Raw genomic sequence first — 107,003 nt, forward strand, 5'->3', positions numbered from 1 at the left:
GTAGAAATATAATTATCAAAATATTTTATCTCAATCATGAAAATTTATTGTTATATCATTAAAAAATATAATTTATTTGCGAATAGAATTATTTTTAACAAGAATGAACAGTTAATATTACATCAGATACATCTGTATTATCAAATTAATAAAAACTTGTAGTACCCTTTATTATTAAAAACTTAAAAATATTTCAACAATAAATGGTACTACAAGTTTTTATTAATTTGTACAAAAGTAACCCATATAAGTGAAGTGTTTTTATCCGTATTATCATAGAGAAACAATAGCATAAACTTGCGCTATTGTTTCTCTATGGTATTATCTTATATAGAAGTCAGTGGCAAGGCAGAGTCGGCAACGCTGTTCTTCTATCTTCCTCCACTGCCATTATAACGTGGACGTTACTTTAGTGACAAGAGCTTTCCATTATTACGTCACTTCTCATCCAGACCAATGTTTTGTAAGTGATAATTGATCGGTCACCTGACCTAATGCCATGCGATTTCTACCTTTGGAGGATTTCTTTATCAAGGAGCGTGTGTATTAATTTTGCCTCCATTGCCAGTGCCAGCCGACACTCCCGAATAAAGAAAAAAGATCGAAACATCAGTGTAGCAATTACTAATGACACTCATTTGGGAACAAGGCCAGTTACACATTTTTGGACATAATATTTGGACGTAAGATTTTTGCCGTCCTTATTATATATTCTATTGGTTCAACCATAACTTGGAAAACATATGATGTGATCATGTGCTTGTCAAATTCCATTCAATCTGGTAGAATTTATAAGGACGGCAAAAATCGTACATCCAAACTCGATAGCTTGTTCAACTCGCATATTGTCTTGATGTGTGCAGCGTAACGAATGATGCTCACATTGAACACTTGCAGGCTATAATGTGAAACTATTTTTCTTCAATATTGTAGCTGTAAGTTTAGTGTGATAGATATTAATCTTCATGTATTTTTACAAATCACTTCACATAAAAATTTTAATACACCTCTATTTCATGATGGGTGTACTAATTAAGGTTGGTTATGATACAGTTCTAGAGTAGGCATAGATAGTAAAAACCAACTTGATGTATGATTAATTTTAATAAAAAATTAGGACAGAGATGGTTGTCTTAAAAACTACAGTACCATCTATCCAACAAGGTTAACTTTTAAGTACTCTAATACTGTACCTGCATTCTATGCTTTTTGGATATTTATTTTAAAAAAATGCTAGTAAAATTATAAATATATCATCACAGTGCACAGCTCTACAGATTCACTTGAATATGTCCGTATTACAATTCACCGCATTTTCAATACCTACGGTACTTATTTTATTTGGATTTGTGATTTTCTGAGTAAAAAAAGTTTTTTTTCAATTTATATTGATTACATTTCAGAAACAATAGAATGCAATTTGTCAATATCATGAATACTATCAGAAACTTCTATTTCCCGCAATTCTTCAAGATTATAGTGCAAAGTAAGGTCGGGAAACATGAATAATGATTTACTATCCATAATAATCAAACTACAATAATTTTGAAGAACATGAGTTTGAATTGTGAACTGCACTACCAATGTTCAATAATATAATGGAAATGGGCATTGAAAGTGGAGAATTAAATCAGTGTTATTAATCAATAAATTATTTGAATCAAACAATCCAACATGGAATTCGACGTCGCAAACTGTACGACCGTGCCAACGCTAGGTGACTGGCATCTGAGTGCTTTAGACATGATTATTTCATGAAAAATGAAAAATTTAAATAGTAATAACATTTAGATGCGTAACTTGACACGAATCAGGTAGGATACAATGAATGTCATTCACTTTGCTCTATATATCGCGTGCAACAGTCGTTCACATCAGGCCTCTTAATTAGCTAGGCTAGTCACTACAACAAATATTGATTAATTCAGTCTCAGTCTTACCAAGATTACACGTTTTGGCTATTGGAGATATAAAACTTTAACACTAAAAATTATTGGTAAAACAATGACAAGTCAAAAAGACAATGAATTCAAAGAAAATTATAATAAATACCTATCTGCAGGTAGTAGAAATGTACTTGAAAGTTTTCGAAAATGCAAATAATCTAGAGAACGGTGGAATCACTTTCTTTTTGATGGAGCCGCTTGCCTGGTACTGACGTATTCTCCAGGTTTGACAATGTTACTGGCACGAATTGTTTGAGAATCTTTCCAGCTGGCAGTTTTCTTTGGCTCTTTCTTTGCAGCTGGTTTTTTGGCTGGAGGTTTTTGAGTTTTGCTGTTTTCTTTGTCAGCTTCAGATTTAGTGCGACCTTTTTGCTCACTTTGAGAGTCCTTGATTTCGACTGGTTCACTAGCAGCGGCGGCTGACATGGAATTGCGTGTTCTTCTTCCTACATAATGCTCCGCTTCCTCCACTACTTCTTCTTTTACCTGTTTTTTAGACGAGGCACTTTTCTTAACTTTACTATCGACTGAACTGTCTTTTGTAACGTGAAAATTGAGTTCATCGTAGGGTTTAAGTTTCAACTTCGTCAATTCGGTTAAGAACAGCTTCCGACAAAGATCGAAATCAATGGGTTGATTATTGTCAATTGAATTTATGTAATCGAGGAATTTCACCATCACTGGAAAATAAAATATACGATTAGAGAACATCCATGAGTTTTAAAATAATGGTACAAGTGTTTTACTGTACCAGTACTGATTGAATGACTTTACTGATTTTACATGACCTAGTACTGATTCAATGTCAGTACATTCAATCAGTAAATAACATGTGCTGATCGAATCTGCATAACTTTTCTACAACTGAAAAAGCTTGTCGGCTGAGTGAATAATAGGTATATGACAATAGTTATAACTAGAACCTTACTCAAATGTCATTAACAGACACTTTGATATGGAAGGCAAACACAAAAACTGCCGCATCTAAGAAGCTATGTTGACTTCTAGAATTCTAGAATTATGAATAGAAATTAAAGAATAAAAACTGAAAAATAATACAATGTTACAAAAGAAGAAGTAGAAAAAGAAGAAGAAAAAGAAGAAGAAAAAGAAGAAGAAGATGAGGAAGAAAGAGAAATAATAAATATTTAATTGTTTTGAGAAAAAGAAAGAAAAACTGGCCAATGAACCATGTGCTAGGTCCAGCCACCCACACCACCCCTGATCCACCTGAAAACAGCCGCGCCAAACCGACGAGGTTCCTCAATTCGCCTCAGCTCAACAGGCAATGTGTTCCACAATCCACAAGCCGTCACAAGAAAGGACTTGTTGAACATGACTGTCCTATAAATTGGGACAGCCAGCAGATGGGGACCATGTCGGGTACCACCCCGACCAATGTCACTCAAGAAGTGAAAGTCTTCAGCTAAGTACTTGGGTGTCTGAGTTTTCAACACTTTATGCAGAAGGAGAACAGCATGGAATGACCTACATTCATGTAGCTTCATGAGTCCAAGTCGGTCAAAGTATTCAGTCACATGGTCGTCCCGTCTGAGGTTGAAGATGAAGCGGACACAGTAGTTATGCGCACGCTGCATCCTCTGAAGTAGTTGAACAGTCATGTCAGTAGTTACAATGTCGCAATAGTTGAAAACCGGGAAAATCAAGGTCTTCACCAACATAACCTTTGTTGAAAAAGGAATAATGTCAGAAATCTTCTTCAACGTCTTGATCCCAGCAATCACCCTATTGCATGTCAACGTCACATGGTTTGTCCAGTCCAAGGTCCTAGTCATAGTGAGTCCCAAGTTTTTCACGTCTGAGCTGTACTCTAATTGAACGCCATTGATTGTAATATATGGTCCATCTGACAAGTCAAGTGTGTTCAGTAGTCTCGAATAACCAACCACTATTGCCTTTGACTTTGTCTCGTTCACCTTTAGCCCATTATTACTAGCCCAATCAAGTAAACGTACTAATTCGTCATTGATTTCCTCTACTGTCTTGTTGAAATCCTTTTTACTACAGTGTTTATAGATTTGCAGGTCATCTGCATATAGATGATATTTGGTGGTTAGTAGAGAACTAGTCACGTCGTTTATGTATATGCTGAACAGCAGAGGACCGCTACGTAGTCACTTGGAGTATGCCCTGTTTGGTTGGGCTTTATAGTTGCCTAAACTTTGAACGACAAATTGAACAAATTTGTTTTAATAATTAAATTAGAATGAATTGATTAATAGCAATAAAAATAGACCTATGACCATCCACGGTAAATTCAGAATCTCCATAAAAGTTAATTAGTTCAGTAGTTCAGACGTAATGATGCGTCATTCGTGAATTTCCTATCCTATACATTTGGAAGCCGATTCTTTCCTTTCTTACATTATAGATAAGCTGCTAAGCACGAATGCACATACAATTAAGATTGTTGCCAATTCACAGTAGTGAAACACACGAACTAATAGATAGATGCTTGTAGTATCGAGATTAGTAGATCTGGAAGAATGTAAATGATTCATTACGATTGTAAAATCTATTAAACAAAAATGGAAGTATTTCAATTTCGAATACAACAATCAGCATGAAAATAAATGATAATTTTTCATACCTAAATAAGAAATCACTATTCATTGATAATTTTAATATTTTCACTTGAAAATGGCATGTATCGAAACAAGACTGTGTCTTTGAGTATGAAAAGAAAAGGGTTACTAAGTTAGTTATTTCATTTAAGAAACTACTGAGCAGCCCTGAAAAGGTACGTAATAAAAATATGAAAACACAAATAAAATGGAAAATTGAGGAATCCATATATAATAGGTTACCTGTAGGAACTTTGGGGAGATTCTTGTTGATATAAGTAGATGGAGAAGCCATCAGCTCCTCCTTCTTCTGCTGAACCACGGCAGCATTAGCAATATCTTTCTCCCACGGTAACGTAGAGTTAATCCAGTGGAGCAGATTGAACGCAAGCATTTCCAAATCTCCTCGAGTGCCAAAAACTGTAAAATAATGACAAATAAAAACAATTTCAACCTATAGGCCACTAATTGATCAAAATTTATTATATGAGGTCTTGAAGTTATACAGAGGTCCAAAAAGTTGATACACTCTTTGACAGTGAATATCTCTATTTTAAACACAATTTCACAGATTAAAACATCACTACATTATATTTTCGTTCAATACAAATGTACTTATAGTACAAAGTCTCGATAATTTGGACTAACGGGGACTAAATAGCTGGAGGGAGTTAACGAACATCCGGGTTAACTGGAGAATGAGTGGAAACATACAAGAAATATGGAAATGAATGTACTTACTGAAAAAATCTCAAGATTTATTTATTATTTGATTTATTTAGAACACACAGGACTTCCAAAATCACATAAAGATGATTTATACATTTCACAATACATATACAGAACTGAATAAAAATTATTTCGACCGAAGTTCATTGAAAAAAGCTCTTATTTCCTTCATTTATAAAATAGAATTATAGTTCCCTTCAAAATTAATAAAATAATAATAAAAATTGTAACGTAGCTACTAGATTCGGTGATCACACCATCGTCAGGTTTGATTACACCACCGTTAACCTTTAACCGTTAACCTGACAATAGTGTGATCACCGAAACTAGAAGTTACGTTACAATTTGTATTATTGTTTTATTAATTTTAAAGGGTACTATGATTCTATTTTATAAATACAAGAAAGTAGCCCTGAATTCATACCTCTTATTTTCTTATTTACATATTTTTTCTCCATAAATCCTGGTTATCCGGACTTCTGAGTTAGCAGGATCCGGGTTAACTATTGTACAATAGAATGTAAACATTGAACTACAAAATCAAGTAAGGTTCATAGCTGTACGTTATTTTGTTCTGTTTACATTCACTGTCAATCAGTTTATACATTTTTTTACCTCTCTGTGTATTTATTGTGGCGGAAAAATTGGTTAACGAAAAAACCTTTTTTGCTTTAATCAAGTGTTTCTAGAATTATCATTATAAATATTGTTAGTGATTGCGAATGATGCCCACATAAGCATTCTGCTTGTGCGTGGGCAATGGAAAATGGAAAGGCGATTCGATGAGATTATCAAATGTCCATGCCTACCGGCGGGATTTGAACCCACGACCAGTTAGCGCCAGCAAACTGAAGGATGCAACGCCTTCACCCTTCAGTCGTCTCGGCTATCCTGGCCAGAAGAATAATTAGATATATAATTGGAAAAATTACAAATAAATAAAATTATTCAAATAAATAAATGATATAATACAATAGGTACTAATTTGGCATATTTCCAAAAATCATTGACATTGATGCTCCATTAGTATTTTCGCAAACATTCAGCATCTTATTTAGCTTGCACGTTGCACATAATTACTTTATTCCAAGCAATCATCACCATACATCATTATAACAAGATGAAACGAAAATACAAAAACGACAAACCTCCATTGTGTCCGTCACGACTGATGTATTCTATTGTTCCATTGCCTGCCAGTTTTGGATCTCTGGGCAAGTCTTCAACATCGCTCTTGAATTTCTTCGCTAGGCCGTAATCAACCAAGTGCAGATACTTTTCTGTACCAGGTTTTACTCCAAACAGCAAGTTGGCAGCTTTGATGTCACCGTGTATGTAGCCCTTGCTGTGTATGTACTCAAGCATATCTAACTGAAATCAAATACTGTCGAATAGAATCCTGGAATGCTAGATTGACGTAGTCAAGAAACAAAAAAATCCACTTGGTCTAATGGAAAATTATCCAAGATTTCTTGAATGAAATATTTTGTCGAAATGCTTTTTTAATAATAAATTTTCATAATTGAGATTGAATATTTTCTTAATTAATCATATTTCTACATTGCTATAAAACGATCTGGCAACATTGCAGAGCTGGAAAAGGATAGCGCTGTCAAATGATAGGCTAGACAAGGATAGCAATACTAGAGTTAATCAAATACTGTCATTATAATGTAGACCTCAATCTAGATTTGAAAATCAACTTGAAAGTACATGAAGTAGAATAGTGTAGCGGCTGTAGCGCAATACTGTCTGTTAATATACATCAAGGCTGTTCGGTACACTTTTTTATTATTTAAATTGGATAATCTTTTCCAATATAATTGTTAATATCATTATAAGAGTGAGAAAAAGGTTAGTGGTAACTGAAATTTTCAAGTGGTCTAATAAGCGAGTCATGGGTTGTTAAAGTGCTAATTTTCCAGATTCCGTTTTCTTTCCAGATCATAAACGGTTTCGACTATATTATTAGAACTTATCTTGAAAATTCAAAAAATGTATTTTTACAAACTAAAACATTTTATTCCCCATATCGTTCATGAATAAAAAAGTAACATTTTTTGTAAATTCGATAACTTGTTTATTTTGGAATTAATCGCGAAAAAACGCATATTAGAACAAAGCCAATGATATAATATACTGAATGTATTAAAAAAAACTCCAATGGAAAATTCGAAACCGTTTATGATCTGGAAAGAAAACGGAGTTTAGCACTTCAACAACCCATAACTCGCTTATTAGAAAACTTAAAAATTTCAGTTGCTACTTTTTCTCACTCTTATAATGATCTTAACAATTATATTGAAAAAGATTATCCAATTTAAATAAAAAGGTGTGCCGAATAGCCTTAATTGAACTATACACTAGCTTGAAGCTTTTGAACAATGCTACTCTATTCATTTTCATTGACTACATCTAATACAATAAGTCACGAGGCAATCGCTCTATCAACAAATTTAAATAAAACCATCCATACTTCTCTTGGCCTGTACTGGAAAAACTAGAGGACAAGGATTTCTCAGATAAGATGTCAACGGACAATATTACAGTGAACATGAACATTTCTAATTCTTCGTCGAATGGTTTATGAATCTAGACGTATTAGACTGAACTGACAAACTATACTGAATCTAGACGATCTCATTCCGGGCGACAATACTATCAACTTTCACTAACGATTGTCAAATAAAAAAAAACAATCATTTTTAAATATAATTGGACGACCAGCATAAAATTATATTATTGTTCTCTTTATTTTGTCGTATTTATTATGACTTTGACGAATCAGAGAATTAAAAAATAATTATCTTACCAACTGTATAGCAATCTGGTGAACGGTATCAGTTGGAATTTGCTTGTCGTTCTCCGAAATAATGTTGTAGAGACTCTTTCCATATCTATCAGTTACTAGAAATCTATACTCCGTATTTTTGAAGGTGAACAATCCAGAGCTATAGAAAGGAGAGACTCCACAGTGTTTTACTTTCTTCGTTTTTTTCCATTCTGCAACTGAAAAAAGAAAGACATAGGGCTGTTAATAGACACGGCCCATTGTATATTCATACTGAAAGTCGATGAAGCCAACATCACTACCGCCATATCGCCCCATCGTGACGTCAGCATCAGATAGAAAACTTTTCTGTAGAGTTTGTTTTGTATAGATGATATTGAAAGGTTATATCAAAATTACTTTCATTAAAATTATCTTATTATAAATAGGATTTCTATTTGGCTATTATTTTCAAGAGAATTTGAGATAGAATACCCACCGAGCAACTTTATTTTCTGTCGTTTTCAAGTTCAGATTGGTATTGGTGTAACACAGCTTTTTAAATTAGACGCCATTTCAGATTTGTATGAACATAAAAATCTGATCCCAAAGCAAAGTTTTGAATCAAATTACGAAAAAAGATATTTCATTGATGAATTTAATTAATATTACATGAAATTAATTATCTTATCAAGGAAATGGAGACTAAATTAGATTAAATTTAATGGGATAAATGAAGTAACAGCTGTGTACAGTCAGTGGCAAAATGGAGTCAATTTAAGAGACTGCAACGTTTTTCTCCTACAGTATTTTCACTACCATTATAACGTGGAATTCCCCAGTATGACGTCATACATGTTGGCTTCAGAGGTTTGACTTCCCAGCGTGTCTTTTCTACATCTGGTCTAAGGTTTAAACAGAGATAAATCAGCTGTAATACCCACATGTAATCGTTGATTAGCGTTAAACGTAAATGGTGCATTATAATGGCCTCAGATAATATCAATAGACTTACTTAACTCTGGTTTAGTAGCTCGCATATAGAAATGGATTTCGCAAAATAGAGGTCCATTTTCTTTTGGCTCCTGAAAAGGAAGAATGCAAGAATTACCAAGTAGTATATTTACTCAGAGTGATCTTCATGTCGATTGACTGATAAATTGGACCGGAATCCACCCAGCACTATCCAGTGCATTTATAGGTGAATACTAAAGCACAAACTGATGGCCGTACATTGATTTATGGATATCTACTTGGCTGATCAGAGATTTAGAATATAATAATAATTAATAAGAGTATCGTTTGGCCAAATCCATTGTTAGCTTTAAAACCCAGTTTTCTTGAAAGTAGAACACATGAAAACAAATTTACTAATGCTGAAACGAATGTGTTAATTGTTATCAATAACATTGATTGTTATTGATTTGTTATCAATAAATTATTATTTGGTTATGATAATATAAGGATGATCACTCTTTTCCTAATATTATCAAGGAGTATTATGATGCATATATTGAGAACATTTTTGAACTTTTGTATTGCAGGTTGGCCAAATGTTAAGAGCTGTGATGAAAATTGAGACTTTTTATATTGGACTTCTCAAGTTTCCTCTTACTTTATTTATGTACAAGAAATTGTATACTATAGGGGAAATATTCTCATTTTCCCATTAGATTCAGTCTTCTCTTTCATTAGTAGGTTAAAGAAACATTGTACATGAACCTATCTGTTCTAAATTCATAAATTTGAAACATGTGTTTTTATTCAAACGTGAGTTTAAATACGTACCACTTTTATAGCGAATGGATATTTGATAGCATTCTTGGAAGCAGTCTCCTTATTACTTTCCTTAGCTGGAAAAATCAAGAAATTATACTAATGGTTAACAGATTAACAGACTGCAAAATACAACAAATACAAACGAACCAAATTGTTTGGTTTTATGAAAATATGATAAGATAACAGATGATAGATTTTTTTTGCGCGATTCTATAGTTCATATATATATATATATATATATATATATATATATATATATATATATATATATATATATATATATATATATATGAATTAAAACAGGAGACATAAAACATAAATAGATTAAAAACACTTGAAAACTTACATTAGAAATGGGAAAATTTTCGGGAACTGAGTTCACTTCCTCAACCGAGCAGACTGCAGTTTGAAATCCAACGGTCGTGTGACCACAGAGTAGGCACGGAGAGTCATTATTGTAGCAGCAGAGACCACAGATTACGCGGTGCAGACGGATGGAGAGAAAAAGGGTACAGATTCAGGGGACATTATGGGGTATTTAGAGGGCGGTTACAAACGGGATATTTAAGATTTGAGTGAGTTATGAATAAGGAAAGGTGTAGCTTATGAATTGATAAAAAAGATGTTGTATGGTGCTGATACATGGACGATGATAGAGAGAGAATGAAGTAGAATAAAAGCAGGAGAAATGAGGTTCATCACGACAATAAAGGGAAATACGCATAGACAGTGTTCGGAATGAGGAGATAAGAAGAGAACTGCACATGGAAAGCATAAGAGGAAAGATAGAAAGCATGAGCCCCCAGACGGCACTATGCCATGGGATGAAAACGCCTTCAATGATTTGCTTTGTGTACTGATTTCTTTAGTGGAATATTTGAATAAAGGTAATTTATTATTTTTATTATTATTATAGAAAGCATGAGACTACGCTGGTTTGGACACGTGAAGGGAATGGGAGAGGATCGGCTGCCAAAGAAAATGGAAGAGATGAGGATTGAAGGAAGGAGACCAAGAGGAGGACCGCGACGACGATGGAAAGACACAGTGGTCAACGAAGTGGAGAAGAGAGGATACAGAAGGCGACAGGTTGAGGACGAGCGATGGTGGGAAGACCGAGGAAGATGGAGAGGTATTGTTCATACCCAGCCAGACCCGGCACTAGTTGGAACGGGACACTTATATTTATGTAAGCATAAGAGGAAAGCCGTGTATGTAAAAAATTAATTCTTCCTGAAAATTGCTCGAATAAGCTTGACAACTTTGTAAACATCCTAAAGGTTAAAGAGCGTGGGCTAAATGTTTACTTGAAATATATTTCTTTTCATCCTTTCAGAAATACATTAGCCACAAGTTATTTGACTTTTGATTAAAAGTAAAGAAAGTTGTATTTTTTTTTGCTTTTTAAAAATAACCACTTTTTTCAATTGAATATTGAAATCGATACTTACCACTGTAAACTTCCGCAAAACCACCCGTTCCAATCGATTCTCCGATCTCCCACTCCTTCTTCTGGTTGTCCACAACTTTCAAACCTTTTGGCAGTGGGTCTGGAAGTTTGTATAGACCTTTCTTTTTCTTAGGTGCTGGCCCACCATCCTTTTTAGGAGGCATTTTCCAAAGATAACCGGTAAAGGTCCGTAGAATACTGAAAAATAGAATAAACAAAATATATAGAGAATGAATGCATTTTCATGTAGTTAATTAATAAAAGCAATTGCAGTATTATATAATTGGCGTCTTTTTGGGCTGCACATTATTATATGAGTCGCGGAATTCAGCATTGAGACCTACATAAATCGATAAAGAAGGTCAAGACGAGTTCAACCATGTATTACATTGTTGCCGATTTTGAAGTATTAGCAGAACAAACCTGCAATTTTTAATAGATTTATATTTTCATTAATTTTTTTTTACTACAATAAGATTTAAAATAGTCTTATGTAGCATTTGACGGAAAATCCAATGAAACCGTTTTAAATTTTTTATCAATAGTTCATGAGATATTTTTAAAAAGTGCAAATTTTTCACTTTAAAAGAGGTTAACAAGTTTACTTGGTGATTTATAGGTAATTTAGACTATTGGATTTTGTAGAATAGTACATCTTCTTCTTTCCCTATCCCATTCTGCAGCTACCGCCGCGTTGGGAGATGGCCCCGGATCCATCCTCTGTAGCCATCCCTGTTCTCTGCTATTCTTCTCAACTGAGCCGTACTCTTCCCCCTCCCCACAGCAATGCACTCTATCCTCTCCTCCCATGTTGCTCTAGGTCTTCCGATCGGGGCGCCGTCCTAAGGGCCTAGCCTCCAACCTGTCTCGTCGGGTCTATCTCACCATTCTCCTCAAGCAATTCATTTGGAGGGCGTTCACTCGGCTTATGTAATTGGCTGTTGGCGTCCAACTCTCGCTGCCATGGATCAAAATAGGCTCCACAACGGACTTGTAAACTCTGATCTTAGTATTTCTAGAGACCTCTTCCTATCCAAAAATGTAGTTGCACAAGGAGTAATATGGTCTGGCTGCTTTTTGTATTCTGTGTGGGACTTCCAGTTGCTTTTTGTATCCTGTGTGACTTCCAGTTGAAGTTTGCCAGTTTGATGTATGACTGTGCCCAGGTACTCATATCTATCTGTTTGAGGGAGTGACTGACCCCTGTACTCAACCCTGATTCTCTCTATCCGTTCTTCTGTCCTAGTAACCATCATGACTTGATTCTTTTCCCTATTCAGCTCTTTTCAACATTGTTTCGCCCTATTCCAACACAGCCCTCTGCAGTTTTCTTACTGAATTTGCAATCACAAGCATCGTATGCATAGGCTAGGACCTGGCAACAGATTTTTAATTTCTACCATAGATCTTTCTGTTCTTTGTCAGCAAACCTACATGATTTCATCAATAAATATTACAAACAACAATGGTGATAAACTATCACCTTGCCTAACATCTTTTTCCATGGAAAAAGTTCGAGAGGACTTGCCACTTAATCGCACTGTTCCTTTTAAATCCATGAACGTAGCTTTTATAGCTTGCAGCAGTTTAGGTGGAGTTTGCTTTTTCTCAAGTGCCTTCCATAAATCTTTTCTAGGGACCGCATCAAAAGCAGACTTCATATCCACGAATGCCAGATATGCTGGTTTTCCTCGGCTAATCCATTTATCCAGCACAGTGCGCAATAAGAATATCAGATCCTGTTTTTGCCTTCCAGATCTTAACCATGACTGCTCCTCATCAAGATCGTTTTCCACATGAGTAATAGCCTTTTCTCCAGCAGACCTGAGTAAAGTTTTGCTACCATGTTTACAAGGCATACTGCTCTGTAGTTCTTGCAATTAGATGTGTCCCCTTTATATGTATTGACACAATTATATTTCTGAGCCAAACATTAAACACTTTTCCTTCTCTCCATGTTTATCTGAATAACTCTGCCAGATCCTCCATCAAGGGGTCACCTCCTGCTTTCAGCATTTCTACAGTTATGGTGTCCTCTCCTGCTGCTCTTCCATTTCTCATTCTGTGCATCATACTTTTCACCTCCTCCAGTGATATTAATATTAATTGCTCATTCTCTGTTTCTAGAGTTTCTGGAACTCTGACCCTCAACACTGAGTCTTCCGGTGTTGGGCGGTCTATAAGTTTCTCTTCATAGTAATGTCTCCAAACCTCAATCACTTCCTCTGTCTCTACCCGAAGTCTTCCTTCACTGTCTCTTATACTTCGGACTTTCCGACCAAATTTCTCTCTCAGGCTCACCAATACTCTAAAAGTTCTTACTTCCACTTCTATAGTTCCACTTCATTTTTTCATCAAATTCCAATTATGATACATGATTTTGAACCGTCTTGACGAGCTGAGAAGAATGAGCTGTAGTACGAAGAGATCAGATCATTCTGTCAAAAGTTATAAGTGTTTAAAGTTTTGATCCTTGACGTATCCTTATGACGTACCCCCCACTAGGAAATACTGAAATTAAATGTTTCTAATGGGTGATTCTCCATAGAAAATAACCCGCGTGAGATGATTTCAGCCGAAATATGTATTTTTTTGTTAGGAAGGCCTTGAAAAGGTATTATAATGAAAAATTTGTATTTTGGCTGTAGGACATGATTTTGTATTTTTGGGTATATCCCCCCTCCCCCCACTCCTAAATTCGAAAATTCCTAAGGAATCCTGTTCATAATGAATTGTTCTTTCACGTGATGTGTGTTTTTTTATCTATACTAGAAAAATGTCCATGTTGTATAGGGTAGAAGTGGTAGATTTGCATAATTTTGAAAACCCCTTGAAAAATACCCCTTCTTTGAAAATTCGTAGCTCCGGAACCAAATATGGTAGAATCCTGCGCGACCACTCAATTTATTGGAAATCTTATTCTCTTTAATTTTGTCGGAAATGAGTTTTTTTGAGAAACTCAAGGTTTACGAGATAAAATGGGAAAATTGAAAAAAGTCCGAAATGTTGGGGGTTTTGGGGGTGGAGGCGCCCTCTGGCGTGTCAGCAAATTTCAGATTCGAATTTAGCGCACCTAAGTGTGCTTAGCGAAGTGTTGTGTGCTTTGGAATGTTAACTGGTGAATTCTGTTATGCCTATAATAGGTATTGGCTATTATCATTTCATCTGCAAGGCACAGACCTAGGATTCTGTTCTCATTGGTGTTCTATGTACTATCTGCTCCCCAAGGTCCAAGCAGATAATCATTTCCCACTCTTCCGTTCATGTCAACTGTAAGAATTGCTCTTCTTCCTCCATTCTCAGTCATGTCAATCTGGACTTGTACTTCTGAGAAGAACTCTTCCTTCACAGCAGTCTCAACATCCTCTATAGGTGCATTTACCTGGACTAGTGTTATGGAATTTCCAAATTCAGGTTCATCATGATTATTCTGGAATAGACTGGCTCCCATGCAGTGACTTTTCTATCCATTTCCTCACTCACTATGAATCCCCTCCTTTGCTCGTTTACACCAAGGTATTCCAACATATCTTAGCACATAGCCACCCTCCAGTGTATTGACTCCTTTTCCAGTTTTGAGAACTTCACTGATCCCAAATATACCAATCTTGTATTTTTTCATTTCTTCATCCACTTCCACTTCCTTTCTCACTCAAGTTTTAACTTTCCAAGTACCAAATCGTAGTCCTCATCTTTCCCATGCAAAATTCTTAGTTTCCGGTCCCATTCCGAGGCTATCGTGATTGCTCTGAATCAGCTGTACGTTGTGCGGGTTAATTGCCCAGCGACAACGAACGGTGGGGTCCCGAAGGTACCCCTTAAAGCATCCTTACTCATTCTTTCATTCATACTCCATGGAAAATGAGAGGAAAATAAAGAGTTTGTCACAAAAGAGGGATAGGAAAGAAATTTTTTGAACGCATGGCGACCTCCACCATCCGACAAGTTATGCACATAGCAGAGGGCGGCTCAAAAGCAAAGTCAATGGAAAAAAGCCGCTTTAGGATGGAAGACCTCCGGAGGCAAAAGTTAGAGAAGAAGGGCTCCGGAGTGGGTGTCTGCAGCCGCCGTGAAGCGACTGGGCGATGGGATCCCCAACCCCGACACCGTTTAGAATAATATATTTTGAAAAAAATACCCACAAACAAATAGTCACTTGATAGCCAAGCTCAATTTTATTTATCGAGATGTTTGGAACAAAACAAAAATTTAACACTACATACTTTAAAGTTTTTGTTCTTGATAATAATTTTTGTCAGCTTCAGTGGGTATTAAATTGGTCCTATCTCATGTCTGATTATGCCATGGTTAGATGAGGCTTGGTCGGGCTAGTTTATGCTTGGATTGGTTGGGTATGGCATGGTTAGGTTAGGTGTGATTTGAATAAGGTTAGGTTGGTTTTATTGGTTTAGGTTTTGGACTTTGTTAAGTTAAGCTTGGTTTAACAAACTTCTGGAATCTAAAGCTTCTAAAAGGCGTTGGACGTTGGGAGCAAAATAAAATAAGATTATGGTCTTTAATACCAGTTTGCACTACGAAAATATGATGAACTCTTTTAAAGCCTACTCTACAAGCTTGCTACAACAAATTCTTCCATTTGCTTCAAATATCTTAATACCTATAGAAGTTACTAACCTCAAACATGTTTCATGCAAAATTCAACATTAGATTTATTTTGTTACTCACTAGAAAAAGCAAAAAATGATGAAAAATTAAAAAGTATGGTCTGTAATTTATTGTTTTTCCACATATCATAGACTATCAAGTGCCTAATTATTTTCTTCTAGAACTTACTATTCTAAAAAAATTCGATAGTTTAAAATACAGTCTATTAATCACCAAGTAAACAAGTAGGCCTAAGTCTATTTTAAAGCTAAACTCTTTTAAAAATTTGCACTTTTTTGAAATATCACATGAGCTATGATGAGCATGAGATATGAACTTCATACTGGTTTTTTCAAGTTTTAGATAAGATTCGTCTATTACCTAGCTTATTGTACTCATGCAAAAAAATAAATCTGTAATTTTATTTTTTTGCCATGTATGTTTTTCTAATACTTTGAAATTGAGAACAATGTAAGTTAACACATTGATCTAGTCTTGAGCTTGACCGCTTCCATCAATAATTTTATTTTATGTAGATCTCAATCTCAATCCTCGATTCCGTGGCCCAAAGTGCCCCCATACCCATGTCTTTTTCCAATAATTAGCAATCACGGATGCAGTGTAAAAAAATTGACTTTCACTTTTGATGTTTACTAGTAGTAAACTGTAGTAGCTTAAAAACTATAATAAATTATAAATTGAGCTACTCAGTTTATTGAAAACAACCCAATTAAAAGAAAACTTATGTATAAAAAAGCACCATTAGTTTTAAGCATCAAAGAAACTAGGAGATTGCCTTAGCTTACTTGTTTCTATAAAAAAACTTCAAGATGTTGAGCAAGAAAGCAGAGCAATGATTCAAAATTATCATGGAAATAGAAAGAATCAATCAACTTAACTAAAAAATACAACTATTGAACATGATTAAATTCAAATTATTATTAAAAGGATTGCCTCTTACCTTTTGTTAAATATAAATTATTGATTTTAAAAGTAAAAAAATCACGGTGGAATAAAAACTGACCGTTGAATTTACAAACTTTACAAGTTTTTGAAGCTTTCAAACGTTAAACAACCGAAAACTACTGGCACCAGGCACAACTACTGCCTACTGGTTTCACTTGCTCGCAAACTCGCATGCAGCAACCTGCAAGCTTTTAAAGTTTTCAGTTATAAACAGCTGATGGCTGAACGAATAGAATAGACGTAGAAATAGTATGGAGAGTGATCTAACTTTATTGAAGCAACTCCTCGAGCTGCTCTTTCCAGAACTTCTTTTCTGGATACAAAACAATTTGATTGGAAAATTCTATGTCAGATGAAACGACCGTCATATAACATCACCGAAAGCCTACCACCTCACATACAGAGCTACAGGTAAGCATTTTGTCATTTAAATGAATAAATGATCTTTATTACCTTGTAAGCTGATTGTAGCAATTGGTTCGTCAGAAAACAAACATACAAAACATATATTTATATATATATATATATATATATATATATATATATATATATATATATATATATATATATATATATATATATATATCAACAAAGGAGAAATTGATGAAGCCTAGTATATTAAAAGCAAAAGTCTTTGGTGCAAAAAAGACAATATCACATGAATAAAGAACAGTAAGTTATCTCATAAAGTTCATGAATAACATTTTTTGATGGTAGCATTCGGGATATCAAAAAACTCCCTTATTGAATACAGTGGGGTTTTACGAGGAATGCATGGGTGCATTTGTTGAACTGCTGTGTTGTGAGAGTCCTCACTGATGCTGGCAGCCGGTTGAAAAGCCTCATGCTGAGGCTACCAGGGCTGTTTTGAATCTTACTCAGTCTTGTGAAGGGCAGGTTGAGTTGGCTTCTGCCTCTTGTAGAAAAAGCATGAGAATTAAGATTTGTGACTCACATTTTAAGGAAACAGTATTAATTTCAAACATCAAAATTTGATTAAAATATTTTATTAAAATATTCAATTTATGCACCTTAAAGCCCGACTTCCATTCAATTTCTCTTCCAGATTTTGCTTAGCGATAGTTTCTATTCCTTTATCTTCATGAATTTTTAAAAATCTTTATTATCATGTTTTTGCTATCAGTTTTTGTCATTCAGAACCTATAATGAGGACCACGTTATAATGGCAGTGTATAATTTGCAATGGTATTGCTATCCTTGTCTATCATTTAACAAAGCGAATACCTAGTGTTATCTCTCTCTCACTATGCTCTGTTGCCATACCGTCTCCTAACAAAGTAGAATTGATGATTAATTAACAAAATATTTCATCTTAATCATGAAAGTCATTATGAAATATGTGAAAAATATAATTTATTGCTTAATAAAATATAAATGATCATTTTAAATGAGAATGAACAGTTAATATTGCATCAATAAACCTGTATCAGCTACCGTCTATAGAAGGCATTGACAAGACAGAGGATCGACAACGTTTTTCTCCTATCTTTCTCCTTGTCATTTATATTGTCCAAATTACAAGTGTGCTAAAACAACAAATCAAAAAACTTTTCATTATTTGTTTATTATTCAAGAATAAAAATCTGGTGTGGCGCACTCACACAACTTTCCTTGCCTTTATGAATATTGATCACCTGACGCTTGTGTTCACGCGTATCTCAAGTCCACTATATTCAAAGTTCTGAGCTAGCTGATGACAGGACAATAACGCTGGAGACACACGAGGTCTGGTATCTCTTCATAGTGAATGATTTAATAGAATCAACAGTTTGAAATTGAATAATCACATTTTCTCGAATTTCGAGCTTATTTTCAATTTTAGTTGAAAATGTTATTAAACATAATTGTAGAGATTTTCATGCTCAATCTTTTCCACTTGAAATTTTTTTGTTTAAACTGTATCTGACGCCTGATAATTGGGAATGTAAAATCAAACTTCGCATAGATAGGGCGGAGCTCCTAAAATTCAGAAGTGGCAGTTGATAGAGCTTATCAATGACTATTCTAGGTATAAATTTGATCAAAATCGTTGGAGCCGATTTCGAGAAAATCTCTAATAACCCTGTTTTTGACAACATTTTTGCCATTTTAGCCGCTATCTTGAATTGCATTTGATTGAAATTGTTTGTGTCAGATCCTTATATTGGAAGGACCTTAAGTTCCAAATTTCAAGTCATTGCGATAATTGGAAGATGAGATATCGTGTAAACAGTCGCATATACATTCATACACACCCACACACACACACACATACAGACCAATACCACAGAGAAGATCTAAGAGCTAACACTTAACTATAGTGAGGTCCACGTTATAATGACAGTATTTGATAAACTTTGATGTTGCTATCCTTGTCTATCGTTCGACAAAACAGGTACTACTATCCTTTTCTAGCTCCACAACGAAGCCAAATATGTTTTTGACAATGTAGAAATATAATTAATTAAGGCAGATAATAGGCAAAGCTGTTCTTCCATCTCTATTCACTGTCATTAAAACGTGGATCTTACTATAAGAGAAGAACTGATCTTCTACTTTATGCCAATACCCAAAAACCACTTTTTTGGACTCAGGGGACCTTGAAGCGTATAGAAATTTAGAAATTGGGGTACCTTAATTTTTTTCGGAAAGCATTACTTTTCTTACCTATGTTAATAGGACAAGAAAAGTAAAAACATTTCTAATAATATCAACATATTGACATTTGAAAGTATAAACTCATGATCCCCCATTAGAACATAATTGAACAGAATCTTTCAGGTTATTCAGTCAAATTAAAATCTACCCAATGTAAGATCCTCACCCTGTCGTGGTCGACGACGCATTTACGCACAAAAGAAAACACTTGAAAGTGACAGATTGAATCAAAAAACGACATAGTTTGTCGTTGATCCAGTATGTCACGTTCTCTTTGTAATATTTTGCCAGCTGATAATGATTTTAAGGTTAAGTTGGAATTTTAAAGTTATTCAATGTTTTATCTTGTTGTGTTTTTCATTTACTAACAACGATGTAGTAAATAGTTTTTTGATTATGAATACTGACCCTATAAATGGGACCAAACACTGGTTTAATAAACTATTTTGTGTAATTTCTGTATAATATAGTTAACCAATTCTCATGTAAATATACGCTTCTTCGAATGGGGAAACATAGGACTGAGGAACATTTCAAATACAATGCCTCCAGACCTTCAACTAACAGATTTACCGACGGAAATTCTTTTATGCATTTTCAAATTACTAGATACAAAAACCCTTGGTTCTTTGAGTTGCTGTTGCAGGAGATTCTACGAATTGATGCTGACTGATCTGATATGGATAGACCATAGTAAATCAGTGATTATATGTAATCAGTTATCAGAAACTATATTAAAAAGGTGAGTTTCTCTCAACATTTGCTTTCTAAATCTTCTTTAAGAACAAACTCTATATTTTTTAGTAAGCTGTAACAAAATGCCTACCATAAAAGCAGCAGGATAAGTTGATATAGCCGCAATCTCGCTTTTCCAAGTTTTCGCCTATACGTATTACTTATCTCGATAAAGTAAGCGGACGCGTAAACGACTATCCAATGTCACTGTCAAGTCGGTAGGCAAGTATCATAGAGTTTGGCCTGTGTTGCAGTGAAACCACCAATAAAAGCGCCTAGTTACCCCAGGCGTGTTCACTGCTGCAGATTCAGCATTAATGATTAATGCCTAGACGTATCCTCTATCTTGTTTACAAGCCTGGCAAAATACTCATGGTTATTATTAATTGTATCCATCTCCATAGAGGAGCTTGCACGACTACCGAGGAGGCCTCAACAAAGGAACGCGAGCGTTCCGGAAAAAGGGAGCAATGAGGGGTTTTTCGGCATACTATAATGCCACTTTCACAGATGCAAGCAAACCCATAAATTCCGCAGTCTGATTAATTTCTGATGACTGCTTCGTTCAGAGACAGGGGCACCCTTGTATCCTATAGTCTGAACACCCATTGGAAGACCCCGAAATTGAATGAGGCTTCACTGTGTCCAGCTACTGTACCTACTCCCAGAGAGGAAGAGTTCATATGACCTCCTACAGCTTGTAGCCTCATCTTACCACGCATAGGCCGATCTACTCCCAGGGCACCGTAGTTCTTCCTTTTTGGCAGCTTTTCCTTCACCATGTTAATCAGCAACCTGCGTTTGGCTAGGTCAGGAATAAAGATTAGGATCTTAATTTTCGGACACTATTCAATTGAATTGAGTGTAGGGTAGTCCTTGCGCTATTTTCTTCCAAATTTTCAAGTGACAAAGTCCAAGATAAGGTTAGAATTTACAATTTTTATAAAAAATTTAGTCCAAAATAAACATTAAAACTATAAATTTTGAATTTAGATGGCTTGAATTATTAAATTAATTAGAAATATTCCACTCAATTGCCACTCGTAACGAATAATATTGAGTTATTCGACAAAATTTGGAACCATTCAAAAAACACAAACTTGTCCACAACACTACAGGCTCAGGAAATACTGTGATTCACCGTCATACAGGAGCCCGCCTCTCCATTCTCAATGACAAATCTGCAAAGTTGTGGAGAAAGGTAGCACTATAGTGAGGTCCACGTTATAATGACAGTGTTTGATTAGCAATGGTATTGCTATCCTTGTCTATCATTCTACAAGCAGATAGCACTATCTCTTTCCCGCTATGCTCTGTATGCCTGTTGCTCTGAGATGGCGCATGCGCGAGGATACACAGAAACACAGTGAATTCAAAGCTCCAGAAGTTTACTTAATAACTAATTTCCAGTGTCGTTTTTTCTTTCAAGTAAGTGATTTAGTGTTTATATAAGAGATGAGTTACCTGTGAAGAACTTTCAAATTGCAGTAATCATAATTTAAACCACATTTAATGCTTTAAACTGAACTATCCAATAATCTAACCACACTTTTCAACTCCATATTGTCTACCGGCACAGTCCTGTGTCTTGATCTTTCGTCAGCCGTTGTGACCTTGATACTACTTCGACACCAGCTACTGTTATCAGTGTTGTTTATGCGTTTCCTTGACGACGGCTATCCAAGCTTGGGTTGTAACTGCTCGACTCTCAGGAGAGAGCGGCGTAATTGGGTGCTGGCATCTCTAGCCTAATTCTACCGTATTAGGTCGGCAGCCCATCCCCGAGTAGGACTGCCTTATCAATACAGATAGCAGCGTGACGCTGATAACATTTATCATCTTTACAGTGTTTTCATACCGATTAGTTGACTCATCTCAGCATAGTTTTCCAATTATTATTATCATCGCTCCCTGGTAGATAACAGCTGTCAACAAGATTGTTCTATGTTTAATCCTTTGCCCCTTTATTGTCATTTTTTTCTTGAAGGGTTGAAGGGGTTATATTGAGAAGTTTCAAGACACAAGCTAGATGATGATGACACGAACAGGGCGAAATATACTGAAAACGCAGATGGAAAAAGATCTTTGCAGTCTTAAAGAAGGGTTGATTGATGAACAAGTCATGGATGTTGCTGTGAAAATTCATACTGTTCTTGAATACATCTCAAAAACGTACTCAGAGGATGCAGTAATTGATTTAATACCGGAAATTACCTCCCTTCTTAACAAATATGATGCTTCGATTAAAGTCAACGACGATTTGAAGAGAATATTGGCTGACTCGGCAGCAGAAAACAAGTCACTTCATTTAAAACTCTTTCAAGAAAAGAATAGTAGGAAAAATAATCTCGATGACTCTATATACAATGAAGAGAGGGCGAATGCTGAGATTGATGACCTCAAATACAAATTAAAATTATCGAAGGAGAATTCAGAACAGATGAAGGAGGATATTAGCTCGAGAGATGCTATTATTAATATTTTGCAATGCGACTCTCAACTTGCTACAGAAAAAATTAAAAAATTGCAGTCAGAACTAAATTCTATTAAAAAATTAGAAGATTGCAAGTCTCCAAATTCGAGATCTGAGTTTGTCATGCCCAAGCATACATCAAGACCTAGAACTAGTGCTTTCAGTTCATTTACACAGACTGAAAATAGATTCTCTGTATTGGAGGAGAAAGAATCACAGCCCTTGCTGCCGGCTAAGAGAACTGATTCCAGGACTAGGCCTACTAGCTCAAGGTCTTTAAATGTACGATTGTTTGCGAGCAGCCAGGGTAGGGACGTATATAAGCACTTCAATGCTAGAAAACATCAGTTCTCTGCCATGGTGAAGCCGGGAGCTAAATTCAGGGATGTGGCAAAGGAGTCGGGTGAGCTGAGCGACAACGATGTGAGCGTCTTCTTGGCTGGTGGAAACGATATCGCCTGCAATGAGAGGAAGGAGCTTCACTCAGCACTTCGCAGCAAGCTACACGATCTGCAAAATCGACGGGCAAAAAATGTGATTGTGTTCTCAGTGCCTCACAGGCATGACCTTCCAAATTGGTCTGCTATCAATCAAGAAATTAAGAAAGCTAATGAGGAAAATTTCAATCTATGTAAACACTTCAGAAATGTTTCATTTATTAATATTAGTGACATTGGTAGAAGACTTCACACCTCACATGGTTTACATTTGAACACTTGGGGAAAGAAATATGTCTGTAGTAAAATAATGGAAGTAGTAAATAGGGTAGCTGATGAGCAGAAATCCATTCCATTAGGGGCTTTTACAAATTCTTTTTTAGGCCAGACACCCTAAGGCTGGTGGATAGTTGTAGTCAAGGAGATGATGGTTATTTTGTGAATATATCATCTCCTCATCAAGGTCTGATTTGTAGTGAGGTGGAACCTGTAAATATAGATGTATATAGCTTGAATAACACCGACTTTGAGAAGGCAGGTATTGGATTTTTGTTCTTGAATGTACAAGGGCTGAATAAAAAATCAGTTATTTTGGAAAGTCTTGTTTCAGATTTAAAAAGTGGTTCAGGGGCTCCTATTCTGTTTCTATGTCTGACAGAACATTGGTTGTGTAACGATGAAATAGAATACTCACACCCTGAGGGATACTATTGCTCTTCTTATTTTTGTAGAACCAACCACATTAGAGGAGGCACCGCTATTTTTGTAGCAAATGGCATTGAAGCAAGAGCTTTGAATATAGATAGCTTTATTTCTGAATTCAACCTAGAAGCATCAGCTATCATAGTTGATAGATTTAAGATTATAATAATCTGTATCTATCATTCGCCAGGTTATGATCCATTTGTATTTCTAAGCGCTCTTGAGAGTCTTCTAACTCACCTATCTAAATGGGAGGGTTATATCATTGTAGCTGGAGGTGATTTCAACGCGGACTTTGATGTTACAACAACAAAGCCTACCGCGTTGGAGTTCCTCAACATCCTTCGACAGAATAACTGTGTTTGTATCAATTCACAGCCGACCAGAGGTGATAGCTGCCTAGACAATGTTTTTGTAAATTGTCAACGCTGTCAAGTTAAGTGTTCTGTGGTTAAGGATTTTCCGTTTTCTGACCATGATGGATTGTTGGTGAGTCTGATAACACCCAAAATATCATGTATAGTTGATTCTGACGCTTCCGATAATTCAAGTGGTACTACCAAACTCATGTTACCTTCTAAAAACGTTCCTCTTCTCATTGAAACTCTGAGAAACACTGACTGGAGCCTGCTGGCTCTCAATGATTCATTGGATGCATCGACAATGTTTAATATTTTTTTTAATTCCTTGACCAGCATTCTTAATTGTTACTTGGTTTCAAAACAGTGCAATACTAGAAATAGAGTAGTTAAAACAAAAGGAAAGTGGTACACCCCAAACCTTGCTAAGACTAAAGATAAAATTCTGTCTCTCGACTTTCTTTATAAGAGCACCGGTAGTGATGTAGTTAAAGCCCAGCTGATAGCACTGAAGAAAGAGTATACAAGAGAAATGTCTAATGCCAAAGCTTCCTATAACAGTACATTAATAAATAGTAGCAAAAATAAATGTAAGGCTGCTTGGGATCTAATTAAAAGTAGTTGTAACCTGTCGGGTGGAATAAAGCCTATGGTATCACCAAATTCTTTTAATATGTACTGTGTCGAATCTGTAGACAAAGTAAAAAGTGACATTGTAAAGCCAAATAAGTCAGCAAAGAACTGTCTTCATAAAGCAAATAATAGGTCAAATGAATCTTTCAAGTGGAAAACTATTGTTGAAGAAGATGTCTTGAGAGCTGCAAAGCATTTAAGTAATTCATATAGTGACGATTATTACAACATGTCTAACAGTTTTTTAAAATCAATAATACCTTTCATTGTGACTCCTCTCACTCAGTGTATTAATAGAATACTGCTAGAGGGTATTTTTCCAGATATTCTTAAAATATCTAAGGTGTGCCCTATATTCAAAAAAGGAGATAAAGGTAAACCAGAGAGCTACCGACCAGTTTCCTTAGTACCAGTTATATCCAAGATCATAGAGATTCTGATTTGCGAGCAAGTAAATGAATTTTTAGAACGAAAGAAGGTATTATCTGGAGACCAGTGTGGCTTTAGAAAGGGTAAGGCAACAGTAGATGCAGTGGAGAGTCTAGTCTCTGATGTTATTCAGGCCTTTGAGAACAGGTGCTATACTCAGGTCACATTTTGTGACCTGAGTAAAGCATTTGATTGTGTTGACCATTCTGACTTGTTGGAAAAACTTGATTATTATGGATTCAGAGGTGAATCACTTTCACTATTTGGTTCATATTTGAAAGATAGAAAGCAGGCAGTCTGTATTAAGGGTGAGTGGTCTGAACTTGTAAATTTAAAATATGGGGTACCTCAGGGTTCTGTTCTTGGCCCTCTGCTGTTTCTGATAAGTATAAATGACTTGCCTCACAATGTATTGAGTAAAACAGTTTTATATGCTGACGACACAACGTTCTTGAATACCTCAGATAATTTTGCAGAACTCTCAAATCTTGTAAACATTTCATTGGCGGATGCAGAAGTGTGGTTCAGGGCTAATGGTTATCTTTTAAATGAAAGGAAAACTGAAAATGTTATCTTTAGTTTGAGACCTTATGATAATGAACTCATTGAACACGGTGTAGTTAATAATGTAAAGTTCTTGGGTGTTCATGTTGATCATCAGCTGACATGGGGGAAACATATCGATTATCTGAAAACGAGGCTTTCAAGAGTGGTGTATCTTATAGGACGTCTGAGAAATTGTGTTACAACAAACTGTGTAAGAATGGCTTATTTCGCCTTTTTTCAGTCGGTTATCAAATACTGCTTACTTTTATGGGGTAACTCTGCTAGGGTTGACGAAATACTCAAGTTACAAAAAAAGGTTGTAAGGATTATGAGCAGTGCAAAGTATTTGGATCATTGCAAGCCTTTATTCGTTAAACTGGAGATAAAAACTATTATTAATCTGTACATTTTTGAATTAGCTGTATACTCTTTGAAAAAAATGCCTTACATTACTCTTAATGAAGACATCCACTCACATAATACACGAAATAAAGCAAAAATGAGTTTTCAGTACTGTAGATTGGAAAAGTCACTCAAGAGTCACATAGTAATTAGCAAAAAAGTTTATAATAAGCTATTTGACAGCATTTGTAAATACTCTTATAATCAAAAAGTATTTTTAAGAAAATTGGATGTTTGGCTGGTAGAAAATCCTTTCTATAGTATTGAGGAGTTCTTTGAAAATACAAATGTAAACTTTTAGGTTTGAGTAAGAATGCCTGTACTGCTTTTCTAATTTATTGTTTTATATTGTCATGTGCACAAATTTTAATGTGTAATGTTTTAGCTTAGCTCTATGTTACATTGACGTTGTCGATACATGTATTTGTTAATGGCAATAAAAAATATTTGATTTGATTTGATTTAATGGTATTGTTGGAAAGAGAAAAACATTTAAAACAATGTAATTTTATTTGTTGTTAGATATTTTGTAGTTTTTTATTAGGGCTTCAACTTGAAAAAATGCTATTCTTCAAATTCAAAGCGTTCAAATTCAAAATTTCAAACCGTTTTTTTCTCCATTTTTTTTCTAATTGTGGTGGTTTCAATATTTCAAAAACTTCTCCTTTTCATAAGCTTTCGAATGAGTATAAATTCGAAGAGTTAAGTTTCATGATAAAGTGTTCAAAACTCCTAATATCTGGGATGAACACCTTCAGAATGAGGAAATTCACAAACAGCATGCATCAAGGTATTGACATGCATGCATTACATTGGCATGCATCAAGTGGCGATCCTAAGGGTGAAATCACCTGATTTCTCTCTGAAAATATTTACAAGTTTAAATCAATATTTCAACATTCTACAATTATATGACTTTCTCAATAACTATTATTTCCTGTACCATAAATCCTGAATAAAATAACAAGAAGTGTATGTTTCAGACAACTTTCAGTATAGTTTTCAGTGTGCTTTCCAGTTAATTGACATTATCAACTTTGGCTACTAGAGAAGTATTCTCGTTCATTATCATGAAATTTACCTTTATTGAGTACTTGAGCATGTTATTGGTGTATGGAGAGTGTGAATGCAATTTAAGAGAGGCGGAGAGAGTATACAGAAGACGTTTTCCTGACCGAAAACATCAATCTCATAACACGTTTTTAATATTGACAGATGTTAAGATGGTAAGGGTCTAGGATCAGTTTCAAGGTACCGGTACGAGAGGCCCGTCTTAATTTCTGAACCTTTCGAGAAGTATTATAATCTAATTCTAATGTATTTCGAGCAGAATCCTCGATCCAGCATCCGGCGGGCAGCTGGGATGTTGGATGTTTCAAGAATGATAGTTCAAAGAGTATTGAAGAAGAATAACTTTCGACCATTTCATGATACCAGTTCAAGAGTTGAATGAACCTGATGTTGTTCCAAGGATGCAGTTTTGCCGTTGGATCTTAGCACGAAATTTCAAACATTTTATGGACAGATAAACGTTCTTGTGAACGTACTTTTATATTTAAAAGTGCTGTAAATTTCCACAATACACCTACACGGACCATTCATTTTCCCTGCAAGAATAAATGGTGAAGTTTTTATGGTCTTTCTGGTCAATGAGCTTCAGGAATTGATGGAAGACGTGCCTCTCAATTCGAGGCAGAATAATTATGTGGCTTCAGTTGGATGGCCGCCTGTCTAATTATGCTAGAAAGGTGGGTGGCTTGATAACAATTATGCTGGGTGGTGGATTGGCCTAGGTGGACCCGTAAGTTGGCTCACCTGATCTTACTCCAATAGCCTTCTACTTTTGGGGGGTTGTGAAAAGTAAAGTTTACAGGGAGAGACTAGGGAGGAACTGATTCTCAGAATTCAATTGACGTTTTGAATGATGAAGACACGGCCCAACAAAGTGAGACGGGCAACTCGAAGCTTGATGAACGGCAGCAGAAGTTGCATAAACATAAATGGAGGCTATTATGAATTCCTGTAAGCAGTGAGCATGATATGTAACTTGATTACCATCAGTTTTTTTTAATTCTGTCATTCATTTACTTTGAATTATTATTCTATGGATAAATTTTGTTGGATCTTGTAAAAGTGTGTAATTAATATTTTATACAGGATTCAGGCTATATGCTACAGAAAATAATGCAATAATCAGGTGATTTCACTTTTAGGATCGTCACTTGATGAATGCTCTTTGTGAATTTCCTCATTCTGAAGGTGTTCATCCCAGATATTAGGAGTTTTGAACACTTTATCATGGAATTTACATTTTGAATTTATACTCATTCGAAAGCTTATGAAATGGAGAAGTTTTTGAAATATTGAAACCACTATAATTATCCGGAGAAAAATGGAGAAAAAACGGTTTGAAATTTGACTTTGAATTTGAATAATAGCATTTTTTCAAGTTAAAGCCCTAATAAAAAACTACAAAATATCTAACAACCAATAAAATTAAATTAATCTTGTTTTAAATGTTTTTCTCTTTCCAACAATACCATTGAAATTGAAATTCGACCAGTAGTTTTCGAGTTATTGAGTATTTAATATAGAAGTGGGCATATTCTGAAAATATCGAAAAATCGATATATCTCGAAAACTAAGGTCGATAGGAAAAAAGTTTACTGGACATTTTTTTGTCAGAAGAATCTATGGTCAACGGCTGTTACAACCTTGGGGGGACACTCTGTATATGGAGACTGCCGTTAGTATTCCTGTTTTTTGAAAAGGGGTTTGCAATGCTCAATGTAGTTGGTTCTTAAAATATTTCTTATTGCTCTCTTTTGGATTTTCAGAACTCTCTCTAGATTTTCTTTTGCAGACGATCCCCAGGCATCTATACCATACCTCAAGTGTGAGACAAATAGAGAGTGGTAGGCAGTTATTGCTGTTTTTTCATCGGTTATATTTCTTATTCTCCTAATGACAAATGTTGCTGATGAAAGTTTTCTACATAGACTCTCTATAATATAGACCTGTTATGGAAACAGCATATTATGTTGTTTCCATAACAGGTGATTGTCTAGAATGACACCTAGAAATTTGAATGAAAAAAGACTAAGAAATTGTCAAAAAACCACTGATTTATTGATAATTAGAAAGACCGGTTTCGGTTATTACACCATTGTCAATCTCTGATAAACTAAAACTAAATACAAGAGCAGCAGAATTTATACTAGTAGGCGAGTACTGCTATTGGTCGAGGGCATGAACGCCTGCCATTGGCCTAGCTAGACAGTCTCCTCCCCCTCAACGGTGTGACAAAATGGCGGCTTAAGCAACAGAATCGCCATGATAATAAAATTTACTTTGAGTACAAAATAAGAACCAAGAAAACAAGTGTGAAAGATAATAAAACAAATATGTAAATGGAAAAACTATTGACTATTGTATGCTTACAATTTTATGATAAAACTAAATTCGTAGTGTTGTACTGGTTGAAATGAATCTGGTCATTTAAACTATACTGGGAATTTTCCTTAATTACTCTTGTTATTTCTAAAGCCTCTAGAATATTCAAAGATCTGCCTTTGTTATTAACATGCAGAAACTCAACATTCTCCTTAACTGTGAACTTGTGATTATTTGTTATCAAATGTTCTGCAAAGTTAGATTCCCCATCTTGTTTATTCCAATCTCTGATGTGTTCTTTAATTCTACTTTTGAAACTTCTACCAGTCTGACCCACGTAACAAGCATTACAATCATTACATTTAAGTTTGTACACCCCGCTTTTATCCCAAATATCAATTTTGTCTTTACTCCAGCTAAATAGACTATTTAAAATCGGTTTGGTCTTGAAAGCAACATGAAATCCATTCCTCTTCAATTCCCTATCTATTTTATCAGATACAAGGCCTAAATATGGGATTGTTATCCAAGTCTTCTCACAGTTTGAGCCTACAAAGCTAGAATTGATTGAAATTTTTCTATTAATTTTACTCAATAATCTGTCCACCATACTTTCTTCATACCCATTTGTAACAGCTATCTGTTTAATTTTAGTGATCTCAATATCAAAATCATGATGGCTCATAGGTATTGTTAGTGCTCTATAGACCATACTATTGAAAGCAGCAAGTTTGTGAGAAATAGGATGACAAGAATGAAGAGGAATGATAACATCAGTATGGGTTGGTTTTCTGAAAATAGAAAACTTGTGAAAACCAGTGCTATGATCTATTCTTAAAATAGCCTAGACATTTTCTAGAATAGCCTAGATTACCTAGAAATTTGGTGCATTCGACTGTGTACAGTGCTGTTTTGTTGTTTGTGCTGTACATGGTGAGTCGGCGTGAAATTTATGTGCACTGTTTTGTTGTTGTTTTTCACTTCTTGATCATAGGCTTTTTTCTTTTCTAGGTATGTTACTTTGTCATCTGTTCTACCTGTAAGTGTGTATTGATCATTAGCAATATGTGTATTTCTTTTTAGCATTAACGTTTCATTATCCCAGAAGATAAGATTTTTAGTTGTTTTCATCTTCTTTGATTCTCTTGGCATGGTTTCATCAAGGTTAACTCGAAGGATCCTTAGAAAAGTATTGTATTTGTCCTCCACAGTATGAGATGCTATCACTGTTCCCCATTTAGAGTTACTGAATTTGAGTTTCAAGTTTTTTAAGTTTGTCCTTGAGAAATTTCTTGCATATCTGTACGTTGCTGTTTTATGTGCCACTTCATATTTTATTTCACATATAATATGGAGTGGTGGTCGGAGATTAAGTTGGGTTGTGTTGTTGCCTTTGCTCTTTCAGTTGGTATGTTGAGATAGCAGCCGTCAATACTAGTACTTGAAGTTTGGTTTTTTCTGGTTTCAGGTATGCCTTATATGTAGCAGCCGTGTTGTCTTAGTAGGATTTCCAGGTCTTTGTAGATTTGTTTGTCTGTTTTAAGGATGTCTATATTAGTGTCACCCAAAACCAAGATGCTGTACTTTTTCTCTGAGAAGTGTTGTAGTAGACATCCCAGCCTTGTCAGGTATTCTGCTTCTGTTTTGGGATCGGGTGATCTATAGGAGCCTATGATTGCCAGATTTAGTTTTTTAAGTTGTATTTCTATTGCTATGGTTTCGAAGATTTTCTCTATAGGTCTTTGCACTTCCTCCTTAAAAGTCAACTCCTTAGTGGATAGTGGAAAATTATTCTTTTTGAAGATGGCAATGCCGCCCCACATGTATACGGTTCTACTGAAGTGAGCGACAAGGGTATATCCCTGAAGATTTGTGTTGAGGAGCAAATCTGGTCTGAGACCATGCTCTGATAATATTCTAAGAATCCTTCTAAGAATCTACTGGGCAATATTTTATACTTTTTTTATCACTGCAGCCCAATATGAGCTTTGGCCGCCTCTACTACCGCTCTCCTCGCTTCTCGGTCCTCTGTCAATCCTCTCCATCATCTATATCCCATTCTTTTGGGAGATCGTCACTCACTTCATCCTCCCACGTTATTCTCGGTCTTCCTCTCTTCCTTCTTGAATGTAGCCTCTCCTTGAATATTATTTTAGGCATTCTGTTCTCATTCATTCTACAGATATTTCCAAACCACTCAAGCCGCTGCGTCTTTATAAAGTTTACAATATTTCGGCCTTTTATCAATGCCTCGAGCTCTGTCTGCTCTGTCATTTCTTTAGGTTTGCCTTCTAACAATTTACTGGACAATTTTTCATAAATTTGTTTTTACTCGCCAATTTTCACTATAGTGTATGCATGTTCAATTTTATTTTCTACTTTTCAGGTCAAAAAAGTGTCTGAAAGCTAGAGAAAAATGTCGAATATCTATAAACTGGAAAGTAGGAAGCTACGATGAGCAGAGTTATTCAACGCGTGTCAAGTAAGAATTATCCCTTTTAATAGGGATGAACATTAACTTTAAATAGATAAAGATATGTCGGTTGAATAAAAAAATCCCTTTAAACCGTATTATTTGATATTCTCTAATTTTATTAGAAAAAAATTAAATTCTCTAGAATTGTAAATCAATCCCAATGAACGAAAGTAATTTTTTGTAAATATTTGAATTTGAACAAAAATAGGATCAAACTGAATACCAATGTAACCGCCCCCAAATGGGGTTAGAATTAAGAGATCTCTAAATTCTAAAGGGCGAGTCATGGGACTTTATTAAACAACAAACTTTAGTATTCTATTAAACTTGTAAAATGTTATTAAATGAATTAAACTAATTTAAATTTGGTCAATAACAAAAATAATCTATATCAGTTCATTGCACATTCTAAAAATTCAAGATGACTGCATGTAAGATTTTGCTAACTGCTTATTTGGATTCTAACTGTTCACGAAGGTAGCGTGGACTTTACTCATTTCTCAATTACAAATTTATGATACTAGGGACTCGGTCATTCAAGGGTTTTTAGCATGAGCTAGAAAATATAATGGCACTAACAATCAATCAATTTATAAATTCATTACTATTTAGAAATTTTCACTACACTGATTACTCCCGGATAACTTACTAATTTAAACAAACATTGACATATTCACTTCAAATAATTAATAAACTACTTCAACTTAACTCACGGCGAAAAATAATACATATTAACAAACTTAAACAGCAAACAAATTCAACACACACGTTAATTTTGAGCCCTCGAGGCCCGAGGCTACCTCTGGATTTTAAATGTGAATTCGGCCGCGGCTTGATTGGAACTGAACTATTCCACGCAAATTATGTTCCCCTTCCACCAACGAGACAACGGTCCACGTGGAGACGAGCATAATTCCGTGGGAAAGGAAAATAATGCAAGTTTGAAATATTCTCAAATACACGTGTATTTCCCATCGCTAACGGAAATACAGTTCCGTGAGAATATCTCAACCCTGCATAAAATTGGAGTCTTCCCGGACGCAAGTTAGCAAAATCTTAATGTGAGAAAATTATTTTTTAACAGAAAATAAATTTCTCACGATAAAAATTTACACACAAAATTCAGCTACAAGATCACTAAAGTCTCATTGTTGAAGTCCTAATTCTACACTTTTCGAATGAACCCATACTAAATTTATCTCTATGAAAACACAAACCCATAATTAATTTATTTATTTCAATATTATCACCATCACACCAACATAAACTGAGAATATTGTATTTTTATATAAGAACTTTAAAATTTGTATTCAATATTTGAATTTATATTGATAATAATTACAGTAATACAAATCAGTAATTTACAATTACAGTAAATCTTGACAAATCATGGCTGTGTCAAGTTAGCTCGTTCAGTGAATTGTTACATTCTGATAATGTCAACATGATTCCACATGAAAAAAATCGTGACATTTCAACAAAGTAATTTTTCCCCCTTGAGATAGCCTACTTTGAATCGAGGTATTCGTATAAATTTTTATACGTCTTCGGGGGGTTTCCCTTCTGGATAATCCATAATATTAATACTCTATTAGTAAATACAAGCAAAATAAATTAATTTATTTTAAACCACTATTATATTTAATATATATATATATATATATATATATATATATATATATTATATATATATATATATATATATTTAATTAAACCACTAATTATAGAGTATGAAATATCTATAGAGTATATTCATACATCTTATTCAAACTTTGAAATAAGGGGTTGTGGTTCAGTTTAACATGTTTTAATTATCATCGTTTTAGAAATGATAAACTATTTCATTCTAATTTTCCCAGAAAAGATACTGAAATTTATTAATATTCTAACTCTTTGATGATGATTTACAGATACATGCCGTGGTTGGTATTGGAGAGAGATAGACTGTGGCTGAGTCGCGGAGAAAAACTGTTGGGCTTCGATAGGCATGAGGGATATTGGAGGCATATGATCAAATGGAAGAACCCATCGGTGGTATTGGACGAAGGAGGCCATGTTTCAGACATTTGGAAATTCGTTGTCACTGACGAAAACATCATTAGCGGAAGTTTGTAAGTAAACACTTGTTTCAATTCCATGATTCGTGAATTATTTAATGGATAACGAACAAGTTCTACCAAAATATTCATCAGTTAAGTGACTTGACATATCGAATTAATTATAATTTTCTGTCGATTTTTCAGGGATGGTAGTATTTGTATCTGGTCTGAAGAGAAAGGAGTGCTGCTTTCTAAAAAAGAGAAGTGCCATGGTAGCAAAGCTGATGTTCGCTGCATAGATAGTGCTCGGGATATCGTTGTTTCTGGATCAAATGGAAAAACATTAAGGGTTAGTTCACAATGGATCATTTGAAATAAATTATTTTTAACCATGATTTAATTAAATGAGTGACTAATATCACAATAGCAACAATACATCACTTACCTACATGTTACTAGGCACCATCTTCACAGTACAGAAATCTGCTCATCATTGACTTGACCCAATAGTAAGTAGGCTACTGCACTGTTGTAAAAGTTGAGTCTTTCGTTACTTATTGTATTGTCGAACAACAGTTCACGTTAGGATAAAAATTCAAAATTAGGTGGCTTTCGAACCATCGAGTAATAATATTACTAAATTTCTTTACTTTGATGAATAGTTATTAATTCAATGATGAAGATGTTGTTCATAGTGCTCAATTTATCACTAATCCAAACAATTTTTTCAGGTTTGGAAATTGGAAGATGGTTTTTTGGCTGACGTTCCTGAACAGAATTTATTTTTGCCAGACAGTATTTGGTCTCTAGCTATAGAACCTCACAGCAACACAGTCTGTTGCGGCACCAATGGACTTCTATCTTCCTCTTCTTTAAAGTTGTTCGATTTAGAAAGGTATGTTCAGTTGGTTAAATTGTATGATATTATAGCTCATTCATTGGTTTGAAGTGTTAGAATCGCTTTCATAAATTTTGCCTATGATTTGTCCTATCCATCTATTCAGTGTATTCCATTTTCTTCTATTAGTCTACTACGAAACATACGGATGCTGTCAGTGATAATTTTTTTGTCAAATATAGTCGATAATATAAATACATAATTATTATGAAAAAGTAACTGTTGTGAGAAATGATCACTGAGAAACTGAAGATAGCCTACATGATAAACAAATCAGATTCTTCAGAATTCTTATTGAATAATCTTAATGAATTATTCGTCTTATTGAGACTTATACCAAATGTGGAACATTATTCAATTGTCGCGTATCAATTATTGTAATCAGTTATTTACAATTAGTATTATTCTACAATTATTGTAGTCATTCACTTCGTTTCAATAAAGTTAGGCTATATTTTCTCTCCCAGTAAATAACATCAATATGTTTTCCTTTATAAAATGTAATGGGTTGTGTTGCAGAGTGAACCTATAATCCTAACTCAGCCCTTAACAAAGGCAATTATTTAATTCATTCAATTACAGTATAATGAAATGTTTGTACTTTCAGTGGCAACGTTACAAATTTTGACTTTGGAATTCTTGGAGTAGCCATTTCTGATATAAAATGGCTTTCGACAGAAACATTCCTAACCTGTGGTTTTGACTGTATTGTGAAACTTTGGGATAAAAGGTCAGTGACTCGCAACAGACAAACTGTATTCTGTTCTCTGCGGAACCGCACAACATGGTAGAATACAGCTTTGGGATTTGAGATCAAGTGTCAGTGTTCAGGTATGTCAGAACTTTGATTGAATCATTTTTTGATGTTCCTGAGGATATGAAAGACATTGTGGTTTGAGTGCTTAGTAATCTACATGAAGTTGCATTATGTTTGGTGTGAAGTTACTCGGTTTAACCATAGAGAAAAGATAGCATAAGAAGGTAATCATAGAATAGGGCGGATTTGCCAATTTTATTGTTAGCTGTGTAGTCCTAGTAGTTATTTACCGAGAAGATATGTGACGCTGGTTGTCTCTCATACCGTGCCGCCGTTCTTACACTCTCACCACAACAAAACAGTAATAGACAGTAGTTGACAGTAATCGGCTTGAGTTGAAAAAAATCTGTTTGTATTTCGGAATATAAAATACCATGGGATCTCTCCTCATCTATCTTTCCTCCAATTTCCTGCCATGTTTCAACCAATGGAAAGAATCCAACAATGTTTTTCTAAAAATGAGAAAATCGCATTACATCGAATAGGAGATTGGGACCACAGTTTGATGAATTCTTTCATTCCCAGTCCCCAGACCAAAAGGGTTTCCTCGACCATAAAGTCAAAGTCAATAAATTACAAAGTTCTATGTGTCCAGATTTTTCAAGTTAATCATCAACCACAATCTAAATGTTCTTCATCTACGACTATGTTAACTTATAATGTAAACATCACAATCAATCCCATTTATCTTTTCGCAATGGATTTTCAAAATGATACCTAATGAAAAGTAAACTTATGCAATGTCTTGAACATTATGATTGTCCAAGCTGTGCTAATTTCGAACTAGTCGTGTTGAATGTCTGTTCAGTTCCATGATCTTGAATCTTAAGTAATTCTCCTGGACCTTTCACCCTCCCCCTTCTCAAATTTGAACAACGATTTCCCGTGATTACCTGCTTTTTCAAATTTGAGGGGGGGGGGTTGAAAGGTCCAGGAGGATTACTTAAGATTCAAGATCATGGAACTCAACAGACATTTGAGTCATTATTATTATTATGTCACTTCATTCGATACATTATGGACCACAATATTTTCCCTATTCATTTTCCCAATAAAACTAACCGTTTTATTGATAATAATAACTTTGGATTTTCTTATTTCACTTTTTGGTTTTCTCCGATTAACACTTCAGCAAGTGATTTTATGGACAAATGAACGAATAATAAATTTAGCCACTTTTATTGCCAACCAAAACTCATCCAATAAGTGTTGTTGTCATGAAATAACTTTAGAATCTAGCAATTGGGAGGTACCGGGATCGATTCCCGGGCTGGCAACTAATTTTTGGATAGTAGTTCTCATCGAATATCCATCTAGCTGTTAACCCTGTTGTCAATGTCTGCAGTAGCAGAAGTCTTCGGGGTGATTCACAGCATTTATTTAGGATTTTCGTTAAATAATAAAGAAGAATATAACTTTTGCCACTGTCAAATTTCTTTTGTACAAATTGAGTAAAAATTTGAACTGACGTTTAATAGCTACAATTTTTTGTTTTGGTTTGCAGAGTTACTTCTGCAAATCGATAGCTAGCAGTCCAGTTTATTCAGTGTCATTCGACCCGTGCTTTGTGTTTGCGGGACTTGATTCATCGCTCAACGTTCTCAACTTCTCTGGCCAACTGAAGGAGAGGAAGGATTACAAAGTCACTTGGCAGAGGTTGCGTGGCTATCGAACTTGAAATCAATCACAAGCCAATAATTAACTCTTGCTTCTCAATGAATCTGTGTAATTATTCTAGTCCATGTAAACACGTATTAATAGTTATGAATTTTAAGGAGTTGGACCAGAAAGTATGAATGTTCGTAGCATGAATATAAGTACAAAATTATATGAGAAGTAATTAAAATAAAAAAAAATCCAAAAAGAGTGTTATATTAAATTTGTGGACTTTTAAGAAGTCTCTTGTTGTCACTGCAGTACTATTATAATATAATAATCCAAGGTAACACCCTTCATATAACTCTGAATGTTTGTATATTTTTACACCCCTAAATTGTGTACTAACTGGACTTAAAAGAAGTCTCTTGTTGTCATTGTAGTACTATTATAATATATAATCCAAGGTAAAACCCTTCATATTATTCTGAATGTTTGTATCTTTTTACACTCCTAAATTGAATTTGAGTCTGCTCATTTACGATCGTTCATAACTTTCTGCATGTCGTACTGTTGATGTTGTCTTGAATGAAAATAAATTGATTAGAAATAGGATTTACTGCTCTTGATGTTGGAAAAATGTAAAATTAATAATTGTTTGTTTTGCTTCATCAACACTGGTCTCATCACAATACACATTTTATTGGGAAAAACTGATCACAGGCTGGAAAACATGACCAAACACGTACTTCATACGTACGGAATATTTTCACTGTATATTATACTACAAGAAACAAATTATTGTTTCTTGAAATAAATGTTACTTGGATAAAATTAATCAATTTCCTATGTTTATCTATTAATAAAAGTAATAACGATAACAGTAACCAGTACCTGAACGAAATGTCTGTCTACGAATGGAAACAACACATTTTCACAGCAGAATCTTGTAAAACAGTAATTGTTATTAGAATTATAAAAAAAATGTTATTTTATAGTTTATTATGTGATGAAGCAACAATTTAGATTAATTCTGACTAGATAAGAAGTCATTTTAAAGATATAAAAATTGAGTCTTATTTTGATGCAAAAATGTATAGTATTATTGAGAAGGTTATAAAATGTGATTAGTAATTGAAGTTTTTCAATAGCTAAAAGAAGTCTCTTGCCATAACGTGAAGCGAATGCTTTGAAAAATATATTCATGTTATATTAAATAATTTCATACATACATATCTTCGAGTGGAATTGTTTTTAATGTATAACATTGAGTTGAATAAATATTTTAAAGATGTTATTTATGCCACAAATGAATAAATAAATGTATTACCTATGACATGAGTACTATTTGCTTCCTCTAATTTCAAATAATGCAATGTTTGCAATAACATAAATCGTTATATTCTATTGAAGTTGAATAATATGAATGTAGCGCCATGCAGATTCAGAATATCTTTTTGGTTATTATGATCAATAATTTATTAGTATATAGTTTTTATGAGTCATATAGTATCCTTACTTTGAACTTAATTTAGCTCAGTTGAGCTACTACCATAGAGAAAAGATGCCATGATGTATTATACGTCTAAGTTGTATTATACAACTAAATAAAATTTACAAATAACTGAAATTTGGATAAGGAATTGGATCACTATAGTTAATCTAGGAAAATATCATCAAACAACAAAAATGTACTTTATTGATAAATCAATTTTCTATACCACCAAACTATAAACTAACAAACAAAAGTTAAAGCAACAACAAAAAAGACTATTAAATAATGTATATCACTAAACTGTAACAAAAGTTAGTCCAACAACAACAATAACTACATTAATAAAACAAAACTACATCAAAAGTAAATTTTCACGTGTAAATTATATCATCAAAGAGTTAAGTAGTGTAGAGCACAGCCATGAAGGGTAACACAGAAAACTGAAATGAAGGAAATTACAGTACGATATTCAGAATGAATAATACTATTACACTAATTCCACTTAAAATACTAGCTTTGGAGGGCGCAACCAGATGTGCTGGAAGATCAGTGCCTGCATTCGAAGACGTAGCATCGTTACCTAGCATTAAACATTATAAATGTATTATAACATACCCATTAAAAGTTTATAGATACAACAATTCATATATTATGCTCTAGATGAAATATGAACGTATTGAACATATAATATGAACATAGGTCATAACATTATTATTCGTAAAAATCGTTTTACATCCATATTATGGGAAACGTCTCTTTATAAGGGAATCGTTTGTCGCTCGATGGCATAGTCATCAAGTGTTATCAAATCAAACATTTTTTTTCAAACTTGCTTTTAAATCTTCTTGTTTGGAAAGATTAGTGTTGTAGTGAATTATGAGTGGTACCATTTTATAAAATAATGTAAATCACTTTAATTATTGAAGCTAGAACAAGAATAATATATAAATTTTTCAATAATAATAATGTCATATTTCTCTATCTGTTCTGTTATGGGAAACTCTCGTTAGCTGAATTTAAAGAATAGCAAATATATCAATAAAGTATAGGTATATTCTCACCTTATAAGCAAATATGGATAATTTGATATAAAAATAAGTACTAGTAGGATTCAAGTTATAAAGTCAGCGCCTGATTAACATTCGTTTGCTATCAAGTTGTCTGTCATTAGACAAAATCGTTTTTAGGCTTACGTATTTAGAAATACGGAAATTTATAATTAATTCTTGAGAAAATATATTTTCTTGGCGAATATAATATATTTGAGATAGATTTTATCATTATTAACAAGAATCAACAATAATTAGTGCCGGTTGCACAAAATCCTGTTGAATTTTAATCATGATTGAATCAACGAGAACCAATCAGAGAAGGCTTTTTTGGAAAGAAGGCTTCTGTGATTGGTTCTCTTGGAAATAATTAATCACGGTTAAAATTTAGTAGGCTCTTGTGCAACCGGCACTAAATGTTATTTCAGATATTGTACACAGGAATAACTTGAATCACAGCCATGTACTCCAGAAGGCGGTGGTGCAAAAATAGCATCTCTGCCGTCCTATCATTTCCATTGATTTTATAACCGGTGAATCTCACTCTAAGCAATATAATAGAGGAACAATAGCGTTTATGCAATTGTTTCTCGATGGTAATATTTGATATAAATCACTTGAATTTTATAGCACCTGATTATAATTTGATAATAAATGAAGTATATTGTTGGACTACAAATAAGGAACTGAAATTATATTTCTCAAACATGCAAAGATTATCTGCTGAAGTAAGAAGGATTCTGAGCATTACGTTACATTGTTCTTGAAACTTGGACCAAACAAATAAAAAATCTCTGGTTTCCAAGTAATTTAGTAGCTCAACTCAAATAGCATGCAATTTGAAGATAACTTACCGGTGATTAATTGGTGGCCTTTCACAGTGGAAATAGTGAGAACCTTGGCCAGTTCGTTTTCAGATAAAGGCTGCCAAGACATGAATGTCACTTTCTTCTCCCTTGATGTCATTTGGAAGCCATTATCGGAAAATCGTCCTTTGATAGTTCCTGCGTCGAGCCACACAAAAAGGGCTATCTGATCGCTAGTTATAGTTATCTCAAATTGCGATGAAGAATCTGAATGTGGTCTGATGTTTTTCACCTGAAAAGTGAATTTGAACAATAATTTTCAAGTATTTTAATAGTAATGACTATTTAAAAACATTTAATCTTAATTATCAAATCCTTGAAAAAATATTACAATAAGCAATTCATGAGACGATATTTGCTTATATAGGTTATAGGAGATCGGAGATGGATGAAAAAATGAAACACAATCAAAGAATACTGATAAAATTAGTATATAAAATAATAAATTAAACATGAACTCATAACATTGAATGGGATGGAAGCTTATGGTGACATCACTATCACTATAGCTGTAGATTAAGATAATATTATAGTGCTTTCAAAATTTGGAATATTATACTGCATTTTTCACACAAAAGTCAAAGTCAACTTGTGGATAGAGGATAACTCGTAACAAGAAAAAATCGTAAAGTACCTTTTAAACTTATATGGACAGTACCAATTCTTGCAACAAAATAAATTTGTGTATGTTTCAAATTGTTCAGTATTTCAACTTTTCGTTATATGAACTACTGTCACCTGGTCATATGGGACATATATATGATTCATATATTTATCTCATATTGATCAGGATTTTAGAGTTTTATTTTACGAAGAGTTTAATGAACGGTGTTTCTGCCTTTGAACAGTTTTGTCATCGACAGAAAGATTGTTTATTTCACTTGTTATCAAAATTATTGTAGTTTCTCTTTTGTTTTTCATAACAAACGTGTTCGGCTTGTGCGACTGATAAAAAATATGTATTTGAAATGGCTTCATGTTTGGCATTGACTGAGTTATATATTAATACCCAAAATTTTACTAGTGGTGTGTGTGAGCTCGTTCGTTAGGACTGAGAGTAAAAGTCCGGCTGTTCTGGTGAAGGGGATAGATTTTGTTCTTGTTTTATAATACAGTTTTCCTGTCACAGTTCGGGCAGTTTAAAGAGAATTGTATTATTGAATAGAAGGGATCTGAACCCACTTCATTAGATCAGTTTTTTTATTTATTTTTCATTAATAATTAACGTCGCGATTAACCAGTGGATGCCAAATTGGGGGCCATTATCAAAAAGGTAGGTGACTACTGAGTCATTGTTTTAATTTTTCCATAACCACAACAAATTTAATCTTCACTAGCAGCCAAGCGAGTAGCCCTTGAAATATTTATCTATTTATTGTTATTTCATAATTTATAATTATAATTCCAATTTGTACTAATAATTTATTGTTTTGTTTTAATTATCAAAACCAGTACGATCATTTCTTGTTTCATTTCCCCACCTTTACATACTCGGTGTAGGCACATATTGTTTACATAATTGGTGGAGGTTTATCCTGCCGTCCAGATCTTGTTTACATAATTGGTGGAGGCGCCGGGTATTTAATCCAGCTTTTAAAATTTGGACTTTTCCGGTTACCTCATTGAAGATTCAATTTTTGTGGTTGCATTTTTCATTATTAAATAATTATATGTTTTTATTTCAGTGAAATTATGGGTGAAGTAGTTGAGTTTAAACCTTACGGGGCTCTAGAAACAGTTAGTAGGATGAATTTCGAGGATTTATTGAATTTGTGGAACAATAATTGATTACTAATAATGGATTTTAACGGATGGAGAATGATGATTATAATTGAACAGATTAATTTTGAGATTCACGATATTGGAAGATTTACGATTATTATTGATTTTGAATTGCAAAAGCTATGACAATTGAAGATTTTGTACGATTGCAAGATTTATTATCAATTCTCATTAGAAAGAATTAGATATTTATGATGAGATGAGAAATTAATGATTATTAAGATATGATTGAATAGGATAAATTTATTATTATTGGAGAGATATCGATATTTGAGATATGGAGAATTTATGATTATTGAAACCAGATTAATTGGAAATTTATTATTTATTATTGAATAGAATTGGATTGGAACAGATTAACAATGGAAAAACTTAGACCGTTACTATTACCGAAATTTTTTGATGGAAAAGATGAAGAATTTGACATTGATGATTTTTTCAACTATTTTGAAAAGGTTGCCTTAGCGAACGGTTGGGATGAAAAAGATAATTTATTATACTTGCGGTTTTGTTTGAAAGGAAGTGCTGAGAAATATTTTGACGTTATTGAGAACGATTTGACTCAACAGAACAAATTTGAATATATGCCAGTGAAAGAAAAATTGGTTAATTTCTATCGATCTCCTCTCAAATTGTGGAAACTAGAAAAGGAATTAGATACTTGTAGCATGGAATTTGACGAAGATGGCAGAGATTTTGTAGCACGAGTCTTATCCCTATGTAGAAAAGTAGATTCGAATATGCATGAATCTCGGATTATCAGGATAATTTTAAGAGGTTTGTCTTCAAATATATTTGAAAGAATTATAATGTTATCAAATAGTACTATTGTAGAATTGTATAAAAATATTGAGAAATATGAATTATCATGTCAGTATTTGAATGAGTGGAAATTTGGACAGGTGCAAGTAATTGATGATATTATGGAACCAGAATTTGAAGAACTATTGGAAATCGGAAATGAGTTTGAAAATGAGAATTGTTTAGAAAATGCTATTATCTGTGATGATTTTGATTCTTGTAATTATTATGTTTCAAATGAAGTGGATGTATATTGTCATGTTAGTAACTTCGAGATTGAAAATGGGTTGGATGAAGTTCTTATTTGTAATGATTGTGATTTGAATGAGGAAGATATAATTTACAAAGAGGATAAAGATAGGGAAATGATTAAGGAAGAGTTATCAGATTTATCGGAAAGTGATTTGGATTTCTCTTTTACGATTGATAACAGGCCGTTTGAACATTTTGTGAACTCTGGTATGCGTAATGATTGTGAATCTAGAGGAGTCAAGATGCATCAGAATGTTAGTCTCGTGAATAATAGGACTAATAGAAAAAGAAGACGTAAGAAATGTAAAGTTTGTGGTAAACATAATCATTTTACGCGGAATTGTTTTTACAACGTTAATTATGCTTATCGGGTTTATAAAAGGATGCATAGAATTTGTGAAAAAGAAGGCTATGATATTAGAGTGTGTTCTTTTGATGGCAGAAATAAGTTTTCGGAAAATGCTAGACGTAAGAAAGCATATTTTACTGATAGGACACAGGAGTTTAGTACTAGGCATATTGATGAAAATGTTTTAGACGGCGGTCCATCAAATATTGATAATTCAAGGAATGAATTAGGAGGTTGTATAGTCACTGAATCAGGTTCTACTTTGGAAGGTGTTAGGCACAATGGGATATATGTTAGAAGAAACTATTCTAATACTGATGATAGGAAATATTCAATCTCCCATAAACACGAGATCGATCTTGTAGATATTAAAATTAATTATAGCCAGAAATGTGGATCAGCAAATAATGGTGTTGAACGAAATATTACTGACTCATGTTCAGAGTTGAAAAGTGATGTAGATAATAAAAGTTTTGTTAACAAGATGAATGAATCAATAATCATCGATAAACAAGAACCAGGCCATGGAAATAGTATATTGAATCGATTACAGAAAAAATGTGAATCAGCGATTTGTGTGAACAGTGAAGGTGAAAATACAGAGTCAGATTTGAATTATTGTAATTATCCGAAAGATATGAAGAATAATAAAATTGAAACTGATGGAATTGTTATTAATGAGAGTTCGGTAGAGAAATATGATGACATAATTTTGAATAGTTTGGAAAACGTGTCCCAGTTAAGCGTTAATAGCGATGAAATATTTATTGAAACAATAATTCTGGAGAGGTTTGAAAAACGAACTCAGACTCAGCAGACTCAGCGAAAGTATTACATGAGACAATATTGCTAGTAGAACGAGGCCTTTTAGCTGATTTGCAGTTGTCATTCAATGAAGAACGCTGAACTGTTTGGGACTAATACATCATTCGATGTCAGATAAATTGAAAATAATCATTGTCCGATATGAGAACGATTTTTTGAATTCTCTTTTGTCATTACGAGCGAAGAAATAACTTCTCTACAGAATCAACTTAGAGATGATGCGCAAGAATCCGCTAACATGATTACTAGTATAAATATAGGATTATTGCAAAAACAGGATCCGTTTTTGAAAAAGATATATGACGCTTTGTTGGATTTAGAGTCAGCGGAGAGAACTATTGCACGAAAAGCTAGAAATTATGTTTTAAGAGATGACAGCAAGGTGTGGAAAAGTGAAAAAAATTTTTATTTCAATCATTATACCATAATAATGTCGTCTTTAATCTAGATATTGAGTTTTTTTTTCGTTGGGATGATAGTCATGTTACAGGTGAATTAAATTTTGGGATTTTATAATTTTTTTTTTCACTGAGCTTGTAGGTAGTGATAATTTCAATCGTTTATGTCCAATAAAGTTTTGTTTTAGTATTTTGAAACATATTCTGGAAATTCAATGTAATTCACCGAACGAATCTGTTGTGAAGGAAGTTTTTCAAACGACGATTTTGATAGCGTTCGATATTGATTGACTTCTACTAATTTTTGCTCTACTGGCTGTCAAGAGGCGAAATTATCGAAAAATTCAGAAATCTCCAGTTCATGGAAAACAATTTTGTGATTTTTCGATTTTTTTTTCGGGAATCTTATTTTTTAGGATGAGTACGTTCAACTTTGTTCTGTGAAAAAGTTTGTTTAGAGCAAAGGGTTTTGAGGTTTTTCATTTTATAGTTTTTGTTGGTGACCTTGTATAGTAGCAAAAAAATTTTTTTTTTGAATTTAAAGATGAATTTTAGGTCATTCGCTTGCATTTCTAAAATGGGATAGGATATGTGAAGTAGATATTTTTGAGATATTTGAGGGTTCGTGAGTTATTTCAATAGGTAGTAAATTTTCGGCTACAGTCAGACACGGATTTTGAATTTCGCGCGTTTCTGCTGAATGGTTATCTACTGATTTTGAATTTACAAGGTATGCGGCGTATCTTGATTGTTAGTCTAGAAATTTCAGACAAATTCGGAAAAAGTCGATTTTCGAAAAAAATTTTATTGCAGTTTCATATTTTCTTAGCATAGATTTTAGCATTGCGATAATTATAATTTTGTTTAGGGCAAAGGGTTCTGAGATATTTCACTTTAGAATTTTGGCCCTTTGGATTTTATATTTCATTATATTAAGGTTATGAATAAGTTTTATTGAAATATTTTCAAGGGTTATTAAAGGTAGATGTTTTGTTGATATATTTCATGAATTAAATATTTGAATTTGTTGTCATAAGGTGTTGATAATTAAGGTTTAATGGTGATAGTCATTTTTTTAAGTCATATTTTTTTGAAGTTATGCGCTATATTAAAGTCCCTAAGAGAATTTTTGTAAATATTATTCGTAATTATTTATCATTTCATCATTGTTTATCAGAATTGATTATAATATTTATGGATTTATCATCCAGTGGTTGAATAATAGGATTATATTTTATTTATTTGATCTGTTTTCGATGGGGTCTTATGATTCAAGCCTATAATTATAAGTCCTCGTAAAATTTTATTAAAGTATTATTATTGTTGCTGGAGGTGAAGTCCATATTTTTCAATGGTAATATAGACCAAACTTATTGTCCATGGGTTATAATAAACGGTTATAGGGGAATTTTTTAGCTATGGATAGCAGAGTTTCAGTTTTATACGTTTATATCTTTGAATTGAATTTCGTTTTATAATTTTTTCTCAGTATAAACTAATGATTACTATATTCTTGATTATATTTCATGATAATATTTGAGTTTCATTGTGTCATGGTTCTAATATTAATGGTTTTGAGTAGAAAAGTTTTTCTTTTGGCACAATAGGTTGAGTTTAGGGCTTATTATTATGGTTGAGTTTTTATTTTCAGAAGTGATTTTTGGTAATCATTGTAGAACCATGTTTTACGATATAGAATCAGTTATTATAGAAGAGGGTTTATTATTCCATGGTTACATATTTATAATTTTAGGGTACAGTTACCTATGAAAATTGTTATTTGGCTGGGTTTTACATTTAATTTCACCAGTTGCATTATTGATTTTGTATTGATTTTACAGTTATGATTAACCATGTTATAATTCATAGTCATTATAATTATATCTCAGTTATTTCAAATTATGGTTATTCCAGGAAAATGAACAGGAAATATGGTTGATGGATAGTTTACCATTTTATGATAACCAAATGGTCATGTTTCATTCACATAATTACATATTCTGATTACATGTTACATTTTTGTAATATAACATTATCACTGATATAACTTTCTTTTTTTTTCTCGATAAATCATGGTACGTTTTAATATTTGGTGCCACGAAAAAGTACAGTAATGTAATTCATTGTTTTGTTATTTTATTTTTGCGTTTGTACTGATGTGACCTACGTTAAAGAAAGTGCAATTGTCACGTATTTTTGTTTAGTTGTCAATCTTGTTATTCATATCCAGGGCAAGGTCGTTCATTGAGTGACAAACGTTATTGATACTTTTAAACGTTCACTAATAGAAATTCATAATGAAGCTGTTATAAGACAATTATATTTTTGATGGATGAATATTTTATTCACTTTTATTTTGACTTGAATTTCTTTCTCAATAAAAATATAACTAGAGTATAAGTTTTTATATTCTGATTATTTATTGTATGATTGTGATTTTGTTTTCATATGACTCATATATTGTTCTGATTTCAGAATTGTTCCAGTATATATATATATAGGCCTATGCACTTCTAATAAATTGTATCATTTCTAGGTTTCTGATTAATAATATATGCTAACCAGCCAGTCCAGTTGTTAATTGTAATATTCACGTCGAGTTTATTAATATTATTGTAAACGTTTCTCTTGATTTTTTTTTATTACGATTCATTTGCGGTTGCTTCAAGTAGAGTTTTTTTTGTTTGTAAGAGGTTCTGTTACGCATAAACATGTCAATTATGGTACATTTTGCGTCATTTCTCATTCTCACGACTTTCACGGCGCAACTGGAGGCAGTCAGGGTCTTCGCGGGAGTTTTCTACAAGGAGCTACGTCACGCTGTAGCGTATGAATCATCGGTTCCACTAACATACGAGGTAGATTTCCCGGCAGCTCAGCTCGACATCTTGCAGGCGGAAAGGGTGTTCTGGCCTAACTGTCAACAAGAGGATTGCAGTTTAGCGGATGCGGTAGAAGTTTTGTATAATTCTACAAACGGAATTCTTCGCAACAGTCATGCTGCTTTCAACTCTTCAATTCGTTTGGGAACTCAAGCTTCACGAAAGACCAGAGCGATCGATGTTGTCGGCGATTTTCTTCATTTTTGTTGCGCAGTCGCGACGGATGGGGAACTTCATAAGCTGGAATTCAACGAAAAACATGTAGCTGATCACCTCAACGCATTCCAAGGGTTGGTTGCAGACGACCACAAAGATTTAATTCGGATTTCTCGCAACTTGAGGCAGTTTGCTGGAAATTTTTCTCAGCAATTTCACGATGCGTATAGCAAATTAACAGACAGTATGAGATTATTCGTACAACAGAATGTATCGGAGGAGAAAACACTGTTCACAAACCAGTTATTAATTTACATTTTTCACCTCTACTCACATGTAAATATTTTATCACGGCAGGAATTCATAAATACTGCGAAGGAACGCTGTGATAAAAAGCTTTTACCCTTTTCGCTGGTACACCCCAATTTATTACGTTCAGATCTCTTCAGATTGGAGAAAGGATATAAGTCGAAAGGACACCAGTTAGCTATACCTCTATCGGATTTGCAGCGATATTTTGATCTTCCACTTACGACTTGCGTGGTGAAGGAGAACTCCATGGTGCTTAGCTTAAAAGTACCGTTGGTCAGCATCGGCGGACAGTTTCAATTGCACAAGTATGTGAGGACACCTATGTATTTCGACGGCCAGATTTGTCAGCTTCAGCAGCAGGATTTCGTTTTGGCGCGGAGACAGGAGGACGGTGAGATTCAGGTCATCTCGGGAGATCATCTCTCTTCTTGTCGGGCACAGGACGATTTCTTATGCTATCTTCCGCGGCTGGTGCATGGAGGACATATGTCATCGAGATGTATGCATCACTTGTTTGCGGCGACAGAGCTGAAGGACATCCAACAATATTGCAGTTTAAGCTGTCGTCCAGCTAAGCAGGAGTTGGAGATCGTCGAATTTTCGCCTTCGGAGTATATCGTCGCGAATATACAGGCCAACACTACAGTCACTTGCGAGGGAGGTTCGTTTCATCATCTTCAACCTATTCCGGGAGCAATGTATGTGGTTTTACCCTGTCATTGCGAGATTTCGGTCGGCGGGAGAATAATGGTGAGAAAGACTTTTCCGTGTGACGCAAATGTTGATAAACAACCTCAGGTTCTCCATTACTTACCTTTGCATTGGGTTAAGTTTAATTCGTTGAAAATTGATGTTTTGCAACCGCATTTCAATCCTAATTTTGTTAATTTTAGCGAAATTTTAAAAACTGATATAGATATAAAGGTTCCGGAATTTACAGTTCAAGACGTAATATCGTCAGATATATTTCACAAAGTAGATCTTCCAAATTCTTGGGGAGATGTTGTAAATTCCTCTAGTTTTGTTTTTTATATATTATTTGGCTGGTTAGGGTTTTTAACTTTATTCTGTGCATATTTAGGCATCAAGTTGTATGTGTGTAAATTATCTGCTGTAACGGTAGCACAACCCAAGATACATATAATCGATAGTTAGGAGTTATATAGTTACTTTTTGATGGATTAACTGTTTTATTGTTTTTTTTCTTGACTATAATTATAGTTATGAGTCATAATGTACTTATAAAGTTTTTTTTTTTCTCGATTTTTATTGCAGCTTTTGAAGTAGTTCAATGTTGATTCACAAATAAATTATTGTCAATTGAGATTTTCTTTTCATAATAAGTTGAATATTCATGTATATTAATGTGTATAATATTGAAAGTTAGTTTCATATATAATCAATGTTATTGTGCAGCATTGTTTCATTTTTGATTTTGATTTGAATGTTTGTAATTTAGTTTGAGTAACCTACCTTTCTATGTAAATGTTTGATTTCAATGTATAGTAGCATTATCAAGTCAATCAGGCACACGTTTGTTTCCCGAGTATATTATTTTGTTTAATCATTATTTATTTTTTTTTGTTCCCCTCTTGACTACAGACTCAGGGACGAGTCTTTCAGCGGGATGAGTGATGTGTCACCTGGTCATATGGGACATATATATGATTCATATATTTATCTCATATTGATCAGGATTTTAGAGTTTTATTTTACGAAAAGTTTAATGAACGGTGTTTCTGCCTTTGAACAGTTTTGTCATCGACAGAAAGATTGTTTATTTCACTTGTTATCAAAATTATTGTAGTTTCTCTTTTGTTTTTCATAACAAACGTGTTCGGCTTGTGCGACTGATAAAAATATGTATTTGAAATGGCTTCATGTTTGGCATTGACTGAGTTATATATTAATACCCAAAAATTTTACTAGTGGTGTGTGTGAGCTCGTTCGTTAGGACTGAGAGTAAAAGTCCGGCTGTTCTGGTGAAGGGGATAGATTTTGTTCTTGTTTTATAATACAGTTTTCCTGTCACAGTTCGGGCAGTTTAAAGAGAATTGTATTATTGAATAGGAAGGGATCTGAACCCACTTCATTAGATCAGTTTTTTTTATTTATTTTTCATTAATAATTAACGTCGCGATTAACCAGTGGATGCCAAATTGGGGGCCATTATCAAAAAGGTAGGTGACTACTGAGTCATTGTTTTAATTTTTCCATAACCACAACAAATTTAATCTTCACTAGCAGCCAAGCGAGTAGCCCTTGAAATATTTATCTATTTATTGTTATTTCATAATTTATAATTATAATTCCAATTTGTACTAATAATTTATTGTTTTGTTTTAATTATCAAAACCAGTACGATCATTTCTTGTTTCATTTCCCCACCTTTACATACTCGGTGTAGGCACATATTGTTTACATAATTGGTGGAGGTTTATCCTGCCGTCCAGATCTTGTTTACACTACTCTTTAAAATTATCAAAATATTTAAAATAATATCAACATATTGTCATTTAAAAGCAAAAACCTAATCTCACTAGAATTTAATTTACCTTTAACATAATTGAAGAGAACCTTTTGAGCTATGCTCATCTAATAAAAAAAATATATAAGATAAATTTAAATCCTGCCGATTTGAGGAGCTTCAATAAAATTTATTGAATAAGATTCGGAAATATAAGAAATCGAGAATTGAATTTGATCCAATGTTAAACATTTAGAAGAGAATATTTAATTTGTATTTATAATTAAAAATTAATCGTGAACAAATTTTACAATTAGATTTAATGCTCATTGTAATTATAAGCAATGATGCTTCTTCTGGATTTTTTCTTGTACAATACATTACGTACATTTTCCTCGAATGAAAATTATGAATGATGACTGGAGATTGTACTTATAATGGAGATTGATGGAGAGGCTATATAAAGTAGATTTACCTCACCGTTTTCAACATGTTTATTATTCCGAAATCAAAGTTCATTCATTTATGTTGATAAAAATGTTATTTTCATAGAACATGATATCATCCTACTCTTTTGGAGGCTCCAAAACTATCGTGTAGTACAGATGGAAATTACTGAGATATTGCATTTATTAAAATGCTGAATGATTCAACCATTATTATTGAATGAAAATCTGAATTAAATGCTGTAAATCACCCCGAAGACAAATTCCCGGGCTAACAAATAATTTTTGAATAGCAGTGCTCATCGAATTTCTATCTGTCTGTTTACCCTGTTGTCAACATTTGCAGTAGCAGAAGTTTTCGGGGTGATTTACAGCATTTAATTCGGATTTACGTTTGATAATGATAAGTAATTTAATAGTAATAAGAGCAAGTGATAAGTGATAAAACTATCGGGTGATACGTGTAAGTTATAAGTGAGTATCGGTACTAAATGCAAGTGATAAAACTATCGGGTGATACGTGTAAGTTATAAGTGAGTATCGGTACTAAATGCAAGTGATAAAACTATCGGGTGATACGTGTAAGTTATAAGTGAGTATCGGTACTAAATGCAAGTGATAAAACTATCGGGTGATACGTGTAAGTTATAAGTGAGTATCGGTACTAAATGCAAGTGATAAAACTATCGGGTGATACGTGTAAGTTATAAGTGAGTATCGGTACTAAATGCAAGTGATAAAACTATCGGGTGATACGTGTAAGTTATAAGTGAGTATCGGTACTAAATGCAAGTGATAAAACTATCCGGTAATAAGTGTAAGTGACTGGTTATAAATAAACGGCATGATAATGAGTGTAAGAGCGATGAGACATTGGAATGGCGAAAGATAAATCGGGTGTTGGTCTATACACTAGAACGTATTGAAATTGTACATACAATAGTTGCTTTGGTGACAAACGTGTTGACTGGATTAAACTGGTCCCACCGGTAGACGACAACTAGCAGTTGCACTTGCAGAGGAGGCAGCTGATGTCGATCAGATATCACCATGGCCTTCACTCGATCGTCGTACTCAATCCACGGCGATACAAGTATCGGCGAGAAGAATTTCTCGGCAAAGTAGTGCAGCATTTTCCATTTGCCACCGAATTCTAACACAAAATTGTTTTATTCTAATGTGAAATAGATTTTCAGAAAAGAAACACAATAACTTTTCTGAAACATATATCCATTCATTATTGTACACAAAACACTATAATCATAATATAATTTACCTTTAACATAATTGAAGAGAACCTTTTGAGCTATGCTCATCTAATAAAAAAAATATATAAGATAAATTTAAATCCTGCCGATTTGAGGAGCTTCAATAAAATTTATTGAATAAGATTCGGAAATATAAGAAATCGAGAATTGAATTTGATCCAATGTTAAACATTTAGAAGAGAATATTTAATTTGTATTTATAATTAAAAATTAATCGTGAACAAATTTTACAATTAGATTTAATGCTCATTGTAATTATAAGCAATGATGCTTCTTCTGGATTTTTTCTTGTACAATACATAACGTACATTTTCCTCGAATGAAAATTATGAATGATGACTGGAGATTGTACTTGTTATAATGGAGATTGATGGAGAGGCTATATAAAGTAGATTTACCTCACCGTTTTCAACATGTTTATTTATTCCGAAATCAAAGTTCATTCATTTATGTTGATAAAAATGTTATTTTCATAGAACATGATATCATCCTACTCTTTTGGAGGCTCCAAAACTATCGTGTAGTACAGATGGAAATTACTGAGATATTGCATTTATTAAAATGCTGAATGATTCAACCATTATTATTGAATGAAAATCTGAATTAAATGCTGTAAATCACCCCGAAGACAAATTCCCGGGCTAACAAATAATTTTTGAATAGCAGTGCTCATCGAATTTCTATCTGTCTGTTTACCCTGTTGTCAACATTTGCAGTAGCAGAAGTTTTCGGGGTGATTTACAGCATTTAATTCGGATTTTCGTTTAATAATGATAAGTAATTTAATAGTAATAAGTGCAAGTGATAAGTGATAAAACTATCGGGTGATACGTGTAAGTGATAAATGATAAAAACTATCGGGTAATACGTATAAGTTATAAGTGAGTATCGGTACTAAATGCAAGTGATAAAACTATCCGGTAATAAGTGTAAGTGACTGGTTATAAATAAACGGCATGATAATGAGTGTAAGAACGATGAGACATTGGAATGGCGAAAGATAAATCGGGTGTTGGTCTATACACTAGAACGTATTGAAATTATACATACAATAGTTGCTTTGGTGACAAACGTGTTGACTGGACTGAATTGGTCCCACCGGTAGACGACAACCAGCAGTTGCACTTGCAGAGGAGGCAGCTGATGTCGATCAGATATCACCATGGCCTTCACTCGATCGTCGTACTCAATCCACGGCGATACAAGTATCGGCGAGAAGAATTTCTCGGCAAAGTAGTGCAGCATTTTCCATTTGCCACCGAATTCTAACACAAAATTGTTTTATTCTTAATGTGAAATAGATTTTCAGAAAAGAAAACACAATAACTTTTCTGAAACACATATCCATTCATTTATTGTACAAAACACTATAATCATAATATAATAATTATGATCATGGAGGGAGAACAAGGCTGAACCTGTACCTGTAATTAAAATTAAATTACGAAAAAAATGTTTTTTTGTGTATTGTTTATATTAGAATAATATTTTTTCTGCTGTGGAGAAAACTGTACTATTTATTTTTAGAGAAATCGTTTTCTGTTGTGTTGCTTAGAGAATTGATTAATTCTGTGCGGAAAAGATATACGTGGCCTAGTAAAAGTGAAAAGTACAGAGCCATGAAAGTTGGCCAAGAATCTAGAAACTCATTTTACAAGATTGCAGTTACAAGTGCGATTTTAATTAGATATGAGTGATAAATGCAGAATATTTGTGACTTGACGAACACGTTCCAATCTAACATTGTAACTCCACTTCCAATTCACTAACATTTTCTATTCAAACTTAAATAAATATTCAATTTTGGAACTAAGTTAGGCTACATTGAATAAATGCAAACAATGAGTATAATTAGTAATGATGATTATAAACAAGAATAATATTACAAACACAGTTTTTTCAACGCTTTTTTACTGGAACCTAACAACCCAAAACCCAAAAAAAACTGCCTGTATTGCCCATATAGATATTATACCTTTAGGTCAACTTGAAAATGACCTAAGTTAGGGTCGAAACTAGTCGTTGACATATTTTAAAGTTTCTTAAACGCACAAATCATTCATTCTCTCTCTGCATGCTCACTGCTCGAAAATAAACATGGAATAACACAGTACCCTCGGTGTTCGAGGCGAGTATTAGAAGTAGAGCCTCAAGGAGGCTAACGAGTTACTAACCTCCCCTTCAAAAATTTCAGTGACCAGTTGCCCAAGGAAGGCAAGGGGCCAGAACTTCTTGCCGCCTGTATCATTCAACAAAGAAGATCGTGATATGCTGAAAGAATATAGTCAAAGTGACTCACCTACAAGTTGCAATATAGCCTTTCAGCAAACACGACATAAAATGCCAACCAAGGTGATTGTTAAAAATAGCTTGAAAAGTCTGGAACGTATGATGAGTAAATTTGGAATAACTAGACTAATGATTGGAGTTATATTGATGCGGGAAGTGAATATGTTACCTAGAGATGACCACGAGGGTGCTTGCCAAACATCGTTCAGTTGCCAGTAGAGCGCTCCCATTGTCAAGCCATAGCCGTTGCTGTCCACTGAGTCACGCATTTGTCGATATCTCTCAGTTAACGTTTTCATCGACATAGCTTGATTGATCTGAAAGGCAACAGTAGCGCACCTTATTTTATATTAATACATTTTGCTTCATGATAGATCACAGTTGTTGAGTATTTGGTGAAGAGTGCATTGTCAATTAAGTTACATTGATGTAGATCCCTGTATTCTCCCATCTCCCGATCACTAAGTTGATGAATATTGAGAAGCATGTTGATTCAGTACATAGAAATTGATGTAAAGTAGAATTTTGTAAGTTCATATAACAAAAGTAAGTGAGTTTTTTACTTATATAACAAATCTAGATCTTATTGGATTTCTACTAATTTATTCAAACAGAAATTCTCTCAAAATTCAAAAAAGATATTCAATTGTGTTTCCTTGAATGAGATTTTCCTAAAGTTTCAAATTCAAGGTGTGGTAGATGTGAAGATCAAGATATTGAAGCAGGTTTTTTCAAAAAAAGAAAATCCTCAGATTTGATTTGTAATTGCAAAAATTTGAACTAGAATGAGTTCAACTTTTTCTATAGAAAAATTACATTCAAAAACGCCTATGACGTTTTCGAAATGGACAAGATATGTTTTAATACCTGGCTAAAGTAGATCCACTGATGAATATCAGATCTATTGAAATTTGGCAAATTCATGTTGATTTCTTCTTCTATCTGAACATAGCCAGCTCGGTGATGTTGTCTACTATTGATGAGCTTTGAGAATGGAATCAAATCATGTTCAGGTATGACTTGCTTCAGAGTTGTATACGAGGGCAATGATTGGATGCCATATTCTGAACTGAATCTTGTAGGACCGACATTGGTTATGTCCCAATTATCAGCTAAGTAGTTGTAGACGTGTACTAGAAAAAAACGAGAAAGCAATTCAACTCAACAAGTAGGATGTGGGTCCTCCAATAGGTAGGATAAAGTGGCAATGACTCAAAGAAAATGAAATATTTTGAATCATCAACTTTTACATAGCATTTTTTATTGTGTTCTCTATTTTAACAACCCGTATTTGCTGTTAACCAAATGAAAGTAATATTGTTTTTGTGTAATTTGAGATATTTAAATAAATTCCGTTATATATATTTTTTCAATACAAATCGCTGAGGAATGTGAATTTTGCGAATATGTGAACTTTGCGAATATGCAAGGTCAAGTACCTCGATATTAAATCACAGAACAAGCAATTGAAAACTAAGAATTTAAATAATAGAGAATGTTTTCAATAGAAATGAGATTAAGGAAGAGTAAATTTACAGAAACCAAATTCAGAACCCAGGATTTTGATAGGATCAGGATTCAACAACTATAAATTCTAGTTATCTGCACACAGGGACAATAATAGCTTTCAGTAGTTGTCGCGGGAACGCGGAATTTGAAATTTAAATGTACGTGACATTTCAAATTCCACTTTCCCGCGACAGCTAGTGGAAACAACTATTGTCCCTGTATGCAGGCTGCTCAACAGCATGTAAATCAGGTACTGGATAGTAAAACTTGAATTGATGTTTTTACATTGAGAAGTAATTGAATTGAATTCAAACTTGAAAAATATAATATCGTACCATCTCCATACAAAGGATTGTAAGGATTGTTGGACAAGTACCCTTCTCTCTCTGATTCCAATCCATTTGAAGGGCTTGAAACAACATATGATCGAGTGCCATCATTTTCTTCCACTAACCGCTTAATTGTTCTCACGTAAAGTTCAACGTAATCCAGAGAATACCGTTTTCTCCCTTTCAGAGTGTGGTACCTATTAAAAAAGATACATTATAAACTCAATGAGGCTCATGGAGTACATAATTCATTCTAGAAAATATATATAAAGATTAAGCATCAACATCTCCGTACAATGAATGAATTTCAAGAGGGTAATTAGAAATACCAAAATTTTGCAACTTTTAAAAACTCCTGACATTTTTGAACGTGTGAGGATTGATAAACTATCAAGCAAGCATAAATTGATGCTTCAATTAAGCAAATTAGAAAAAAACATAATTTTAGTAGTGTTAGTTTATTTATATTGATGACTAATAGCTAAATTCATGTTATAACAATAAATAATGTTTTATAAGCTACCAGATTTTGTTTTTCAAATTGAACAATTTTTGCAAGATATTGAAGTTACAAGAAAAACTTTTTTGAAATTGATTTTCTAATTTTCCATCCTCTTTCCAAAATGGACTTTGTCTTCTACCACCGCTATTAAACTGTGTAATAAACGAGAGTTGGAAAACATACCAATTTCCAGTCAAAGCGGCCTCATTCTCATTGTTTCCAGCCCAAACAACAATACTTGGATGGCTTTGAAGTCTACGAACTTGTTGAACTATCTCAGTTGAAACCGAATTTATGAACTCGTCATTTGTTGGATACATTGCACAAGCAAACATCATGTCTTGCCAAATCATGATACCCATTTCATCGCAAAGCTGGAACAAAAATGTATTTCTCAATAAATTAATGTTTTCCAAAACAAAAATCTAACGAATTTTCTAGGTATTGTAAAAACATTACACAACTGAGTTTTATGAATTCGCCTCTAAAAGTAAAGGTAGGTTACCCTAGGAATGTTGTCGGGTTCTTTACTATACACTTGAACACTACCTCCGTAAACGAAGCCGTAGTGCATTCACCAATAAAAATTCGTTGATTTCAGCTGATCTATACCAGCTAGTGTTTTTATTGGTGTAGGAGCCCTACCTGTGCTGACGTCACACGAATGCACTAAGGCTTTGTTTACGGAGGTAGTGACTTGAACCGGACTAGTGAAACAAATGTTTACATTCCATAATGTAAAGCTCTGCATCAGAACGCTCCTAGAACCTAGGATAAGAACACATTTCTATCAACCTTACCTTAGTATTAAAATGGTATTCATGATTTCTATTGTATTTGATATTAACTTTTCGATGAATCTATTTTCAGAAATTGCTTGAATCAGAAATAGAAATATTTTCTGATTTCAATGTGTTAAACGTTCCGAACATTTCTTTAGTGAATCTTAATGAAGTTAACCTCAAGATGAGTTCCAAAAGCATGTGTGATAGTACATAACAGCGTGGAAAAGATTGTGAAATATAGTGGTGAATAGTTTTCTTGCTATAGAATAGATCGAAAATAAATTATTGTTGTCAGATTTACATCTTAATCAAGTGTCGCTTACTCTCGTGCCTCAATAATTCTATGTACATCGTCTCATTGCGTAACAAAAAGAGATTGATAAGTTTAGATTATTTCAAGCTGAATGACATGAATGTCAATGTGAAGATATTTATATGAAGTTGATCATAGTGAAATTAATGAATGCTCTCACCTTGTAGAACAGTTCGGATTCGTACAATCCACCACCCCAAACTCTCAACATATTCATGTGAGTGTCTTTCGCAGCTCCAAGCAGATTTCTCAAAGTGGCCTCATCACTGCTCAGTTCCGGCAATATGTGAGCTGGTATATAATTACTGCCTTTCGCAAATATTTTGATGCCATTGATCTCAAAATAAAAAGTCAACCCTACGTGTAATGAGAATGAAATAGAAACATGCAAAAACAATATTAGAAGTGACGAACAATAACTTAAAATAAGAATAATAAATTTTGAGTGACTGAATGAAATAAGAATAACGATGAATGGAATAGTTTGCAGTTTTCAAGTTACAAAAAAGGAAAATTTCTAGTTGAAACATTCAAGCAAAATGAACAAACAACTAAATTAGAACATAAATAATCAAGGAAAAGGTTGGATGGAGCTAGTTTTAGTTTTAGTTTAGTTTCATCCTAACTCATTGACCAGCGCTGCTGGATAGGCTGTGTCAAGGGTTTATAAAACATGTCACAAGAGAGTTTCAAAATGTCATCTCACTATCAGGAAATTCACTCAGGCTATAAAATGAATGCTCCACCAAGAAAGATTTCAAAACTGCTCGGAATTTTCTATCACTTCCACTATCCTTGACCCATTCTGGCAGCTTATTGAACATTTTGAAAGCAATGAAAGGATAACTCTTCTGAGTCCTTGCTAAACGGCATCTTGGCATGTTGATAAGGTGAGTCTGACGGGTTCCATAGTCATGTATCTCACCACGAGTATCAGCACTCCTAGGTCTGTCTCTGATGCAAACCAGTCATTCAAGAATGTTCTGATTTACAACAGTAAGCCTTTTTAACATGTTGAAGAGTGGTCTGAAATGAGCCATGTAGTCACTGCCCGTGACTAGCACACGAAGAGCCTTTTTCTGCAGAAGCAGCACATCACCAAGTCGTCCAGAGTGTCCCCCCACTGGTGAAGTCCATAACAGACATGGCTGTGAAGCATGGCATAGTAGACAGTGAGGAGGTATCCGGCACCAATTTCAGATTTCAACTTTCGCAGAAGATAGAGCGCACTGGACAGCTTGGAGCAAACATTGACAATATGACTTGTCCAGCTTATTCTGGTATTCAAGGAGAATCCCAGCAACTTTACATCAGTTTCCACTCGACCAGCCTGTCCCAAGGAGCAGAGAAGCTTCTATATCTTGTCCTTGTTCAGCAGCAACTTGTTCTGGTTGAACCAGCTCTCAGCAGACCTCAAAGAATCATCAGCAGCTTGCCTCAGCAACTGCACATCACGCCCAAGGATAGTGTATAGCAGGTTGCCTCGATCGCGTCTACGTACGCGCATGAGATGGCATGAGCCTACGTCAAACTCCGACCTCTCGGCCGGCAAACGCTGGCTTCCCATATGGATTACATACAAAACACCGCGTCAAATACCAATTCCTCACATAAAAACCGCTGTATTGATGAGAAAATTAAATATGCCATTCATTTCAGAAAGAAACTAGCTTTACATCAATATTTATTTTGAAACCATTAATTTATTTCGAAAAGTGTAGAAAGTCCTTGAATCTTTGACTATATTCAATCAGTAAAACCGATTCATATTTGTGATAAGGCTGGTAACTTATTTGTTTTGGACTTATTTTGAACAATAATTCGACAAATAAAGCGAACAAATATAATTTTATGATGATCGTCCAATTATATTTAAAAATGATTGTTTCTTATTTGACAATCGTTTGTGAAAGTTGATAGTATCGTCGCCCGGAATGCTAGTTGCAAACATTTGTATATGAGTATTTGTTTAGGACTTTATTATTGACAAATACCTAGAATCAATTTAGCGAATTCATGGAACTGTTCACCATGGTTACAAGCTATTTTTAGATGTTGAACTGTCTGGTTACTGATAATTATTTCAGTTGTCTACTGGAAAGCGTAGTGCCAACACGTTTCTCTTTTATTGTGTTTTTGTTTCTACTCAGTGCAGTATTATTATTATTGACGATTATTAGTATAATTTATTGATTCTTTTCATGGAACACAAATTTACATAGGAAACATCATATTATTCACAGCATACTGTTATTTTTGATTTCAATGTGTCCATGGGATACTTGTGAATGCAAAGAACACTTGTGTAAAGCAAGATTTGATCTCAATTATAATTCAAATTCTTAATTATAACTCTAAATACCATATAACAATTTTTCATAAAATGTTTAAACTACCTTACAGTATGGTAGTGTAATGCACTTTATTTGTTGATAAAATAAAAGCATTGAAAGTAGTGATTATCTATTTTTTTCATAATTAGTATAAATAAAAATCTTCATGATGTTTAAATGATGTTCATACATAGGGCTTATCTAGACTGTTTATTTTTGTGATAATGCTAGGCAACCGTTGATGGGTTCGCATTGTTTCAGGAGTTAGATAATGTTAATATTCTGAAATTCCTAAAGAAGCTGTTAGTTCTTTCCACAGACCTTCATAAGAATGATTTTTTTAATGATTTCTGAAAGAGAATAGAATCTACATAAGAGAAAGAACTGAAACAATGCAGAAAAAAAATAAGAGAAAGTACAAAAACGTATTTGAAATGGTATTATCAAATCGAATGGTGTGTTCAAATGATCTGTTTTAGACTCGCCAGTAACATTTATAGGATTTTTATTGAAAATTGGTTCTGATATTGTTTCAAAGAGGATAAAATGCTGAAAATTTTGATGTCACTCACCTCTTTGTAGTGTTGGTGGTTAATTTGCTATGAGGGCTCAATATTGGGCATTTTTATGTTTGAATGCATGTTGAGCCGGGCCGAGAGGTCGCAGCATGACGTCACACCATAGCCGGCTGCGTTCTCCATGCGTCTTATGTGATCAAGGCAACCTTCTATATACCATTCTTGCATCACGCAACTTGTATCAACTTCTCAACAGCAGTGATGGCTGGTCTACCCTTTAGAAAGTCATGCTGGCAAGATGAAGAGAGAACTTCATTCATAAAATAGGCCATCAACTGCTCCCTCATATCAACCTCAATTATTTTGGCAAACACAGACTCAATAGAGATTGGTCGAAAACTACCCATCATAGTTCCAGGGCCCTTCTTGTACACTGGAACAGTCCTGGAAATCTTCAGCTCGTCTGGGAAAACTCCCACGTTCAAACTTTGATTTATAAACTTTGTGAGTGGAGCAGCAATCGGATGAATGATTCGTTTCAGTACAGGAATGGAGAGGCCATATACATCCTATGAGAGTTTTTGAAACCAGAAACTATTCGTATCACAGTGGTCTCTTCAATTGGCCTCCAATTTGTAAAGGCTGCACCATTGACAGGGTGGCCACCCATTTTAGAATAAAGAATTCATGAGAAATTCCCGGTTTTTCAGAATAAAATTTCAATTTTTTCAGGTAGATTATCCGCGGTATTTGAGGAACAAGATACATTCGTAAATAATTTATTATGGAGATCTTCAGTTTCATCTTCCATGACGAATTGCGAACAGCATATTTAAATTTCCAAATATATTGATAATTTTGACATTACATGAATATCTATGTTTTTAGATATTTTTTTTTAGGTTAGGTAGTTCAAAAACATTGCCAAATATTATTGCTAGCCATCAAGTTTTTTTTATATGAGTTTATTGTTACAGTACCCTTCTTTACGAAGTTAATTGAAATTTATAACAAAATCATGAGTAGTTGGAAAAATTAATGAGGAATTCACGGTATTTCACCCGGTTAGTAAAATCATGAGGAATTCAAGGTTTTCCCGGTAGATGGCCACCCTGATTGAGCATAACATCCTCCCCCTGATCCACCGGAGTCAAAACAGGCATGCCTGCAACAAGATCTCACACAACTGACAAAAATTAGGAGTTGAATTCATCAGGACTGGCCAAACAATGGATTGGGGAGTATATTTCCTTTTGACAATACTCCATACTGCCTTTGCCGTATTACAAGACGAAATAACAGCACTCATTAAATTTCCTCTTGGCTTCATCAATCTTGCGGCGGTATTCCCTCTTATATCCGTGATATCGCTGATAATATGTCACACAGATGAGAGTCCTGTGCATGCCTTCATCATCACATTGTACTAAAGTGTCATGTGTAATATTACATTTTTTCTCGATTAAAATCGAATCTTCAATTCGAGATCTATAAAACGTGATAGTAAATATCAGAGTAATCGATATGAGGACAACTTTTTAACTGAGAATTTATCGTAAATAATTGTGTTGCTCATTACATGGTATCACCGAAACTGAGTTGACAGAATTAACAGATAAATAGATCATTATAAATATAGAGGATATATATATAAATTTAAAATAACAGTTTCGAAATAAAGTTTTATTGAGAACAAATGTAAAATGTAAATTCTAAACTTGTAATTTATAATTTTTTGGAATTTAATATCGGTGACGTGTTCATAACGTTGTCACTGGTTTGAGGTGGCTTTGCTCTGTACTTTGTGGTTTTTCTCTCTAAAAAATGGTGGCTGGCTATGTGTTCTGGTTTTGTGTTCTCTGAATATTTTTCTGTTTAAGTAAATTTTTAATGTTTTAAATTGAGTTTTGAACAGTTTTATGGTGTTCTAATTTTGTCTAAAATTGTTTTGTGTGTATACAAGCCTATACCATAGCCATTGTTTTTCAACTATACAAATGGATAAGTATTTAGCCTGTAATGATGTTAGATGCTTAAGTGTGTAAGGTATTATTTTTTGGATTTGTGTTGTATATTGCAAAAATTCTTCTGAAGATTATAAGTTGGTTTGCTCTGAAAACTGGATTTCTCATTCATAGGCGATAGATCCATTCATAGTTTATCAAGAATCTACCATTTTGGAGCCGATAGCTTCCTGTAGGTTAATAGGTGTGAAATGCTATCCAACCTATTTAGGAGAAATTGGTAGCACGGCAAATGTTACCCCTGTGGTGGGACCAAATTACAAAATAAATATGTCCCAAATGGTACGCCCTGGTGTGGGACTCAAACTACAAAATATATCCCTGGTTATGAAAAATTATTAGTAGGCTGATGTCTTGATAGGTTATGAATGGTATGCTGCTGAATGGGAGGTCAGTTCTGAAGTGGTTAAGTTTTAATGAATAGATATCAGTGCATATTACAAAATGGCAAACATTAAAAATGATCTGAATCTTATAGCGTTCTTAACACAAAAGTTTGATGAGCAAAATGCTAGGTTTGATGAGCTAAATGCTAGATTTGATGAGCAAAATGCTAAGTTTGATGAGCAAAATGCTAAGATTGATAATTTGAAACAAGATCAAAGTGCTAGGTTTGATGATATAAAGCAAGAATGTACTGGTATAAGAATAGAGGAGGTTAGTATAAACCTTCTATTAAAAGATACACATGAAACATTGATTGATAATCATGAAGATGAAAGCAAATTGAAGCAGGATGATAGTAGTGTTTAGATACAAGATCAATTATTTCAAGTTTCAGATAATGTAGGCCTAGTTACTGTTATTGAAAAAGTAAATCCTAGTGAGATAGTAGAATTGAGTAATGTAGTAGGTAGGGAGTTGTCTTTATTGAAAGTCAACAGTAAAGAAAGTAGTATTGCCAAATTGAATGTTAGGAAAACAGTAAATAAAGTGAATGTTTACATGAGACAGGTTTCTGTAGAGGTTAGGAACAATGTAAACAAAATGAATCTTGCTTTGAATCAAGTTGATGAATTCAACTTTCTACTAAAAATTGAAAAAGTGTATGCAAAGCATTATCTAGTGAACATGACTGACTTTTGTAAGCAAAATGGCTTTGTTGAAACAAATAAACCCATGAATAAAATTATGTTCTTAAAGAAAACAAAGCACAAAGTCACCATTGATGTGTTAGTATTCAAAGGTTGTTTCAAGTTGCTTACTTACAAGATGATGACTGTGAATCACATGATGAAAGGGTATTCCCCGGCACTATGTTATGATTAGGAATCCTGTGTTATGCCAGGATTCAGAATAGCATAATCGCTACGCAGTGTATGATAAGAGTCCATAATTGTGTCTTTTTTCTTTCCTGTAGCCTATTTTTCTTGGCCCTTAATCGTTTCAAATTTCGAGTCTTTCCTGTCTTTGTGTAATGTTCAGTAAATTTCTTCTATGATGCATATCTTAACCAATCTTGTCCATAGTCATTTAAATTTGTATTTTTTTCTGAAATAATTTTGGAAGTTAAAATAGTAGCTTATTTTCCTAATCTTTAAATTGTTGATAAAACTTAACTTTTCTAAAATCTATCCATTGTAGTGTAAATAATTGTTTGCTTGCAGTATATTTTTTCATCATATATTACATATTTTAATTATGTCTATTTTTGTCAGGTATCATATTAGGTAACTAGGTTTTTCAGAGCGAATTATGTCCCATTTTCTCATTTTCAGTATATTTTATTAAATATACTTCCTTATGAAATTTTAGTACTGACATGTAGGATAGGCTCTAATTAATCTTTCTCTTCCTTGTATTATTTAGGAAATTTATTTACCCAATTTTCTTTTTCTCTTATTTGCATTTTTTAGGGAACTTATTTACCCATTATCCATCTTGATTGTCTTTGTATTGTAATCTTGAAATGGTTTGTACTTATTATACAGTCTTCAAATTCTGAAATTATTTAAAAAATAAATGGTTCAATTTAGAACATGCTGAAATTTAATCATATATATAAATTCTTTTGTTATAATAATAAAACTTCAAAATTTAAAAGTATTAATGAATTGTGTCGCCATATATATGAGATGTTCAATATAAATGAAAGTTAACTTGAATAATAATGTTTTCATTAAATAAAAACGTCTTGTCATATTATTAATTGAAATGAGTTAAAGATTAAAATTTTTCTAAAGTTTTTGTAATTGATGTCTTTTTCTAAATTTTGAAAACTGTTTGTTCTATAAATTTTGATATGATTGATCATCATTTGAAATGGATGCTGGAGTGTATGTAGAATTTTTAGTGGGGTTTGTTGATTAGAATTTTGCTGGTATGAGATTGTTTTTTGAGATGGAAACCCATTATTGCCTAAAGAAGGAATAACAGAGGTTATGACTTAGAGAGGCAGTAATGAGATAATATTTTTTGTGTTGATTACTTATGTTGATTGCCATAGATGCAAAATAATGATTAATAATGTTGATTGCCATAGATGCAGATGATTACTTATGAATATTGATTGCCTTTGAAGCAAAATATTATTGATGTTTTGAATGATTTCTTTTTTAATGATTGATAGTAAAGTTTTGTCATGAAATGTAGTTTGTGTTTATAACATTGAAAAGTCGAAATAAACTATAGTATCCAACAAACGATGATTAGTAATATTGAATAATTTGCTTTTCATAAAATATTTGAACAGTGAATAAATGGAAATGAAATTATTTTTTTAATTAAAATGTTGTAATTGATGTCTCCAAATTTCACAATTTATGTATAGCTGACTGTATAATAAGATGTTAACAAATTTCATTTTTATATTGATTATATACTTGTAAATAATTTTCATGTGTATTAGATTGTATTGATAGCCTAATCAAAATTTTCTTTTTAGTTTATAAGCATTTTAAGATAACAGGTACAGCGTGGACATTAACATCGAAATAATTATCACGTGAATCTCGAAATCAGCAACAAGTGAACTCCATGAAGAGTGTTAAGAACATTTGGGTGATTTTCGAACTAGTGTGACTAATTAATTGACTATCTACACCAATGTCAACGCCAATAACTACACCGATGTCTACGCCAATGTCGATGCCAATGCCAACGCCAATATCTACTCCAATATCTACACCAATAACTACGCCAATATCTACGCTGATGCCTATGCCAATATCAACGCCAATATCTGCTCTGATGTCTACACCAATGCCAACGCCAATATCTATGTTGATGTCTATGCCGATGCCTGTGCTGATGCCAATGCCAATATCTACGTTGATGTCTACGCAGATGCCTGCGCCGATGCCAATGCCTGCGCCAATGTTGATGCCAATGCCTGCGCCAATGTTGATGCCAATGCCTACGACAATGCCAACGCCAATGCCGACACCAAAGCATACGCCAATGACAATGCCAACGCCTATTGCTGACCATGTAACTCAAACTTCAACACTACCACATTACCTGGAGGTAATTGCCATCCATGTTCACATTCACAACTTTGAATTCAGAATAACAGTCACAGTATCATGAAAGAATTGATTCAAAAAATCCTCTCCTAAATTATTCCTGTATGCAGAACTCTAAACCTTGAAAGCTGAAAATATAAAAAAAAACTAAACCTTACCTAAATTAATCCTCACCTAAGTTAATCCTGTATGCAGCGTCTATCTCTTTTCCAAAAAAACAAATTACATTGTCATTTCAAGCCTGAAATGTACATTGTATAATTATATGATACAAAATTTATGTGACTCTGTATCGAGTTTAGTATGCAGCCGTCTACTACAAACATGAGGCAATGCTAACTGAGATGTCACCTGTATTGAGTTTGGTATGCAGCCGTCTACTACAAGCATGAGGCAATGCTAACTGAGATGTCATGAGTGGAAGAAATGAACATTTTTTGATTTATTGAAATTTTATGTGAAAATTAAATGTAACAATTCATCAATTCATTTAAAAAAAATTTTTTTTTCAACATACTAAATTTTCATGCAATAAAAAATTGAATTTTTCTATCTATTAAATTTATGTGCAATTTCAAAAAACTATTCTTTTATATATATTAAACTTTCTGTTGAGATATTTTCCTTAAATTATAAAGCTAAATCAAAAGTAATTTTGATATTCTATACTTTGAAATATGGTTTGGAAACGTATAACAAATGCTATTGATGAATTTTTATAATAATTTTCAATATTATAGGATGACATGTAATGTTTTTATAGAAAAATTGTTACTGTTCTCGAATTTAATTTCAACAATTTCCATTTGTTTCAATGTAATTTTTTCTTTAAATTTTTAAACAGTAAAATTTTTTATGTCAAGAGGGGGGTATTTGTAATATTACATTTTTTCTCGATTAAAATTGAATCTTCAATTTGAGATCTATAAAACGTGATAGTAAATATCAGAGTAATTGATATGCGGACAACTTTTTAACTGAGAATTTATCTTAAATAATTGTGTTGCACATTACATGGTATCACCGAAACTGAGTTGACAGAATTAACAGATAAATAGATCATTAAAAATATAGAGGATATATATAAATTTAAAAAACAGTTTAGAAATAAAGTTTTATTGAGAACAAATGTAAAATGTAAATTCTAAACTTGCAATTTATATTTTTTTGGAATTTAATATCAGTGACGTGTTCATAACGCCGTCACTGGTTTGAGGTGTGGCTTTGCTCTGTACTTTGTGGTTCTTCTCTCTAAAAAATGGTGGCTGGCTATGTGTTCTGGTTTTGTGTTCTCTGAATATTTTTCTGTTTAAGTGAATTTTTAATGTTTTAAATTGAGTTTTGAACAGTTGTATGGTGTTCTAATTTTGTCTAAAATTGTTTTGTTTTATATACAAGCCTATAGCCATTGCTTTTCAACTATATAGATGGGTAAGTATTTAGCCTGTAATGATGTTAGATGCTTAAGTGTGTAAGGTATTATTTTTTGGATTTGTGTTGTATATTGCCAAAATTCTTCTGAAGATTATAAGTTGGTTTGCTCTGAAAACTGGATTTCTCATTCATAAGCAATAGATCCATTCATAGTTTATCAAGGATCTACCATTTTGGAGCCATTAACTTCCTTTAGGTTAATAGGTGTGAAATGCTATCCAACCTATTTAGGAGAAATTGGTAGCACGGCACATGTCTATGCACTCTCTCAATTCTTGAGTGTACCACAATCTAGATCTGAACTAGGTCTGGCTTGTGAACTGACTTGAGGAAAACCTTTTATGCAGAGCAGGAAAAACGGTGTTGAAAATTTGCGGAAAAGCACACAGGAAAAACTTGAAACAATCTCATTGTCCAAAAGATGCCAGCAAACTCCAGCCAGTAGAAACTCAAAATACTTCAGAGCATGATCTTTTATTGGACGATATTTGAAAACATATTGAGAGTGCCATGCAATTTTAGGGTCACCAGTAGCCTTACTAATTTCATCATCCTCTATAAGTGCATCATGATCAGCAACCAGTGGGTTTATTACACTCACATAATAATCAGATCGATCAAAACTTGTAGCAATAATATCTAGACAGTTTTGTCCTTCTAGTGGCATAGGGTCAGAGACAAAAACCAAAAGATCTCAGCAAGTGTATCACAGTATTAGCCTTTCGATCACTAGTCAAATTGAAATGCACATTGAAATTGCACGTTGAAGCCAAGTCGCTTGGTTCAAGTTATTTACATTTCAATTGGCCTAACTGACTTTGGTGTTCCTTCTATTACAACAAATTTATTCGGAAAGAACTGAAAAGAACTAATAAAGTTTCCATGTAAACAAAACGTTTTATGCAAGTGATGGAAACATGAATTCAAATACGTAAAGAGTGAGAATAGAAAAAACCTAGTTTTACCTTTCGAATAACGTTGTTTGTCAATTGGATCCTGAACGAGTCGGGCTGTTCTAAACCCGAACCGTGTAAGCATGGAGTTGGCCTCATTATTAGCATTGAGAGTGACATTCAGTAGATACAGATTCTGATCACCATAACCATTCGGCCACCATAGCTTCACTAAATCCTGCACAAACAAATAATACCATTTTCACCAACATAATCACTTCAAAGTAGATTGATTTGAATTTCTATTGAATTGGTATCGACAGATCCATTGCACAAAACAGCATTACGTTACTTAATCAAACAATAAACAACATATAGACAATATAACACTGGATATAATTATAGTAGAGTACGATTATTTAAAAAATCTAAGATTATGCAAAGCACATTGACCTACGCTTATCAAGACTTAGATTCGCCTGATTGTTTTAGATTCAAACTTACAATTTTAACAATGTTTCTACATGTAGGTGTTCAAAGTATAATGTTTATGTGGAACTTCCCTGAAACTAGTTTCAAGTCTTTAACTAAAGTGATTTCTGAGAAATTTAACAAAATATAATATAGAGTGTGATTGAAGTTTAAACGTCGACTCGCTCGAACACTTGGTGTCCCAGCCTGGTGTCCTAATACGGGCCTCTAAGTTTACATTTCAACGTTTCATATTTATTATTCAAATTTCTTGTTTATTATTTTTCATAAGAACAAGAACCTCTAAAAAATTATCTATTTAGTTAGTTGGAACTCACCTAAATCTGTAGATTAGCTTATCTCTCATCATCATCCGGCTCATTACCACAATACTTACAAGAACAAGCTCGGCACGTACAAGCTTAGGTTCATCAGGATCTTAGAGTTAGTTCATCATCCTTGACAAAAAAAAAATAAATAAAAAAAATACTGCCTGCCAGTGAGGAGTAGTCTGTGAAGTTAACTCACCCGTTGAACGTGTAGAGGATTGAAATCGAAGAACGCATAACCATTGGCGTCAAACACAACATGAACGGGAACGTGTGAGCTGACGGATGGGGTGAGCCCAGACAGGCTGACATCAGCCGTGCCCCTCATGTCTGCCCCGGGTGCGCCGTCTAAATGCACCCTACCCGAAACCACCCAGCCACTGCTCGTGTTTGTAGTCGATATACTTGTCGATCTGATCAACGCCGAATTGAAGGCTTCCACTTCCACACTTTTCCTGTTTCAAAAGATTATTCGTCATTAATATAATTTATTGTTTCACCCAATATTTGTACAATGCTCCTAATATGCTCATCAAACCTTTTTTGAATTCTAGTTTATCGAGGGAGAATGAATTTGAAAAGCTTCAAGGTAGCGAAGCAAGAAAAGTATTCTGTGTACATATAGTTTGGAAAGTATTAGCACATACAGGGTGGGTGAAAAGTCCGAGAATGGCTTAATATCTCATACACAAAGGTAATTTAATGGTGGGTGTGATTGGGGATCCTACTTAAATTGAAAATAGTACTTTACTATGACTTCAAAAATCTGGTCCGCCATCTTGGATCCGCCATATTGAATGCAACTTTATTTTTTTAAATAGGAAGGTGGTCATGCGATACATGATTTCGATACGAAATTTCAAGAAAAAATGAATGGCGGAAACCGCATATCGATATCTCAAACTGTTCAGAAGATATTCACATTATTAATCAATACCACTTATGTATTTCATTTCTGATATGAATGATAATTTACTGCGAAAGACACTCCCGAGAAATTTCTTTGTGGGAGATGCCATCAAAGAGCAATATCGTAAATTATTTTTGTTTTAAACAAAATACGTAAGATGAGTAAAAATAAACACTGTGCTAGCAACAGAACTTAGGGTAGGGTTGCAATTGATTAAAAAGAGAAACAAATATCTAAAACTAAACTTCGATGCAAAAGTTCAAGAAAACTGAGAGCAAATATATTAAAATATACTCTGGAAGTGAAATTACAGTGAGAAAAAATGGAATATGATGGAAGTACTTAATGATATGTTCAATGAGAAAAAAATGCAAAAATAATGAAGAGATGGATGATGAAATAATGGAGAGATGAGTGAATGGATGATATGAGCTAATAACAAAACTTGACCTAAAAGAAAAGAGTTCGTTCCGTACCTTTTACGTTATTACTTAAACATTTTGATTGTGATTCTGTTTATGATTTCCAAGTTGATATAATTAAATGTATGGTACCTAAATACAGGGTGCGGCAGCTACGATTAAGCATTTTTTAGGAGTAATAAAAAGTGACTCAGGATATATAATGGAAACATGTTTTTATTTTCTGAAGCGGTTCAATGTACCATTTTATATTACTTAGTTTTTGAAAATTATGTCCTGAAGATGGCGACCGTTAGCATCAATACATTGTTGAAGGCGATCTCTGAAGTTTTCAGCAGCTCTTGCACACATATCGCGGGGAATGGCATTCACTTCGTCAATAATCCGCTGTTTCAACATTGCTAGAGTGTGAGGGCGGCCTTTGAAAACCCTTTCCTTCAGATATCCCCAAAGAAAAAAGTCGCAAATGCTCAGATCTGGTGACCGCGCAGGCCACCCAACATCACCTCTCAAAGAGACTAGGCGTCCCGGAAACATCTCTCTCAAAACGTCTAGTGAAATTCGAGCTGTGTGAGCAGTAGCTCCATCTTGTTGGAACCACAAATCCGCCAGCCCGTGTTCTTCAACCATCTCTTCTAATTTGGGTTGCAGAAAGTTTCTCAACATCGAAACATAACGTTGGGAATTCACTGTCACGGTCACTTCTTCCTCCTCAAAAAAGTAGGGGCCAACCACGCCAAATTGTGATATGGCACACCACACCGTCACTTTAGGAGAATGTTGAGGTCTTTCATGAATAATTCGAGGGTTTTCTTCAGCCCAGTAGCGAAAATTTTGCTTATTCACGCACCCACTAAGATGAAAATGTGCCTCGTCACTACTAAAAAAAGCTGCATGTGGAGGGATTTGAGCAAGCATTTGCTCACACAAATTTTGTCGGTTGGCGTAGTCTACTGGGCGTAATTCTTGAGCAATCATTATTTTAAAAGGATGAAACTTTAAATCGAAATGTAAAATCCTTCTTGAACTGCGGTCTGAAATCCCCAATGCAAGAGAATGTCGTCGAGCAGAGCGTTCCGGTGATTGTTCGAATGCTGTTCTTACCCTCTGCACATTTTCTGGCGTTCTAATGGACTTGCGACGACAATGTGATTTGTTTTCAGTGTACTACCAGTTTCCTCCATCTGCCGAATCCATGACCGAATTGTGTTTGCATTCGGAACGGCGTTGTTGCGTGGAATGTTGAACTGTCGTCGAAAAGCTCGTTGTGTAGCGATCACAGATTATTGTTCTCATAATAAGCGCGAACGGCAAAACCACGATGAGCACCGGTCCAAATCATGTTGGCTATGACAACAAAACTTGATATGACAATGGATGATGATAATAACAAAACTTAACCTAAAAGAAAAGAGTACCTTTCCGTACCTTTTACGTTATTACTTTAACATTTTGATTGTGATTCTGTTTATGATTTCCAAGTTGATATAATTAAATGTATAGTACCTAAATATGTTTAATTTTATATTGAATGTCTCAATAGTTGTAAGTTGCCAGTTTGAATTGTGGATTTAACTGATTTTTTCAATATGTTCTCGATCTCATCTATTGATAAAAGCCATTTTTGAATTTTGGACAGGAAGTTTGCGTTTTTGCCACAGTGGGAATTGTATTGAAAATTTTTGGGGCTAATTTTTATATATAGATAAAATCTACGAAAAAATTCTCTATTTGGGTTTGGGGGTATGAAACTTCCATGAACGAAGTCCATAACATTCCTGCCTCGTGTTAAGATTACCACTCCTTTTATAAAACCATATCAGTACCTTGTAATAGTACAGATACCTCAACGGTAAGTGATCCCATTCCCTAAATAGCGGTAGTGAGCTTGTTAGACGGTGTACGCTAGCTATTGTTCGCATGATGTATTTTTGACCTGTGATGACTGGTTTAATGATTGAAAAGAAAGCACCTCCCCAAACTGTTATTCCATATTGAAGCCTGCTCTCGACTAGTGCGAAGTATAGAGATTTTAACAGAAACCTGGGGCAGAGTTTGCATATAAAATATAGTTTCCTGCAAGTTACTCTTAATTCCTTCCTCAATTTTTGAAATTGAAATTTATTCATAACACTGACAATTTACAAACAAAAGTAAATGAACTTAACAAATCAGTACAATAATTTTGAAAAAATAGAAAACTAAAATAAATAATATAATATTATCTTCTAATTCTATTTATATAAATGAAAATAATTAAAAACTAACAAAAACATTATGTAGCGTCAGAGTTATGATTAAGGTACTTCATAAACTATTAGCTGAGTTGAAGTTACCTACTCTGAAAATTAAACTATTTGACCTTTGCAAGAGACAAAAGCCTCGAAAAAAAATTAACAGAAAATCTTTGTCTATTCACAAAAAATGAATTGAAAGGAGTGAACATTACAGAGGTTATTTATAAAAACCAAAAGGTATAATACAATCCTAGGAAAATAAATTAAGAAGAATTTGAGGACATATACATTTTTATATTAATATATGAACTAAAATCATAATATATTAATGAAAAAAAAGATAAATAAAAATCCTGAGACAGAAAAATTGTTAGAACCCTAGGAAGCAATAGTAGAAATTCCCAAAAGAATGTAAAAAAAGAATTCATGTGAAAAAGAACTCCTCAATCTCATCAAAATCAAAATTGAATAAAAAGTGCTTCAATTTCTTCAAAAATGTTATCAGTGAGCCTGTGGATGTAATATTTTTGAATATGATGAGCCCAACTCAGCTTAGAATCCATTATCACACCCAAATATTTAACGGACTCTGACTCTAAAATTTGTTCACAATCACAGTCAACATTTGTATTTTTGTATTTATTGGTATGTGAGGAAATAGCCAGTGGGGGCCCAGCATCATTTCTAGATTTAAGTCTGTAGACTAATATATGTGATTTCTTAGTGTTAATTTCTAGGGAATTTCGCTGGAACCATATTTTAAGGTGGCACACATCGGTTGCAATCATTCGTTTCAACTGATCATTTGTTTCAGCACAATAGCTCAGCGGTGTGTCGTCATCGAACGCTGTAAGTGATCCGTTGATCCATCACATGGATTATTTATATAGACTAGGAATAATTCGGCTGATAGTCCTGATCCTTGTGGGACGCCGCATGTTTGGTTTGCGTCTCTTTCTCAGCTAATTGCGTCACCTATTCTAACTTGCTGTGTTCTATGCGTAAGGAAGCTAGCAAACCACTTATTACACCACTCCCCTCACGTCGGCGCTATTCAACTTGTCAATAAGGATATATCATGCTTCACAGTATCATACGCCTTCCTTATATCCAGGAAGAGACTTGCACATGTTTTATTACAGTTTATGCCATTGTAAATAGTAGTTCTGTGAACAGTAGACCTCGCGCTCAATAAGTTACATTGACCTGTTGTTATGTTTTCTAAAAAAATAATAAATAATTTATCAATTTAAAATGTCTAGATAATAATAATAATATCGAGTGACCTGGCTGGCTCAGGTCTGGTGTCAGAGTTTTCAGGTCGCAGCTGATCAATTTCAGGGCCTCTGACATGACCTAACGACTGCTTTTTAGGCAGCCGGGACCGACGGTTTAACGTGTCCATCCGAAACGCGGGAGTGGCCCGAGATAAATATCTTGCCCGGGCCGGGATTTGAACCCGGGCCTCTGAATCATAAAGCCAGCATCTGATCCACTCGACTACGGCCACTCCTAAATGTCTAGAAATAATCCTAAATAAACATAGAGCTTTCTGTCTTAACGTACCGCGACGTGTCGTCCCGGAATGTGAGTGTGAGCGCTGTTATCAGGTCTGGCTGCAACTGTCTACAACGTTGATGGAAAGATACATTTTCAAGATGTTCGATGTTTCTGAACGGGTAGTATTATAGTCCGATTTTTACTCTAATATTGACGTATGAAGGAGGCTCCTCTTTCCTTTTATATTATCCTTGAAATGCAAAATTTTCAAAAACCTTGTATATACGTCGACGCGCAATTCAAAAAGGAACATACCTGTCAAATTTCATGAAAATCTATTACCGCGTTTCGCCGTAAATGCGCAACATATAAACATTCAAACATTTAAACATCAAGAGCCAAACCGTCGACTTGAATCTTAGACCTCACTTCGCTCAGTCAAATATATGACGTTAATTTGAGCATAGCGTCTTCCGTATTACGCCCTTTTTGGAAACCGAATTGGTTCGAGCTGAAAAACGTATTTTTAGACAGGAATACAACTAACCTCATCCTAACAAGTTTTTCTAATACTTTGGCAAAAACCGATAGAAGAGCGATTGGTCTATAGTTACTCGGATTTTGTCTATCACCAGATTTGAATATTGGGATGATGATTGCTTTTTTAAACCCCTTGGGATATATACCTGAGCTCAGACTCAAATTGAACAGGTAGGCAAGAATCTCTGCTAGAAAATCAATCACCTTTTTTACAACCCCAATTCCAATATTATCGTAACCGGGAGCTTTTCTAGATTTCATGGACATTACTATAGTTTTGACTTCCGAAGCAGTAACCGGAAAGAAGAACATTGAGGCCGGATTTCTAACTAAAGGAAAATAATTTCTGAGTTCGTTTGCTCTTGGAGCTCACTTCCCTCAGAATTGTGCTTAGTCGAACCTCTATACAACGAAGTCGATTATCCCGAGAAAAAATTCGCTGCCGAGAGGTATTCGTTATTGAGAGGTTATGTCAAGAAAACTGCCACGATCCTATGGATCTTATAATATCGTATCACGGCGGTAAATAAATGAATATGGTACATTTATTTATTTATTTATTTACTCTTATGGCTTTTATCGGCAGAGAGATCCTTTTGGATGTTCTGCCTTGCCGTATTACCCAATGTCATTTCCTATCAACACTCAAGTTTATAGGTTATGTCTTGGGTTCTTCATTTTTCTCAATAAAAATTTGCACTTTCACTTCCTGAGTTACTATTTTGTAAATTTTAAAATCAAGAAAACTATTTTCAAACACAAAATCACATTTTAAAAGCAAAAACTATAAAAATGTTGATAATAATATTAAACTGAAAATTTCACATTACAATTTTCTCCATGGCAACCAAAAGCTCTTGGTACATGAAACATATCATCGAGAACGTAGGTAGGGTACCTATTAGGCCAATATTATATTTTATATTCCAATAATTTCAATGGAAATCTGAAAATTCATGCTGTCGATAAAAAAACATGTTTTTTGAATATTTGTAGAACGTAATAAGTAAGTAAACTCACCAATTTATTTCCAGAAAGCTTGATTTGTACTATTAGTAGAGTTTAATCAAAGTACATATTCTGTAGCAATATTTTTCAACTTTATACACTACTATTAGATGGAACGCAAAATACGGTTATTTTGTCAATATCTTCACTATAATAACTCAAATTTCCTATTTTTTTGTTTTATGTTTGAAAAGTGAGTAATATCGGTTGAATTTTGCATTTGAATAAAAAATCATGTTTGATAAACGACTCACATTTATTCAAACAGTCGGACATGTCTGGTACACTATTTTTTAGTTTTAATCCTTGCCTGATGATTTTGAAAGCCTCTAGAACTTTTTGATCTGACGGATTCTTCTCCTCAGGTTCGTCACAGTCATCATCATCATCATAGTCAGTTCAAAGAATTGAAATGTGTGACAAAAGCAAGAATGGGAAAAAAGTCCAGTCGTTCACCTGCCTGGTCTACAATAATGAACCCATCGACAAAAGACAGAGATGATTGGCGCAAATTGATACGGAGAGCCCACCCCAAACGACATGGGAAAATGATGATGAAATACTTTATGAACTAATAAGGATATTAAAGGGGATGGGATAAAATATTAATTTTATTTCAACTAGAAAGCTCTTGGAATTCAATTTCCAGTAGCTTGCATTCAATTTCCGACATGTGTTTCACCCTCTATTGCTCTATTGACTGTCTACCACTCTATCTTCTTCCTTCTTCCTACCTGAATTGCCATTATTTTTAGTCTATTGACCTTTCTGCTGAAACTAAAGAATTCCTTGAAAATGACCGTCTGCTTCCTATACACATTACACTTTGTATGTTGAAGTCAAGAGAAAACTTTGTTGTTGAGAGGTCCGAAATTCGTTAAATAGAGGTAAATAAGCAGCAAAAACTCTAAAATGTCATGGGACCAGGTAAAAATTCGTTGTGTAGAGGATTTCGTTATAGAGAGGTTCGACTGTAGTTTATTTTTAATGTCTACACGACTGAGTATGTGAAGTTGACCAAGGTTTATGCTCATTATATTTCCCCGAATTTCTAATTAGTTTATCCGAACGTGCATATTCAATACTCTCGTTGAGGATTTTTAAAAATTCGTCAAATGCAGAGTTGACCTGTGATTAAGGACGCTTTCCCAGTTAGTATTTTGTAGTCTGATAGAGAGGGCTTGTGTGTCAATACTTTTTACTTTCTTATCAGTTCTGTTATTCGTTGATGAGTTATTTGATCGATTCATTGTTAAGATGAAATTGGATTGAACAGTGGTCAGTTATTCCGCTATTTATAACATTAATTATTGGATTAAAATTGTGTTGTGGCAGTACATCGGAAGAATAGGTGATCTATGCAAATCATTGACGTATTGTAAATTCTTGTGTGCTAGTTTACATAAGAAATTAATCCAAAGCTGGACAAGATAAAATTGTATTCATCGACATGCATGTTATCCTCAAGCAAGTCAATATTTATATCACCCGTGAATATAACATTTTCTTCTCTTTCAAGTGTTGATAGCAAGCCTTTTATCTCATCGAGAAAATATTCCTTAGGCAATGAGTGAAATCTATAGATTGCGACGATGCTCAATTTAACATTATCTATTGTGAAACTAACTTTCAGCCCATCTGCCGAAATAATTGTAATCTTATCAGCAGTAGCAACAACACTCTCGTCTAAATACACAGCCAGTATTATTACAGTATTATTATTACAGTCAGTAAAACAATTGTATCCTTTTATTGAGAACAAGTTAGATTCGTCACTGTAAATCCGTTTCCGTCAAAATTATGCAAGTTGGTTTTACTGGTTAGTTTTCTACATGAATAGAAAATAGATCAAAATTCTCACGCAAGCTTCTTATATTTTGAATTGAACAAGAAAAGGATTTATTATGCGTCATTTAGAATAGGAATTTTACTTTAATTAGTAAGTTAATTATTGAATGAGGCTAGCTACTTTTATTTGTATTTGAGAGTGTAAATGTGTTCAATAGCATACCAATTAGAATGGCTTAAATTACTTACATCTTTAACGGATTCAACATTTACATCGTACTGTCTATTTGTAACTTTTAGCTTATCTAGATCATCCACATTTTCGAGTGATATCACTGGCTTACCATCGTTTTTCTCATAAGAATCTTGCCATTTCGTATCCACAGGTACTTGTATCCTCTTTCAGTCTTTGCAGCTTTCGCCAGGGCCAGCACTTTCCTTCTCTCCGGAGCAAGGCTCTCGTTCACATACAGGGGAACGTCGGAAGGAAGATTCAAGTGACGGGTCGAAAAGTCTCTCTTCACTCGTCGCTTACGTAGTAATTCCTTTTTGTCGATTCTGCTCGTGAGTTTTATAATAATCGACGGAGTCTTACTTTGGTCGCTTGTTGGGAGACGGTGACAGTTGTCGATTTGAAGATCAGTTATCTCATGTCCCAACGCCTTGCTCACTGATTTCACTATTCCGATTAAGTCCTCGTTTTTCTCTTGTGGATAGTTGTGTAGCTCTAGGCAGTTGGAGCGAGTATACTGTTGCAAATCAGAAACTGCTCGTTGTAGGTCCTGGTTCTGTTTTTTCAGAGTCCTGATCTCTGTCGCTTGATTATCAATTTTTTGGAGGCACAATTTAAGCTGAACCTCCTGACTTTCGAGTTTATTAAGAATGTCTGCGACACCATCATGACACGTGTCGATGGATTTTCCCAGATCAAGTTCCAATTTGCGGATGTCTGCTCGTACTTCACCTATCACCTGGACGACTTGTTTCAGCGAGATGTCATCTGAAGAGATGGAAGTTTCGAGGGCGATACTCCTCCTCCTCTTCCTTTGAATATTAATGTGAATATCTTCTGAACGGTTTGAGATATCGATATGCGGTTTCCGCCATTCATTTTTTCTTGAAATTTCATATCGAAATCATGTATCGCATGACCACCTTCCTATTAAAAAAAAGTTGCATTCAATATGGCGGATCCAAGATGGTGAACCATATTTTCAAAGTCATAGTAAAGTAGTATTTTCAATTTGAGTAGGATCCCCGATCACACCCACCATCAAATTACCTTTGTGTATGAGATATGAAGCCGTTCTCGGACTTTTTTCTCTCCTTTCTGCTTTGAATAGTATTGATTAATAATGTGCATATCTTCTAAACGGTTTGAGATATCGATATGCGGTTTCCGCCATTCATTTTTTCTTGAAATTTCATATCGAAATCATGTATCGCATGACCACCTTCCTATTAAAAAAAAGTTGCATTCAATATGGCGGATCCAAGATGGTGGACCATATTTTCAAAGTCATAGTAAAGTAGTATTTTCAATTTGAGTACGATCCTCGATCACACCCACCATTAAATTACCTTTGTGTATGACATATGAAGCCGTTCTCGGACTTTTTTCTCTCCTTTCTGCTTTGAATAGTATTGATTAATAATGTGAATATCTTCTTAACGGTTTGAGATATCGATATGCGGTTTTCACTATTCTTTTTTCTTAGAATTTTGTATCGGAAACATTGTATCGCATGACCACCTTCCTATTTAAAAAAATAAAGTTGCATTCAATATGGTGGATCCGAGATGGCGGACCTGATTTTTGAAGTCATAGTTAAGTAGTATTTCCAATTTGAGTAGGATCCCCAATCACACCCAACAACAAATTACCTTTGTGTATGAGATATGAAGCCGTTCTCGGACTTTTCACCCACTCTGTATAGTGCTCATAGTGAATATCTTTGTGATTTTTCTGGCTTCAAATTTATCAAGTTTTAAAAATATTTAAGCATTATCAACTGTCACATCATTAATCTTTTCACCTTTATGGTTAACCTAGATACAACATGTTTAGTATTATCTATCAATTTTTGTGATTTTTTGTGATCGAGGGTTCGTGGTTTGTTTATGTATACACGTGCTTATTAACTGCATGCGTTTTCTTATTGCCGATATAGCATTGGATGAGTTCAAAGCCACTGATCAATTCCATTGGGGTTTTTTTTACGTTCAGTAAAAAACCTGATCACAGATTAGTGATCACAGATGAACCACAGAATGGAAAGTCGGCTAGTATCTTGACATAATAATCCGCCATCTTGAAAAAAGTGTAGCATTGTAATACAGCAGTAGTTTTAATTTTTAACAAGATGATGCAGTCATGTATCGTGGTCTTGGTGCACTCAAATCTTGGTTAGATTGATACCTTCCATTTTGTGTGTATTCTGTTGCTGAACGGTTGCTCATGAGTCATGACTGACAGATGTTTCCCCTGTTGATCATATTTTGTAAACAAAACTAGAACTTAACCTATTTCATTGTAATCAATTGAAATGGAAAACCATCAGGTGATTGGAGTAGTTTTAAATGCTTTGTAAAATATTTTAAATGTTATTGAATTTATGTAATCATGCATTTCTCTGCTCCCAAATACATTATAATGGAGTCCATTATTTGTAAACAACCTCGTATTCAGCCATGTCTGTTTACATTCAGCTACTCTATTTACATTCTTTTTCATCGGTGGAAAGTACGATTAACTGATCAGTGAACGAACCGGATATGACGTATTTGTTTTCTTATCACTTAGACCAAAGACCTTGACGAGGTATAAACGCACAATACCAATGCTTTCCCAATGCTAGCTCTTACTTGAAATTAAAGGTTCCATTGAAGTATTTTATCGCGAGATATTATATAATATATATTTTTTTGTAATATTATAGATCACAAAAATCTTCAAGATCTTCAGTATGTAATAATCTTCCAGGCTGTCCCCTTAATAGCCGATTTCAATTCCAAATAATCTAGCGCTGCATGTGAGTCTATGCATCGTTCAATGACAAAACAGTACTTCGTTCAGAGCCACGTTCACTCACTGATCTCATCGTTCACTCACCGATCAGTGGCTTTGAACTTAACTATTGATGAAACTGTAAACGTTTATTTAGCACCTTGTCTTAAAAAACTGTTCTAGCTGAAAAATTAATAATCCATGCCACGTGTAGGCCTATACATTGCATCAGGAAAACGAAGTTTCAAAACTATGTTTTTCTAAACAGATGTTTTTGAGATAACTTCTTTATTTCTTTGAAGCAGCTGTTTCACATTCACCATACTATTATACAGAGTTTGTGAAAATAAAAATATTTATTAATTATCAAAACAATAATATTATTATATTATTATTAATAATAATAATAATAATAATATTATTATTAAAAATATTAATCAATTAGCAAAACAATATTATTGAGGTTAAGTGGTATCAGGTAGAAATCAATAATAGAACAGATGTTTTCTTTTTTTAATTTGTATCATATGATTTGGTGAATTTTTATGAAATCAAATATTTTTTTAAGTACCATGAATGAATTTTGAACATTAATTCTGAAAAATCTAGATGGAAAATTAAAATTTGGGCTTCGAGGTGCACGAAATTGATATTTTTAGAATCTATGTGCAAAATTTGGAGATCTAAATCATTTCTGTTTTTCTGGTATGCAATCCACAAGTTGACATGTTTTAATGCGAACAAAAACAACCCTACTCTCTCTTATTATAAAGATAATTATTTGTGTAATAGCTAAGGTAATATTTTGTTACCTAGTTATTTTTGGTTTTTGCTTGTTAATATTATTGTGTGTTCATTATGTCACACACACCAATATAAACATGTTTGTAAAAAATGAGGTTTTCAAATTCGGTGTAGCTACCGCTTAATAGCATCACTATTTATGTATAAAACGCATTATGTGAAGCTATTTATGTGTACAGGTTACAATAGGTCTGCAGTATTGTTTTGTGTATGATAATGTGAGCATGGCGTTTTACCAAGATCAACAACGAATGTTCCTTATTGAACACTATTGTACCAGTAGTATTCAACGCCTCCAAATTATTTCCTGTTAATTTTTTTTCAATCGTTCAATAAATAGGCATCAAATACTGAATAAACTAAAAATGCACATTTTAACGAATATAAGAAATACTAGTAGTTCTGTGAACAGTAGATCTAATGCAGTTATAAACCGCAGCCTCCTCTTATACTGTCCATCAGAGTAAATCCTGTCTGTATGTCGTGTCGGCGAGATATCAGTGTGAAAACGGCTAATGGCTGTTAGGGTTGGTGTATCAAAAATGCTAACATCAAAAGCTAATTTCCTTCAAGACATACTGGCATCAGGACAGCCCAAGTTCAAAGCAGAGAAAGTTCGAGAGACAATACTATGTTATTTTAGTTATTAATTGCATGCGTTATTGCACGCAATCAATAGTTCATTTATTTATTTATCCACAATGGAGACAACGGTTTTCCCCAAATTAAGTTCTCCTTAACAATAAAAATTGTACAGAAACAAATGAAAAAAAAATAATGATAAAAATAATACGAACTTATGCAATAATAAATAATACAAACAACAAGAATACCACCTAATTCAAAAATGAAAAATACAAAGATTTCAAATACTTATGAAAAAAGTAAAAATTGATCAAATTGGGAATTCAAAATTTATAAAAATTAAAGAATATAATAACAAATAATGACAAAAAAATTTATCAATAGAATAAATAATATTTATAACTGAACGACGTCCCAAACCATAAGCACATCCACACTGGTACACCAACTATATATTTATTTGATCAGATCATGCTTACACAAGATTTAATTATCATATAACGCTTTCCGGAATTTAGCGCGAGAAAACCAGAAGACATCTAGGCGCCCAGACAAGCTGTTATAAGTTCTTTGCATCCTATCTTAATAGTGCATAAAAATTGCATTCAATGAGGCATGCAATGAGGCATTGCATAGTCTGCACAGCTGCTGATTTTTTACCAAGTTGCATTTAGATATTGAATTGCATGCGTCATGGCATGCAGTTTATAATTAACTCGACAGCTGATTTATGATGAATAATTCTATAGTCTGATTTTTACTCTAATATTGACGTATGAAGGAGGCTCCTTTTTCCTTTTATATTATCCTTGAAAAGGATAATATAACCTTGTAAAAACCTTGTACCTTATATACGTCGACGCGCAATTTAAAAAGGAACATACCTGTCAAATTTCATGAAAATCTATTACCGCGTTTAGCCGTAAATGCGCAACATATAAACATTTAAACATTAAGAGAAATGCCAAACCGTCGACTTCAATCTTAGACCTCACTTCGCTCGGTCAATTACTATAGGGATACCTCATAAACAAAAGTATTAAAAAGTGTGGTAAAAAATTCTGCATGTTCTGCGAGAACAAGGCAGACATTTTGAACTTTGTGCTCGAGATAACCCCACAGGAAAACATCTGGAGGCGTAGAATATACTGATAAAATACTGTTCAAGAACACTCGTTGCACTTGGCAAAAAGACATTTTTACATTACTGTAGTCCTACACAAAACAGCACTGCAGACCTAATTACATAAAATGATTTCACATATATTTTCTATACATAAATAGTGAAGTTATCTCGCGGTAGCCACATACCGAATATAGAAACACCACTTTTTACAGACATGTTTACTTTGATGTGCACAACATAATGAACGCACTGTATGATTACTAACCATATTCCAACGGATGGAAAAGCGGGACCCCAGTCCCATGAGAACGACGCTTGCATTTTCCTCAAGAAGTTAATGTGACATTCACCACTCTGCACAGCATCGGGACATTCGGGCGGAATCGAGTAGTTGGAATGGGAGCTCAAGTCCAGAGCGGCTCGAATTGGTGACGCGAATTTCACCTCCAGAGTGTTGTCACCAGTCTGAAACACAATTATTGATTTTACTCACTTTGTTAATCCAAAAAAAGAAAACCGTAAAATTTACAAGAAAATATATTCTGTATTCTCATTTCTTCCCATTCACTTCCCTTACTAGCCTCCCCTTATTAAATCGTTAACCTTTGCCTTGGGAGGTTGCATCAAGATAATCAAGATATACTCAACTTTGAACCTGAATTGCTCAGAATACATCTTTGGAGGCACAAACTTTCAGACACAGATCGTCAAGTAATTTGTAAAGGAAAATTGTAGTATCAAGTGATAATATTCCATTGAATAATAAGAATTGGAATGCCGCTTTTGGAATTCTGTATAAATTTGAATAGGAAACCGTTTTAGGATTGTGCTTTTCCGAAAGCTTTACTGGGAAAGGCATAATAATGCAAATAAAATAGAAAATAGTTATTGTTTATTTAGCGTATGGCAGTTTTGTCGAAATTAAGAAAATTTCACACTAAAAGTGCACGGCAAGGGTTGAAATGTACTGTATAGCCTGGGGACTGGCTACAGTAAAGTCGTTAGCCTCACCCAGGTAGGCAAGTCTCTCACATTTGAATATGATGTGGTGCACTGTCTGCTCCATCGCCCCACAGTCACATTGTGGGGAGTCCGCAAGTCCCAATTTGAAAAATGATGCCTTGCATCTCCCATGTTTAGACCGAATTCTGTTAAGTGCCACCCAGATGCGCCGGGGAAGTTCAAAACCAGGAGGCCCAGTGCCTGAGAAATGGCTCTCCGGTATTCCTGGGGGCGCTTCCTCTCTCCATCTTCTGGTCAGAGAGAACCTCTCGTCTCTTAATCGCTCTGCCATCCTGATCACTGGTCTTCTGGACTTTAGCTCCCTTCTATTCAAGTCTGGATTGTCCTGATGAATGGGGAGTAGTTGATTGGAACTTATTCTTCCATAGAGCCGAAGGAGAGTTTGTGCTCTGCAAAGAGGAGGTGGGAGCCAGGGAACTGGAGTGGATCATAAGGTTCCTGAAATTATGCGCATTGAATTGTTCAGTTGCACATCTACAAGATTAGTGTGACAACTGTTGATCAAGGAAGAGGCGCAGTAGTCCGCAGCAGCATACACCAGGCCCAGACTAGACCACCTCAGAGTCGATGAGGATGAGCCCCAAGTTGTGCCACACAGTTTCCGAATGATGTTATTTGTTGTCTTCAACTTGGCTGCTACACTCCTTGGGTGCTGGTTGAAGGAAAGAGTCCTGTCCAGGGTGATGCCAAGATATTTCGGGAACTTATCATGTTTCAAGACAGCACCATTCATTGGGACCCTCAATTCAGCATTTGCCAGTTTATTGCATAGATGGAAGGCTGATACTTCAGTTTTTTCCAGGGCTGGGGCATAGCCTCCATTTGGAACAGTAGTCTGCCAGGACAGCTAAGTCACTTGTTAGTGTCTCCTCTCCGATCCTAAAGCTAGCGCCGCAGTGCAGGATGGTTTCTCACAGCTTGGCGTTGTTGTCATTTGAGATGGGTGTCTGGCTTGGAAGTGTTTCGGTCGCATTGCAGGATGACTGTTAACAGTTGCCGGAAGATCAACAGCTGGGTTTTTTTCGTGATAGAGAAATTCTGATTGCAGATTCGTTCTCAGCGACCCCAAGTTTAGCCTGAAGGCACAGAATGTCAACAATATTTCTAAATAATTGAAAATCATCATGAAAAGTCATTAATATGGTAGTACACCACGTTTCTGGAAACTTTTTACTGGTGACTGGAGTTATTATTGACACACAAAAATAAAAGTAGTCGTTAGAAAGAAAACTGCTGATGAACGCGAATAAGACCGTCACTCCATTGTTCTATTGTCTCGGCTGCTTGGCTGAGCCTGGCTGGGGGGATCAAATAACCGACTGGATTGATCTTTCGTCTGTCCACTAGGCGGAACTACGCCGACCATTGCTGGGTGGAAGATGTTACTGCGGCCGCTCGCATTCCCACCAACGCTGCTATTACTTGCTGTCTCAGCGCCTAGCTAGGTTAAGGTCACCACTCTGTGTAGCCAAAGCCAAATCATCTGCATATGCAAATACTCTAGATTCGACTCTAGGCAGGTCCGAGACATAAAGGTTGAAGAGGAGAGGAGCTAGGACAGACCATTGTCAAGCCTTCTTGTTCGACTCATCCCATGCCCAACCACAACCTGGAAGGATCTGTTTTTCAGCATGTTGTTGACGAGTCTCACTATTATGTTGACATGGAATAACTTTAAATAGTTTATATAATCAGACCTTCTCGCCAAACTGTATCATATGCTGCCTTCAAATCTACAAAGGCTACAGCTGTTTTTCTCTGCCTCTGATATCCAGCCTCAATGAATGTTGTCAGTGTCAAGACTTGATCCTCACAGCTGCGCTCTGGCCTGAAGCCTGCTTGCTCAATAGGGACTGTCTCAAGAATTGCTGTGCTTATCCTACTATAAAGCAGCCTTTCTAGCAATTCATAAACTGAGCTAAGCAGAGCTATTGGCCGTTAGCTTTCGACCTCGTTGGCCATCTTCCCAGGCTTTAAGATTGCTACAATCTTTGACCTTTTCATAGCATGTGGGATCTTTCCAGTGGCAAGTATGTCTGAACAGAGCTGACTTAATCATCGCCAGCATTGAGTAAGAATTCGGGGTGAATTCCATCAAATCCAGGAGCCTTACCAGGTTTCATGTCCCTCAGAGTATTATCTATGTCATCAACACTAAATGGAGCAGAGAAATGTAGGTTTGGCATAGCTCTGTCCCTAAGGATCTTCAGTTGCCTTCTTATCTCATCAGTGTGCTCTAAATTGTGGTTCACTCTGGATATTCTTATAATGTGCTCAGCAACCAAATTAGGCTCAACATCAGTTCCTTGCCTGGCTGGCTTTCTAGCTGCACCAAGTTTTCTTAACAAGCTCCACGCTTGTCGGCTAGAATGTTTAAAATCAAGACTTTCCACTGTTTTGTCCCATCGGTCTATTCTTGCACCATCCAGCTCCTTTAGAAGTTCTTCAGCAACGTGTCCATCTCCACTCTCTTAGAATCTTCTGTAGAGGATGTTGCATTTATCATTCCAGCCAGGTATATATATATATATTTTTTTCCTGTATCCCCTTGGAATGTGTTTCTTTGCTTTTGTGATTACTGCACCAACAAACCTCTGGTTTTTACTATCCTTGGTGGCAGGTATCCATCGGACACACTTGTCAAGATCTGCTGCATAGTCATTCCACCTTGCCTTAGAAAAGTTCCATCTCGGTCGCTGCACTGTCTGAGTTAATCAGGGGAATCTGGATGCCTATATCAATGAGAACAGGTCTGTGCTGACTATGAGGAAAATCAGATAGGACAGATCGAATTGCAGGTAGCGGTTGTCCAGATCTATTTCTACTGCTGAAGCACAAGTCAGGATTATAGTCTCTTCCCCATGCAGCCGATCTGAACGTCCCTCTTCCTTGCCATCAAAACCCAGATACATATTGAAAATAATAATTAGTAGTGATACAAGGAAATCACATTTGATTAATAATAATCTTCTGATTGACAATAGGATATTTTTGAGATAACGGGTAAGATTAAGCAGTAAGTGTACATCAAGAGAGAGTGCGTTAATGCAATGCAACCAAATGCAATCGGAAAAGCTTATCTGTAGTTAATTGACGCGATTAAAATTTTGAGTTTTAGAGGAAATGTGAATACTTCTTACCAAGTTTATTAAACAATGTTCTACCAAACTCTATCCCTTTTTATTCAATTTTGTTATTGGTGACTCAGCCTTCAGATTCATTTTTCAAACATCAAACACAACCTAGGGCTTCCAAAATTAATTAATCAAGCACCGCGATTTTTAGCAATGTGATTCTATAGTATAAACAAAATGAATTAATGTACTGATAACTGTTGCAAGTTGCCACATTATGGGTGGAATAAAACTTTGAGAAAACCTAGACTCACCTTCAGATGATTTTTGACATCGAAACGATAACGAACAAACATGTTATTGGCTTTACCGAGGCTGAAATTATTGAGAAATATTTCCGCAATTGTATCCAAACCATGAAACACAATCCAAACAGAATTTTTCTGCATGACATCATGTCCAACTGAAATAATAAATTATAAGAATGAAGTGCATGAAAACTAAATTGTTAAAAAGAAATCACAGATCACAATTTATAATTTTTCATCATAATTTTATTCTATTCTTCATAAAACTACTTGGCCAAGATACTTTCAATTTACAATAGCATGATTGGGGAAATGAGGGCAAACTTATGTTAATTAATTTATTGATCAATATAACGTGAAAAAGTATATTCTGATGAAAACATAAAGCATTAATATCATTGAAATGGCTGGTTGAAAGAAGTAGAATTGGATATATAATACAGAATTCACGATTCATCACAAATCATAATTAATGATACGAATGATGAACAATCCGACGAAGCTTTATTGTTTGGGCAAAACTATAACAATCTGCCTACATTCGAATGCCGCTACTTCAAGCTTTCAACCATGAGTTCACCCCCCATCACTATCTTTTTTAGAATATATGAATATATGAATATTATATGTTAAATATATGAATTTGTCTAGTTGTTATGTTAAGGGAACATATTTGGGGAACATAATGGAACCTGTTGCTTCCATTGTAAAATTTTGAATTAATAAACAAAATATTGCGTTTCTAATCCATATTGCCTATAAAGCTATAATATTATTAGAGCCAAGATCTCATATATTAAAAAAAAGAAATTTCTCACCTTGAAAAGAAGTGACGTAAGACCAATCCTCTCTTCCCACCCATCTGTACTCGATGTCATTGTTCTTGTAGAAAAAGTTTTCCTTCAAAATATATGCATTTTTCAAATCTGTATATATTCCTCCAGGCACAATTGCATTGAGTTTGACTGCTGTAAAAACGAGATTAACTTAGCAAATTTATAAAAGAGTTGAAAATTAAAAACTGCTATGTGCAATACATGGAACTAAGATTTGTATCAAATAGAAGGCTTGTGTAAGTGATAAAACTATACCTACATATGTAATCAAGAGAAGGAATAAAATTTATCAAAATGAACTTTAATTACAAAAAAATGTAATTCAAAATGATGGAGAGGATATCTTAAGAATTGTAGAAGAACTTTCGTTATGTGAGAAAAAATTCACAAAAAATGGAAATACTAAGGCTCATGTGTGGCGACCCACTGTTGGCTGAATGTAATACGAATCATATATTAAGTAAAACCGAATAATAAAGTTTCTCTTATGTCCATAACCAATTACCTATTTTTACCTATTATGAACTATTAAAAAAACTTTATCTTTTTTTATTCATCCCGTAAATATACAAAAATAAAATCATAAAATGATTTTAATAAGATAGCAATGGATTTTTCAACTCTTTTTTTAAAATTCTATTTGTTGAAACGTCTTGTATCTAAAAATGAATAAGCAAAAAAGATACTGTTTTAACTATAAGGTTCTGAAAAATAAACAAATTAACAATAAGATTGTGACTAGAACATAAGTCAAGGTAAAATAGAAACATAAAAATTACACTTACAGCTCGAACTATTACTGACAGTCCATCTTTCACTATCCAATGAGATGAATATGGCTTTGTTCATATCATCACAATTATAACCGCAGATGAATTGGAGAAAAAGAGCTGACGCAAAAGCTGATACCAGATAGTTCATCCTCATATTTGATTGATTTTTCAAGAGCCAATTATCAAATCAAATGTCACTGTAATACATTTATAATAATAAGTTTGAGCTTGCTTGAAAACAATCGAATATTAATCAAAATAGCAATTCTAATTCAGATAGGAATGAATTATTATTGGATCCATTGATTATTTGTTGTATTTCTTCAAAAACAACAAAGACAATGCTTCGACGAAGGTGACCACAGAAGTGGCTACAATAAAAAATGATTCCATTCTACACTCAAGTAACTAAACTTAGACTAGCCAAGTGCTATGCACAGGTGAAGTGAGGTAATTGGGCTTAAAACAACAATGCATGATAGATTTTCTAATGATTCTAGACATTGAAGTTAGAGTAATCATATTTTTCTTTCCCGTATTTCTTTAAGTGAAACTGTTGATATTGTGAAATTGTTCCTAGCTGATAGGAAAATTGAAGTGTTTCAGTGTATTGAATTTAACACTAAATTCAATTCATATAAATCGTTTAAAATTGAGGTGCCTTCCGAATCTTTGGAAAGGCTATTAAATTTTAAATTTTGGCCTTCGGGAGCTCTTGTGCGCCGATTCATACCCCACAGAAACCGTGTCAATTCCTGTGTTTGTTTTAGGGAAATCAAGCCTCAACCACTACTCAGGCTTATAAATGATAATACTCAAAAGAATATAAAACTAATTGTGGGTCACTGGAATGCCCAGAGCGTGAGAAACAAACAGGGCTTACTTTCATTGTTTGTAGAAAATGAAAAACTTGACATTTTATGTTTGAATGAACATTTTTTGACTTCTTCTGAAATTGATTTCTATATGAAGATATCAAACCTAGTTCTTGCTTCATTTTTTTGTAGGTGTGTGACGAGATGTGGGGGTTGTGCCCTCTATGTTCGAATTGACCTTGACTTCAATGTTATTGATGTAACCCCTTTTTGTTGCGAACTTGACCTTGAAGTGGTTGCCATTTCAGTGCCTAAATTACGTGTTATTATTGTGTCTTTGTATCACTCACCTAGTGGAAATTTTTTGCATTTTTGTGAACTTTTTGAACGGCTATTGATATTTTTAACCAAGAAATATGATTCTGAAATTCTGATTGCTGGTGATTTCAATGTTGATTTTATCAGTGATGCTCCAAAAACTCGATCTGTTATTGAATTGCTAAAATGTTATGGACTGTATATCACCTGCACTGAGCCTACAAGAGGAAGAGCTTGCCTTGACAACGTTGCAGTTAGCTTTCAGTCTGAATTTTGCAGCACAAATGTGATAGAGTTGCATGGGGATGACCACTCTGCTTTGAGGATTGCTTGCATCCTCCCGAAAGCGGCTGAGGCACGTGTCGCGCCCTCTTCTACCTGGCATGCTAATTACATTTTTCGAACGAGACCTGTGCATGAATCGGCCCTTGAAAATTTCAGAGGTGTCTTGTCCAGTACATCCTGGAATGATATTTTCCTCTCCTCAGGTGGTACTGAGTTGTTTGCAGCTTTTTTTCAATATTTTCGTGACAGATTCGATTTCTTTTTTCCTGAAATTGTCAGGCCTCACCGCCCCCAGGCATTAAGGAGGAGACTTAGACATCTGGATGGCCACAGGGAGTGGTATACTGATGATCTGGCCAGACTTAAGAGCCCTCAAGAGCCGATGCGAAGATGGTGATGCTGACAGCTCTGCTAGATATAGAAGCTTTAAATAATTCTACCAGAGAAGGATCGAGCTGGCTAAGAGGTTGGCAACTCACCGACAGATTGAGGATGCACCTAACCAATGCAAAGCTGCCTGGGATGTGATAAATACAAACAGATCCATGCCACGAAAAAGATTGACTTTGCAAGCCCGGATGATTTTAATGGCTTCTTTGTGGGTTCGGTTCAAGATATAGTGGATTCCCTGCCTGATGCTGCCATTGATCCAATTGATATGTTGGAAGGAAGAATCCAGCCGGGACAGGAGCATCTCTCCTTCTTTCGCCCCACCACACCAGCTGCCTTGAGAAAGATCATACGCTTTTTCAAACCCTCAAAAAGTCCAAATGTGTTTGGCATGTCTATGAGCACGCTTCGAGAGGTTGTTGATGCCATTGCAGTTCCTCTCTCTGCATCTGTCAATGAGTGCTTGAGGTCTGGAAATTTTCCTGATTTCTTGAAAACATCAAGAACTGTCCCAGTCTTCAAGAAGGGTGATCGTGGGAACCTTCGTAGTTTCATGTCAATCTCCATAACTCCTGTCTTTGGCAAGGTGATTGAGGCAGTGATAAAGCCTCAGCTGGAGGCGTTTTTCGAGGAGAATGGCCTGTTCTCCAACATGCAGTTTGGTTTCCGAGTTGGGAGATCAACAGTGGGTGCAGTCGACCATGTGGCTGAGCGGATTGATGCTGCCTTCGAGGATGGTGAGTGCTCTGGCTTTGTGTGATCTGAGCCAAGCTTTCGACTTGTGGACCATCACATTCTACTTAGAAAACTCAGTTTCTACCGTCTAAGGGACTCGGCCCTTTCCATCTTGGGCTCATACCTTTCTGGAAGGACTCAGCTTGTCTCCCTCAGTGGTGCAAACTCCCAGACCCTTCCGGTGGCTTTTGGTGTTCCTCAGGGATCGGTGCTGGGGCCTACACTGTTCCTTGTCATGATAAACGACCTCGACGACAATGGTTCTTCTCTGATGTTTGCGGATGATGCATCGCTTCTGTCATCGGGTGCTGAGCTTGAGCGTATTTTGGAAGCGTCTGCAGAGCATCTTCGATCTGCCACTTCATGGTTCCTCGCTAATCGATTCCAGCTGAATGAGGACAAGACCCAAAGGATCATCTACAGCTTGTCACGAGAACTGCGTGACCCTCAGAATCCAGTAATGCTGCTGGGTTTTGTCTTGGATTGCAAACTCAGCTGGAACAGTCATTTACAGCAGGTAACCAGCCGACTCTCCCCCATTTGCTTCCTGCTGCTCAGGATGAGGGGTCTGATGACAGAGAGGTATCTCTTAATGATGTATCACGCTCTCTTCCATTGCCACATCACTTATAGATTGCTCCTGTGGGGTCATTCGGCAGGGGCTGCTGATGTCCTGAGGCTGCAAAAGAGAGCTTTAAGAATTATAACAGGCAGCGACCATCTTGCCCACTGTAAGCCCATCTTTTCTCGCTTTGGTGTACTCACTGTCTTCAGCCATTACATCCTCCTGTGCTTGGTGTATGTCAAGAAGATACAACATACTCTAGCTGCCCGTAGTGACATCCACCGCCACAACACCAGGCGCAGTGAGCTGTTGGATATCCCCAGGAGACGCCTCCACCGATCACAGGCCAGTTACAGGATTTCAGCCCTGAAATTCTACAACAAGCTGCCTAATAATGTGAAGCAATTGGATGAGGCCGCCTTCAGGACAACCATCCGGAAGCTACTGTGTGCAAAGGCATACTACAGTGTAAACGAATTTATGGGTGATAATTTGAATTTTTATTGAGAGCGTGAGCACTGGATCTCTGCCATCTGAACTGTTACAGTTTTTTTTCATGTGTTTGTACGTGTTTTGATTTTTTGCGCCACCGATCCCACAATTGTGGGTAATGGATGAAGCTGGAGGTATTAAAGGTATTAGGTATTAAAATTAGGCTATACTTTTTGTACTTTGTAATAACTATAAAAGTTACAAGTACAAACTCTTGAGATGCAATTCCTTAGGGTGTGATCACATTGAATGCATATATATGCAAGTGCACGCTTGGTTATGCATGACAAAGCGCGCAGATTAGAAACAACCTACGAAAAGAGCAATAGGAACACTCACATTGAAGACTAAACGCATGAACTTACTGGTTGCATTCAGTGTGGGCAGCTTCATGCAAGTAATGCAGCTGTGTTTGTATGCCTCTTTCCAGATTATGTGTTTCGGCTCATGTATGATCTGACGTGCACTTGCACACTGCACAGACATCAATCCAATGTGATCATACCCTTAGCGACGACGACTCTCGATAGCTGCTCAGTCGCTAGCGGCTGGATCCTTCACTATAGTATTCATTCAATTCATAATTTCATTTAAATCAAGGTGACGTTTCATACATCACTACAGCTTTGCTCTTAACATGTGAAATATGTTATATAACTGTGACGGTTACAACCCCTGAGCGACTGAGCAACGATAGCTCACTTGATGAGAATGTGAACTGTATCCTACATAATAGGTGTGCTTTCAACCAAGCGTTTCCATTGGTCCAGTCAAGAGTCAATGGTCGTGTCAGAAAGTCATCTTGAATTGAAATCGTCTCCAATTGAAATCACTCTGTGACAGAAAGAGTGACCTGGAGTTGTTCCTCAGGATCATTCTCTATGATGAATCAGTAAGAGACTCACTGCAGGATTTTTACAGTGAACCTCTTTTTGGGAGTCAAGCACCTCCACAGCGTGAATGACCATGTAGGTTATTTTATTGAGAATTCCGACACTGCCTATCTGGAAACCCCAGTCATTGGCAACGACTTCAAGTATCAAGCAGTGAGGGAAATGTTCAATCAATGGAGTTTAGAACCCCTATCATCTCTCTTAAGACCAAGAGTATTCAGAGCAACTAATATGAAATTCCAGCAACAAGTAAAAAACATTGGGATTTGATAAAAAAGGAAGAAGTTCCAAATACAAATACATGCTACTCAAACTATAGTCGATGGGATCCTCCTTGATTCTCCACATGAAATCGCCAATCCTTTCAATGACTTTTGTCAATGCAATTGTTGGTGACAATAAAACATTCTTGATTGACAATTCCACAGGTGATGGCACTACAGATAATATAGTTGGCCCTGACAGAGATTGTTTTCTTGAATTATTTCTGAATATGAACCCGGGGAACGCTACTACGTACCAAGACTACCCATCCTCAAGTGAGGATGTAGCAGCACTTGTGCAAAAACTTGGAAATAAAATGTCCAGTGGTCTGGATTGAATCCCATGTAGACTATTTGGGGTTCATTCTTGAGGTTAGTGAACCCCTCAATTACCCTAGGGCATTTTCCCTTCTTGCTTCTGGGTAAGTAAGGTGATGCCAGTTTTCAAGAATGGATCTCAAAGTGAAGTAGACAAGTATAAATATAAGTGAAGTACAAGTATTTTGTGAATTCAAAGTTTGTTTCATTTTTTTATGAGTTTTATTTTCTATCTATCTAAATTTAAAATTGTTAGTTTTATTCTAATTTATATTTTCAGATTGTTTGTGATTTGGTGTAGAAATTGAAATGAACATAACCTAAGTATAATATTTATTTGGACAATTTGAAACTAAATTAGAAAATTGAAGAAGTTTTGGGCAAAAGCCTGTTCCTTCTTTTCAGATCATTGTATTGTTTGTGCTAACCCAATAAATAAATAGCTAACCTTTCTTCAGTATCTGAGGGTCTGGGATTATCCGCAATACACTCCTTAGCCATTTCAATGAACATGGATTATTGTCCAGGAGTCAGATTGGCTTTCAACCAAGTAGGCTAAATCAAGAGTTGATACCTTGGAAAGGTTAAACTCGTCTTGATATCCTCTATCGATGTATTATATGTGGGTGCTAGATTCCGCGGCCCATATACCAAAGAGCAGCTAAATGAATTATCAGTAATCAAAATAGTTTAATTAAGGGTAGGCTACAGTTAAGTATATATATATCTGGTGTATGTATAATAGATATTGGAAATAGCCTATATAATGTAGCACCATTATAGAATAATAACTTATAGGTAGGCCCTACTTTTGAATAATACAAAAATATTGCCATTTAACCTTCCGGTGGTCACGCCCTACTCAATCACAAGAGCAGTCTCGTGTTGTACTTTTTACAACATCCAATTTTCCAAGTATTATGCACTCTATTTACTGTCAAAACATATTAATTAACTGTGCGTATAATTACTTTTTCCATCTTTTTAGATTATTTTACAGCTATAAACATTTGGATGATTACCATTTCATAGCTCAATAAGTTACACCAAGCAAAACCATCAATTCTGTGTTATTGGTTTGTTTGGTGGCATGCCAAATGACCGATTCCCATTTGGTCGAAATTATTATTTTGTCGCAAAAGATCGAAAATTGGAGAATCCCAAATGGTAGAATTGAAACTCGTACTTTCCCAAATGGTCGAATCCCAAATGATCGAAAAGTTTTAATAGTAATCCCATCTGGTCGAAAATCTCAACTGTCGCAAAAGGTCGAAGATTTGATTTTCCCAACTGACCGATTCCTATTTGGTAGAAAAGTTTAGTTGTTAGTCGCAAATGATCGAATCTCATCGGCTAGATGGGAAAGTATACTTTTCGACCTTTTGAGATTCGACTATTTGCGACGAACTACAAAATTTTTCTATCAAATGGGATTCGACTGTTTGAGAATCGGTTGGATGGAAAATCAAATCTTCGATCTTTTGCGACAGTTGAGATTTTCGGCCAAATGAGATTACTATTAAAACTTTTTGATCATTTGGGATTCGACCATTTGGGAAAGTATAAGTTTCAATTGTACCATTTGGGATTTTTCAATTTTTGATCTTTTGCGACAAAATAATAGTTTCGACCAAATGGGAATCGGTCATTTGGCATGCCACCAAACTTGTACCATAGAGAAGCAATAGCGTAAGTAGATATCCCATGGTATAGGGTGTTTATGTCGCAACTTTTACTGTTATCTCAAGCCGATTACTGTAGATTATTGCCGAATTTTACTGTTTTGTTGGGGTGAGAGTGTATGAACGGCACAATATGAGAGACTACGAGCGTCACACAGCTTCACGGGAAAGAATTACATGAACTATTGGCTTGAGATAACAGTAAAAGTTGGAACATAAACGCCCTACACCATGGGATATCTACTTATGCTATTGTTTCTCTATGCTTGTACTTTCCCAAATGGTCGAATCCCAAATGATCGAAAAGTTTTAATAGTAATCCCATTTGGCCGAAAATCTCAACTGTCGCAAAAGGTCGAAAATTTGATTTTTCCATCTGACCGATTCTCAAACAGTCGAATCCAATTTGATAGAAAAATGATGTAGTTCGTCGCAATTCTTCGCAATTGGGAAAGTATACTCTTCGACCTTTTGGGATTCGGTCAGATGGGACCCCACGGTTTGTTTACAGTCCCAGTATAAAGTCTTCCCCTATCTTATGTTCAGTGCAACCTATGGACTGTCGCGACTAAATGGCACCTTAAGACTGAACCATTGCTCAGTTGATACTGCAACTCGTTGGAAAAAGTTTTGGAATGCATAGGTGACTCATTCACTGACACCACCCCATCCAATAGTTTTGTGCAGCAAAAAACTGACACTGTTGCATTTTTTACAACAGCGCGACTGCCGGAAGGTTAAAAGCAAAATTCTGACTTCCCTTAAACCCTTTTCATTCTCAAAATATTATTAAACAGAACATTTATATTCTGAAGATATGATTAATTTATATTCTGAACTTTATACTTGAATTATTTCAATTTTAGAAAGCTTATCAAAAGTAGCAAAAATTATTATAACAAGAGTAGTAGGCTACCGTACTGTACAACGTACAATCATAAGCATAAAATAACCTAAAATGTCAATTTGCCTCAATCTGAATTTCAAAACAACAGAAATTAAGTTATTTGGTAGGTATTCTATTCCAATTTCTTTTAAAAATAATAGAAAAATATAAATCCTATTCAAAATAAGTAATTTCAATGGATATAACTCTGAAATAACCTTTCACTATTATTTTATACTGGTACGAGTTGGTCTAACCTATACGTGTAGGCTACCTGAAGTGTGGATAAAGTCTAGGATGGTTAGTTATCAACTTTTAAAATGTTATTTCAGGTATCTTAATTTGTGTTTCTCATACGGTAATGTCTAAAAATTATTCCATTGTTTCAAAAATACATTTCAAATCAATTATACGACTTGTGTACTCAACTATTTTGATAGAATGAAGAAAAAAAATGGCGGCAAGAATTGTTTGTTTACTTTTGTACAGTCACTGTCAAAAGTAAAAATAATATATTCTCGCAAACAGACAACATTGCAAAGCTTGAGAGAGATAGCGCTATCTTTTTTGTTGTATGATAGAAAAGGAAAGCAACATAATTTACATAATTTTTCTATAAATATTAAAAATAATATTTGTTCTTTATTATTAAAACATAAACTTGTTTGGGTATTCCCATTCTTGTTTCATCTACATTTAAAAGTTTAGATAAATTTTTTTGTAAAATCTAGAAATTAATATAGAAACACAAATTTATTACATTTTCAAATATTTAGATTTTTTTATTTTTTTTCAATTATTCTAAAAAAATATATAGTAAAATAACATACTTTTAACATTTAAAGTAAACGTTTAACGTTTCAAATTAACATTAAACATAACGTCTTACGTTTTAAATTAATGTTAAACATAACGTCTTATGTTTTAAATTAACATTAAACATAACGTCTTACGTTTTAAATTAACGTTAAACATAACGTCTTACGTTTTAAATTAATGTTAAACATAACATCTTACGTTTTAAATTAACGTTAAACATAACGTTTTAAAGTAATGTTTAAATAATGTGTTTTTATAATTAATAATATAATCCACTACCAGATTTTTCTTCTTCTTCTGGATAACATTTATTAATAGCATTAATTATTTTTGTTTTATAGTTTAGTCTTTGTTCTCTATTTAAGTCTTTTAACTCTTTAAATACATCTTCTTCTGGATCATATACAGTTATAACAACACAACCATTTTTAAATAATATTATATCTAAATTTTCTGTTTGGTATCCTTCATCCAATAATTATTTAAACTTTCTCTAGTCCTTTGGTAATGTCTTTTATTAGCATAGAATAAAGATAATAATTTCTGATTATAATTTTTCTCTTCTTCCATTTATTTTAATAAGATTTATATAATAGAATATTTTAAAATTAATAGATAATAAATGTATAAATTAATAATTCCAAAAGATTTAGCACCTTACAAAAAAGATATAGAAGTTTATATAACAAAAAATAAAATAAATAAAGAATTATGGTATTTATTATATAATTATTTAGATTATAATGTTTATATTATTTGGGATTTAGAAAAAAATAATAGATTAGTACCTTATTATTTCTTTGGATATTATTTTATTGACAAATTTATAGAAGAATTAGAAGGAATAAATAAATTATATCCTAAAGATTTATTAGAATATTTTAAACAAAATAATATAGAAGTACCAGAAAAATTTAATTTTGTAAAGAAATTATTTAAGCAACAAATACAATTCTTTCTTTATGTTTATTTGGTGTAGTTTTAAGTTTATCTAATTTAATATTAATTTTATAATATTTAGATCTATTTCTTTAGTTTCCATTTCTTGTTCTAACCAATAATTAGATAAATAACATTCTGTAATATTTTCAAATTTTATAATATATCTTTCTTTACCTCTATAAGATATTGTTTTAATATTGGAAATAATTAATTCTAGACCTTCTTCTAATTCTTCTAATCTTTTACAAGATTTAGGTTTAATATTTCCAATTATTTTTCCCATTTTTAATTTATAATATTTAGATCTATTTCTTTAGTTTCCATTTCTTGTTCTAACCAATAATTAGATAAATAACATTCTGTAATATTTTCAAATTTTATAATATATCTTTCTTTACCTCTATAAGATATTGTTTTAATATTGGAAATAATTAATTCTAGACCTTCTTCTAATTCTTCTAATCTTTTACAAGATTTAGGTTTAATATTTCCAATTATTTTTCCCATTTTTAAATTTATAATATTATCTTTTATATTTTCTGTATATTGTAAATTATCTTTATCTTTAAAACATTCTAATATTTTTATGTATTCTATTTTTGGAAAAGAATTTCCATTAAATGTATCTAATCCATTTGTTTTTAATTCTATAAATGCTTCTTCTTTTGGATAATAATAAATTTCTAATCTATTTCTTTTGTTTCCATATGGAATACATACAAATCCTTCTTTTATTAACATCTCTTTATTCTTTTTAATTTGTATAAACTTATTTTAATTATAACCCTTAACTGTATAAACAGCTTTATTACCATCTTTTTCTCCTAAAACTCCAACATATGTATATTGTCCATTATCATTTACAACAAATGCATTAATTTTATAAATTCCATTTATTTCGAAATTTTTCCAATGTCTTTTAAAATAAAAAATTAAATCTTCTTCCATATCTTGTATTTCTTGTTCTTTTTCTATTAAATTTGTATATTCTTCTTTTATAATTTTAATTTTATCTAAATAATCAATTTTTCTTTCTTTAATCTCTATCTCTTCTAATTATTCTTGTAATCTTTTCTTTGTAGAAACTAAATATGCATTATTAATTAAATTTATTTCTTTTATTGTGAATGGATATAGTTTACTTCCAACATTTGTTCTTTTCTTAAAAACTAATGGTATAACATTTTTAGTTTTTATTAATCCTAATTCTCCTATATCGATATCTTTATCTAAACTAGAATAAATTGTATTAGATTAGTAAAATATGTTTCTCCTTTTTTAATATAACATTTTTGTATTACAGATACATTTTCTACATCTTCTATAACTTCTAAATAGTTAATTGGTAATAAATTAAAACTAAATGCAGATAATACATAATTAATAATTTTATTTCTTTCTTCTTGTATTAATGGTAATTTTATTTGTATTCCTGTTAATTTTCTTGTATTTTTATTTCCCCAATATGCATATTGTAATAAGTTTTTAGAAACAATACAACAACTATTTAATAGATTATTTGTTAATTTTGTCCACATTCTATGTATTGGAACACAATAAAATGGTGCATTTTCAAAATAATTTCTATTATTATCTAATAATTCTATACAATCTTTTAATGGATCAATTCTTTAGTTTCTTGGAATTCTTTATTAAAATAATTATAAATAGTTGCTTCAAATCTTGTTATTCCATTTTCTTTAGCTAAATTAGATGTAAATGTTTCTTTTAATCTTTTATCTGGACAATTTAAAAAATCTATAATATGGTTACCAAGCTGTTTATTTACTCCTGGACTTGTTATTTGGCATATAAATTTATTATAAATTTTAACTCTAGAATTATTATTAATCCAAGTTAAACAATCTCTTCCAACAGTTTTATTATTATCTACAATTATATTATTACACTCTTTTTTAAATTTACCTTGTATACAAAAATTAAAATTATTTATTAAAATAATTAATCATTTCTTGTTTATTAAAAATTCCTGCGAAATCTTGTGTTATATCAAAATCTAATAAAAAATAATGTTCTTTTCTCAATTCTTCTAACATTTTTGGTAAATTAATTAATAATGTTTCTAATTCTACATCTGCTAATTCTATTTTATAAGGAATAACTACTGGATTTTTATATTTTTTATTAATAATTTCTATATCTTGTTTTATAATTTGTTTAACTCCTTTAATAATATAATTATTTTTAGAATTGGTGTTTAATAAATATGGTAATTTAGCTTTAACTCCATGTGCAGATAGTTTAAAATGAGAAAATCTAGATCTTAATAAACTATTAAAAGATCCACAAGCTTCTTTTTTTACTAAAAATTTTCCATTTTTCAAATCTCCTGTACAATCTATAAAATCTATTATTTTTACTAACATAATATTATCGCAAAATTGTTTAGTAATTGGTATAAATTTTTCTAATTTTTGTTCTTCTTCTACATAATTAATATCTCCAATATTTGTAACTAAATTATTATTATTCAAATTTTCTAAAAGTAACCATAATCCAAATCTTTCATTTGTTGGTTTAATTTTATTACCAAGTAATTCTGTAATAGAATATTTAGAAGTAGCATTAGTTTTATTTTCAGCTTCCATTTATTATAAAAAAATTTAGAGGTTTTATAAAAAGTAGCATTTTGTAAAAAATGTATAAATTCTATAAAAAGTAATAATAATTTGTATTTAAAAGATTATATTTTATAGAAAAATTAAAATAATATAAAAAAACTAGATAAAATTTGTATAAATAATTAAATAAAAAATATTGTTTATGAAAAAATTTAGAATTATATTAAAAATACATAACAATTTGTAAATAATACATACATTTTATAAAAATAAGAAGTAGCAGAAACTTAGTAGCTAAAGTAGAATGGGATGAAGATTTTACCTATATGACCATCCAGATCCTGCATTAGGTTGATATTGTGATTCTCTTAAAATAGCTTTCTCAAATTGTTTATCAATAATTCATTTATATCTAAAATATGATCTGTTATTACTGGAAAAAATTTTATGGTTTTTTGAATTGTATTATCTGTTGGAGAATTTCTTTCATAAGTACAAAATAGATTCAATTGACCTTTCATACTTTTATGAATTTTAAATTTTTCTCCAATTATTGATGTTAAATCTTTTCTACAAATTTCTAAATAATTTTTAATATTATTACTTTCAGGAGAAACTTAAAGTATATATTTATTGAATAAATCATTCTTAGAATTTATATTTTTAATATCCACTATATAATTATTTGATGATTCATTTATATTTTTAGCTAATTCTTTTATTAAATATTTCTTTGATTTATTATTTGTTTTAATATTATTTTCTTCAGCTAATTTTTTAATATAATTTATATTTCTTAACCTTAAAATTTTTGGATATTTTTTAATTTTTTCCAATCTATTAATTAGTTGTTCTCTACTTAAATTATTTAAATTATTAACATCATATTTCTTTCCAATATCTTCAAGTTTTTCAAAATTAATATTTGATAATTATCTTCATTGATTTTAAAATCCTCTTTAATTTTTAATAATGCTTTTTCATTTAATCTATCATAATCATGAATATGATTCATTTCAGCCCATTTCTTTAATTCTAAGAATTTTTTATATTTTATAGATGAATTAACTTGATGCTTTTTAGATTTTAAATGTCTATTAAAATTATATTAATTGTAAAATTAACATCACAAATTTTACAATAGATTTTATTTTGATCACTCATGATTTTCAGTTACTATTTATAAGAGAAAAATTTAAGGTATATGAAAAAATTATTCTGTTATAATTTCTTGATAAATATTCTTTAAAAATGATAAATCTTAAGAATATTATTTTTGACTTTTTTTTGACTTTTGAAATTTGAAATTTTATTGCCAAAACAAAATTACAGTATTATAATATATTAAGTTACAAAGTGTTAAACAAATAAGCAAAACTCAAACTTAATTATTAGATCAAAACTTAATTTATCTTTATTTTGGCGACTGCTGGCATAAGTAAGAACTTGAGAACCAGCAGTGAGTCTACATTATTAGATTCAACAAGTTTAGCGCTTAACTAAAATTTGTAGAATACTTATTCTATTTGGCTTTTTAAATAATTATATATATATATGATTGAACATCATCAAAAACTTACGAATAACTAAAGAATACTTAAGAGTAACTAAATCTATTGTAGCGTTAATTTAAAAAAGAAATTCCTGTTTATCCACTCTTCCACAGTTTTGTGATATTTACCAGTTGGTTTTTCTATAATGAAATTTGACGGAACTAAGTTGATGAAAAGATTACAGTAATAAAAGAATTGATGCCTACATGTAGTGAGCTTGATCAAATGCATATTGTATCTATTGAAATGATTTACTCGCATATTGTAAGGGGTAGTGCGAGCTGAAAATAGAGAGTGATTCTTGTTTATGTAGAGTATTACGGTTTTCATGAACGTTTGCCTCAATGTTGGTACATCAAGTTCAATAAAAATATCTCGGCTTGGGTACAAACGTGGTCTCCCTAGAGCTGCTCTTATAATATGTTTTTGGAGGACAAACAGTTTTCTCAAGTGCGTATCAAAAGCTCCACCCCACACCTCAATGATACATTGGAATAAGGAATGTGCATATGCAAAATAAATTTTTCTTATTATCTCCCTGTTTTTAATTTTATTTATTTTATAGAAAATATAGATGAGATATTTCAATTTTGAGCAGAGGTACTCTAGGTGAATGTTCCATTTGATATGGCGATCTACAAAAATACCAAGATATTTTATAGATTGCACTCTTTCCAAAGGTATATTTTCGTGGGCGACCTCATTCATTATTTGGGTGCCATTGTTATTTTTCTTTGATTTTTTTATAGAAAGTTCAAGATCTATTGATGGTTGACCAATTACGGTGGGTGAGAAAGTTATATATTTAGTTTTCTTTGCATTTAGGGTTAGTATATGATCTTCAAGCCATTGTTGAACTATTTTCAAACCATTATTTGCAACTTTGAACGTTTCTTCCCATGTGTCTCCGCTAAAAATCAAAGTTGTATCGTCGGCGAAAGATAAAATAGTACAATTTTCAAGGTTTAATTTTAACAGGTCGTTTACATAGATGAGAAACAAAATCGGGGATAGTACTGTCCCTTGAGGAGTACCGAACTGAGAGGTGTAACTGATGTCTGTCTGTCAATTTAAAGTGATATACTGTTTCCTATTCGACAAGTAACTTGAGAATAACTTATTCACAGAACCTCTTACACCCACCCTGTCCAGTTTATAGAGGAGTATGTTGTGAGGAACTGTATCAAAGGCCTTGGATAAGTCCATAAAAATAGCCAGTGTTTTTTTGTTTCTATTAAAGTTATCAAAAATTATATTGTTGAGATGGATTACCGCATCTTTGGTTGAACTATTTGCTTGGAAACCATATTGATTGTTGTCAATGATTTTATGTTTATCGAGGAAACTCATTAATCTGATTTTCAAAATTTTTTCTAGTATTTTAGAAATATTACTCATTAAACTAATCGGTCTGTAACTATCTGGGTTTCCAAGGTCTCCAGTTTTTGGTAATGGTATAATTTTAGCTTCTTTGGATTTTTTAGGGAAATATCCTTCGCTCAAACATTTGTTAAATATATGAACTAAAGGTGAGGTAATAGAGGGTGATATTTTTTTGAGGAAAGGTCCTGTAAAGTTATCAACACCTGGTGTAAATTTATTCTTGAGTTGATCTATTAATAACTCTATTTCATAATCGTTTGTGGGAATGAGGAAGATACTTTTTACATTAGGATTTGCTATTGACTTGGGAATCTCTATATTGTCTGTATTATCGGTTATCTTTCTAGCGAACGATTCTCCAACACCAGCGAATATTTATTAAGAGTAGTAGCATCTAGATTTATTGATTTTGAATTTTTTTTCAAGTCGAGTAGTTCATTAATGTATTTCCAGGTTTTTTAGAATCGTTTTTGTGTTCCTCGAATTTACAGTTAAAATAATCAATCTTGCTTTTTTTATCAGAGTATTGAGTGTATTTCTGTATCTCTTATATTGATTTATCAATTCTAAGTTATTGGGGTTTTTTAATAATTTTCTATGTAATTTATCTCTCTCCCGTATTGACGCGACTAAGGCTGGAGTAATCCATTTTTTATAGGTTTTTTCTTGTTACTTATTTTTATGGTTTTAGTTCTAGCATGAGTTAGGTCTGTTAGTTTTTTAACAAAGTAGTCCACCATCTCGTCAATATCCATTGAATCATATATCTCTTTCCATGATTCTTTTTGTAAATCAGAGATTAGATTTACATAATCAATTATGCTTTTTGATCCTACATCGATATGTGCTGGTTCCTCATTAATATTCCTATTGAAGTGCAGCGAAACACTGAAATGGTCCGTAATATTTGTTTTCAGAATAGTCCCTCTAACAACATTATTATTGTTATTATTCTCTCCTCCCTTGTAAAATATGTGATCGATACAAGTACTGATGCCATTTACAGACCTAGTTGGTTTATTGATAAAAGATTTGAAACCATTAATATGCATTGTGCTCAAATATTCATTTGAAAGGCTATTATTAGCAAGAATATTTAAATTCATATCACCCAATACTATTATGTTGTAAATATCTTTCATACTTTTCAGAAATTCGTCTAGACTTTCGATAAAATTTTTAAGTTGAGGGATGGTGAACGATATATTGTAATTATTAAATATTTCACGTCATTAATCCAGCAAGCCATACCAATACAGTTAGCTTCCTCAATATGGACATTAATAAGCTCAGTTTTGATATTATTTTCAATGAACAAGCATAATCCATCACATTTCGAGTGTTTACTATTAGCATGAAAAACATTGTAACCATCTAAGTTATAATTGAAGCAAGCATCGTCTGTGATCCACGTCTCGGTTAATGCAATCACATTGAAGCGAAACTTTATATTACCTATGTAGTGCACCAATTCCTCAAAATTTTATTAATTCTTCTGATGTTGGTGTGTAGAATATTTAATTCCATGCCAACACTCTCAGACTGGTGAGGTAAAAAACTGAAAACATCATTTACTTCGATTGTATCGTGAAACCCTATAAGGTCGTCAATATTCCAATCAGACATAAACGTAAGAAAAGTGAATAAACGTATATTTTGTAAAATAAAATTTCAAAGTGGTTAAGAAATTAAAGTAAAATGAAAAAATATAGAGAAAAAAGTATCGGTTTTCCGATGAAAAGAAAAAAAAAATAAAAATCAGAGAGAATCAAGACATGGCCAGCCCACCGGTCCAGACAAAATGAATGTATGTACATCGACTTGAAACCTACCAATTTAGTTCATGCACAGAAACCTGTGATCAATTCCATTTGAATAAAATAAAATAATATTACTGAGATGATAAGGACAAACAGAGAAGTGGAAATCAGCATTAATTTAATTGAATCAATTGTTAGAAAATATTTCCTGAAAGATCAGATTTTTTTCAGATTCAGGCCTACATACTTAATATACGGATTGCCATGTGAAAGATTTTTAAAATGATTTTGCTAACCAAAATTGTTTCAAAAATACATTATCTTGATTTTTATCAATGCGTATTAATCGGATAATGTTAAACAGGAAATCTATTTTCAATCCAAGTATTATTTTATCAATATTAAAGGCCTTCAATT

The 107,003-nt window shown here is 33.7% G+C and overlaps 3 protein-coding genes across 4 annotated transcripts; 1 reads left to right on the forward strand and 2 right to left on the reverse strand.

Annotated features, from left to right (window-relative positions):
- Positions 1 to 1,085: 1,085 nt before the first annotated feature.
- On the reverse strand, positions 1,086 to 17,052 carry LOC111044545 (serine/threonine-protein kinase VRK1). Of its 2 annotated transcripts, none has more exons than XM_022329724.2 (8): positions 16,889 to 17,052; positions 11,261 to 11,457; positions 9,819 to 9,883; positions 9,046 to 9,115; positions 8,073 to 8,269; positions 6,409 to 6,631; positions 4,775 to 4,951; positions 1,086 to 2,626 (listed from the first exon to the last, which is right to left on the reverse strand). In XM_022329724.2, exons 2-8 carry the CDS (start codon positions 11,421 to 11,423, stop codon positions 2,121 to 2,123), a joined length of 1,401 nt encoding a protein of 466 aa, XP_022185416.2. In that variant the 5' UTR covers positions 11,424 to 11,457; positions 16,889 to 17,052; the 3' UTR covers positions 1,086 to 2,120. The 2 variants fall into 2 exon arrangements, with proteins under 2 accessions (XP_022185416.2, XP_022185415.2); XM_022329723.2 differs by having other exon boundaries at positions 16,826 to 17,042.
- A 2,717-nt stretch (positions 17,053 to 19,769) lies between these two features.
- LOC111044546 (F-box/WD repeat-containing protein 4) lies at positions 19,770 to 38,759 on the forward strand. Its single transcript, XM_039427200.1, has 7 exons — positions 19,770 to 20,230; positions 31,984 to 32,079; positions 33,984 to 34,184; positions 34,317 to 34,461; positions 34,844 to 35,007; positions 35,618 to 35,841; positions 37,332 to 38,759. The coding sequence occupies exons 1-6, from the start codon at positions 20,031 to 20,033 to the stop codon at positions 35,799 to 35,801; spliced, it is 990 nt and encodes a 329-aa protein (XP_039283134.1). The 5' UTR covers positions 19,770 to 20,030; the 3' UTR covers positions 35,802 to 35,841; positions 37,332 to 38,759.
- A 341-nt stretch (positions 38,760 to 39,100) lies between these two features.
- On the reverse strand, positions 39,101 to 95,785 carry LOC111044547 (beta-mannosidase). The gene is made up of 16 exons (XM_039425722.1): positions 95,428 to 95,785; positions 89,918 to 90,102; positions 89,115 to 89,264; positions 88,303 to 88,451; positions 84,157 to 84,356; positions 70,164 to 70,419; positions 69,237 to 69,402; positions 58,659 to 58,855; positions 57,584 to 57,774; positions 56,905 to 57,095; positions 55,928 to 56,193; positions 55,230 to 55,377; positions 53,797 to 54,036; positions 52,442 to 52,656; positions 40,822 to 41,092; positions 39,101 to 39,498 (listed from the first exon to the last, which is right to left on the reverse strand). The coding sequence occupies exons 2-16, from the start codon at positions 90,057 to 90,059 to the stop codon at positions 39,374 to 39,376; spliced, it is 2,907 nt and encodes a 968-aa protein (XP_039281656.1). The 5' UTR covers positions 90,060 to 90,102; positions 95,428 to 95,785; the 3' UTR covers positions 39,101 to 39,373.
- Positions 95,786 to 107,003: the final 11,218 nt, after the last annotated feature.

Source organism: Nilaparvata lugens, chromosome 4 (genome assembly GCF_014356525.2).
Source record: "Nilaparvata lugens isolate BPH chromosome 4, ASM1435652v1, whole genome shotgun sequence".
Lineage (NCBI taxonomy): Eukaryota > Metazoa > Arthropoda > Insecta > Hemiptera > Delphacidae > Nilaparvata > Nilaparvata lugens.

Bases quoted from the DNA above. Each gene is read 5' to 3' on its own strand.
- LOC111044547 (XM_039425722.1), bottom strand. From the start codon at position 90,059: ATGAGGATGAACTATCTGGTATCAGCTTTTGCGTCAGCTCTTTTTCTC. The intron at 55,378-55,927 runs GTATTAAAACAT...GTTGCCTTTCAG, and splicing joins AGTGGATCTACTTTAGCCAG to ATCAATCAAGCTATGTCGAT. The intron at 52,657-53,796 runs GTGTATAGACCA...ATTTTGTGTTAG, and splicing joins TATAATTTCAATACGTTCTA to AATTCGGTGGCAAATGGAAA.
- LOC111044546 (XM_039427200.1), top strand. From the start codon at position 20,031: ATGCCTCCAGACCTTCAACTAACAGATTTACCGACGGAAATTCTTTTA. The intron at 20,231-31,983 runs GTGAGTTTCTCT...TCTACTTTTCAG, and splicing joins TCAGAAACTATATTAAAAAG to GTCAAAAAAGTGTCTGAAAG. The intron at 34,185-34,316 runs GTAAGTAAACAC...TCGATTTTTCAG, and splicing joins AACATCATTAGCGGAAGTTT to GGATGGTAGTATTTGTATCT.
- LOC111044545 (XM_022329724.2), bottom strand. From the start codon at position 11,423: ATGCCTCCTAAAAAGGATGGTGGGCCAGCACCTAAGAAAAAGAAAGGT. The intron at 9,884-11,260 runs GTAAGTATCGAT...TGATTTTTCCAG, and splicing joins TTTTGCGGAAGTTTACAGTG to CTAAGGAAAGTAATAAGGAG. The intron at 9,116-9,818 runs GTACGTATTTAA...CTTCCTTTTCAG, and splicing joins ATCCATTCGCTATAAAAGTG to GAGCCAAAAGAAAATGGACC.